This window comes from Eptesicus fuscus, chromosome 7 (assembly GCF_027574615.1).
Source record: "Eptesicus fuscus isolate TK198812 chromosome 7, DD_ASM_mEF_20220401, whole genome shotgun sequence".
NCBI lineage: Eukaryota > Metazoa > Chordata > Mammalia > Chiroptera > Vespertilionidae > Eptesicus > Eptesicus fuscus.
Window position 1 is genome coordinate 86,276,304 of NC_072479.1, and position 144,179 is coordinate 86,420,482.

The 144,179-nt window shown below is 42.6% G+C and overlaps 3 protein-coding genes across 5 annotated transcripts; 1 reads left to right on the plus strand and 2 right to left on the minus strand.

Annotated features, from left to right (window-relative positions):
- Positions 1–9,698: 9,698 nt before the first annotated feature.
- SLC2A3 (solute carrier family 2 member 3) lies at positions 9,699–80,667 on the minus strand. 3 transcript variants are annotated; one of them, XM_028143889.2, is made up of 11 exons: positions 80,602–80,667; positions 78,851–78,928; positions 20,418–20,510; positions 19,719–19,879; positions 16,500–16,740; positions 15,529–15,691; positions 15,038–15,225; positions 14,510–14,614; positions 13,788–13,889; positions 13,106–13,309; positions 9,699–12,098 (listed from the first exon to the last, which is right to left on the minus strand). In XM_028143889.2, the coding sequence occupies exons 2-11, from the start codon at positions 78,869–78,871 to the stop codon at positions 11,886–11,888; spliced, it is 1,491 nt and encodes a 496-aa protein (XP_027999690.1). In that variant the 5' UTR covers positions 78,872–78,928; positions 80,602–80,667; the 3' UTR covers positions 9,699–11,885. The 3 variants fall into 3 exon arrangements, with proteins under 3 accessions (XP_027999690.1, XP_054575285.1, XP_008138612.1); XM_054719310.1 differs by lacking the exon at positions 80,602–80,667 and adding an exon at positions 80,459–80,511; XM_008140390.3 differs by lacking the exons at positions 78,851–78,928; positions 80,602–80,667 and adding an exon at positions 22,307–22,623.
- A 17,938-nt stretch (positions 80,668–98,605) lies between these two features.
- On the plus strand, positions 98,606–117,153 carry FOXJ2 (forkhead box J2). Its single transcript, XM_008140389.3, has 11 exons — positions 98,606–98,777; positions 104,798–105,144; positions 106,625–106,699; positions 107,652–107,720; positions 107,903–108,043; positions 108,513–108,711; positions 110,870–111,286; positions 111,708–111,809; positions 112,606–112,815; positions 113,422–113,520; positions 114,410–117,153. The coding sequence occupies exons 2-11, from the start codon at positions 104,812–104,814 to the stop codon at positions 114,496–114,498; spliced, it is 1,734 nt and encodes a 577-aa protein (XP_008138611.1). The 5' UTR covers positions 98,606–98,777; positions 104,798–104,811; the 3' UTR covers positions 114,499–117,153.
- A 2,473-nt stretch (positions 117,154–119,626) lies between these two features.
- Positions 119,627–121,097, minus strand: C3AR1 (complement C3a receptor 1). Its single transcript, XM_008140388.3, has one exon. It carries the CDS (start codon positions 121,095–121,097, stop codon positions 119,652–119,654), a length of 1,446 nt encoding a protein of 481 aa, XP_008138610.2. The 3' UTR covers positions 119,627–119,651.
- Positions 121,098–144,179: the final 23,082 nt, after the last annotated feature.

A 144,179-nucleotide genomic window follows, 5' to 3' on the forward strand; every position in this document is an offset into this window, starting at 1 on the left:
TTTTTAGCTTCATAAGGAGAAAATGAATATAAATGATTTTAAATCTTTTATTTATTTATTTTTAAATATGTTTTTATTGATTTCAGAGAGGAAGGCAGAGGGAGAGAGAGCTAGAAACATCCATGATGAAAGAGAATGATAGATTAGCTGCCTCCTGCATACCCCCTACTGGGGAATCGAACTGTGACCTACTGGTTCATAGGGTCGATGCTCAATTACTTAGCAACACCAGCTAGCTTTTTTCTGTTTATATTGATCTCCTTCAATAATCCTTTTCTTTTTTTTAAAAAAAATATGTTTTTGATTTCAGAGAGAGATTTTAGGAAGAGGGAGAGAGAGAAACATTAGTGATGAGAGAGAATCATTGGCTGCCTCCTGCACGCTCCCTACTGGGAATTGAGCCCACAACCTGGGCACATGCCCTGAACAGGAATCGAACTGGTGACTCTTTGGTGCATGGGACGATGCTCAACCAACTGAGCAACACTGGCCAGGGCAATAATCCTTTTCTTGAAGTATATTTTATCTGCTATCCTCCATTCTATTTTGAACCTCTGTCAATCAAATTTTCAATAACATCTCTTCACCAAAACTGTTCCTGTCAAGATCACTAATGATCTCCATATTGTTAAATCCAATAGCAATTCTCAGTTCTTATCTTATTAGACTACTAGCTTTCCCGTTGCAGGAAAAATCCTGCAATAGGATTTCCTGCTGCACTCTACCCCGCCTCCGTTCCTCCCTTGTCCCCAGCCTCACCTTCTCCTCCAGCCCGCCTGCTTTTCCGTTCGCCCCCGGCCCACCTCTGCCCCGCCCTTGTCTCCCGCCCCACCTTCTCCTCCAGCCCGCCTGCTTTTCCGTTCGCCCCCGGCCCTGACTTCGCTCCTCCCTTCTCCTCCCTTCCCCCCGCCTTTCGACGCTGTCTTGATATGCAAATTAGCCGCCATCTTTGTTGGGGTAATTTGCATACCCGGCCTGATTGGTTGGTGGGCGTGGCTTGGTTGGTGGGCGTGGCTTGGTTGGTGGGCGTGGCTTAGGTGTAGAGAAGGTGCGGTCAATTTGCATATTTGTCTATTATTAGATTAGATAAAGAAAAAATCAGCTTTTCTACATAATAAAGATCACTTTAAGTCACATATTAAGATATAAATTCAATTAACAGAAAAAAATTGTTAATGTTTAACTCCCACGAACAAACATTATAATCCCTTCATCGATATTCAATATTATACTCTGCTTTGTTCTTCTAAACAGCACTATTCTTTTGTTTTCAAATGTATATTTGACCTTGTTTCTAATGTTATCAGTACCCCTTTCACAATCATGAATATAAATATCAATATACCTTTCCAATAACCTTTTTGGCATTTTGCTTTCCTCCTATACTGCAGTTCTCATAAATGGCAATGCTTTATTTCTAATGTTTCTGTGGTCTTTTTCCACAGAAAATTGGCATTTTCTTGGAAGGATGTAGAGCAATACAGATCCTGAGAACAGTGGAGGTGGGTTCCAGGATTTGACCAAGTGTGCATATGGTAAAACTTCTGATATCTTACTTCCTTCAGGTGTCAAGGAAACTTCCACAACTGAGCTGTTTTCAGAGAGATTATGCAAATAGAGACACAGCGATTGGTTGCTTCCATACATCCCCCAACTGGTCTGGGGATTGAACCTGCAACCCAGGTCCATGCCCTTGACCAGGAATGAAACCCTCAACCCTTCGGTGTGGGGCTGACGCTCTAACCACTGAACACACTGGCCAGGACTAAGTTTTATTTTTATATAATTTATACACTTTAAAGTGTACCCATTTAAAGTGTACAATTAAATTTTTTTCATCATTTTTACAGAGGTGTGGAAACATATAGAGTGTTTCTATAACCCCAAAAAGAAACTTGGAACCCTGGCAAGTAGCTTATTTGGTTAGAGTGTTGTCCTGACACACCAAGGTTGCGGGTTTGATCTCTCCTCAGGGCACATACAAAAAGGAACCAATGAATGCATAAAGAAATGGAACAACCCTGACCGGTTTGGCTCAATGGATAGAGCGTCGACCTGCGGACTGAAGGGTCCCAGGTTTGATTCCTGTCAAGGGCATGTGCCTTGGTTGGGGACACATCCCCAGTGGGGGGCGTGCAGGAGGCAGCTGATCAATGTTTCTCTCTCATCGAGGTTTCTGACTCTATCCCTCTCCCTTCTCTGTAAAAAACCAATAAAATATATTTTTAAAAAATAAAATAAAATAAAGAAGTGGAACAACAAATCAATATATTTTTCTCTCTCTCTCCCTAAAGTCAATAAATAAAGAAAAGAAAAGAAACTTTTTACCCATTAGAAATCATTCCCTATCCTCAGCTCCTTCCTAACTTCCTCCCTTAGTTTCTGGGACACCACTAAGCTACCTTCTTTATCTCTAGAATTGCCTGTTCTGGAAATTTCGTGTAAATTGAATCATATAATATGTGGTCTGTTGTGACTGGCTTCATATTCTTATGTTTTCAAAGTTCATCCACAGTATGTATGAGTACTTCATTCCTTATTATGGCCAAATAATATTGCATTTATAGATGTGCCACTTTTGTCTACCCATTCATCTGTAATTGCTATAAGGGTTCCAATCTGGGTTATTGTGAATAATGCTGCTATGAACATTTGTGAACAAGTTTTTGTGTGGACATATGTTTTTATTTTTCTTGAATAATAGACTTAGGAGTGGAGTTGCTGGGTCATATGGTAACTATAATAATAAAAGCATAATATGCTAATTAGATCGGAAGGACGACCTTCCAGACGAAGCTGGGGAAGCCAGAGGGGAGCCGGTGCTGGCAGCCGGGGGAAGGAAGGCCTACTCTTGCCCGAATTTCATGCATAAGGCCTCTAGTGTTATTTATATAAACTCTTTTATTTTGTCTTGTTTCTAGTCCAAGACATATTCTTGTCAAAATATTCCTCATCCAATTTATACAAATGACTCACAGATAAATAAATATAAATAGCTCCTAGCCATGTGGAAAAAACTCAATCTCAATTTAAAAAATGCAAATGTGCCAAAACCGGTTTGGCTCAGTGGATGGAGCTACGGCCTGCAGACTGAAAGGTCCCAGGTTCGATTCCGGTCAAGGGCATGTACCTTGGTTGCGGGCACATCCCCAGTAGGGAGTGTGCAAGAGGCAGCCGATCGATGTTTCTCTCTCATTGATGTTTCTAACTCTCTCTCCCTCTCTCTTCCTCTCTGTAAAAATCAATAAAATATATTTAAAAAATGCAAATGTAAAGTACAGGATCCCTTTCTCACTTCAGATTGATAAGGATTGAATGTTTGATAATAAAACATTTTGGTATTTTGGTAAAAGTGTGTCTAAGTCAGCATCCTTGTAGCTTGTTGGCTACTTAACTTTATTCCAGTCCTTGAGCATTTAGCTAAAGACAAAGGTGCCAGTTCCAGGTGAGGAGAGAGAGAGAGAGAGAGAGAGAGAGAGAGAGAGAGAGAGAGAGAGAGAGAGATTTGAATTTAATCTCTGAAACCTATCTTAACTCGGTGATTCAACCCTACCAACCAAGTCACAAAGCCTAGAGCAATTCAGGAAGGGAAAATTCACTTCGGAATAAAAAAAGGCAGGAAATACCTGCATTTGAAGGTTTGCTCCGTTCCAAATAAATCCTGGGTCAGAGCCAGAAGTGGTTTTGATGTCACGCTCTTGAACAAAACAGGATGACAGGTTCTTGGGCCGCTCACGCCTGCGCAGTGAGGACGGCTCGGCTCGCGGGAGACGCAGCCCGGCCCAGCCCGGCTCCCCGCGGGGCTGCGGTTCCACCCGATCCCGGCGCGCCTCCCGCGGCCGCAGGGCTGGGGCGGTGGACGGTCGCGCGCCTCGGGTTGCCCCGCGCGGTGTGCTCTCTGGCGGCCGCGGCCCAGTCTGGGACCGTGAAACCGCAGGACCGCGACACGCCTGGCAGGACTCGTATTTTGCGGTGCCGCTGCAACCATGGTCCGCATCAAGGGCACAGATTTGTTGTTAGATGATTAGTTGGTGCTGCTCTTTGGGAACGGACATTCAAGAGGTTCTCCATGGTCCCATGGCGATAGGGGACGGTGCAAGGTCATCACGCAGCTCTGTGGCTCCAGTTTTTCTTTTTAGGTATATTTTATTGATTTTACAGAGGAAGAGAGAGAGAGAGAAACATCAATGATGAGAATCACTGATTCGCTGCCTCCTGCATTCCCCCTATTGGGGACCAAGCCCGCAACCCAGGCATGTGCCCTTGGTCGGATTTGAACCTGGGACCCTTCAGTCCGCAGGCCTACGCTCTATCCATTGAGCCAAACCAGCTAGGGCATCCTTTTCTCGGGCAGACCTAGCTCTGGGCAGACCCGCTGGCTCAACCTCAGCTGGAGCTATGCAGTTGGAACTTTGCCAAATTTCTGCAGCAAACACTTTTGGTTTAAAAAAAGGGGAGGGGACGGGGGACACACGTTTCAACTGGAATTTTATTTCAAGTCCAGTGGCTTTGGGAGGTGTGGGAGGAGGAAATCCTTTCAACCAAGGACTGTCTTAAGCCAGCTATCTAACAATTATTGTGCCCGTTATCTATTGCCTCTCAGCTCCAAATTTACCCTTCAGTAGTGCTTGGTGGTAATGGATATAATTCCTTTAAATCTTTTTTTTTTTTTTTTTTTGGATGTGAAGCACAATGAAGTGTTCTCAGGGGATGGTGCTGGACATTGCAGGAGGAAGGGGATTCTCCTGCTGGCTCCAGTGGCTACACAGGTGAAGTTGACAGAACCTTGGGTGGTGCCCTGCCCCAGCCATGCACCCCAGCAAGCTCCCTCACACACCTCACACAGGTGATCAGCCCAGGTCTGGCGATCACTTTCAACAAGGCCCCAGGTCTCCCACCCACATTGGTGACCTGACTCCCTCTTAACGCTCACATATTTGACTACCAGCTGTGGCTCACCTGGGGAATGCTCGCCAGCTCTGGTTCATGCAATCCAGCCAACTTCTCTGCTATCTAGTGGGATTGCCACTGTACCTTTTCTATTAAGACCTGAACCTCTGCACTTGGGAGGTGGCCTCCCTCTGGTTGTCCTTATTTGGATACTCTCCCCAGCTCTTAGATGCCATATTGAGTTCATAGAGAGGAAGGGAGAGAGAAACATCAATGATGACAATCATTGATAGGCTGCCTCCTGCATGCCCCCTACTGGGGATTGAGCCTGTAACCTGGGCATGTGCCTGGACTAGGAATTGAACTGTGACCATGGAGCAACACTGGCTAGGCAGATCTTTTATATTTTACTTACTCTTATTATAGCTTGATTTTTTTTATAGTAAACATTCCATGTTTAAATCAATGTGTGATTCTGTTTTCAGATAGGAGCCAGACTGATACACTTAATAAACATCAATTATATGTCAGGCAGTGTTCTAGGCATGAACAATGCAGATAAGGTACTTGCTTTTATGGAGCTTATATTCCACAGAGGTAGTGTTAACTAAGACCTAACTCACAAGATAGACAGCCATGCAAAATTTTGAGGCAGAATATTCCAAGCAAAAAGGGATAAGTGTAAAGACCTAAGTGCTAATGAACTTGATGTGCATGAGAACTAGAAAGATCAATGGGTCTCGACTTCAGTGAACAAGGAGAGCAACAAGAAATGAGGTTGACACAGCAAACCTTGTAGGTAACCACATCTGTTGTCAGGAAGTTTTGAGAATGAATGAAAGGAATATACTAAAAGTTACACCAGGGTAATAGGAGTAAACTGGGACTTATATAGTCACCCAATATTTTAAGTGTGACAAGATGTAATTGGAAGGCTTTAGGCAGGGAGTGACAAGACCTGATTTTTATTTTATTATTTTTAAAATATATTTTTATTGATTTCAGAGAGGAAGTGAGAGAGGGAGAGAGATAGAAACATCAATGATGAGAACCATTGATTGGCTGCCTCCTTCATGCCCTCTACTGGGGATAGAGCCCGCAACCCCGGGCATGTGGCCTTGACCAGAATTGAACCTGGGACCCTTTGGTCTGCAGGCCGATGCTCTATCTATTGAGCCAAACCAGCTAGGACATGATCTGATTTTTATTTATTATTATTATTTTTAAATCTTTATTGTTCAGATTATTACAGTTGATTCCTTTTTCCCCCCCGCCTAGCTCCCCTCCACCCAGTTCCCACTCCACCCCATGCCCTTACCCCCCTCATCCATAGGTGTATGATTTTTGTCCATTCTCTTCCGGCACCCCCCTCCACACCCCTTTCCCCCGAGGATTGTCAGTCTACTCCCTTTCTATGCTCCTGATTCGATTATATTCACCAGATTATTCTGTTCATCAGATTTTTGATTCACTTGATTTTTAGATTCACTTGTTGATATGTATTTGTTGCTCATAATTTTTATCTTTACCTTTTTCTTCTTCTTCCTCTTCTTAACCCTTTGCACTCTCTTGCTTTTTTCTCGATTCCTTTATTCTACTCGGGATTTAATTTTTTAAATACCCCAGATTTTACAAAGCAAGGCAGTAGAATAAAAAACTGGAGTTTCTTTTCATACAAGCTTATTTATTTGGATTTTTTAATATTTCAAATTATTGATACATTCAATAACTGTCACACTCGACATCCGAGTGCAAAAGGTTAAAGAATACCTTTCAGCATTTCATATAATACTGGTTTGGTGGTGATGAACTCCTTTAGCTTTTTTTTTTTTTTTTATCTGTGAAGCTCTTTATCTGACCTTCAATTCTGAATGATAGCTTTGCTGGGTACAGTAATCTTGGTTGTAGGTTCTTGCTATTCATCACTTTGAATATTTCTTGCCACTCCCTTCTGGCCTGCATAGTTTCTGTTGAGAAATCAGCTGACAATCGTATGGGTGCTCCCTTGTAGGTAACTAACTGTTTTTCTCTTGCTGCTTTCAAGATTCTCTCTTTGTCTTTTGTTCTTGGCATTTTAATTGTGATATGTCTTGGTGTGGTCCTCTTTGGATTCCTTTTGTTTGGGGTTCTGTGCGCTTCCTGGAATTGTAAGTCTATTTCTTTCAGCATGTGGGGGAAGTTTTCTGTCATTATTTCTTCAAATAGGTTTTCAGTATCTTACTCTCTCTCTTCTTCTGGCACCCCCATAATTCAGATGTTGGTACACTTAAAGTTGTCCCAGAGGCTTCTTACACTATCTTCATAGTTTTGGATTCTTTTTTCTTTTCCGGTTGAGTGTTTTTTTGCTTTATATTTCAAATCTTTGACTTGATTCTTGCAATCCTCTAGTCTGCTGTTGGAGCTCTGTATATTATTTTTTATTTCAATCAGTGTATGCTTAATTTCTAGATGGTCCTTTTTTCATATCCTCGAGGGTCTCACTAAATTTATCGGCCTTTTCTAGAAAATTCTTGGAAAACCTTATAACCGTGGTTTTGAACTCTATATCCAGTCGTTTGCTTTCCTCCATTCCTTTCATTTGTGATCTGTTTCTTTGTCTCTGCATTTTGGCTGCTTCCCTGAGTTGATAGAGTGGCTTTGTGTGCTAGGTGTCCTATAGGGCCCAGTTGCTCAGCCTCCCCAGTTACCTGAGATGGACACTCTTGGTGCACCCCTTTGTGGGCTGTGCACACAGCTTGTTGTAGTTAAGCCTTGATTGTTGTTGGTATCACTGGGAGGAATTGACCTCCAGGCCAATTGGCTGTGAGGATCATCTGTGTCTACGATGGGAGAACTTCTGTGCTGGAGACACCCTTATGAGGCAAGACTTGCTTCAGTGGGGCTTTGGTGCTCACTGAGTCTGCCCCCTGAGTGTGTCCCTTATGGATCTGAGGAGTTGTAATCTGGATGGTCCCACTCTGACCCCTGGATACACTGGCTCTTAGATCTCCAAGGAGGTGCTAATTTAGCCTCTGCCTGAGGCCATCCAGCAGGAGCTACAGAGAGATCTGCAGATTCCTCTTCTTTGTTTGGGTTTTGGAGGTGCCCAGATGAGGCCCAGCTGTGAAGCAATGCAAGCTGCTGTGGGGCCTTGGGCCTTCTTTTGGATGTTCTGGGTCTCTCTGACTCAGCTGCAGTTTGTTAGGTAATTTTAGTTTTCAAAGGACCAGGCTGTTCATATGCAAAAGCCTCTGCGCAGAGCTTGGATGGGGCGGAGTCTCAGGGTGAAGCAAACAGCAATGGCTTCCCGTCAGCCCTGCCATAAGAGGCCCCCAAGTCTCAGTGTCCCTTGATAATTGCTGCAAGCACCTCTGAGAGAAAGCTGCCCTTGAGTTCCGCCCAATGCCAGACAGTCCAGTTTCTCCCCGTATGAGTCTGGGTCCCCAGGGTCTTGCCCGGAACTAGAGTTCAGAGCAGTTGGGAGCTTCTGTCTCCCTCCAGATTGAAAAAGCCAGCCACATACTCAGTTGCCAGCCCTCTCCGCATGTGTAGGTCTGTACCTCTGCACTTGACTTCCACACCTCCTCTGAGTCTCAGTGTGCTTTTCTCTTCCCTTGTAGTTGTAGAATTTCCACTTAGCCAGCCTTCCTGTGGTTCTGGTGATATCTGTTTTGTCTTTTAGTTGTAGTTTTGAAGTGGTTGTGCTAGGCAGCAAGTTCAGGTGTTTACCTATGCTGCCATCTTGGTTTCTCCCTCATGATCTGATTTTTAAAAGCTCTCTCTGGTTACCTGGAGAATGAACTATAAGGAAGCAAAGATGGGAAAAGGGACTGAAGACAACAGTTATGAAGAATACTAGAGGCCCGTTGCATGAAATTCATGCAGTCAGGGGGTTCCCTCAGCCCTGCCCATGCCCTCTCGCATCTGGGAGCCCTCAGGGGATGTCTGCCATGGAGGTGGGAGAGGCTCCCGCCACCAACACTGTGCTCACCAACCCTATGCCTGGCTTCTGGTGCACTGAACACCAGGGGGCAGCTCCTGTGTTGTGTCTGCCCCCTGGTGGTCAGTGTGCATCATAGCAATTGGTCCTTCTGCTGTTCAGTCAATTTGCATATTAGCCTTTTATTATATAGGAGGATGGTATACTCACTGAGGCTCTTTCCAGTCAGGGGACAGTTCATTTTTTCATTCCGTCTAACATACAGAGTGCCATAGTGTAAAGATTATGTTGGGAGTGAGGAAGGCTGTATGGAGCTCATGCTTGGGCTGAATGGAAATTAAAAGCAGCCATTCAAATTTTTAATAAGTGAATAGAAACAGGAATGGGGGTGTCCAGACTGCACAAATGAAGGCATGGAGGTGTTAATGGTGTTGTAGTGGGTGAGGCATCTTCTTCTATAATTTGGAGCTAAGTCCTAGGAAACACAGCAGGGACCTTGCATTAGAGTGGTTGTACCCACTATGGGGTGTAAGTTTTTGTTTTTTTTCTATAGTTGACTGAAATCTACTGGAGGATTTTAAGGTGGACAGTGTTATATATATCATATGGATGCCCTGACATCAGTGCAGGATGAATTTTAATGATCAAAGACTGAAGGAGAAATGAAGTAGGAAAGAGCTTAAGAGAGAAAAACAGAATTCTCACTGAGGAAAGAAAGCGACATAATTTAACTATGCAAAGCAATGCACCAAGACATTTTAATTTCATGTGCATAACAAACAAGGAGCACTATTTTCATATGTTCGAGACTGTCTTATAAGAAACAAACTAGGATTTAAAGTGAATTTTGTTGAGGAAGGACAAAAACAAAACAAAGAAACCCAACATGTACATTCAGAATTTTTATTTCAAAACGAAGAACCACAGTAACATTAATAATATAAAACCTATTTGGAAATATTCACAATCTGGTCACTGAGAAATGGGAAAACTTCATACTGCCCACCCATGGTTTTGAGGAGCCAGAAGTGGAGAGGTGCAGTTGGAGGAAAGTCACCTGTCCTAGCAAAGCCCCACGCCATAGCTCTGAGTTTTTATCCAAAGGCTCAATGACCAGAGGGAATGGTAAGAACTGAGAACTAAAATATTGTCATAGGCAAGGATTTGGCTGAAGGGCCTCGAATGTATAAGCACCAAGGAGGGGATGGGAGGTCAGGAGGTCAAGCAACATATGAAAAAGGGAAAAGAGGGTGTCACCATTTATAAAAATACAGGGAACTAGATAGTGGAGGTGTCTGTGACCTATGGCAAGTGTAAATACCTTCATCTCATCTAACTCTTTGAAACTTTCCAGATTTACAAGTCTTAGTGTATTTCTTACCCCCTTGAAAAGAATGCCTCCTTCCCGCCATGACTTCCTTCTAGCTCCCCTAGGAGGCCACATGTCCTGATTTCACACTCTCCTGCTCCCATTGTCTGAGTCTACAGTGAGGCAGAGTTCTCTACGTTAGGAAGAAAGCCACAGATGCAAATCCCACCCAGCAGAGGCAGTGCTACTTATATACCCAGGGATAAACTTGAACACATTCCATCCAAAAGGGGGCTGTAGGAACACAGAGGAAACAAGTTACCAATAAACGACTTCCACCCAGAGCAAAGTGACAGTGCACATACATTCATACTCTCAAGTGTGGCTACACTGCACATTTACTCATACCATCTCAAATGTGGTCTATGGGAAAGATTCAAGGGCCCTTAGGGCACTTGACATAATACTATGGTAACATGATAACAAGAGTAACTTGACATGGAAACAGACAAAAACAGGCATGGGCTGACCCTAAAGCAGTAACATACTTCAACTAGGTAACAGTCATTCAGGAAAAATCCTCTCCCAATGCTGAGGTTACAAATTCCAAGTTAGCTATGAACACTCTCCTCTGAATTCTTTTAAAGCTATGGCTTAAAACAAAATTAAAAAAAAAAAAAATCTAAACATCTAAAAATTCCTAAAGAACAAAATACAGAAAAACCAAACCTTTACCAAGAACCAATTTTTAGGTTGCTCTCCCATCAGATGAATGGTAGGAACACTTTAAAAAAAAAAAAAAGTGAGTCCACTATAAGAGGAAGATGATTGATTTCTACCAACAACCTTCCCTTCTCTGGACTCCATCCAAAATCAGAACCCATCAACCACCATTAACTACAATGCCCACCTTAGTAATAATCCTAGATTTCAAGTAATACTACATATAATCTTAAACAAAGAGAAACGTTCCAAAGGAAACCAGTAGCTTCTATACACAGGCACATGACTTTTCTGAGAAATTGAACTTGAGAATTTCCATCTGAAGGACAGAAATTGTTAAGAGGCAATCTGCAAACCTCACACACCTCATCATATACCTTCTAATAACGCATTACATTTCTGTGTAAATCTTCCCTTATTAAACTATAAACTTCTTCAGTATCAAATCTTCCACCCTATAAACTCTTTAAGTACCTCCCCTCTAACCTCAATTTCCTTATGTTTTCATTATTTGGTAAAATTACACTTAAAAAAATAAATATTTATGCAATAAAACCAGAAGATAAAATAAATAAAACTCAAATTAATTTGCTCAGCAGAGCTGTATGGAAGTGAGGAAGGTGCTCTTATGTAATTCCTCTCTGCCCTCCACACTCTCATGTCTATCTGTTTCCTGGTGAGTCTGAGGTTGGGGAACTCTTTCTCCCCTACATGCCCTCATGAAGCAATATTAGAACTTAAAGGAGGGAGAGCTGGCAAAGTTGTCAAATGCCAAGTAGCCAATCCCTCCTGAAATGAAGGTAGGTTCACTTGGTCTCTTCCAAACAGAAGAGAATGTCCAAGAAATGAAATGTTTAAAAAGCCACTGAAGATACAACTAACCCCAGCACTGGGGTCCTCTGAGTGCTCATGGAGTGTGGGGATGAGAAAAGAATCAAGTAGCAGCATTCAGAAACAGTCCTGGGTTACAACCTGATGAGGTCTCTCCCCATTCAGGGAGAGGTTACTTTTCATGTTGGGAGGGAGGTGGGAAGGAAGCACGGGTTAGACGTTGGTGGTGTCCTTGTCAGGCTGCATGCTGTTCATCTCCACGGAGCCTTTCTCAGCCCTGTTAGCCATGTGCGCCTGCCCTTCAAAGCCTCGTGTAATTTCCTCAAAAGTCCTGCCGCGGGTCTCAGGGACTTTAAAGTAGGTGAAGACCAAGAAGATCACGAGGAAGCCGGTGAAGATAATAAACACGTAGGGTCCTAAATAGAACTACAAAAGGATAAAAAAAAAAAAAAAAAAGGAGTGTTGATATAAAAATCTGGTCACTGACAAACTTCAGTTTCCTCACATCCGTATTTCCAATAAGCTTCAAGCCATAACCCTTTCATAGTCCATGAAAACAGTAAGGTTTCACCAGAGATTCACTTATGAATCCCACTGCTTACTTACTATATTTCTCTGCAACTTTGTGTCACTCCTTTTCCTGTTCATTGAAATTAGCTGCTTCCAAATACCTATTGAGTATTTTAGGATTTTCAGTTATCACTGTTAAAATCTAGGTTTATGAAAGACTCACAGAAATAGGAAATGACTGTAGATGCCCATTACAAATTCCTTTATCCAAATCAGCTCCAGGTCATTTTATAATAGGATCCACTTCATTCATTAACATCCTATGCTTAGTGAGCCTTTAAGATCATGAAGCCAAAATGCTAATTCAAATGATGGATTTTAAGTATTAGTTTGAAATCCTTTGAAGCTTGGCTTATTACTATCATTCTGTTTCTAGTACTATCATTTCAGACCACTGGCCTTTTAAAAGTTCCCAGTTTTACGCTCCTACTTCAGTCTTTTCTGCTCTCATCCCTTCTTTCTCTATATATCATTAGAAATGGGGGGAGGGAGACCTGGTTTGATTGAAGGTGTGGGGATGAGATATCACCACAGCCCTTGAGATATCCTTCATTCATATTGTAAAATGGCTTACGTGGGTTGATTTCTTTTTTTTTTTTTAATATATTTTATTGATTTTTTACAGAGAGGAAGGGAGAGGGATAGAGAGCTAGAAACATCGATGATAGAGAAACATCGACCAGCTGCCTCCTGCACACCCCCTACCGGGAACGTGCCCACAACCGAGGTACATGCCCTTGACCGGAATCGAACCCGGGACCCTTCAGTCCGCAGGCCGACGCTCTATCCACTGAGCCAAACCGGTTTCGGCACGTGGGTTGATTTCAAGATGGGTAAGGTGAGTTGTGCTTTAATTTACTTACTGCAGCTGAAGGGAAGAGCAGTCCAACCAAAAAGTTGGAGGTCCAGTTGGAACAGCCAGCCACTGCCATTGCAGCTGGGCGGGGTCCCTGGCTGAAGAGTTCGGCCACAATAAACCAGGGAATGGGGCCTGGGCCAATCTCAAAGAAGGCCACGAACACCAAGATAGCCCCGATGCAAATAAAGCTCATCCAGCTGTACTGGTCCTACGTGCGGAAGGAACAGAGGAAAGTTAGTATTAACGACAGCACGGCCAGGAGGGTCTAGCTGCTCAGAGATGAGCACTGACTGACACCGAAAAGCCTCTTTTTGTCCTGGGGTATAATGGAGTAAAAATCTGAGGTTTTTGAAACCCAGCTATATGATCACACATTTATCATTTTTACTGAGATCTTTTCATTAATTGTAAATGGAAATAACCTCGAAATTACTTTAAGAATTAAACTGCATAATGTATTTTATAAGCTACATGTTATACAGATGTAAGGATTATAGCAACTTAATTACCTATCGGTGGTGATCTACTTTTCTTAAAACTCTGGGCATGCTGCTTCTCCCAAATTTGACTTTATCAGTTTCCAGCCTCAACTATTCACTACCATCCCAGAGAGTCAACATAACCTCTCCTTCCCCCCTCCCCTCCCCTCCTCTCCTCTCCCTTTTCTTCACTCAAAGAACACTCACCTTTAATAACATGGAAATAGTCATGAGGATGGAACAACAAGCCATTCCTCCAAGGCCAATCATATGTAGAGTCCTCCTTCCTGCCCTTTCCACCAGAAACAGCTAAAAGAAGAATATAACATGACACTTGTGATTACCTTTTCATGAAAACACTGTATAAGCTACCTGAATCTGCCTTAACAATAGCAGAGTACTTGCTATAGTCACACTTCCTCTTTTCCAGTTCCAAACTTAATGTCCTATATAACCCTTTCTATAACCTCCACCTCTCCCATCCATTCTATATTTGTTTGAAAAAAGTGAAGACTACTTACACCCATCATTCAATATTTCTCCCCACCCAGCACCCCGCCAAAGAGGAATTAAACAACAACAGAAAATTTAAATAATGGTAGGGAGCCCAGCCGGTGTTGCTCAGTGGTTGAGCAACGACCCATGCACCAGGTGGTCACCGGTGTGATTTCCAATCAGGGCACATGCCCAGATTTCGGGCTCTATCCCCTGTGGAGGACGTGTAGGAGGCAGCCGATCGATGTTTCTCTCTCACCGATGTTTCTCTCTCTCTCCCTCTCTCTCTCTCTAAAATCAATAAAAACATATTTTTAAAAAATAATAATGGTAGGGAGGTGGAAGTACTCACAACCCATCTTTGAACATCCTTAGCAAGAATTCCTCTCCCCCCTAACCCCCGGCTCCCAAAAATATCAAACCATCCAACTTACAGACACTACAGTGAAGATGGTATTAACCACACCGGCACCAATGGTGGCGTAGATCGGCTCCTTAACACCAGCATCTTTGAAGATTCCTGTTGAGTAATAGAACACCTACAAGGAAACAAAAGCCAAGGCATATAAATTCTCAGATAACTACTTTGGTTGTATGGCCTACATTGTCACTGATGACAGCGTATAAGATAGATCAGAGTTAGAGAGGGCTGGAAATAAAAAATGAGTGGTCAAAAAAGTCTGTGTTGTCTTCTATAGTGAAAAAAGCCTAGAAGAAGACCAAAATTAACCATCTGTTCTAAGACAAAGTGTAAAAATTTTTCATTTTTATTTACTTTCTCATTTTTCCACATGGAAAACATGTAAATATAAATTTAAGAAATAAAACCAAAACAAAATCAAAACTTGAATAATCAACATTTTCTGAGTAGCTGCTAAATGCCAAACATGTGAGGGGCTATGTAGGTAGGTGTTTTAAGTGAAATATTGAAGGATATCTTGGACACAAAAGTTAATACTCACAGCATTGATTCCAGAAAGTTGCTGAGAGAGCTGGAGCATGATGGAAATCATGATGGGCTGTTGGTAGCTCGGTGATCTGAAGAGCTCCAGCACAGTGGCTTGCTTTTCTTGTGACATCCTAACACTCTCATCTTTCATCTCCTGGATGTCTTGAGCCACGTCTTGGGTGCCCCACAACCGCTGGAGGACTGGTGAAGAGAACAAGGGGAAAGGATAAAGGTAAGGTGCTATCCCAAATCCATAAGACAGCTGGGGAGAAGCCGCCCAAGATGAGCCCTAGACATGGCTAATCAATTAGCATCCGTGTCTTAATTTACCTCCTCACCTCATTCTAGGGGTTGAAAGTTCCTAACTTAGTAGTAATTAGGAAACTCTTCACTTGGGTTCTGAGGGGTAGGGGAAGGAGGTAACAAAAAATAGATCCAATATCCTCATCCTAAAACAAACCACAACCCTACAATTCTTACAGTAAATGTGTGATGGATACTCACTCTTTCTAGCACTGTCCTCTTCCTTTCTGTTAATCAGCAAGAATCTAGGACTTTCTGGGCAAAATGGAAGGGCTATGATTTGTAGGAAAGATGGAAGGATGGTGAAGCCCAACAGCACGGGCCAAAGATCTTCAGTTCCCAAGATGATTTTCAGACCAAAGACCTAGAAACCAGACAAAGGTAATACTATAAGTCCCATATTTAATACGCCACAAATTAAATTAAAGAAAATTTTCAGGAAATTACCCTTTCTTTTACTATCCTGCTGCTTTTTCAGTTGTCTGTGAGCTATAATATCTGAAACTTACATATAATTGAATATGTGCCATTCTTTTGAGTACTTTACCTATGGTGACTCTTTTTAAATTTATTAAAAAAATATTTTTATTGATTAAGAGAGGAAGGGAGAGGGAGATAGAAACATCAACGATAAGAAGGAATCATCAATAGGCTGCCTCTTGCATGCTCCCCTACAGGGCAATTGAGCCCCCAACCTGGGCAGGTACCCTGACCAGGAATCAAACCCATGGTTTTCTGGTTCACAGGTTGATGCTCAACCACTGAGCCACTCCAGTCAGACTATTAACACTTTTTAAAAATTTAATTTTAAAAATATATTTTTTTATTGTTTAAAGTATTACATATATAGTACATATATCTCCTTTTATTCCCCATTGACCTTCCCCCAGCCTCCCCTACCCCCTGTCGCATGCCTTTATCCCACCCCTAAAAATTCCATTTTTAGAGAGTGAGAAAAAGGGAGAGGGAGAGAAACAATGATGTAAGAGCTGCCTCCTGTACATCCCCTATTGGGGATGGAGCCCACAACTCGGGCATATGCTCTGGCAAGGAACCGAACCAGCAACCTTTCCGGTGCACAGGACAATGCCCAACCAACCGAGTCACACCAGCCAGGGCTATGTTAACGCTTAATGAGTCTTAAAACTAACACTCGTTAAGTTCTAGCGTACCTGGGCTACCAGAATTCCGATAACGATGCCCAGCTGGTTCAGAGTGCCAAAGGCTCCCCGCAGGGCAGTAGGAGATATCTCTCCAATGTACATGGGCACAAAACCTGTGCAGAGTCCGCAGAAGAGGCCAATTATCAACCGGCCCAGGATCAACATTGCAACTGACTCCGCTATTTTGCAGAATCCCATAAGGCAGCCACCAGTGATAGCCAATAGATTGACAATAAGCATTGAATTGCGCCTGAAAATTTAAATAAAAACAAGTTAGCAAAACAATCCCAACTTTCCCCTTCTTTCCTTATTATTCGATTCCCCAAGCTCAAACATCTTTAAAAAAAATTTTTTTTTTAATTTATTGATATTTAGGGAGAGATGAAGAAGGCAAGGGAGAGTGAGTGAGATCAATTTGTTTTTCCACTTATTTATGCATTCATTGGTTGAATTTTGTATGTGTCCTGACTGGAGATTGAACCCCCAATTTTGGCATTATAAGGATGACAGTCTAACCAACTGAATTACCTGGACAGAGTATATATCTTCTCTTTTGATTTAACTTTTCTACTCTGTATAATTAGAACATTTCTAGTTGGAATAATTAGGATCAATGGTTATTATACCTTTATATGCATAAAATTCACCTAGAGAACGTGTTTTGAGATTCTTCTCTTTTAAGTTGTACCTGTAACCTAGCATTTTAGCAGGCACTTTATTTTTTTTTTAATTGAATTTATTAGGGTGATATTGGTTAATAAAATTACATGTTTCAGGTGTACAGTTCTATACTACATCACCTGTATATTGTATTGTATGTTCACCACTCCAAGTCTCTTTCCATCTTCATTTATGCCTCCTATACCCTCTTCTACTTTCCACTACTCCTCTTTCCCTCTGGTAATCACCATGCTATTGTCTGTGTCTGAGTTTTTTTGTTTGTTTGTATGGTGCTGTTTTGTTTTTTTTTTTGTTTGTTTTTTTGCTTAATCCCTTTTTCACCCAGCCCTGCAACCCTCTTCACTTCTGACAGCTATCAGTCTGCTCTCTGTATCCATGAGTTTATTTTTTAGTTTATTTTATTCATTAGATTACACAGATAAGTGAAATCATGGTACCTGTCCTCTGACTGGCTTATTTCACTTAGCATAATGCTTTCCAGGTCCATCCATGCTGTTGCAAAGGGTAAGATTTTAGCAAGCACGTTAGGCCAGTAGTTCTGAAAGTGGTCCATACATAGATTTTGCTAGAAATTAAAATTGTCCCTCTCCAGATTTATCAAATCATTAGGTTTGACTCTGTGGTGGGAGCCCAAAAATCTATGTTCTAAAAAGTCCTCCAGGTGATTTGGTGCAGGCTCAAGTTTGAGAACTACTGCCCTAGGCAATTCTGCCCTAGCAGGTCTATGAACATACCCAAGAGATATTTTTGGACTAATGCTTCTTACTGCATTTAGTTATAATGTAGTTGCTTAAGTATATCACCAACATACTGATTATAATAGATTATTTCAGACCAAGTTTTCCCACATCACAAAAAAAAATTTATGCCGGGACTGGTTTGGCTCAGTGGATGGAGCGTCGGCCTGCGGACTCAAGGGTCCCGGGTTCGATTCCGGTCGGGGGCATGTACCTTGGTTGCGGGCACATCCCCAGTGGGGGGTGTGCAGGAGGCGGCTGATCGATGTTTCTCTCTCATCGATGTTTCTAACTCTCTATCCCTCTCTCTTCCTCTCTGTGAAAAATCAATAAAATATATAAAAAAATAAATAAATAAAAGAACTGCAGAGTCAAAAAAAAAAAAAATTTATGCAAAAAGCAGCTTCAGCTCTCCTCTAGGCTGGACTGTGGTGATGTCATTAACAGTTAGTATTGGTAACCAGTATCAAATAATAAATTACTACATTTATGTACTAAAAACATGGCAGACAGAGCCACTGAAACAGCTGAGAGAAGAGTGAGATAAAAGATTAACACTGAAAAGTTACTAAACCTGTTGGGAAGAGAACCAGCACCATGAACTTCAACAATGAGTCTCAACTCAGGTGGCCACTGAAATTACTTTGGGAGCTTTGAAAAATACTGATACAGGTCCTGGCCTGGCACTTTTAAAAGCTTCCGAGGAGATACTAAATGTGCAGTCACAGTAGAGCACCCTTTTAAGAGAAAAATCTCATCGTTCATTCTCAATTTTACCTTTTTCTGCATTCCTTTTCCTGTTCCCCCCTCCTTTATTGGTTCTTTTGCTAATAAAATAATAGGAAGAAGCCATGTCAGTCCTGGAAAACCCACATTAAAATTTTAATGATTTTAGGAGACAAAAATTTAATCCCTTCAAAAATACAGTATTATCAAATAAAATAGGTTGCTTTCATTAATTAAAAACTTGAATTCAGCCAGGCCAGTGTGGCTCAGTGGTTGAGTGTCGACCTATGAACCAGGTCACAGTTCGATTCCTGGTCAGGGTACATGCCCAGGTTTCGGGCTCGATCCCCAGTAGGGGGCATGCAGGAGGCAGCAGATGGATGATTTTCTCTCATCATTGATGTTTCCATTTCTCTCTCCCTCTCCCTTCCTCTCTCCGAAATCAATAAAAACATATTAAAAAAACAAAAACAAACTTGCATTCCATTTATGTTTCCAGAATATCTAATCAGCAAACTAAATGGTTCTTTCACTAGTCATTATTGAAAGTATTCTACCCTCTAAGACATTTATTTTATTAAGCCAGCATAGGGTGAGAAGATACAATTTTCTTTTTTTTTTCAGTAAAAAAAACCAGCACATTTCAGGTTAGTTATTTGGCCATGATTTAGTTATTTGCCAAAGACTAAGGATTACAAAATATTTCCTCCTTATCCTGCTGTGTAACATAATGAAGATATTTGCATAAAACCCCCAAAATTTTAAAGAAAAGCAAACAACTGACCTTTTAAATAAAGTATGTTTCTGAGAAACTTCAATGAACTTTATTAGAAAACAGAGTTAGTGTAAACTGGACTGCAAAGCCAATCATTCCCAAGGCCCATGTTTTGATGGCTGGGTGGAAGCTATGCAGGGCAGTAGAGCCCCAAGCAAGAGTAGTCAGTGCCAATTGGACTAGGTTTCCCTTGATCAGAATTTGAGGTGCTCTCGTTCAAATGTATAATTTCCATCACATCCTAATTCTCAATAGGACCTCAGTGCAACCAGAATAGCCCCCCTTCCTTGTCCAGTTTCTGGTCAATACCTGCCAAAGCGGTTGACAAAGAGTCCAACGGAAAAGGATCCAATCATACCACCAACGGAGAAGATAGCCACAGACAAGGACCAGAGGGACGTCAGCAACACATCACTGGGAACGTTTTCTAACTGCTCTTCCAAAGTGTAATTGATAAAGTCCTTTATGATCTGCAAATTAAAATGGTTGGTGGGAGGGCAGATTGTTACAGTTGGATGAGAAAAGAGACAAGTATTGGGGGTCTTCCCTTCCCTAAGAGCACAATATTACAATTACTATTTTATAGGTAGAGACCCAAGGGAATAACTAGATGGGGATGAAAGAGAGGTAACAGATTGGAGTTAATGTTTCTCTGAAAAGAATTTTTATTTGTTCTGAAAATCCCAGTTGGTAGTAGTACTGATATTCAGTGAATATTCCAGCCCTCTCCTAAGAGCCTTCTTTTTTCTTTGTATTTAACCCTTAAGGGATAATAAAGGAAGTATATCACCATAGGGGTGAGAGGAAGAATGGGTACAGTGCGGGATATAGGGAGCAACTGAGTTTTGTTTTAATGGTTCAAGTAGACTTCCTTACCAATAGTATTCTCCCTCCTTGGTCTTAGCCAAGCTAGATATCAAGTTTGTCTGACAGTCTTAATTCTTGAAACCCTACTTAAAGAAATAACTTCCCTATCACAAATGCTAACTCTAGTTGCCTGGTACTCACCGTCTCCGGGGCATTGATGACTCCGGTGTTGTAGCCAAACTGGAAAGAGCCTATTGTAGCAATGGTGATGGCAAAGATCAGAGGTGCGGTGACCTGGGGGTAGGTAGGGGAGGGAGAAACAGTACTTAAAACTCTTGATAATTGCCTCTTATTAATTAAGGAGATGTCTTAGATAGCTTGTCCTAGGAGTGGTATAAAAAGAACAAGCCAGGCTGGTGTGGGCCTATGAACCAGGAGTCACAGGTTCGATTCCCAATCGGGGCACATGCCCTGGTTGTGAGCTCCATCCTCAGTGTGGGGCGTGCAGGAGGCAACCGATGAATGATTCTCTCTCATTATTGATGTTTCCATATCTTTCTTTCCCTCTCCCTTCCTCTCTGAAATCAATGAAAATGTATATATATTTTAAAAAGAACAAGAACTTAATGAAATTTAGGTAATGAATAGGAACACAAAAGGTTATCATTAAAGACCTTATCTAGAAATATATGGATAAGCATTGTAGAGTAAACTTGGGAAAGGGGGCAAGAAAATTTAGGAAGTAAAAAGTTCAGAGGAACTGAGTTAGCCAGTTTGGAATTCAAAACATTGCCCCAGGTAAAAGCAAACAGCAGTGCCTGGAGGATGGAAAGAATTTAGGAGGACAGGGGTAAAGACATTTAGAATTCCTAAGAACAGATTATTTTGGAAACAGCTAGAGCCAGTGCAGTCTCACTGAGATTCCACAGGAGCCCCAGAGAGGTGGTGGTGCATATCTTTATCTCTCCCTGGATCATGTAATCTACGGTGTCTACTATACCCATTGTATCCTGGCCCCATTTGGAATTCTGCCAGTTCACTGTACTGCTATCCCCCACCCAGCAGGGGGAGAGCACAGCTCACTCCCAACCCAACATATACAAGACATTTCTTGGGGGAAGGGGACAGAAATCAACTCAGTCATCTCTCAGCTTCCCAGGAATAACTCAAGTGGGTGTTATCTTAAATTTCCACCTCAAAGTAGCTCAATATCTATGGCTGAGTCCATCCTCTACATCCCCCAACCATTTCTTAAAAACTCCTCTCTCCAGTCTGACAAGAGTGGCAGGCTGAGAATGTCAGTTGCCCAAACTGACTTTGCCTCCCAGGCAACTAGGTATTATAGGGACTCCTGAGGCCCCCTGCCACTTCATAGCTCTTTCTGATTCTTTTCCCCTTAGTTAAAACCTCTTCCCCCCTCATCAGACTATCATTGAGTGCCTTTTCTTCTTCACATTTTTCATCTCTTATCTTCCTTTATTTTCAATATGTTTGCCTTAATGAAAATGCCTTTCTCCCTAAATATACTGCATACATAATACACAATAATATATAACTGTATCGTGTGCTTACAATCACCACCACACTAGGAAGAACAATGAAAATCCTCTCTCCTTAGTACCGAGAAAATTCCATAAGGTCATAGAACAGATGGCTGGACACCAGGCCTCCAAACAAATCTCAGGTCTTTTCAAGGCCGAATGCTACCAGAGAAATACTCATACTGCGCCTAGACCCACACTTGAATCAACACAACTGAGCAGCCGCTGATCCCCTGTACACTCCATCGGCTCATCCTCAGTATTTATTATATACAAATAATTGTATTAAATAAACCAGAGAAACAAACACAACTTCTCCAGGTGACTTTCCCTGAGACAGGAAGGTGATGGAGCTGGAATAAATCCTTTATAGGATATGAAAATCAAGGAGAACTGGTGAAACTAGCACTGCAGGCTGGAGAAGAAAGGAAAGGGCCTGAAGATGGCTAGATGACAGAATAAAATAGAACACAGCAATCACCATTATGGTTTGCCTTTCAGAGTGTACCCCAAACATGCAAAAATAACTGGTAATTGTAGCATCCTTACCTTCCACGTCCCCATGGCCCTAATTTAATTCTTTTCGAATCTTCAAGAAAGATCTGGAGGGGGATTCCAGAGACGCCTTGGAGGAGGATTCCAGAGAACCTTTTTCAGCCAACAAAACCTTCAAAATGTCCTTCTCTGTCAGCAAGTTTCTCTTCAGGTCCTCAGTATTGCTCTACATCTCAGCCTCACACTCACTCTTACCGTTGAAAGTGCACACCAGTCACCAATTTATAATCCTGGAAAGGGTGGAGCTAGGAAGGGAGCCGAGCCCCCAGCCCTTCCCCTGCTCCGCCCCCAAATAATCTCGTGATCTCGTAACATCAAATTCAGACCTCACCCTAGGCAGCAACTCCCTCTGCCCACTTTTAAAACCACATCCTTTTCCATACCCACTACGTCTTCTCGAGCCGTCCTTCCCTTTTCTATAGCAGCTACAGCCTCTTCGTTTCACAGACAAAATGCTACCAGAAAAGCCTGCAGGGAAGGGCAGATTCACTTTATTTTTGCTCTCACAACTGCTCAGAATAGAATCAATCTGTCAGGAGACAAAATGCCTTTTTCCCTATATGTGTGTAAGTGCTGTATATGTAAGGCCGAGTGGAGTGGGTGTTATCTGAGAGTTAAGGTTGTTTGAAGGAGTGTAAGCAGAATTCTCGATCCTATGAATTTATCAGCTGTTTTTTTATTGTTGATTGGGTCTACAATCTTGAAGGGGAGGAAAGGACAGTCTGGGAGAAGAGAAGGGAGGGAAGAACTGAGCCAATTTGTGGCTCACTTGTCCTCTAATTGGCATAATTGCTCCAGGTAGGACGGAAACCTGAGTATCCAGAAGCTGGGCCAACTGCCCTAAGCTGCAGGAAGGAGAAAATTAATTGCCTATAGCAGTGGTCGGCAAACTCATTAGTCAACACAGCCAAATATCAACAGTACAACGATTGAAATTTCTTTTGAGAGCCAAATTTTTTAAACTTTAACTTCTTCTAACGCCACTTCTTCAAAATAGACTCGCCCAGGCAGTGGTATTTTGTGGAAGAGCCACACTCAAGGGGCCAAAGAGCCGCATGTGGCTTGCGAGCCACGGTTTGCCGACCACTGGCCTATAGGATAAGATCCAAACTCCTTTTTTTTTTTTTTTTGTGGTTGTTGTTTTTATATTTTTGGGGATCCAAACTCTTTAATATTGCATCCACCAAACACCCACTTTTAATTCTACCCTTTCTGCAAACTTTGCCTCTGGTCTCAGGTTTATAGCATGTAGTGATAGGACAATTATCAACTTCAGCTAAACAGGTATTTGCTGATACTCTCCAAGGAACTGGGGATTCATGAGTATATAGGACAAAAGAGTCCTGGCCCTTAAGGAATTTATGTTTCCCTTCTTCCACTTAAAAAAGGGGGAAAGAGCACGGAGGGGACAAGACCAATTGATTTTTACACAACTGGACTGAATTGTTTGAAAGACAAGTGTGAGATAAATATCTCATTACGTATTAAGCTATACAAGAAAAATGAGCAGATCAGTAGAAAAAAAAACCCATAAAAATGTGAAGAGAGGAAGATGAAGGATAACACAGAGAAAGAGGCTCCAGGGTGAGGGTAAACAAAGCAAAACAAACAAGTGGTTAAAGAGTTGGGTAAGTGCGAGATACTTTCAGGGATTTGAGAGGGTTGGGGAGAGAAATACCATTGGTCAAATTCCTAATGCCCATTACTTTGTAGCCCAGCAACCCCTTAAGTATTGGGGGTGGAGGGGGGGAGGGGAGTGGGTTGAGGGAAGCATAGTTTTTCTAGGTAAACCAAAGGAAATGTATATTCTCTTGGGGGTTTGGGTTGAGGGCCTAGAATTCAAACTGAAACTACTGGACGTGAAACAAACCGCATTATGTTGTCTCCTTCCCTTGAACCAGGATATTTTCTAAAGCGGAGAGAACTGAGGATCAGTGAAACTCCAGGTCTAAGGAAATGTTCCCTGAGGGTACGCCTCCCCTCCCCCATCTCATCCTGTTTTCCAGGAAACACTGAGCCTACAGGCCCCTTTAGTTACCACAGCAACTGAATTAGCAGGTGAAGGACAATGGATATCCCCTTTGGCAGCGCTAATAGAAATATAATTTGTGCCACTTATGTAATATTAAATTTTCTAGTAGCCACATTAAAATTTTTAAAAGAAACAAGAGAAATTTATTTTAATAATTATTCCACTTGACTCAATATATTAAAAATAATTCATTTCAGCATGTAATCAATGCAAAATTAAGTTAATTTTTTTCTGCCAAGTCTTCAAAATTCAGTGTATATTTTACATTTACAAAACATCTCCATTTTAGACTTCTATAGTTCAAGTAATCTGTTTTTCTATCAAAACAATAAAGATGTGTTTAATGGAAAAAAATTTTTAATTGCTTCAATTTAAAATTAGTGATTCTTTAATCCCACTGGCCATGTGAAAGTACTCAACAGCTACCTGAGGCTCATGGCTGGACCTTGCAGCTAACAGTAAGACCACCACTCTGCCCTCTTTCCCATAGGCTTTTCTCCATTTTTTTAAATCTTTGGCTTTTTGATATGTCTTACAATGTCATTCTTTTAAAAATATATATATTTTTTATTGATTTCAGAGAGGAGAAAGAGGGAGAGAGAGAAAACATCAATGATGAGAGAGAATCATTGATTGGCTGCTTCCTGCATGCCCCCTACTGGGGATAGAGCCGGCAACTGAGGTACACGCCCTTGACTGGAAGCAAACCCGGGACCCTTCATTCCACAGGCTAATGCTCTATCCACTGAGCCAAACCAGCTAGGGCTCACAATGTTATTCTTGCTTCTAAGTCACTTGGTCTTTTCTTTCTCCTCCTCCCTATGCTTAGAATAATTATTCTTTAACTAGAGGCCCGTTGCACGAATCTTCGTGCAAAAGGCCTTCCTTCCCCTGGCTGCTGGCACCAGTTTTTCTCTAGCACCTGGGACCCAGTGTTTCGCTCTGGCCACGGTGGAGAAGCCAAGCCTCTTCAGTCTTCAGTCATCTTCAGTCTTCAGTCTTCACTCCGCACCTGCGTATGCAAATTAACCACCCATCTTTGTTGGGTTAATTTGCACACTCACTCCTGATTGGCTGGTGGGCGTTGTGGAGGTGTGGTAAATTTGCATATTTCTCTTTTATTAGTGTATATGTTTTCCAAGAGCAAATGGCACCAGTGAAATTAAAAGTAGGTCTGTCCTACCCCTTTCATTTACTCAATGTAATTCAGAACACAGTGTTTGCCCCTGTAATTATTTTTCCCCAATATTTATTGAAAGAATAAGTGAAATAATTGTGAAGGCCCAGGATTATAACTGTCCAAAAATAACTTGTGTAAAACTGCCATGACATCTGTAGAATATTTTTTTCTTGGTAAAAAGGAGGGAGGGTGAAAGGAAGAGAGATATGAAAACTGTTTCTCTGGTGAAACTCAGTCTGAGGAAATTACCTTTAAAAATGGTACCTAGACATTTTTAGTAGGGAGAAAGACTATTTCCAGCAGTATCTATTTGAAAGGTTACAACTGGAATTCAACTGAAATCTAAAAAATCTAAAAGTGTGCTAAATATATTGAGACAAAATCTTCTTAAACAAGTGGGATCTAATATTCAGAGGCTCAGAAACCAGTTCAGAACAGACAGGTACAAGTTAGGCAATCTTCATCCTGGACAACGGATAATAGTTGCTCAATACAATTGTTTGATGATGCAATTGGTTGGTTGATTGGAGTCTTTGATGCACTTTGGGAGTAGGTCCCACTAGATTCCGAGCCCCGCTCAGGAGTCAGCTCTGGTGATGATCTAGACCAGTGATGGGCAACCTTTTGAGCTTGGTGTGTCAAACTTCGCCAAAAAACTGAGCATAACTCGGGTAGTGTGTCACTTTGAGGAAAAAACTAACTCCAAGACTCTAGTCGCAAATGTTTCATCCTCAGGAGCAGCAAATGTTTTATCCTCGGCATGCGGCCGCGTGTCATCAGAAATGGCTACACGTGTCAGTGCTGACACACGTGTCATAGGTTCGCCATCACTGATCTAGACTCTAGAGCAGTGGTTCTCAACCTTTCTAATGCCGCGACCCTTTAATACAGTTCCTCAGGTTGTGGTGACCCCCAACCATAAAATTATTTTCGTTGCTACTTCATAACTGTAATTTTGCTACTGTTATGAATCGTAATGTAAATATCTGTGTTTTCTGATGGCCTTAGGCGACCCTGCTAGTGGTTCTCAACCTGTGGGTTGTGACCCACAGGTTGAGAACCGCTGCAGTAGAGCCTAAGACCATCAGAAAACACAGATATTTACATTACGATTCATAACAGTAGCAAAATTACAGTTATGAAGTAGCAACGAAAATAATTTTATGGTTGGGGGTCACCACAACCTGAGGAACTGTATTAAAGGGTCGCGGCATTAGAAAGGTTGAGAACCACTGCTCTAGAGGAAGTGTGTTAGAGTAGGCCAGCAAGGCAAATGTCCTAAAACATGTAGATTCCTGAGACATGTTCTTCCACTTTTACTGAAAACAAAAGAGGAACATTATGAAATTCCTACCTAATAGTTAATGTAGGCCTTCTTAGAATAAAGGCAACGAATGGACTAACAGTCTGAAATTCTTTTGATCCAAATATAGATATCTGCAGATGTAAACCTTAATCCTAGTCATGTTACTCTGTGGGAGGATGTCTGCTAGTGTGATAAAGGCTGGCAAAACTGCCTCTATCACAAAACAATGTAAATGGCATTTCATGGCACACAAAAAGCTAGTAACGTCCTAAAGTCTGCCAAGGTTAATTCCACTCATTGCTTGTATTTGTAATATTTTTCATAAAGAACAACTTTTGTTTCAGCATACTCTTTTTAATCTTTTATTAGTTTAACTAGCGTTCCCGTTGCAGGAAAAATCCTGCAATAGGATTTCCTGCTGCACTCTACCCCGCCTCCGCTCCGCTCTTGTCGCCGGCCCCACCTTCTCCTCCAGCCCGCCTGCGTTTCCCTTCGCCCCCGGCCCTGACTTCGCTCCTCCTTTCTCCTCCCCCGCGCCCCTCTGGCTTGCTTGCTTCTTTGAAGCTGTACTCCCTTCTGCAGCTCTTGGCTTCTTTCGGCACTGTCTTGATATGCAAATTAGCCGCCATCTTTGTTGGGGTAATTTGCATACTCGTCCTGATTGGTTGGTGGGCATGGCTTAGCTGGTGGGCGTGGCTTAGGTGTAGCGAAGGTGCGGTCAATTTGCATATTTGTCTATTATTAGTTTAATTATAGGCAGAGTTCATACTGAATCTGAAAATACTTTAGAAAAGACACCTTCAGGGTGAAAAATAAAGAGAGAAATGTTGATTTTCCTGTCTAAACCGCTTTCAACTATTCATCACTCCAATTTACCCTGAGGAACGCAATCCCAGCTCCCAGACCTTTATCACTTTCTAAAGGGTCTTCTCTCCTCCAATTCCTCCAAAAATTAATATGTCACACCCAGTGTTAGATAAACTATCTTAAAGTATATTTTTAATTATGTCAATTCCCTATGCAAAAATCTTCAACAGGTTTTGTTGTTTTTTAAATACTCACCCAAGGACATTTTTCCATTGATTTTTTAGAGAGAGTGAAAGAGAGAGGGAACAGAAATATTGATGTGAGAGAAACATATCGATTGGTTGCCTCCTGCATGAACCCTGACCACGAGAGAGACAGACAGACAGCTGCTTCCTGTACATGCCTGGACTGGCATCTAATCTGCAAGTTAGGTATGTGCTCTGACCAGGAATCGAACCCACAACTTCTTGGTGTACAGGACAGGGCTCCAACCAACTGAGCCACCTAGCCAATGCATAAGTTGTTAATTTTAATATATTTTATTTTACCTAATATATCACAAATTTTTTCATTTCAGCATGTAATTAATATAAAAATTATTAATGAGATATTTTTCTCTCTCTCGGTATTAGACCTTCAAAATCCAATCTGTATTTTACACTTAACAGCACATTTTAATTGAGACATTAAATTTTCAAAGATAGAGTTGAAATGTTGCCCTATTAAAATAATAAAGTTTGTTTAACAAAAATATTTTAATTGCTTTAAATTTTTAAAATACAAACTCAAATGAATTAAAATATGATGAAATTAACAATTAAATTCTGTAGTCACACTAGCCACATTTCAAGTGCTCAAAGCCACATGTGGCAAGTGACTTATCTATTGGATAGTGCAGATCTGAACTCCTTAGCATGATCTGGAACACTTACTAAACACCCAAGAAGTATCTCTCCCCTTTGCCCAAGCCAAAGTGAACTATTTGTCAATTTTCAAACAGGCTCCATCTCCTGTCTCACAGTTTTTATTTTGCTATTGTCTCTCTTACAAATCTCTCTTTATTTTAATTTAATAAATTTTTATTGTTCAGAGTATTACAATTGTTCCTCTTTTTTCCCCCATAGCTTCCCTCCACCCGGTTCCCACCCCACCCTCTGCCCTTACCCCTCCCCACACTGTCCTCATCCATAAGTGTACGATTTTTGTCCAGTCTCTTCCTGTACCCCCCACACCCCTTCCCCCCTGAAAATTGTCAGTCCACTCCCTTTCTATGCCCCTGATTCTATTATATTCATCAGTTTATTCTGTTCATCAGATTTTTTTATTCACTTGATTTTTAGATTCACTTGTTGATAGATATGTATTTGTTGTTCATAATTTTTATCTTTACCTTTTTCTTCTTCTTCCTCTTCTTAAAGAATACCTTTCAGCATTTCATATAACACTGGTTTGGTGGTGGTGAACTCTTTTAGCTTTTTCTTATCTGTGAAGCTCTTTATCTGACCTTCAATTCTGAATGATAGCTTTGCTGGGTAGAGTAATCTTGGTTGTAGGTTCTTGCTATTCATCACTTTGAATATTTCTTGCCACTCCCGTCTGGCCTGCATAGTTTCTGTTGAGAAATCAGCTGACTATCGTATGGGTGCTCCCGTGTAGATAACTGTTTTTCTCTTGCTGCCTTTAAGATTCTCTCTTTGTCTTTTGCTCTTGGCATTTTAATTATGATGTGTCTTGGTGTGGTCCTTTTTGGATTCTTTTTGTTTGGGGTTCTCTACGCTTCGTGGACTTGTAAGTCTATTTCTTTCAGCAGGTGGGGGAAGTTTTCTGTCATTATTTCTTCAAATAGGTTTTCAGTATCTTGCTCTCTCTCTTCTTCTGGCACCCCCATAATTCTGATGTTGGTACGCTTGAAGTTGTCTCAGAGGCTCCTTACACTATCTTCATATTTTTGGATTCTTTTTTCTCTTTGCTTTCCCCGTTGGGTGTTTTTTGCTTCTTTGTATTTCAAATCTTTGACTTGATTCTTGCAATCCTCTAGTCTGCTGTTAGATCTCTGTATAATATTTTTTTATTTCAGTCAGTGTATGCTTAATTTCTAGTTGGTCCTTTTTCATATCCTCAAGGGTCTTGCTAAATTTATCAGCCTTTTCTAGAAAATTCTTGGAAAACCTTATAACCGTGGTTTTGAACTCTATATCCAGTCGTTTGCTTTCCTCCATTCCTTTCATTTGTGATGTTTCTTTGTCTCCGCACTTTGGCTGCTTCCCTGAGTTGACAGAGTGGCTTTGTGTGCTAGATGTCCTATAGGGCCCAGTGGCTCAGCCTCCCCAGTTACCTGAGGTGGACACTCTTGGTACACCACTTTGTGGGCTGTGTGCACAGTCTTGTTGTAGTTAAGCCTTGATTGTTGTTGGTATCACTGGGAGGAATTGACCTCCAGGCCAATTGGCTGTGAGGATCATCTGTGTCTACGCTGGGAGAACTTCTGTGCTGGAGACACCCTTATGAAACAAGACTTGCAAAAGCCTCTGTGCTCAGCTTGGATGGGGCGGAGTCTCAGGGCGGAGCAGACAGCATTGGTTTCCCGTCAGCCCTGCCCTAATAGGCCCCTGTGTCTCAGTGTCCCGTGGTAATCGCTGCAAGCACCTCTGAGAGAAAGCCGCCCTCGAGTTCCACCACTGCCAGACAGTCCAGTTTCTCCCCGAATGAGTCTGGGTCCCCAGAATCTCACCCGGAACTGGAGTTCAGTGCAGTCGGGAGCTTTTGTCTCCTTCCCGCTTGAGAAAGCCAGCCATGTACTAAGTTGCCCGCCCTCTCTGTGCGAGCGCCTCGGTACCTCTGCCTTCCACAGTTCCTCTGAGTCTCAGTGTGCTTTTCTTTCCTGACAGTCCAGTTTCACCCTGTATGAGTCTGGGTCCCCAGAGTCTCACCCGGAACTGGAGTTTAGTGCAGTCAGGAGCTTTTGTCTCCCTCCCGCTTGAGAAAGCCAGCCACGCACTCAGTTGCCAGTCCTCTCCACGTGCGCGTGCCTCTCAGTACCTCTGCCTCCTGAAGCTCCTCTGAGTCTCAGTGTGCTTTTCTCTTTCCTTCTAGTTGTAGAATTTCCACTCAGCCAGCCTTCCTGTGGTTCTGGATGATGTCAGTTTTATCTTTTAGTTGTAGTTTTGAAATTGTTGTGCGAGGCAGCAGTTTAGGTGTTTACCTATGCCGCCATCTTGGTTTCTCCTCTCCTACAAATCTCTTTCATCCCTAGCTGTGAAAACAATACCCATGATTCAACAATCAATTAAAATCCTCCCAGGCAAAGAAAATCCATTTGAAGATTACACATTACTTATGATACGCCATTCTATCTTGAGTTTTAGATATTTAGGCTGAAACTTCATAGAAGCATCATCTGGTTTGGTTGTTTTTGTATGGCCCAGAATCAAATAGGGTTTTAATAGATGTTAGTTGAATGCAGATAGCAAGGTTGCAAGATACAAGCTTGATATACAAAAGTCAATCACTTACCTATATGCTAACAAAAAAAAGTGAAATTTGAAATTAAAAATACAATGCCATTTATATTAGCCTTCAAAAAAGGGGAAATATTTAGATATAAACCTAACAATATATATATATAAGACCTATAGAAGAAAACCACAAAACTGACTAATGAAATCATAGAAGAGCTAAATAACTGGAGAGGTAGTTCTTGTTCATGGGTAGGAAGACTCAATATTATCGCCATGTCAGATCTTTCTAACTTGATCTGTAGACTCAATGTAATCCCAATTAATATCTCAGCCGCGTACTAAGTTGTTTTTGTGGATTATAAAATGTATATGAAGAGGCAAAAGACTGAGAAGAGCCAACACTGTGTTGAAGAACACCGTTGGAGGACTGACACTATTTACCTGACTTCAAGTTTTGGAAATATCCTCAGTAATCAAAACTTTGTGGTTTTGGTGAAAGAATAAACAAATAGATCAATGGAACAGAATAGAGAGCCCCAAAAGACCCACATGAATACAGTCAAAGATTTTTAACAAAGGAACAAAGGCAACATAATGGAGCAGATAGTCCCCTCAATAAATGGTGCTGGGACAATAGGACATCCAAACACATCTAAATAATTATCTAAATAAATAAATTTAGACACAGATTACACCCTTCACAAAAATTAATTCAAAATGTATCATAGATCTAAGTGTCAAACAGAAAGCCATAAAACTCCCAGAATATAACAGGAGAAAACCTAGATGACCTTGTATATGGCTATGACTTATTATTTTATTATTATTATTTTTAAAGGGTTTTACCTTTTTAAAAAAATATTTTATTGATTTTTTTTTTTTTTTTTTTTTTTACAGGGAGAAAGGGAGAGGAATAGAGCGTTAGATGAGAGAGAAACATCGATGAGAGAGAAACATCGATCAGCTGCCTCCTGCACACCTCCTACTGGGGATGTGTCCGCAACCAAGGTACATGTCCTTGATCAGAATCGAACCTGGGACCCTTCAGTACGCAGGCCAATGCTCTATCCACTGAGCCAAACCAGTTAGGGATTTATTATTTAAATATGTTTTTATTGATTTCAGGGCAAGGAAGGGAGAGGGGGAGAGAGAGAGAAACATCAATTATGAGAAACAATCACAGATCAGCTACACCCTGCAAACCTCCCACTGGGAATTGAGCCTGCAACCAGGGCATGTGACCTGACTGGGAATCAAACTGTCACACTGGCCAGGCAGCGATAACTTTTTAGATACAACAACAAAGGCACCATCCAGAAAAGCACTAAACAACTATTAGAAGGGCCAAAATCTAGAACACTGACAGAATCAAACACTGGTGAGGATGTGGTGTGACAGGAACTCCTATACATTGCTGTGGGATTATAAACTAGTACAGCCACTTTGGAGGACAGTTTGGTAATTTCCTATAAAACTAAACATACTCTTACTATATGATCCAGCAATCACACTCCTTGATATTTACCCAAAGGAGTTGAAAACTTACATCCACACAAAGATGTTTATAGCAGCTTTATTCATAACTGCCAAAACTAGGAAGCAACTGAGATATCTTCCAGTAGATGAATGTATACATAAACTTGGTATACCCAGACAATGGGATATTATTCAATCCTAAAAAGAAATGAGCTACAGCCCAGCCGGCCTGACTCAGAGGTTGCACGCTGACCTATGAACTAGGAGGTCACAGTTCAATTCCTGGTCAGGGCACCTGCCATGGTTGCTGTCTCAATATCCAGTGCGGGGCATGTAGGAGACAGCCAATCAATGATTCTCTCTCATCACTGATGTTTCTATCTCTCTTTCCTTCTCCCTTCCTCTCTGAAATCAATAAAAATATATTTTAAAAAAGAAATGAGCTATAAGGTGATGAAAAGACATGGAAGACCCTTAAATGTATATTAGTAAGTGAAAGAAGACAATCTAAAAGGATACATACTGTATGGTTCCAACTATATAACATTCTGCAAAAGGCAAAACTTCAGAGACAGGTAAAAAGATCTCTGGTTGCCAGGGATTTGGGTAGGAGTGGGAGGAGGGATAAAAAGGCAGAGCACAGAGGGTTTTTAGGGCAGTGAAACTATATATATAAAAGCCTAAGCAACTGTTCGACCGGTAGTTATGATGTGCACTGACCACCAGGGGGCAGATGCTCTGACCGGTAGGTTACTGTGCTGCTGGGGTCCAGCCAATGGGGACAGGGCGAGATGGCTGGACATGCCCTGGAGCCCTCCTGTGGTCCCTCCCCGGCCCCAATCGTGCAACAGTGTTGTCTCTTGGCCTGGCCTGTGCCCTCTCGCAATCCAGGACCCCTCAGGGGATGCCAGAGAGCCGCAGGCCAAGCCCAGGAACCCCAGCGGTGCACGAATCCATGCACCAGGCCTTTAGTTCTATATAATGCTGTAATGATGAATGTATGTCCTACATACATTTGTCCAAATCCATAGAGTGTACAAGATCAAGAGTGAACTCTAATGTAATATCTAAGGGCTTTGGGTGATTATGATGTGTCAATGTAGGTTCATCAGTTGTAACAAGTGTACCACTCTGGTGGGAGATGTTTATAATGAAGAGCTTATGCTTATGTGGGGGCAACTGGTATATGGGAAATCTCTAAAAAAAAATCTGAAAAAAGAAAAAATGACCAATTCCCCTATACAAGCAATCTTCTTCAATCTTGAAAGCAGAGGCTGTGCTCATTTCATTTCATTTCATTTCTGTTCTGTTCTCTTCCTCTACATCATCTCCTTCTTAATACTTGGCACAGTATATTATTTAGAGTATTTACTTTATAAGCATTTTAGGGAAATTAAGTAATTTCATTTTGGAGGCAGACAGTTCTGTATGAGACAGAAGGTACTGATTGGACATAAACTCTTTATTCTTATTGGTAAACCAGAATGGCAATTAAAAATTTATAATATGTCTGGTGAATTTCACTAGCACAACTTGCCTTTTAAGCCCTGACTAATCATTCAACTAGGCTTGTTCCTTGTCCCTCTTTAATAAAATCCAATAATTAATTTCTGTTAATCAGTTTGAAAAACATCTTATGAAAAAAACAGTGAACTTTGCTATTTAATACCATACCCCTAAACTTATTTGAATATGTGTCCTTATTTAGTGTTTATCTCCTTATAAATGAAGAAACTTCATTTCATGCTTTTAAGACTGTTTGCCAATTCCAAGTATTTATTTTTTGGGATATCAGGTCTTTTTAATACTTGGCAGAGATTAAATTGATTTACTAGGCCATAGCATTGTGCAGATTATACTTATTGTTAATAATAACAATATGTCAAAATAATATCTAAAAGATAAGTAGGACATTCCAGTTGAAAAGGAAAGAGCTGAAGAAAAAGGAAGAACCAGGTTACCCAGAGGGGAAGGTGAATCTCTATGTCACAATTTAAACTTAAAAAAACTACCACTCAGATAACAGCTGCCCACAATTCAGCCCCACACTCTCCCCAATGTCCATATGCTAAACTATTTCTGAAGAGCAGCACAGAGAAAAATCTTTGAGCTTATAGTTATAGACTCTCTCCAGTGTTTAACTGGTTTTCTTCCAGGGTGTGAGAAAGAAGTGTCAGAGCATCTCAGTGCTTTCCTGAATTTACCATCTCCCACTAAAGCAGAAGCTTCTCTGACACCTCCCCTTACTGATCATACACTGACTGAGTGGCCAGATTATTATGTGTTCAGAGATCATAATAATCTGGCCACTCAGTGTAGTTGCCTTGGGTGGGGCACAAATATCCTCCTCATTCACTCTATGTCCTTTCTAACACCCAGCAGAGACTTGGCATGATCTATTTCCTCTTATCATCAACACTAGGAAGAATAGGTAGGGGAGAAAATAATTATATAGTATAATTGACTAAGCAGAGGATTGGAAGTAAAAAGAGCAAAATCTGAGTCCCAGCTCTGGAACATGAATTAGAATTTAGATATCTGAACAGGTCATTTAATTTCTCTATCACTTTCAGTATTTAAATTGGAGGCTGTAATACAAAGCTCATGGAATTATTATAAGAATTTAAATGAGATAATGCAAGTAAAAAACAAACAAACCCTAGCTCAGCCGGCATGGCTCAGGGGTTGAATGGCTACTTATGAACTAGGAGGTCACATGCCCAGGTTATGGGCTCCATCCCCAGTGTGGGACGTGCCAGAGGCAGCAGATCAATGATTCTCTCTCATTGATGTTTCTATCTCTCTCTCCCTCTCCTTTCCTCTCTGAAATCAATAAAAATAAAATTAAAAAAACTAAAGTCCTAGCAAATATTAATTCAGTCAGTTGGTCAGTTATTTATGCATTTTCATCAACTGCTTATTGAATTTTTCACCTACTGTATGCATGTTATAGTCCTAGGTACAGGCAATACAAATGTCACTAAGAGAAAGTCCTTCTCCGCATAGAGCTTACATTTTAATACGGAAGGCCTATGTGATGGTTAATTTTATGTGTCAACTTGGATGGGCCACCACAGTGCCTAGATACTTGTCAAATATTTTGTATGTGCAGGTGTTTTTGGATGAGATTTACATTTAAATCAGTGAGCTTTGAGCAAAACAGATTGCTCTCTGTAATGTGGTGGGTCTTACTTGACCAGCTGAGGTCTGACTAGAACAAAACTCTGACATCCCCCTCTCCCCAAGCAAGAAGGAATCCTGCCAGCAGACTGCCTTTCATTTCAGCGGTGACATCAGCTTTTCCTGGGCCTCTAGCCTGATGGTCTTTCTACTTGAACTACAGCATTGGCTCTTCCTGAGTCTCTAGTCTGCCAGCCCACCCTGCAGATTTTGGACTTGCCAGCCTCCACATTCAATTGAGAAAAACCCTTTACACACATCCTATTGGTTCTGTTTCTCCGAAGAACCCTGACTAATACAGATTTTTGGTACAAAGAAATAGGGTTCTGCTATGATAGATACCTAAAAATGGGGAGGTGGCTTTGGAACTGAGTAATGGTTAGAGGCTGGAAGAGTTTTGAGGTGCATCTGATGATACCTAGATGAGACTTTAGGCTTGGGATTGATGTTGGAATGAGATAAGACTTTGGGGAGCTATTGGGATGGAGGTGAATGTATTTTGCATCTGAGAAGAACATGAACTTTGAGGGGTGAGATCGTGAGATGTTATGAACCAAATTGTGTCCTTCTAAAATCTATATGTGGAAGCCCTAACCTCCAGTGACAAGGACTTTGTTATATATATATATATATATATATATATATATAGAGAGAGAGAGAGAGAGAGAGAGAGAGAGAGAGAGAGATTTTAGAGAGGAAAGGAGAAGGAGAGATAGAAACATCGATGATGAGAAAGAATCACTCATCAGCTGCCTCCTGCATGTCCCCTCCCCCTCCTCCCCCCCGGGTACTGGAGATCCGGCCCGCAACCCAGCCGTGACCACCTGGATCATAGATAGACGCTCAACCACTGAGCCTGCCGGCTGGGCTGGAGACAAGGACTTTAAAAAGGTTATTAAGGCCGAAACCGGTTTGGCTCAGTGGATAGAGCGTCGGTCTGCGGACTGAAGGGTCCCAGGTTCGATTCCGGTCAAGAGCATGTACATTGGTTGCGGGCACATCTCCGGTAGGGGCTGTGCAAGAGGCAGCTGGTCGATGTTTCTCTCTCATCGATGTTTCTAGCTCTCTGTCGCTCTCCTTTCCTCTCTGTAAAAAATCAATAAAATATATTAAAAAAAACAAAATAAAAAGGTTATTAAGGCCCAGTGGGTGTGACTCAGTGGTTGAGTGTCAACCTATGAACCAGGAGGTCATGGTTTGATTCCGGTCAGGGCACATGCCTGGGTGGTAGGCTTGATCCCCAGTAGGGGGTATGCAGGAGGCAGCTGATCAATGATTCTCTCTCATTGATGTGCCTATCTCACTCTCACTCTCCCTTCCTCTCTGAAATCAATACAAATATATTTTATATTTTAAAAAAAAGGTTAAGTTTAAACGAGGTCATAAGAAATGTCTAGTGTCCTTGTAAGTAGAGAGATACCAGGAATGTGCGCCCAGAAAAAGAGGCCTTGTGAGGACACAGTGACAAGGTAGCTATCTGCAAGGAAAGAGGTCTCAGGAGAAACCAGCCCTGCTGGCAGCCTGATTTCAGCTTCCAGTCTTCAGAACTGTGAGAAAACACATTTTTTTGGTCATTTAAGCCAGCCAGTCTGTGGTACTCTGTTATGGCAGCCCTTGCAGATCAATACAACAGACAACAAGCAAATAAATACATAATGTCAAGTAACAATAAGGGAGCACTTTGAAGAATAATATTGCAAAGTAAAGTGGGGAAGGAGATTTATTTAAGGTACAGTGGTTGGGTTGATCTCAGTAGAGATGACTTTTGAACAGAAACCTGAATAGCAAGAGGGAGCAAACTTTGAGAGCATTTGTGAGGACAGCATTTCAAACAGAAGGCATTTAAAATACAAAGGCACCAAGAGAAGAATGTGTGCTTGGCATGGTGCCAAAAGGTTGATATTTGCAGGCTGGAGTGAACCAGGGGCAGAGCGGCAGGAGATGATGTTGGAGAGATAGTGCGAGTCTGATCATGCAGAGCATGGTAAGTGATGGCCAGGATCCTGGATTATATTTTAAATGTGACAGAAAGCCCAGAAGCTACAAAGCCATTTTAGGTTTGGGGGCAGAATGACATTAGTTGATTTGTGTTTTAAAAAAAAGTATTTGCTGTTGAATGGAGAAGATACTGGAGTACAGCAAGTGTAGAAACATAGAGACCAATTAGGAGGATACTGGTTCAGGTGAGAAATGATGCGAGTAGGAGTAGTGGAAGCAGTGAGTGGTTAGATTTAAGATATATTTTCAAGATAGAACCAATAGGGCTAACTCAGTGGTCGGCAAACTCATTAGTCAACACAGCCAATTATCAACAGTACAACGATTGAAATTTCTTTTGAGAGCCAAATTTTTTAAACTTAAACTTCTTCTAACACCACTTCTTCAAAATAGACTTGCCCAAGCCGTGGTATTTTGTGGAAGAGCCACATTCAAGGTGCCAAAGAGCCGCATGTGGCTCTCGAGCCGCAGTTTGCCAACCACAGGGCTAACTGAAAGTCTAGATGTTGGGTGTGAAAGAAAAATAAAGAAGTCAAGAATGACCTTAAGGGTTTTGGCCTGAGCAACTGGAGAACTGGAGTTATCATTCACTTCAATCAGGAAAGCATAGAGATGAGCAGGTTTGAGAGATCAAATCAAGACTTTTATTTTTTAAAATATATTGTTATTGATTTCAGAGAGGAAGGAAGTGGGAGAGAGAGAGAGAGAGAGAGAGAGAGAGAGAGATCAATAATGAGAAAGAATCATTGATCGGCTGCCTCCTCCACGCCCCACACTGGGGATCCAGCTTGCAACCCAGGCATGTGCCCTGACCAGGAATCGAACCATGACCTCCTTGTTCAAAGGTCGATGCTCAACCACTGTGCCACCCTGGCCAGGCAAGAGTTTTGTTTTAGACATGTTAAGTCTGAGATATTGTTAGGGTATGCACTAATAAGAGAACACTTCTATTTCATCCCTAGATTTTGGGAATTAAAAGATACAAAAGATATGGTTCTTGCCTTTTTAAAAAAATATATATTTTATTGATTTTTTGCAGAGAGGAAAGGAGAGGGAGAGTTAGAAACATGGATGAGAGAGAAACAATCTATCAGCTGCCTCCTGCACACTCCCTACTGGGGATGTGCCTGCAACCAAGGTACATGCCCTTGACCGGAATCGAACCTGGGACCTTTCAGTCCGCAGGCCGACACTCTATCCACTGAGCCACACCAGTCAGGGCTGGTTCTTGCCTTTAAGGTCTCATGGAAGGTGAGACATATAAACTGTGGGTATTTTGTTTTTAAATTAATATACTTTATTTGGGGGGAGCAGTTTTAAATTTACAGAAAATTTGAGCGCAAAGTACATACAGTTCCCATATACCACCTCAACTTCCCTATTATTAACATCTTACATTAGTGTAGTGCATTTGTGACAACGGATGAACCTACATTGACACATCATAGTCACCCAAATTCCATAATTTACATTAGGGTTCATTCTTGGTCTTGTACATTCTATGGGTTTGGACAAATGTATAATGACAAGGATCCATCATTACAGTATCATATAGGATAGTTTCACTGCCCTAAAAATCCTCTGTGCTCTACTGATTAATCTCTCCTCCCCACCCCCAACTCACCCTCAGCCCACCCCCACAGCACCTGGCAACAGTGTTTTTGCTGTTTCCATAGTTTTGTCTTTTGCAGAATGTCATACAGTTGGAATCGTGCAGTATGTATCCTTTTCAGATTGGCTTCTTTCACTTAGTAATATGCACTTAAGGGTCCTCTATGTCTTTCCATAGCTTTATATTTAGCACTGAATAACATTCCATTGTCTGAATATACCAGAGTTTATCTCTTCACCAACGGAAGGACATCTTGGTTGCTTCTAAGTTTTTGGCACTTATGAATAAAGCTGCTGTAAACGTTTATGTGCCAGTTTTGTGTGGACATAGGTTTTCATCTCATTTGGGTAATTACCAAGGAGTATGATTCCTGGATCATAAACAAGTATTTTATTTTATATTTTATTGATTTCAGAGAGAGAGAAAGGGGGGGGGGGGGGGAGTAGGGGGAGATGTGGATTGGTTGCCTCCCGTACACAACCCGCCCAGGGATTAAATCTGAATCCTTTTAGTGCAGACAAAGTTCCAACCAACTGAGCCACACTGGCCAGGGCCATAAACAAGTATTTTAAATGGCAATACAAGTGCTAATAGGGAACAAAGACTATTGCTTTCAGGAAACAAAGAGCTTTCTCTGAGGTCCTTAAGTTTACTCTAGCAATGCTCTAAAACTGTAAATGTCTTCCTTCTCTGTGTGGTTATTCATTGGACCTTATCACCAAGACACCCTTTCCTGGCTCATTTCCAGAAAGACAGTTACCGAATACCGATAGCTGAAGTGTTCACGCTGACTCACATCCACCCTCCTTTCAAAAAACCATAAGGGAGTGTCAATCTGTGGACTGAGGCAATGAGCAAAGCCACATTTCAATACCGTGTTTCACAATTAAAGGTCTGTGTTCTTTTAGCAGGTCTATGGTCTCTTCCCTAACTTTGCTGACCCTCCAGACCAGCAGAGCCAACCCAGAGAAGAAGAAGAAAAAAAATCCATCAGGTTGTCTAGGAAGAAAAAGGCTATTTGAAGCTCTAGGGTGGTGGTCATTAACGTGGGGTTCTAAGATGGACGAGGCAGAAGCACAAGCCCCTGAAAGTGATGCGAATGTATTTCAATGTACTTTTCCTAGGGGGCGGGGGACCATAAGCTCTTAGCATGGGCTCAAAAATGAGGACAGGACCCAGAAAACAGCCAAAGGAGCTGCCAAAACATGGGTGGGTAGAAAGGGGGAGAAGAATCGGACCCCTCTTGGGTCATCAGAACTGTAGTGTCGAAACTACAGGATTGTCTGCCTTCACAAAGCTTCTCCTCCCACTCTTAAGAGATGGTCTGGGCTGCAGGTGGAATCACAAAGAACATGCCTTTTTCAAGTCGGAGGCTCTAATTCCCTCCTAGCAGGGGGGAGGATAAGAAGAAAGCAGTCCTCAGAACAGGGCATAATTTGAAGACACTAAAAATACTTCACGCTTACTCATTCAAGTGGTAATATTTTAGCATTTGCCTTTAGTGCCTGGAAGAGGAAGAGATGTGAAGCAGTGGAGCTCTGCTCTCTTGAGCTAAAAAAAGAACCATGTAATCTTTTAATAACTGTCCATCTACAAGTTTTATCGAATGCCCATTATGCACCACAGTGTTTTAGCCATTATATGTGTAATAATTTTTACAAATACAAATAATTTTACAAATATAATAGTATTGCAAATTTGTAATAGTCTCCTCTATGTGCTTCACATACAAGTGCTATGTGATCTTTCTCTATAGTAAAAATCAAAAATCAAAAAATCACCTCTCCTAATTTACACATCTTTCTTGCAAATAACCGATGTCATTGGCTTTCCTATTTTCAGCCTCAAAATGAGTCACAAATATTTCGATGAAGCGGGCCCAGAAACCAAAGAATTTCTTTCAGTCGTGTGGACCCTGTAGGTTAGCTCCGCCTGTTTCAGGGGCTACGTCAGCTAGTGCAGACGTGCTTGGTAGAGCATCAGCCAAATCTCCTAAGCGACCAAAGGCTGTGGTCCCTTCATTATTCTGCTACCCCTCCCCCTCCCCCATAATTATTTTCATGACAGTGCTATCCAGGGATGCAGGCAATATCTTTATCTCCCTTCTCCTGTTTATCCTCATCCTCTTTGGTTCTGGATCCCTATTTGACATGACTCTCATGATTTCATGGGTGTGTAACACCCTGAGTGCTTCTTGTATGGCTGTATGCAAACTTATTGAATGACTATGTACCTATTTCAAAAGTGTTGACTTTGATGGCCTGACCATATAATTCTATAACTATTTAGTGTTGAAATGTTGGGAAGTTACTCATTATAATCACAGTCTAAATTCTTCAAATATTTGGTTCCAGGTGGACTTTAAAAATCCAGTTTAATTCCAATTACATGTAAATAGCTTTTTTTTTTTTTTTTGGTAAATAGCTGTTTTAAGCTAATTATAAATAAACAAGTTTATACATGTTTTTACAAAATTAAGAGGAAACAGAATAGCTATTAAATCTTGACAAATGGCCCTTTAAGAGCTCTGGGCCTTAGCTTTAAGGGGAAGCAGAGTTTGCTACCCAAATTATGCCTTTTGGGATATTGCTTATATTAAGATGGTTATTTAGAAAGACTCAGGAAAAACCTTTGCCCTCCCCACTTACTGCCTAAACGAATTCAGAGGACCTGCACCAGAAAGGGAGCCATCATCCTAGATAACTATAGTTTAATATAAACTAGTGTGTGGTGGGCAGGGAGAAGCCCAGCAAGGCCTGTTTGATCAAAGTCCTCTCTGTGTCCCATTGTTAAAGGTGGCCTAGCAAACATTTATTTACCAAACATTTGCTTTTCTATCTCCATGTGAATTGCCTTCCTCATCTTTGAAGTCCCAAACCGTAACTGTCCCCCTTCTCCTTAGCTCAAGATGGCATATAAACCTTAACTGCCCTATCTGTCCTGTGCCCCGTATTCTTTATTTTTATTTATTTTTGCTATACTTACATTTTGCTTTATTCATTTTTTTCTATAAACCCACACACATGCAAACATTATTAAAAAGATGGATTGTTTGTTTCTTTGTTTATATTGTTTAGGGTCTGCTTTAGTAATAATATAATCTGAACATTTTCCAATAAGACTAATCATTCTTTTTTTTTTTTTGAGGGTCTGAACAGATTGTTTTATTTTTCCCTTTTATTGAATTTATTGGGATGACATTGGTTAACAAAAGTATACAGCTTTCAGGTGCACAATGTACACATCATCTGTACATTGTATTGTGTGTTCACCACTCGGTCAAGTCTCCATCCAGCACCATTTATTCCCCCTAATGGACCCCATATTCTTACGGAACCCCCACATGCATGTAATAAGTTTGGTTATTTTCTCTGGTTACTCTGTCTGATGTCAATTTAATCAAAGTAACGTCTCAATATTTGAACACTAAACAATTATAGGATTATTAGAGGCCCAGTGCGTGAAATTTATGCACTGGGGGTAGGGGGTGCCTCAGCTCGGCCTACGCCCTCTCACAGTCTGGGACCCCTCAGGGGATGTCCGGTTATTGGCCTAGGCCTGATTCCACGAGGCAGTCGGACATCCCTCTCGCAGTCCAGGACCCCTCGGGCGATGTAGCAGTGCGCCAAGCGGCAGGCAGCCAGGGAGGAGCCCAAGTTGGGCTGGGCACGGCGCCGCTCACGTTCATCCCAGCCCACTGCACCTGCTGCCACGGAGTCAGGAGAGGCTCCCGCCATGGCAGCTGCACTTGCCAGCTGTGAGCCCGGCTTCTGGCTGAGCAGCACTCCCCCTGTGGAAGCACACTGACCACCAGGGGGAAGCTCCTACATTGAGCATCTGCCCCCTGGTGGTCAGTACGCATCATAGTGACTGGTCGTTCCACTGTAATGGTTGCTCAGGTTCTATATAGATTAGAACAGCCAGAAGAACTGGAATCACAAAGAACAAGCCTTTTTCAAGCCAGTGGCTCTCTTTGTTTTCCTATTAGAATAGAAGGAAGATCATTTTTCCTCCCCCAAAGCTTGATATTCTTTGGCCTGCTCCCTCTCCTTCTCAATACTAGTAACAACCAGCAGCAGACCAACATACTGACAGCAAGAGTGAAGAAGAAAGACCAATGGCCTGAAAAATCCACAATGGGATCTAGGTCTAGGTTAATTCATTTCTTCATTCATACAGTTCTACTATGTTGCCAGGTCCAGTTGTTGTTTTATTTTTAAAATTGATTTTAAAAAGAGAGAAAGAGAGAGGGAGAGAGAGAAAGATCGATGAGAGAGAGAAACATCAATAGATTGCCTCCTGCACCTGGGATCGAACCCACAACCTGGATATGTGCCCTGACCAGGAATCAAACTGGTGACCTTTCAGTGCATGGGAGGACATGTTTTATTTATTTGTTTAAATTTTTATTTATTGGTTTTTAGAAAGAGAGGAAAGGAGAGGGAGAGAGAAACATCGATTTATTGTTCCACATATGTATGCATTCATTGGGCAATTCTTGACATCAACCAACTGAGCTACAGGCCAGGGTCAGGCCCAGTGTTAGATACTGAGGAGCCTGTGGGTGAAGGTGGTAGGAGAAATCCATTCCCTGCTTGCATAGGACTTACATTCAAGTGGGTTAGGGTTACATACACATTTTTATTTTTTATTTCTGTTTTTAAAATCTTTTAAAGCAAGTGTCATTAAAAGCACATATCTGGAGCCAGACTTCCTGGGTTTGAGTCCTAGCTCTACTACTTACCTTGTGGGATCATTTAGCCTCATGTGCTTCTATTTCCTCAGCTGTAAAATGAAGGTAATGATAGAGTCTATCTTTTTCATTAGACTTGTTATGATGATTAAATTAAATCAGTTAATATGTGCAAAATACTTAGAATAGTGTCCAGATTTATCAAGTGCCCTATTATTACTGCTGCTCCAGAGAATATTTCTGTGATGATTTGTTTGAACTTTCACATGTAATTGAAAACTTTTTAGAAAGTCTTTAGGTTCTTACTATTAAAAAAAATGGGGATCTAGACTTTAATATATGACCAGTAGTAACTTCTTCATCTCTGAGCCTATATAGTCAAATATAAAATTAAATAGGTATGGTTGCTTCTTTTTTTTTATTTGACAAATAGTTGTCTGACACTTAATATATACAAGTTTATTCTCTTCTTTAACGCCTCCACTAATAATTACTGCTCTTCCACTCCCTCATGCTGTGACTTTCTCAGCCTCTTGATTGGTTCAAAATAATGGCTTTTCTCCGCATCAACTCTGCCCACTAACTGCTCTTTCTCCCTCTTTTTCGAGCACATCCCGCATTTCAGTCTTTTCCTTATAATCCCTCCATCCCTTTTCACTTTCATTCGTTTCTTTAGCGTCTCTCCCTCCTGGGCTAAAATTGGCCTAAGATAGAGACCGAGAGCAGACACGGAGAAGTGTGTGCACGTGAGAACGGAGGTCTGGACGAAGCTGAGAGGGTTTCAGCCCGCAGGCTCCACGTCTGGGCCGGGGATTCCGAGGGCGGGGAGGGGACAGGATGCGAGCGCCGTGCCACTTTGCACGTCCTCAGACGGTGACGGAAAGGCAGTCATTACTCACACTGTCAGCCCGCCCTCCGCCCGCCCCCCTCGCCGCCGCCGGGGACAGAAGCGGAGAGGAGCCCAGAGGCGAACCCATACAATTGCGAAGAGAAAGTTGCAGTTCCCAGGAATCCGAGGCATCCCTGCGGAGATGCGCAAGGTTATACAGGGTTCTGCCTCAAGGGCAAATACTTTTGTTCCAGGCAACTAATCCCCAAACGTCCGCACTAAAAGCACGACTCAGCAGTGTCAGTCAGCACCCCTAATGCTACCCCGACAACCATGCCTGTTTAACCACAGATCCTGTCTTCTCTTCTTCCTCCCCCCCCACCCCCCCCCCCCCCCCCGCACCCCGCCAACCCCCTTCTCTTATCTACATTTCATTCCACATTTCACACTTCCACAGGGCCTCGGATCTTTACAACATCTTCCCATTCTTTCTGCTCCTGCAGCACCCCGATTCTATTTAAGTCCATTTATTTTTTGTATAAAATGTATACAATAAAGTTCAGCTAGATACACACTCCCGTGCAGCCACCGCCCCACAGATTTGTCCCTCGGCACCCTGATTCTTGCTGATTGTTACTCTGTCATTTTTCAATAACACCTTATAGTTTTATTCTCATGCACTCTTCTTTTTTATATATTGGCAACTATTTACTAAGGACCCTCTGTGAAACAAACACTGATGCCTTTACAGACATACATAAGAAATTAGAGCCATTCAGTTTAAAGGAAAGGCACATATAATATGACTCATGCTTTCTGCTCTCCCTCCACTTTTATATTTCTCATAATCCCTGTTTTTATTTTTATTTTATTTTTAATAATATATATTATTGATTTTTTACAGAGAGGAAGGGAGAGGGATAGTTAGAAACATCAATGATGAGAAAGAAACATCGATCAGCTGCCTCCTGAACATCCCTACTGGGGATCTGCCCCCATCCAAGGTACATGCCCTTGACTGGAATCGAACCCAGGACCCCTCAGTCTACAGGCTGACGCTCTATCCACTGAGCCAAACCGGTCAGGGCTCTCATAATCCCTGTTTTTAGTCCCTCTGACTACTTGGTCAGCTGACTAATCTTTCCAGAGAAAGAACTGTTTTGTTTTGTTTTGTTTTCCTAAGGAAGCCCGAGGGTGACTAAAACACTGTAGACCCAGAGCAGCCACTGAGAAGAATGCCGGGTGGGAAATTACTAAAAAAGGGATTTCCTGAAGGCCTGGAAGTGGACATGTCATACTAGTGGGAATGTCACAGGCACTGTTTTGAAAACAAGTAGGTAAAAGTCTGAGAGTGCGGCTGTGGAGGCTACTGGATGACTGCTCAGGCAGAGGGACCGGATGAGAGTCCCTGGAAAAGACTCATAAGAGAAAATATCAGCATGGACTATTTGAGTTTAATGAGATACATTAGAGAATATGGGAAAGTAGACTACAGAGGAGAGATGAAGAAAATGTCAAGGCTCCCCTCCCTAAAAGGTAGGTTGCCCTGGCCGGTGTGGCTCAGTCAGTTGACTGTCGTCCAGAACACTGAAAGGTCGCCAGTTCGATTCCCGGTCAGGGCACATGTCCAGGTTGCAGGTTCCAGCCCCAGTTGGAGTTCATACAAGAGGCAACCAACTGATGTTTCTCTCTCCCTCTTCCTTCCCCTCTCTCTAAAAATTAATAAAAACATTTTTTTTAAAAAAGGTATGTTGTATGAGGGGAGAGTGAAAAATCTAAGAAAAGTAGGACACAAAGATGAAAAATAAGAAGAAAAAAGATTCATTGCAATGTTGATGTAAGCCTAGCCCTCTTCCTGAACCAGTGACACAAGGTTTCCACTTCCCTTATCATCAAGTTGCTCAAGTCTCGACACTCAAGATATCTGAGCACCAACTCTGAGTGAAGGGATAACTTCTAGGTCCACATATCAGGTGCTCACATTACAAAACTGAGCCTCTTCAATAGTGCTGGGACAATTAGAATTCAAACATTTCAAGAATAAGAATTTGTCTTTTAGTGGTGTTAGAACTGAGGGTGAGTTCTTTCTTTTGTGTTTTTCTTTTTTTACTGAAGTAAAGCAGATCAAGTGCACTAATGTTAAAGTGTAATGTTAAAGCTGGGTGAATATTTACATGTGTATTTACCTGTATAAACACTACCCAGACAGAGATCTAGATTCTAGAATACTCTTAGCTCCCCAGAAGGTTTCCGTGGGCCTATTCCAATCCATAGCCTCCCTCCACAGTGGTAACCACTGTACTGACTTCTATCACCATCAATTAATTTTATTGTTCTTGATTTATATAAAAAGGGAATCACAGTATGTACTTTTGTACCAGGATTTTTCCCCCCCTCAACATAGTACCTATGAGTATTACTGTTATGTGTATCAGTGGTTCCTTCTTCGTTATTGCTGAGTAGTATTTCATTTATTGATATGCCAAAATTTACTTATCCATTGTCCTGTTGATGCACACATTATTGTTTTCAGTTTTGAACTATTATAAACATTCTTGTCATTTGCCACAATATGTGAATTGTTTTTCTCTTGGGTGTATACTTAGGAATGAGATTGCTAAGTTGCTATTCTTTGGCAATATATAATAAATTATAAATAAAAACAAGTGTCTCGATCTTAACATATGTATGGCATTTTAATGAAAATCTTTTGTATACATTGTTTCCATTGATCTTCAAACATTTTTTGTGAAGTAAGTAGAGTAGGTAATACATCTCCATTTTATGGGCATAGAAACTGAAACAGAGAATTTACTGTAAATGCCCAATTTAAAGTCATAACGTAATAAGTTGTGAATTAGGACTAGAAACTACATTTTCTGATTCCTAGCCAAGTTCATTTTTTCTTTTACTAGTACATTCCTCTTAGTTTACTGGCCTCATGAGGTTGGAGAGGTCACCTTAATGTCCAGTTTGCCTGGGACTGTCCCAGTGTTAGCACTGAAAGGCCCTGGGAAAACTGGGATAGTTATTCCTTCCATGGAACAAAGAAACGTCAAGTGGATATCATGGCTTGAGAAAAACAAAACTTGCCTGATTTAGCCCTGGCTGATGTGGCTCAGTGGTTCAAGCGTCAGGTTGTCAAGGGTACATATCTGGGTTGCAGGCTGCAGGTTCGATCCCAGGCCCCAGTCGGGCATGTGCAGAGACAACCAATAGATGTATCGCTCACATTGATGTCTTTCTCTCTCATCCTCTCTCTCTCTCATTTTTCTCTCTCTCTCATTTTTCTCTCTCTCTCTTTCTCTCTCTCTCCCCCTCCCTCCCACTCCCTAAAAATCAATAAAAAACACCGGTCTGATATACCTCATACATGTTCTTCCATTCCCAAAGTAAAACATATATATTTTAAAAATACATTTTTATAGATTCCACAGAGGAAGGGAGAGGGAGAAAGAGATAGAACATCAATGATGAGAGAGAATCCTTGATTGGCTGCCTCCTGCACGCCCCACACTGGGGATCAAGCCCGCAACCCGGGTATGTGCCCTTGGCTGAAATCAAACCTGGGACCCTTCAGTCTGTAGGCCGACACTGTATCCAATGAGCCAAACCGGCTAGGGCGAAAAAAGTATTTTTAATCAAAGAACAATGGAATAGTCACACATTTATGTTCTGTGTATGTCAACTGTATTCCTTGATTTTGGAATTCCTCTAGACCAGTGTTTTTTCAAATTGTGGTCCGCGAACCAGCAGCAGCCGCAAGTCCAGGGAGCCTGTTAGAAATGCAAATTCACTTTTTGTCCAACATCTTAAAGAGGGTGCAGTAGCAGCTGCTCTCCAAATTCCTCTGTGTCACCCAAGGAGGACAGAAGAAAGATGCTGGAAAGTCAGCCAAGAAAGACAAAGACCCAGTGAACAAATCTGGGCACAAGGCCAAAAAGAAGTGGAACAAAGGCAAAGATGGGGACAAGCTCAACAACCTAGTCTTGTTTGACAAAGTGACATTATGACAAATTCTGTAAGAAAGTTTCCAACTATGTTTATAACCACAGCTGTTGTCTCTGAGAGACTGAAGATCCCCAGTTCCCTGGCCAGAGCAGTCCTTCAGGAACGCCTTGGTAAAGAATTTATTAACTGGTTTCAAAGCACAGAGCTCAAGATATTTACACCAGAAACAACAAGGGTGCAAATTCATACTGCTTCCACCATCTCCCACTCCCCAAGCCCAGACCAACAGACTCAGAATCTCTAAGGGAGGAGCTCAGGAATTTGTTTAAAAAGCTCTGCAGGTTGAAGTCAAGGGCAGCAGTGGGAAAGGGAGCTAAAGTTTTTTGAGAAGCACTCATCTTTAAAGCCAAATTCCTTTGCAGCTATATGGTTATCTATTGGTTTTAAAGACCTTGGGGCAGAATGATTCCATTACCTCACTGAGTAAACTTTCTCTAGGTAAAACAAATTCCATTATAGGTAAAATCTTCTATCTTGCTTATTGACTCTCTTATCTAGCATTCTAGTCTTAAAAGAGTATACAGTATCATTTCATAGTTGATTTTTTCCCCTTTTCTAAGGCCATTCCAAGTGTTCTCTATTATCACTTAAATTATGGTGTCCAGAATAAATCCTAGTGAATACTATAGTACATTGAAAGGCAGATCTTGCCCTAGCTGGTTTGGCTCAGTGGATAGAGCATTGGCCTGCAGACTGAAGGGTCCCAGGTTTTGATTCCAGTCAAGGGCACATGCCTGAGTTGCGGGCTCAATCCCCAGTGGGGGGCATGCAGGAGGCAGCCGATTGATGATTCTCTCTCATCATTGATGTTTCTATCTCTCTCTCCCTCTCCCTTCCTCTCTGAAATCAATTATATATATATATATATATATATATATATATAGACTAGAGGCCCGGTGCACGAAATTCGTGCACGGAGGGGGGTTCTCCCTCAGCCCAGCCTGTACCCTCTCCAATATGAGACCCCTCGAGGGATGTCCGACTGCCCGTTTAGGCCCGATACCAGTGGGATCGGGCCTAAACGGGCAGTCGGACATCCCTCTCACAATCCAGGACTGCTGGCTCCCAACTGCTTGCCTGCCTGCCTTCCTGATAGGCCCTAACCGCTTCTGCCTGCCAGCCTGATCACCCCCTAACCACTCCGCTGCCAGCCTGATTGATGCCTAACAGCTCCCCTGCCAGCCTGTTTGCCCCCAACTTCCCTCCTCTGCCGGCCTGGTCACTCCTAACTGCCCTCTCCTGGAGGGTTGATCACCTCCAACTGCCCTTTCTTGCAGGCCTGGTCCCTCTCAACTGCCCTCCCTTGCAGGGCTGATCCCTCACAACTGCCCTCCCTTGCAGGCTGGGTGCCTCCCAACTGCCCTCTCCTGATGGCCATCTTGTGGTGGCCATCTTGTGTCCACATGGGGGCAGGATCTTTGACCACATGGGGGCAGCTATATTGTGTGTTGCAGTGATGATCAATCTGCATAGTACTCTTTTATTAGATAGGATGGAGGCCTGGTACAGGGGTGGGGGCCAGCTGGTTTGCCCTGAAGGGCGTCCCGGATCAGGTGGGGTTTCCCTTGGGGTGTGGGGCGGCCTGAGCGAGGGGCCTGTGGTGGTTTGCAGGCGGGCCACGCCCCCTGGTAACCCAAGCAGAGGCCCTGGTATCTGGGATTTATTTTCCTTCTACAATTGAAACTTTGTAGCCTGGAGCAGAGCCAAGCCTGGGGCTCCCTCCGAGGCCCACAGTCATTTGTGTTGGGGTTATAATTGAAACTATGTTGCCTTAAGCGGGTGAGCCCGGCCAGGGTGTGTGGAAAGCTTTGCTTCCCCTGTTCCCGGCGGCAACCCTGGCCTGCTCTCTCAAGCTCCATTCTGCCGCCATTTGTTTGAATTTGTTTACCTTCTATAATTGAAACTTTGTAGCTTGAGTGGAGGCTTAGGCCTGGAAATGGCAGGCGGAAAGCTTGGCCTCCTCTGTTACCTAGGAAACCTTGCTCTCTGTGGCTGTAGCCATCTTGGTTTGGGTTAATTTGCATACTCGCTCTAATTGGATGGTGGGCGTGGCTTGTGGGCATGGCTTGTGGGTGTGTCGGAGGTATGGTCAATTTGCATATTTGTCTATTATTAGATTAGATATTTATATACACATATAAAAGAAAGGCCGATCTTTCAGACTTTTTGTAATAAAACCCTAATATGCAAATCAAACCAACACAGAACAACCAGTCACTATGATGCGCACTGACCACCAAGGGGCAGATGCTCAATGCAGGAGCTGCCTCCCTGGTGGTCAGTGCGCTCCCATGGGGGGAGCGCTACTCAGCTAGAAGCCAGGCTCATGGCTGGTGAGCACAGTGCTCACCAGTGGCAGTGCTAAGGAGTAGTGAGCCAAGTGGTAAGGAGCAGCAAGCAGGCCGTGCAGGAAGGAATGAGGGGTCCTGGACTGCAAGAGGGATGTCTGCCTGCCAGCTGAGGTCCGATCCCCCCAAACATCCCCTGACGGGTCCCGGATTGCAAGAGGGTGCAGGCCAGGCTGAGGGACTCCCCTAGTGCCTGAATTTCGTGCACCGGGCCTCTAGAACATGTATAAGAATCATGAAGCTTAGGAACAGAAAAAACAACAAATATTAATCTAGATCACCAGAGGGAAAAACAGATGACAGATTGGTATAAAACAGAAGGGATTTACTGAATAAGTTTTGCTAATAGGGACTGGATTTGTGCTCCCTTTAAGTTTTGTGTAGCTTGGCTGACATCCATCTACATAGTTTGTCCATACTGTTCTAGGACTCAATCCCAAAGGTTGAGTTCCAACTCTAATCCAGCTTCTCATTGTCCATCTATTCTATGCTCTCTCTTCCTTCTACTTCCCCTCATTCTTTCCCAGAAAGGGGATGAGATCATATTAAGCCAGCTGGTAAAGAAAAGCAGTGACAGAAGCAGAATGGGAGAGAGTGCAGAGAGAAAAATAAAAGTCTAAAGCAAAAGGCACAGACATAGATGAGATTTGAGGCAGTCAAAAGAGGAATTGCACAAGTGACAAAATGCCATAAACAACTTTGAGAAATAGATGGAGACATATTGCTCACAGTTAGAGGAACAGAATAGAAGAGGTACTTAAGCAGCAGACATAAGCAAACCCAGGGACGTGAAATATATATAGAGACACTGGAGGAGGGAGACACTGTCAGGTGTTGAACCGTATCATACAGAATTCTGGAGAAAGCAGTTGCAGACAGAATCTTTTAAAAAAATTGATTTTAGAGAGAGTAAGGGAGAGAGAGAAACATTGATGTGTGAGAAAAACATCAATAGGTCACCTTCTGCATGCCCCCTGACCGGGGATTGAACCCGCAACCCAGGCATCTGCCCTGACTGGGAATCCAATCTGCCACCTTTTGGTGTGTATCCCATACACCAACAACCAACAGCCACACTGGCCAGGGCAGACAGAATATTTTTTAAAAATATTTTTTATTTTTTGAATTTTTATAAGAGTTTGTTTGAGCCAAATTTACGACATATGCCAGGAAGCAAGATCTCAAATGTTCTTGCAAACAGAATTTTGCTATGAACAGAATTTGAAGGAAATCTTTATTTATCCTATTTCCAAGGAAGAGACCAGTGGGCGCTTATAAGGAGCCCATTTCTATATTGTGTTTCACTTCCTTTTTTTGCCTGTGGTCTTTTTTAGTGCAAGGAAAGGAACATCCCAAAGACAACCAAAGGAACCTTCCTTAGACACAATCCTTTTAATCTCTTGACTATTCCTCCTTCCATCTCTTTAATATTTGTATCTCAATATTTCTACAATTTTTTCTTTCTTGGTCCTTTTTCTTTTCTTTCCATTTCCTCCAGGTTATAAGTCACCATCTTTTTTAAAATTTTTAATCCTCACCTGAGGACATGTTCAGAGAGAGGAAGGAGGGGGGAGGGAGAGAGATAGAGAGAGATAGAGAAAGATAGATAGATAGATAGATAGATAGATAGATAGAGAGAGAGAGAAAGATAGAGAGAGAGAGAGAGAGAGAGAGAGAGAGAGAGAGAGAGAGAGAGAGAAACATCTATGTGAGAGAAAATCATTGATTGGTTGCCTTCTGTACCCACAACCTAGGTATATGCCCTGACCATAAATTGAACCAGCAACCTTTCGGTGTACAGGACGACGTTTCAACCAACTGAGCCACTTTGGCCGGGCTATAATTCACCATCTGCCTAACCATTCTCTTTTCCAATATCTGCCTTAATCTAAAGTCATACTTGTCCCCACATTCTAGTCTGAAACTTTGTTTCTTACAATTCCATTTTTGCCCATTAGCTGCATTCTTACTTGAATCTCTCAATCTTTGGATTACATCTAATAAAAGCAATAAGAAACAACAGTTTTCTAAACCCAGAAAGATTTTAATGAGTTTTTAAAAAGGGAATGTTGCCGAAACTGGTTTGGCTCAGTGGATAGAGCGTTCAGCCTGTCCCAGGTTCGATTCCCGTCAAGGACATGTACGTTGGTTGCGGGCACATCCCCAGTGGGGGGTGTGCAGGAGGCAGCTGATAATGTTTCTCTCTCATCGATGTTTCTAGCTCTCTATCCCTCTCCCTTCCTCTCTATAAAAAATCAGTAAAATACATTTTTTTAAAAAAGGGAATGTTGAGAAAATTTAAAATATATCAAGAGAGCCTATAAAATGCATAACACTTTGCTGAACAATGGAGAGGACCCAAAGTCCCTGCCCTCAAGGTGATTATAAACAAAGTGCTGAGGAAAGCCAGAGAATGAAGACTTTATTCATTTAGACTTTAATCCAGAAAGTCTTCATGAAGTTAGAATTTGGAATGGATCTTGAAAGATAAGTAGGATAAGAGATAGGCAACGATTAGAGAAGGGAGATTAAGTGGCCTAGGCAAAGGTATAGTGGTAAGAAATTTGTATGGAAGGTTGGGGAAGAATGCTTTCTCCAATTTAGCTGAAGAGTAGGGTGCTCATAGGAGTCTAGTAAGAGGTAGTGCTGGAAAAGCAAGTTTGGGGTATGCTGCAGAAGTCTTTGAACACCAGATCTACTATTTGAAGTGTGAACCCTTAGGTGGGGAATGAAGTAAAATCTTATTCCGTATTTTTCTTTTCCATAGCAGCAATGTACCACCTGTACTCCAGAGAGAGCAAATACATCACTTTTACCTTACATGCTTTGCCCTAACTAAAATCTTCTCCCTATTCTGTGCTTTTATTAATCTCCACTTTCCATAGCTTTCCTCAACCTCAATCCTGAACCCCAACCTCTGTTGCTTCATTTCATTATCCTACACATTGCTTCAGTCAGGAGGCTTTCTGGGTAGAAATCAACTTGGTAAAATGGTAGAAAGTATTTTCTGCAAACGATCTTCTCTCACTTCTATTTTTATAATAAAGACAAGGCTAAAAGTTAGAAAACTCAAGTGTCAGCTCAGACTATGGTACTGACTTGCTATGTTACACGCTATGCTAATAATTAAGTTATTAAATCTGTGTCTCAGTTTTCTAAGTTGGAAAAGTGATCTTAGGGCTGAAGGAGAAGGACCTTAGCTGTTTTATTCTCAGCAATCTCAAGGGTCCCCACAAATACTCTGCCTATACAAATAGTTCGTGCATGTAAAAGCAATCAATACTCCATTAAAAAAAGATAATTATATGAAAAATTTCACTATGAATTAGGTATTCACTTATCATTCCTCTTAAAAATATACACATGAAATTTTAAAAAATTTAGATGCTTTCCCCAGTTTATTCATATGCCTGATACATAAATAAATATTTGAATGAGTGAATGAATCTTCAGTTTTCAACATAAAGGTATAGGGGAATGGTTATTTTTGCCCCTAGATTCTTAGTGGTGACACAGTTGGAATGTGGAAAATTAGAAGCATCTGAAAAGACCCACCTAGTTGTTGTTTCTGGGTATGGCTGAGGAAAGAATTTGTTTTTCCCCTTTTACTTCAATCCCCATCAGAACTTGCTCCTGTCAGGTACCCTGAGAATGAAGCTATTTACTCCTGCCTCATTACTTCCTCTTTGATCTTGACAGCTGCAGTCAACACAAAGAAATGAAACAGCCCCAGGAAAAGACTCACTTGCTCCCACCATGGAGGACGTGCAGTCAACAGCATTCTTCTTTGTCCCCCACACCTCTGCCTCTAAGTACAACCAGTGATTGAATGGTGGCTTCCACCTCCACCTATCTCACTTGTAATAAACTACAGAGCATTGTTAGGAGAGCCACATCCCAAAATAGCTGCATGCCTCACCGAGGCACCTGCAAGATAAGAGGAGCAGAGAGTGTGGTCAAGTTGTATGGCATTTATCTAATATTGAGAGATGACAGAAGAAAAGCAGGATTATTCCTCTTCTCAAGGAACATGACCTTTCAATTGAGAGAATGAACAAAATGTGGGGAGGAAAAACCAAAGGCTAGAAAGGAGAAGGAGATAGGAGAGAGTATAATTTTGCTGTAAATATAAGCATTTGAAAATAATATCCAAATTTGATCGCTGAACACTGTTAATATTCTAAAAATTATGGAGATTGGAATACATGACAGAAAAGTAGATCCATGATAACATTTTCTTATTGAAAAAATTAGTGCTTCTTTATTTCCCCATTAAATTATAGGAAGATTATTAACAGATGGTTGGCATGTAATAAAAGGAGAGGGTGATTAGTTGGAAGCAGAATTAATTCATTAAGTTTTAATTGTGTTGATTTTTTCCAATAAGATTGTACTCACTTTTTTCAATAAGGGTAGTAAACAAAATCAGGGAAATACAATAGTTCAGGGTTTCTAAATTTAGGTACTATTAACATTTGGGCCAGATGATTCTTTGTTATTGGGGCTTGTCCTGTGCATTGTAGGATGTTTAGCAGCATCCCTGGCTTCTACCCACAGATGCCAGTAGCATTCTCTTTGCCACAAATCACCACGACCAAATATGTCTGCAGAAATTGCCAAATGTCCCTAGAATGCAAAATCACTGCTGGTTGAGAACCACTGCCTTAGCCTGAGAAAATCTCGAACGAGATCCTTGTGTAAAAGACCGAAATACCACACCCATCTGGAATGCAGCTTTTTGAAAAACTCACTTATTTTGAATATATGTTAGAAAAACAAAGTAAGAAAAAAAGATTTTTCACTAGAGTTCAAAGCTTTCCATAGGAGGACTGCATTGCCCCCTTTTAAAAAATTATTATAAAATATTTCAAACATACTAAGCAAAATGTTACTATTTGATACAGATCATAACTTGGTTATTTTCTTTTCTTTTTTTAAAATATATTTTATTGATTTTTTACAGAGAGGGAGAGAGAGGGATAGAGAGTTAGAAACATCGATGATAGAGAGACATCGATCAGCTGCCTCTTGCATAACCCCTACTGGGGATGTGCCCGCAACCAAGGTACATGCCCCTGACCGGAATCGAACCTGGGACCCTTGAGTCCGCAGGCCGACGCTCTATCCACTGAGCCAAACCGGTTTCGGCATGGTTATTTTATTTTCAAATCAACAACAGATTAAATAAAAATGAGAAGAGATATTATATACCACAAGCAGGCACCCTAACATACAAATAAAAGCAAAAAAGAAAACACAAATTATAAAAAGTGAACATATTTCTGAAAAAATAATACATCAGAGGGGTCATAGCCCTACCTTTTGGGTGTTATTCAGATCACTTTAGTCCTTGGCATCTCACTTCAAAAAGGATATGTCCACCCTCCCCACCATCCCCTCCCCCCTAAAAAAAGGATATAACCAGGGATATAACCAGGATGATAATGGCAACAAGGTCATGAAGGGCAGCTGCAGAACTAGGATTACTGAGCTTAGTGAAGAAAAGGTATGGGGGGAGAACATAACTTCCTTCAAATATTTAATGTATTCCTAAAAATGTATTTTTCAGTAACCCCAGGTGGAAATGGGAATCACATTTATATTACATTTGCAGACATCTCAAATTAAGCATAACCAAAATAGAAGTCCCAGTTTCTCTACCTCCCCCGCCCCCCCCCCCTTTTTTCTTTCCTTAGTCTTCTCCCTCTCAGTAAATGTTATCACTATTCAAAAGCCAAAATGCTAGGAGCTATTTAGGATTTCTCTGTTTCCCACATCTAATTAAACAGCAAGTACTGTTAGCTTTACCTCCAAAATATACCCAGATTCCTTCCCCTCTCCCATTTCCACTAAATTAGGCTCCTAGGCCCAGTTCCACTATGTGTTTGGGGGGAGGAGTTTCCCCACAACAACAAACAATTCTCTGACACATGCAGTGTGTCAAAAGATTTAACTCAGTTCCCACATTATCCAGAGATAGCATCAGATTCCACAGGTTAAGGTTCAGTCCTATAACATTGCTTCCCCACTCACATTCTTCAGATGCCAGATGCAAGCCCAGAACAACTGGCCACAGATTGGAGATAACGACGACCCCCTCCAATTCAGAATGCCAATCACAGGTCCAGGCTGTCACCTATACTTCTGAACAACTGGCTATAAATCAGAGGTTCCCACAACCCTCTCCTTGTGTTTGATTAATTTGCTAGAATGGCTCACAGAACTCAGATTGTAAAAGGATATAACGCAGGGACAGCCAGATGAAAGAGATTCTTAAGGATAGGTATGTAGAAAGGGGCGTGGAGCTTCCATTCCCTCTCCAGGTGTGCCACTCTCCCCCAATTTTCTTATGTTCACCAATTAGAAAGCTCTCCAAACTCCATTTAAAAAATATATATTTTTATTGATTTCAGAGAGGAAGGGAGAGGGAGAGACAGAAACATCAATGATGAGAGAGAATCACTGATCGGTTGCCTCCTGCACACTCCCCACTGGGGATCGAGCCCACAACGCAGGCATGTGCCCTTGGCCGGAATAGAACCAGGAGCCCTCAGTCTGCAGGCCCACTCTCTATCCACTGAGCCAAACCAGCTAGGGCCAAACTCCATTTTTAAGTGCTTTCCATAAAGCACCTCATTAACATAAGATACTCTTTTCACTCTCAACGCTTACATAATTCCAAGCATTCAGGGAGTTTAGAGTCAGAAATTGTGGGTGAAGATCAAATATATATGAAAAATATATTTTGGTCAGGTGAATTTGACCACAGGTCACAATATCACAACCACCTTTGTTAAAACCATCACCATTTGTCACATCACCTATTGCCATAGATGTTATCCTCACCTGAGGATATTGATTTTTAGAGAGAGTGGAAGGTGAAGAGAGAGACACACAGAGAGAAACATCAATGTAAGAGAGACATTTATTGGTTGCTTCCTGCACACGACCACACCCGACCAGAGCCTGCAACCAAGGTACGTGCCCTTAACTGGAACTGAACTCGGGGCACCTCTATTCACTGAGAAAAACTGGCTAGGACTATTGCCATAGTCTTTTTAAAAAAATTTTATTGCCATAGTCTTTTAATCAGTCTTTATTAATAACTTCATTCTTATTTTTCTACAACTCTTTTTTTCACAGAGGGACCAAAACTGTCTCTCTCCTTCCTGCCTTATTGTCTACCACTATTCCCTTGACTCACTAAGCTCCAGCCATATAGGAGTTTTTCTGTCTCTATTAAATCAAGTTCATTTCTGATACAGGGCTGCCCGGAGATGTATGCCAGTACACAAGATCTTGAAATGCCTGATTCTGTTTTGTCATTCAGGTCTGAGCTCAAGCCACTTCCTCAGAGAAGCCTCTTTGTCAGGCTATCTATGTTGCCTTTCACCATTTATCACATTTCCCCATTTTAGTTTTTTTTATAGGTCTTATCACTATCTGGAATTGTTTCTTTAGTTATCATCTGTTCCCATTATAACAGGGACCTTGTCTACTGACATATTTGTCCCATATATTTAATGTCACTATAAGTTGTATGAGTTCTTTTTGTATTTTGGATATTATCATTGGATAATGTCTTCTCCTATTCAGTAGACTGCTTTTTCAAACTAAGAAACTTTTTCCTTTGCAGTGCAAAAGTTTCTTAGTTTGATGTATTCCCATTCAAAAAAATTTTTTTGCTTTTGTTGCCTTTACCCTAGGAGACATAGCCAAGAAATATATATATTGTTAAAAATTATATCAAATAATTTTTTCTTCCAGGACTTCTAGTTTCTGGTCTTAAATGTAAGTCTTTAATCCATTTTGCATTTATTTTTGTATGGTTTAAGAAAGTGGCCCAGTTTTCCCATCACCATTTGTTGTTGTTTTTTTAAAATATATTTTTTTTATTGATTTCAGAGAGGAGGAGAGAGGGAGAGAGAGATAGAAATATCAATGATGAGAATCATTGATTGGCTGCCTCCTGCATGCCCCACACAGGAGATAAGCCTGCAACCCGGGCACGTGCCCTGACGGGGAATCTAACTGTGACCTCCTGGTTCATAGATCGATGCTCAACCACTGAGCCATGACAGCGGGCCCCACTGGTTTTTATAGCCCAAAGTTATGGGAACTTCTCTTGGAGCTGGGACCCCTTGCTCCTCAAGTAGACCTCCACAGCCAAGATATCCCTCCCGATTAAAAAAAAAAAAAAAAAAAAAAAGCCACACATGGGTATCAGACCAGCCTGGTAGGGTCTCTGCCCCTCCTACCAGTCTCAATGTGGTTTAATTCTCTAGTTGTAGGACTTCCATTCAGCCAGATTTCAGGCAGTTCTGAATGACAGTTGTTCTGTGGTTCAGTTGTAATTTTTATGTTGTGGATGTCAGTGCTGAGTTTACCTATGCTGCCATCTTTTTATTTTATTTTTATTTTTTTATATTTTTATTGATTTTTAGAGAGAAAGGGAGAGGGAGAGAGATATAGAAACATCAGTGATGAGAGAGAATCACTGATCGGCTGCCTCCTGCCTGCCCCCTACTGGGGATCGAGCCCACAACCCAGGCATGTGCCCTTGACAGGAATCGAACCTGGGACCCTTCAGTCCGCAGGCCAATGCTGTATCTACTGAGCCAAACCGGCTAGGGCCTATGCTGCCATCTTGACTGGAAGTCCCCCTCACCATTACTTTTAAAAAGGCAGTGGCCAAAAGTACTGTTAGAATGATTTCATTCCTTCTTTTTAAAAATCCTTACCAGCCGAAACTGGTTTGACTCAGTGGATAGAGCGTCGGCCTGCGGACTCAGGGGTCCCAGGTTCGATTCTGGTCAAGGGCATGTACCTTGGTTGCGGGCACACCTCCAGTGGGGGGTGTGCAAGAGGCAGCTGATCGATGTATCTCTCTCATCGATGTTTCTAACTCTCTATCCCTCTCTCTTCCTCTCTGTAAAAAAATCAATAAAATATATTTTTTTAAAAAAATCCTTACCAGAGGACATTTTCATTGACTTTTATTTTTTTATTATTATTTTTTAAATTTTAATTTAATTTAATTTTTTTAAATTTCTTTATTGATTAGGTATCACATATTTGTCCTCATCCCCCCATTCCCATCCCACACCCTGCCCCATGCATGCCCCCACCCTCCCCCGTTGTCCTTAACCACTGGTTAGGCTCATATGCATGCACACAAGTCCTTTGGTTGATCTCTCCCCTATTTCATTGACTTTTAGAAGAGAGGAAAGGAGAGAGAAAGAGAGAGAAAAAAAATCCATCAGTTGCGTCCAGCCCTCCGCTCCCCAACTGGGGCTGGGGATTGAACCCCGCACCCCAGGCACATGCCCCCTCCAGGAATCAAACCCAAGATCTTTTGGTGCACAGAACGACACTCCCACCAACTGAGCCATATGGGCCAGGACAGAATGATCTTTCTTGTAAATAAATGATTTATATATAAACACATGCATATGTACACAGAGAAAAATATGGAGCATTATACCAAATGATGAACTCTAGAGAGTGAGATTATAGAGACCTTTCACCTTATATGATACGTACTTTTCTATGAGAAAATTTTTTTTTAATTTTATTGATTTTTTTTTTTTAGTTTTTGAGAAAGAAGGGAAGGGAGAAAGAGAAACATAATTTGTTGTTCCACTCATTTATACATTCACTGGTTGCCTCTTGTAAGTACCCTGATCAGAGATCGAACCCTCAACCTTGGCATATCAGGACAACATTCTAACCAACTGAGCTACCCACCTGGGCTGAAATATATTAAAAAAAAAAAAAAAAAAAAAAGCATGCTTTGTTTTATAGTGAAAAACATTTTTAAACACAGATCTAACTATATCACTGTTATGCTCAAAACTCAATAATTTGCTACCTATAGAGTAAAATTCATAATAAAACCTGAAGGCATTACACAATTTACCTTAGTTTCCATCCTCCTCATTTACGCCTGTCTAATCTGGTCACACAGATTACCTTTAGACTTTTTTTATTTTTATTTCCTCTGCTTGAAATATAGTTATTTATATTTTCTGCCTATTGCCTTACCTCCAAGGCCCAGTTTAAATATCCCTCCACTTGAGCTCTTTCTAAATCCTTAGAAACAATTAATTATATTCCCCTGAGTAACGTCAAAAAATATATTTTTAATTGATTTCAGAAAGAGGAAGGGAGAGGAAGAGAGAAACATGGATGTGAGAGAGAAATACTTATGGGCTACCTCCTTCACCTCCCCTACTGGGGGTCGAGCTTGCTCCGACCAGGAATCGGACCTGGGACTTCTTGGTGCATGGGACCACACTCAACCAACTGAGCCACACTGGCCAGGGCAAGAACTAACCATAATCTCATTACGTATTGTAGTTGAGTGCAAACATTAAATCCTTTATTTTTCTTTTGTCTTCTTCTAACACTCAGTAGAGGGCCTAGAATTATAAAGGTTGAAGTTATGGGGGCGGGGGGAGAATGATAATAGGCAATGTCACTACAGAGTATTAAAGACAGAAGCATAGGAGACTTATGGGACTCATAAAGTCCAGTGGGGACACCACATAACATTGTGCAGATTGCATCTGCACAGAGTTTATGGGAATGGTGCTCCCCGGTAACCTGGTGGTGCACAACTTCCTGTCTTGCACAGGGTAAGGGCGGGGACTCGGGTAAAGAAACAAAATTCAGGCAGGAGGAAGGGGTGTGGTAGTGTCGGGAAGGCTTCCTCTTTGAGAAGGAAAGTTGAGAAAGACCTCAAGGCTTTGTGGTGGTTGCCCTGACAAAGTAGGAGGTAGAGAGCTTGACTGGTGTAGCTCAGTGATTGAGCACTGACCTATGAACCAGGAGGTCACAGTTAGATTCCTGGTCAGGGCACATGCTGGGGTTGTAGCTCAATCCCCAGTCGGGGGCATGCAGGAGGCAGCCAATTAATGATTCTCTCTCATCATTGATGTTTTTATCTCTCCCTCTCCCTTCCTCAATGAAATCAATAAAAAAATATATTTTTAAAAAGTAGGAGGTAGGCTGAGAGAAGAACATAGTTTTTAAAAATATATATATTTTATTGATTTTTTACAGAGAGGAAGAGAGAGGGATAGAGAGTTAGAAACATCGATGAGAGAGAAACATCAATCAGCTACCTCCTGCACACCTCCTATTGGGGATGTGCCCACAACTAAGGTACATGCACTTGATCAGAATCAAACCTGGGACCTTTCAGTCCGCAGGCCGGCGCTCTATCCACTGAGCCAAACCGGTTAGGGCAGAACATAGTTTTCTAGGTTGTATAAGAAAGGCTTGATCCTACAAAAATTTCAGTATAGCTGAAGTATAGAGGTGAGAAGAAGCCAGGAAGTAAGCAGAGATCATATCACAAGTGGCCTAATATGCTAGTTTGAGTTTGGACTTTATTCTAAGTACAACAGAGAACTAGTAGGTTTAGCATATTAATAACATAAGCAGATTGGAATTTTCAAAAGATTACTGACTGTACTAAAACTAGTCAGAGGCTTTTATACTATTGTACTGGCAGTAATCTCAGAATATCAGGTATCAAAAGGACTTAAAAAAAAAATACACATAGTCCTGGCCAGTTTGGCTCAGTGGATAGAGCATTGGTATTGGGACTGAAGGGTCTCAGGTTTGATTCCAGTCAAGGGCACATACCTTGGTTGCAGGCCGATCAGGGCACATGCAGGAGGCAACCAGTTGGTGTGTCTCTCTCACATGATGTTTCTCTCATCCTCCCACTCTCTCTAAAAATAAATGGAAAAAATATCCTCGGGTGAGGATTAACAACAACAACAAAAATAATACATCTAATGTAAACCTCTGTGTTTGAGTAAATTTCCTTGAGAGGCAGATGTCATGATTTCTTTTATTTTTATTTCTTTATTAAGGTGTCACATATTTGTCCTCATGCCCCCATTCCCATCCCACACCCCTCCCCACGGATGCCCCCACCCCCCTGTTGTCCTTAACCATTAGTTAGGCTCGTATGCAATGATTTCTTATTTGATTTTGTTTTTTCTACACTACAGATGGGAAAAAATGAGACACAGAAATCGTGACAAAGCAGGAAAAATAATACAGAACCTAACCTTGGGGTATTCACTCAGTAAACATTTCTTGAGCAACTACTCTACATTGGGCCCTCTTGGTACAATTCTCTGTATACCCACAAAGATATCACGTTGTTATGGCTTAAAGCCACTGCTAAGCTTCTAGATATGTGCTATCTGATCTTGGATAAGTGCCTTTCTCAGGCTGGTGGCCCTTCCTGTAGGAGAGTTATTTAGACAATATTTCAGCTAATCTCTCTTTCTCCAGAACAAAAGCAAGGTTACATATTCATTAGAAGATCAGGTACTCACTAACTTGGTATTTGTTTCTCTTTAGCATTCTTGACCTTGGATTCTATTGGTTTTACAAGAATAACCTTATGTTTTTCCACTGCAAGAAGCCTGTGTGGGTTAACCTTTCCCTTTCTTTCTCCCATGTTGGGATGAACTATTCTTCCTCGGGCCTGTCACAATTTTCACTAAGAGGCTTTCCCCATGTTTAGGGCTTGCTCATTTCCATCTCTACTTGTGTTTCATATCACTTCTCTGCTGCTTGACTCTTATTACCACCACTTTGGACTCACAGATACAACACTTTATAACCTAAGAACAAAAGATATTTGGAATGATGGGTAGTCAGACAAGAAGAGGTATCTGGGAGGGAGCACAAGCAAGAAAAGGGGAAAGGTAAGGGAGGTTCACCTTACCCCTCCTGGAGTGAATACAGGAATCCCCATCTACAAAGTCCTCTCATTGCCTGGAGACCCCAGTTCTTGGTTAAAATTCAGAGTTAGATTCTGGGAACTTTAAGAATTAGGTAATCTGCCCTAGCTGGTTTGGCTCAATGGATAGAGCGTTGGCCTGCGGACTGGGGGGTCCTGGGTTTGGTTCTGGCCGAGAGCACATGCCTGGGTTGCAGGCTCAGTCTCCAGTGGGGGGCATGCAGGAGGCAGCCAATCAATGATTCTCTCTCATCATTGATGTTTCTATCTCTCTCTTCCTCTCTAAAATCAATAAAATATATTTAAAAATAAAAGAATTAGGTCATCTCTAAAGTAGCTTCGAGTTTTAAAATTTTATAATTCTTGTAAGATTTCACGAACGTATCTATTCATAAGGTTGATTTTAGGACTGAGGACTTGAGATTCAGATAAATCTGGGAATACTAGAAGTTAAATTTCTGGGATTTCCTACAATTCCTTCAGTAGAGTCCCATAAAAATTATCCAAAACATTAGCAGCCTTTATAATTCAAGCATCATCTGTAAGACAAGAATATTAGCTAGGGAATTTAAGTTGTGCAATATATTTTGAAGAAAAGTAATTTATTCTTCATATGAGGGAATAAAAGAAACAGGTACAGTTGCCAGATTTAGCAAAAATAAACAAACAGAATGCCATTAAATTTGCATTTCAGATTAACAATGAATAATTTTTTGCCCTAGCTGGTGTGGCTCAGTGGAATGGATAGAGCATCTGCCTGTGGACTGATGGGTCTTGGGTTCAATTCCGGTCAGGGCACATGCCTGGGTTGTGGGCTCAATCCTCAGTAGGAGGCATGCAGGAGGCAGCTGATCCATGATTCTCTCTCATCGTTGATGTTTCTATCTCTACCTCTCCTTTCCTCTCTGAAATAAATTAAAAAATATATTTAAAAAAACACACAAAAAAGTGAATACTTTTTTAGTATAAATACAGTAGTTTCCCATTATCCATGGTTTCATTTTCCTCAGTTTCAGTTACCTGTGGGTAATGGAGGTCCAAAGAAATGAAAAATTCCAAAATAAACAACTCATAAGTTTAAAATTGCCTGCTATTCTGAGTAACATGATGAAATCTCATACTATCTCACTCAGTCCCACCCAGGACATGAATCATCCTTTTGTCCAGTATATTCACACTATATATGTTACTTGCCTGTTAGACAGTTAATAGCAGTCTAGGTTATCAAGTTGGTTATGAGAGAGAATATTCACATAACTTTTATTTCAGTATATTGCTATAATTGTTCTATTTTATTATAAGTTTTAAATTTCTTACTATGACTAATTTATAAATTAAATTTTATCATAGGCATATATTGTTTAGAAAAAATATAGTATATATAGGATTTGGTGCTATCTGCAGTTTCAGGCATCCACTGGGTATCTTGGAACATATCCCCTGAGGATAAGGTGGGTAGGGGAGGGCTGCTTGCAATGTTTTGGACACACCTATACCAAAAATTCATTTTATCTGACAACCCTAAACAGAGTTCTGTCCCATCTCCTAGGTTGTTTGGAGGATTAAATCAGATAAAGTGGAGGAAGGACTTAATAAAATATTAATAAGTGTTAAGGAATATGATATTGATAATTTTTAAAACATATGTTGGTTGTCCATAAAAAGGTTAAATCTCAGTCACCTAACATACTTCTGGTTCATTTTTCCCTACTGTCCATCTGCCTTAGCTATAGAAATGAAAAAAGAAAATAGTATTGGATAAAACATGATTAGAAAGGGAAATCTGCTAGAGGATACTGAAAATTTCATAAATCACAGTTTAGTCATACAATAGCTTCCATTAGCACAAAATACTGGCTTTATATTGGGCAGCTTCAGCTATTAGAAAGAATCTATACTAATAAAAGGTAATATGCTAATTAGACCAGACATCTTCCTGACAACCATCCGGTTGTCCTTCCGGACAAAGCCACAGTGGCGGGGGCCAAGGCAGAGGCGGTTAGGGGCAATCAGGTCAGCAGCAGAGTGGTTAGGGGTGACCAGGCAGGCAGGCAGGTGAGCAGTTAGGAGCCAGTAGTCCTGGATTGCGAGAGGGATGTCCAACTGCCAGTTATCCTATGAGGGGTCCCGGATTGGAGAGGGTGCAGGCCGGGCTGAGGGACCCCCTCTCCCCATGCATGATTTCATGCACCGGGCCTCTAGTTCATTATATAAAGTGAAAGGCCTACTACAAGCTGTATACTTTGGCCAAGTTGTGTTTTATGGCTCAGATCTGCAGAATGGTGATAGGCAATGAGTTGTAGGAGGATTAGCTAATAGATGTTAACGTTCTTTGGAAATTGTGAAGTACTAAGTTGCTATTGCTCTGAGTCCACACAATACAGAAAGTGAAGATTCTTAAACTGAGTCATGCAATAGCTCATTCTACAGGCAGACTTTCCTCAAAGGCATTTCAGTTTATGTGTAGATGGGGAAATCAATGAATGTCATTTGCCCAGTAAAATGACTTCATCACTTACCAGGGTAATCTCTTAACCCCCAATCCAGACATTAGGCAACCTATTTTTACATCCTCTTAAGATAGTTATGTCAATTTCAGTCCCTATTTGTTTTCTGAAGACTGTCCCTGCCTTGCTCCCCAAATGGCTATATTAGGAATGTTGGGACCATAAGAAGAAATCTAAATATGTCATGTAATACACAAACAGCCTTATGTTCTCCCTCAGACTGTGATGGCTTCCTTACTTTAAACTTTTGCCACTGTTCCTTCCAATCCACAAATGCTCCTCCTTAATGCACTAGCCTAATTAACATGAAAAAAAAATACTTATATGCCATACCATTTTGATATATGTGTGTGTGTGTATGTATATATATATATATATATATATATATATATATATATATATATATATGCCATACCACTTTGCACAGTTTTACATTTTTAGTAAAAAAAAAAAACATTTAAAATTTGACTACTTTGGACACATGTTTTTATTTTATTTTATTTATTGGTCACATGTTTTTAATTCAATAGCCTTCAAACTGTTTTTTAAGATCCATTATCAAGGTCACCACAAGAGTGGATACAGTTGTTACAGTTGATGAACCTACAGTGACACATCAAAGTCCATAGTTTACATTATTAGGGTTTACTCTTGGTGTTGTACATTCTATGAGTCTGAACAAAAGTATAATGACTTATATCTACAATTATAGTATCATACAGTGTCATTTCACTGTTCTAAAAATCCTTTATACTCTACCTAGTCAGCCCTGCTGCTCCCCTCACCCATTTTTAATAATTTTTCAGATCTGAAACTTTGTGTTTTCTTCCTAAAATGTTCTTATAAATACACCTAGCTTGCTCCTTTTTCTCTCACATCTTTCCTTTCACTGCTTTCTCCTACTTCACACAAAAAAAGCTGATCTCTAACCCATCTTAAATTTTTACTATGGTGCAATAGGCACAGTTTGAGAGTGCATAGCCCCTGAGTGAGAGTGCTATGACAGTCAGTACAGCACTGATGAGCAGTATTTAAAGGGCAACACCATACTTTATCCAGTGCTATTCAAAGTGTAATTATCCATGGCTGGATAACGTCAGCATCTCCTGGGAGCTTATTAGGCAAGCAAATTTTCAGCTCCATTCCAGATCTGCTGAGTCAGAGTCTCTGCAGGGTGGGACCAAGAAATCTCTATTAACAAGCTTCCAAGTGATTCTTAAAAATGTTTTTATTTAATTGATTGATTTTAGAGAGAGAGAGGAAGGGAGACAGAAACATTGATTTGTTGTTCCACTAATTCATGCATTCATTAGTTGATTCTTGTATGTGCCCTGACTGGGGATCAAATCCACAACCATGGCATATCAGCACGATGCTCTAACCAACTGAGCTATGTGGCCAGGGCCAAGTGACTCTTAATTGTTCTAAACTCTTAAAGTTTTAAAAGCATCACCTGGTAAAGAAACCCTAAGCAAAGGTATAACATCTCAATATCTTAGAATTAAGAAGATGGTTGGCACAGGGACATATATTTACAGTTTTAGTTGAAATAAAAAAGAAACTTGGGCCGAAACCGGTTTGGCTCAGTGGATAGAGCGTCAGCCTGCGGACTGAAAGGTCCCGGGTTCGATTTCGGTCAAGGGGCATGTACCTTGGTTGTGGGCACATCCCAGTAGGGGGTGTGCAAGAAGCAGCTGATCGATGTTTCTCTCTCATCGATGTTTCTAACTCTCTATCCCTCACCCTTCCTCTCTGTGAAAAATCAATAAAATATATTAAAAAAAAAGAAAAAAAAGAAACTTAGGCCCTAGCTAGTTTTGCTCAATGGTTAGATTGTAGGTCTGCAGACTGACAGGTCTTGGGTTCAATTCCAATCAAAGGCATATACTTATAGGCCCTGGTTGGGGCGCCTGCGGGAGGCAACCAATCAATTGTGTTTCACATTGATGTTTCTCTATGTCTCTCCCTCTCCCTCTCCCTTCCACTCTCTCTAAAAATAAATCAATGGGGAAAAAAATCCTTGGGTGAGAATTAATAAAAAAAATAAACAAAAAAAGAAACAAGATTTTTTATGACAGAAAGGAAGTCTGATTCAAGCTTACTGGTTTGTCCATGAACTGTGGCTTTGACATTTCATGTATATTTCCACAAATTGAGTGAGTTATAGCTGTATTCAAAGGTTTTTACACACACACACACACACACACACACACACACAAGTCTACAAAAGCTTTGTGTGTGGTTGTACAGTTTAAGGGCTAAATGAAGGCTGAAACCTAGTTGTGCAGTTTCTTGGGATAAGTGGGAGCTGAAACACACTCATCAGGCCTGTTCTTCAACCAAGAGGGGCACCTTTTTCTTTGCACAAGGGTACTGAGGGTTTGCCACCCCAAAATATGCCTTTTTGGATTATTATTTTAAGCTGGTTATTTTTAAGAAACAAAAGACTCAAAAAAGCCGAAACTGGTTTGGATCAGTGGATAGAGCGTCGGCCTGCGGACTGAAGGGTCCCAGGTTCGATTCTGGACAAGGGCATGTGCATTGGTTGTGGGCACACCCCCAGTGGGAGGTGTGCAGGAGGCAGCTGGTCGATGTTTCTCTCTCATCGATGTTTCTAGCTCTCTATCCCTCTCCCTTCCTCTCTGTAAAAAATCAATAAAATATATTTAAAAAAAGAGACTAAAAAAAAACCCCCACAAAAACACAAAACTTTGACTGTTTCCCCTTAACTGCCTAAAAGAATGTAGGTGGTCTCTTTCTCTGTGGCTCCTTCTTTGGGCTTTTACTTACAAACCCCATCTCACCCCTATCCTGAGACAGCTTTTCTTTTACCTTCTTCCTCATCTTTTGCCTAAATGTTCTCAAGCTTATTCTCTTCTCTTGAGGGTTTTGTCACTTCATTGCTGGGACGATGACAACACTTCCTGGCCTAACTAAACACACCTCACTTGCCTAACCTCAGAGAGCTATGGCAGTCTCATTTCCTGCCACCACAAACTGGCAGTACTAGGAAGGATGCCTCAAAGATATGCACTGCCACCTGGTGGCCTACTGCTAAAGAGACCTGACAACACCAGGATGTTATTAGCAACAGCAACTGGCCTGAAGGTGGATTCCAAAGGCACTAGAAGTGGGCGGAACCCACAGTGTTAGCTTCCTCTTCTTGGGTAATAGTGTTTTCTCTGGCTGAAAATATCTTCCCAAATCTACTTCTCTCAAAATTATTTTTAGCTTTTGGACTTCAGTGTAAATGCCTATTTTCCCCTGACCCCCCTTTCTGATCTCCCAAGATAGAGTATCTCACTTCTCTAAAAGTACTGAAGTTCAGCATTCTATTTATAACTCTTGTGGAGCTTCTTATTGCCTATTCCAAACGATTTCTTATCCTCTAGTCCTTCAAAAACTCAGCTCTTTTGAAGTACACGGCATCATCTGCCGATCTCCTGAGTCACTTCCCCTCATTCCCTGGAAATTTAAAAAACCTGATTCATTCTCTTAGTTATACCACTCCTACTGTTATCATTCTTGGTGACTTCGTCATCCATGGAAACAATTCGTCCCATATGCTGGTCTCTCCGTTTCTTGTCCACTCATTTCCAATATCTTGTTTTCCAGTCAACCTCAGTAATTATTCCCATGGTGACACCCTCTCACCCTGGTCATTAATAATAAATGCACTCCTAAAACCTCTATTGCTTGTATCTCACACTGATTATCACATCGTTTCCAACAATTTGATAGAAGTAGGATCTCTAAGCTATTAACCATATAAATTTTTCACTGCCTATTACCCTTCTTCAGTTTTTACTTTCCATATCACCCAACTTAAATTCTTTGATTCATCACTCTAAACACTCATTTGCATAAACTTGTAACAACCTGGCATTTCTTTGCCTCTTGTTATATTCATTAGTAAAACCCAACCCTCCTTAGATCCAACTCAACTTACTCTGCTTGCACTCACTAACTATAAAACTGAATACATTGTAGCTGGAGAAAAGTCCACAAATGTGCTAACTGGTCTCACATTAAATCTCGATGATAATTTCCAGCGGACTCGGAGCAATGTTCTGACAAGCTCTATTTTCTCAAATCAATTCACCACCTATTCTCCAAGAAAACATTTCACATCCTTTTCTCTCCTCAGATTTCCAATATCTCCTCTTCTTTTCAACTCCTTTTCACAATCTCATTTCTTATTTCCTTGGAACACCTAGAGAGAGAAATTTTGCATGTTCCTACTGTTAATTTGACTATGAGTATTTACCAACTCAAGTTCCCTCCTATTGAAATGGATAACTTGTTTCCTGTTCCCAGCTCAACACCAGTCCCTCCACTAGAGAGCTGGATTCCTTTCCCTCTCACCTTACTCAAGAATTTTTACCTACCAAATCACTGCACGTGCACACATCGTAAGCAAAATACAGAGAAGAGCAAAGAAAGCCAAGCAAAGAAAGGAAAAGGAGCAGAATGAGGTTGAAGAAAGAACTTCTAGGTGATTGGGGAAAAAGGGAAAAAATTCGTTAGAAATTTTTAGTCATATGTTCAACTGGCTCCTGACTATAATGCTTTGGATGTTGTCAACAACATTGAGGTAATCTAAATTGAGTCCAGCTGGCTCTTTCTAAGTATAAATTTTTCATCAGTGGCCTTCCACTGTTATAGAAAATAATGCAAATATCTCATCATGGAAAAGTAGGCCTTACATGACCTGGCTCTGGGTTGCCTCCCCAACCTCATTCCTATCACTCTTCTTGATGCACCCACCATACTACTTCCTTGCTGTTGTTTGAATGGTATGCCAGCAAAATGCAGCCTACCATTTTATATTTTTACTAGAAGCCCGGTGCACAAAATTGTGCACTGGGTGGGGAGTCCTCAGCCCAGCCTGTGCACTTTCGCAGTCCAGGACCCCTCGCTCCTTATCACCCACCTGCTCGCTGTTCCTTAGCACTGCCGCAAAAGTGGGAGAGGCTTCTGCCACTGCTGCTGCGCTTGCCAGCTGTAAGCACGGCTCAGGGCTTCTGGCTGAGCAGCACTCTCCCTGTGGGAGAGCACTGACCACCAGGGGGCAGCTCCTGCTTTAAGCGTCTGTCTTCTGGTGATTAGTGTGCATCATAGTGACTGGTTGTTCCGTGTTTGGTCACTTTGCATATTAGCCTTTTATTATATAGGATGTGTTTGTTGTTTTAATTTTTTATTTTGAAACAATTACAGACTCACATGTAGTTATAAGAAACAATGTAGAAATACTAGATAGGCATATAAATAATACAGAGATCCCATAGACTCTTCACCTGGCTTTCCAATGGCAATATGTTGTACAACATAACACAATATCACAACCAGGAAATTGATATTGATAAATCTACTCATTTTAATTTTACCAGTTTTATATGCACTCATTTATATGTGTGTTTAGTTCTATGCAAATTTTTAAAAAATATTTTTTTATTGATTTTCAGAGAGGAAGGGAAAGAGAGAAAGAGAAACATCAATGATGAGAGAGAACCATTGATCGGCTGCCTCCTGCATGTCCCCACTGGGGATCAAGCCTGCAACCCAGGCATGGGCCCTTGACCAGAATCAAACCCTGGACCCTTCAGTCCACAGGCTCTATCCACTGAGCAAAACCAGCTAGGGCAGTTCTATGCAATTTTATCACATGTGTACATTCATTCATATCATGGTCAAGATTCAAAACAGTTCTATCAGAAGGATACTTAAAAAACAAAACAAAACAAGGATCTTTTGCATTTCCCTTTTATAGCCAGTCATATCTCCCCCTATCCCAACTAGTGGCAATCATTAATCTTTTCTCCATCTCTATGATTTTGTCATAAAAAAATGTTATATAGCTCTGGACAGTGTGGCTCAGTTGGATAAGCGTAGTCCCATGCACTAAAAGGTTGCCAGTTCGATTCCTGGTTGGGCACATGCCTGGATTGTAGACTTGATCCCCAATGAGGGTTGTGAAGGAGGCAGCCGATCGATGTTTCTCTCACACATCAATGTTTCTCTCTCTCCCTCTACCTTCCCCTCTCTCTAAAATCAATTAAAAATATTAGAAAAATCCTACATAATAAAAAGGTAATATGCAAATTGCATCACTCCGCTATGCCCACAATTGGGCCAGCTGGAGGCGCAGGGGGTGGGACTCAGGGTGGCCGATTGGCTGGCAGTAGGAGCTGGGGGCGGGGGACTCGCGAGTCCCCGCCCCCTGTTCCTCCCGCTGGCCTAAAGGCTGGTGCTGCTGGAGGACCCATGGGGCCGGCGGAAGAAGCCGGTGGCGGAATTCGGGGTGGCCGATTGCGTGGCTGCCAGCACCAGTTTTCCTCTGGCCACCCCCCAGATCAGAGCGCTTCCCGAGTCCCGCCCTCAGCCTTCGGGAGGCGCTCCGATCGGCGGGTGGCCAGAGGAAAACTGGTGCTGGCGGGAGGCGCTCTGATCGGCGGGTGGCCAGACGAAAACTGGTGCTGGCAGCCAGGTGAAGGAAAGTCTATTGCACGAAACTTCGTGCAACGGGCTTCTAGTATTATATAAATAGGATCTCTCTCTGTTTGGGCTGCTATAACACAATACCACAGACTGGGTGACTTAACAACAGTTAGTTCTCACAGTTCTGAAGGTTGGAAGTCCAAGAACAGGGTGCCAGCATGGTTGGGTTTGGTGAAGGTCCTCTTCCTGGTTTACAGCCAGCCATTTTCTCATTGTATCTTCACAAGGTGGAGAGAAAGCAAACTAGCTCTCTGGCCTCTCCTTACCAAGGCACTAATCTTACTCAAGAGGGCTCCACCCTCATCACCTAATTACTTCCCAAAGGCCCCACCTCCAAATGCTATCACATTGGGGATTAGATTTAAATATATGAATTTAGGGGGACACAACATTCAGTCCATAACAAAAATCCTATAATATATAACCTTTTGAGATTACTTTTTTCTACTCAGCTTAATTCCCTTGAGATCCATCCAAGTTGTTGTATTTATCAATAGTTTGTTCTTTTTTAATGCTGAGTAATGTTCTATGGTATAAATGTACTATAGTATGTTTTATCATTCATCAGTTAAAGGACAATAGTTCTTTGCTATAACAAATAAAGCTGTTGTGGCCCTGGTCAGGTAGCTCAGTTGGTTAGAGCATCATCCTGATATGCCAAGGTTGCAGGTTCAATCCCTGGTCAGAACACATACAAGAATCAACCAATGAATTAATCAATAAGTGGAACAAGAAATTGATGTTTTTCTTTCTCCCCAAGATCAGTAACTTTTTTTAAAAAAGCTGCTATGAAGTCTCAATTACAAGTTTTTGTATGATTATATTTTTATTTTTCTGGGAATGTAATTGCTGAGTCATATGATAAGTGCATGATTTATAAGAAATTATTATATTCTTTACTAGAGTGACCATACCATTATACATTTCACCATTAATGTATGAAGTAGTCAGTGTATCTGCATCTTTGCCAGCAAATGGGGCTTATTTGTCATCTGTGTATCTTCTTCAGTGAAATTTCTGTTCATGTCTTTTGCCCATTTTTTTTTATCTACAGAGATTTTTAAATAATAGTTTTATTAAGATACTAGAGGCCCATTGCATAAAGATTCATGCAAGAATAGGCCTTCCTTCCCCTGACTGCCAGCACCAGTTTTCTTCTGGCACCTGGGACCCAGGCCTTCGCTCTGACCAGAGCCTTCAGTGTTCACTCCGCCAGAGCCTTCAGTGTTTGCTGCTGTAGCTCCCTCCACCCCCCGCCCTCCCATTCAAGCAGGCATCCTGCCCCACCCTGCCGCTCGGTGCCTGCTTATGCAAATTAACCTGCCATCTTTGTTGGGTTAATTTGCATACTCACACCTGATTGGCTGGTGGGTGTCACAGAGGTATGGTCAATTTGCATATTTCTCTTTTATTAGTCTAGATAACTCACATACTATACAATCCACCATTTAAAGTGTACAATTCAGTGGTTTTTCTTTTAGTACTAGAGGCCTGGTGCATGAAATTCATGCATGGGTAGGGTTCCTAGGCCTGGCCAGTGATCAGGGCCGATATATGGGGTGACCGGTGGGGTGATCAGGGGACCCCCCACTAGCACCCGCCTTGGCCATCCTGGCACTGCCTGCCCACTGGCCCTGCCCACCACTGCCACTGCTGGTAGCCTCACTCTGCAGGGCAAATGGGGGTGCCCCCAATGGCACCCGCCTTGGCTGACCTGGGGCCTGCAGGGTGGGGTAGCTCCTGTGTTGAGCATCTGCCCCTAGTGGTCAGTGCGTGGCATAGCGACCAGTCGTTCCACCGGTTGTTCCCCTGACTGGTCGATTAGTTTTAGGCTTTTATTATAGAGGATATTCACAGAGTTGTGCAACCACCACCACAATCAATTTTGGAACAGTTTTGTACCATACCCATTAGCAGGCACTCTCCAATTTTCCCCAAACTCCCAGCCCTAGGCAACCACTAATTTACTTAAAAAAAAAACCACACACACAAAAAAAAACAACCTTCATCTGAGCTTATGTTCTTATTGGTTTCAGAGAGAAAGGAAGGGAAAAAGGGGACGGAGGGAGGAGAGACAGAGAGGGAGGGAGGGAGAGACAGAGAGAGAGACCATATGGCCCACAAAGCCTAAAATATATACTATCTGGATCTTGACAGAAGAGTTTGTCGACCACTTGCTCTAATCTGATAAGCCTCAGGGCCTTTACATATGTTGCCCCTCTGTCTGAAACACTATTTCCTTAGATTTTCTCATGGCTGGGTTCTTACTGTCATTCTGGTTTCTGCTTACACTCACCTTAGAGAGGCCTTTTCTGACCACATCATTTAGAATATTCAACCCTCCCCCAAATTCTACCATTTGTGTGCTTACCTTGCTTTATTTTTCTTCATAGAATTTATCACTTCTTTCACTAGACTATAAGATCCATGAGGGTATTCCCTGGTACCAATAGAGCCTGTCTTATAATAGCACTCAAGAAATATTTGAATGAATAAGTGTGTCATAAAGAACTATCACACCTTTCCAGATTAAATAATCCTATTTATTATCCCATAAGTTATTTTATTAGAGGAATAGTACTTGAATTAAAAAAATATATGTCTGATTCCCATCATGATTTGTAAAAGTGATATTTGTCATTTACCCCATGATATTCCCTAACATATTAAACTGAGAAATTACACAGGGCTAGAGAGCAAGAATGATTGAAAGCATTTAGATTTGGCCTGGCCGGCATGGTTCAGTGGTTGAGTGTCCACCTATGAACCAGGAGGTCATGGTTAGAATCCTCATCAGGGCACATGCCTAGGTTGCAGGTTCGATCCTCAGTGTGGGGTGTACAGGAGGCAGCTGATTGATCATTCTCTCTTATCCTTGATGTTTCATCTCTCTCTCCTCTCCCTTCCTCTCTGAAATCAATAAAAATACATTAAAAAAAGAGAAAATATTTAGATTTTTTTTCTAACTCTGTATTCCTTTCTGATCTCCTCTTGAACTTGAACTGAAACAATGAGTGAATAATAATGTGGGTTATCTTTTTCATATTATAATTGACTGCTCCTAATCCTTTGAGTTCTGAACCTCTTGAACTACTAGGGGAACAGGATAGAACAGAGGAAAGGAAAGAGAACTTTGATATAAAAACATTGGCCATAGGTCAGCTCTAGCACTCACTAGTTATGTGACCTTAATAACTTATGTCAAGATCTTAAACCTTGATTTATATCTGCCTCACAAACCTTGATTAATATCTGCCTCATAAACCAATGCATGTAAATAATAATAAATTCCAAATTATTAAACATCATTTATGTGTAAATATGAGATAATAGAAAATAGATATATTGGTCTCTGCACCACCTGGCTCAAGCTCCTAAAATCCTTGTAATTTCCTAAGTGATCAGAACACTAGGAGCATCTATTATTCTAACATTTGTCTTTGATCCCATCCCTGACACAAGGCCTCTAAAACCCTTATAAATTTCCAAGTGAGGAGAGCACTAGGACCATCTTTTGTTATAATGAGGTGACTCTGGGTGGGCTCCTGGATGACTCCTAGATGGGGGGCTGATCACCAGAAAAACCAAGCTATGATTATTAGAAGCTTGGAATTTTTAGCCTTGCTACCTATCCTCCAGAGAAGAGGGGTTGGATATGAAGTGAATAATTGATCAAGCCTACATGAGAAAGCATCCATAAAATCACAATGGTATGGGGTTCAGAGAGCTTCCAGTGAACATATCCACACCAGGAGTGTTGACATATCTCAACTCCATGGGGACAGCAGCTCCTTCCACACCTCGCCCTATGTATCTCTTCAACTGGCTGTTCATCTGTAACTTTATCATATCCCTTAATAAACTGGAAAATATAAGTGTTCTGTGAGCCTCTCTAGCAAAGTAAGAGAACCCAAGGAGGGGGGTCATTGAAACCTCCAATCTTTAGCTGGTTGATCAAAAAGAAGCATACGTGATAACATGAACTTGTGACTGGCATCTGCAGCATGCACGTGGGGCAGGGGCGGGGATTAGAGGGTGGAGGGGAAGAAGTTTTGTGGGATTGAGCCCTTGGCCTACGAGATCTGATACTATCTCTGAGTGGATAGTGTCAGAATTGAATTACATTCGGGACACCCAGCTGGTGTCCCAGAGAATTGCTTAGTGTGAGGAAAGACCTCCACACATTTGGTGAGAAGTATTTTGTGTTCGTAACGGAGACGCACAGGAAACACAACAGGGAAGTGCTTGGTTTCTCCCTTCATATGGAAAAAAATTCGAGTTTCTTCCTTTACACCAAGTACTTTGCTAAGTGCTTAGAATACAGAGGTGGGCAAAGTAAGTTTAGAGTTGTTTGTATGGAAAATAACACAATAATTAATACAAAAATAACTTATTTTGCATACTCACAACTGTAAACCTACTTTTGCCCACCCCTGTATATTATCTATTTCAATTGTTACAATTGTTACAAAGATAGATGTCACCCAAAAAGCTAATTACAGTGTCTGATTAATAGGTATGAAATAGGACAAATTTCCACAGCCATTTGTATCTGGGTTTGTCAAAATAGCCTCGTCAAAAAGTAAATTCACTGTTTTTAATGCCAGTAACAATAGCAACAACCATCTTAACCTTTACTTATCCTTAATTCCCACCAAAAGCCAGCGCACTCTGTCCTTTAATTTCTGTATTATTGGAATGTTTCACAGGATTTTAAAATAAAGCAATGATATATCTTAATAATGATAAGGTTGGCATAATTAGGAAGCTCACAAATAACAGAGATATGATTTTTGAAATGAAAAACAAAATAACTCCTACTCTTAAACAGTTACATCTAGTTAGTAAATAAATGCATTAGGTGGAGCTCGGAGTAGCTAAGGAGCACAGTGGCTTTGCTCTTGATTGGTAGAGGAGAGAACACATTTTAAAAAGGACCACTGACTAATTTGTTCCCTATCTCACTCTTTCCGTGCTTCCTCTAAACGTCTTTCTAAAATAGTCTTAATAATGTCACTCAAAAGTATCATCTTTAAAAGTGTGTTGACTCTTTAGATTTTTAAAAAGATGCATCTTTTGCATTTTGGAAAATGTGTTAAGGAAGAGCAATTGCACCCTCTGCTTTCCCCCCAGCTCTGCTTCCCCTAGTATGGACCATTAAGTTCAAGAAAAAGACTGGCAGTCTGAAATGACAGGCATTCAAGATACCAGTGAATTCTCAAAGAAAAGCTCATTCAAAGTCTTTCTTGATATGATCATGTCATGTTGGTAAACCTTTGATTTCAGGCAATTCATGATTTAGCTACCAGATGATGCCTACCCTGCCCCTCTCTCATTCCAAAAGCTCATATGTTTCTTAAAAATACCTTTCTGTGGCTCTTCATCACAATGTTTTGCAAGCTATATGACTCACACTCTAGACTCTGCTCTATAAAAATAGTTATTATTGTGCACATTCATATATCACTCCATATTACTCTTCACATTTATATGCCATGGCTCTTTTCAAGGAGATTACCTCAAGACCACTTGTGCATAATTTAACTGAGGCCTGTCTGCAGTTCACAACGCTGAACATGGTTATTTTGTCATTCTTAGCATGCTTGATAACATTACAGCACAAAATGCCACAAATGGCTAATACTAGTTAAATGTGAATAGAAGTGTGGGAAGGTACATCGTCTATTGGCTGCAATAGTCTCACCACCATTTATGTGTATGTCATACATTATTCAAGACAACCGAAGTTTAGGGAGAGGACAGACGTTGTGATTACTAACATAACCATGTCAAAACAATTTGATTTCAATCTGACATACGTTCTTAATACTCACATCCTGTTTGGACCTCTCCATTTCTCTGCTATGCTAAGAATGGACTCTCCCTCCAATTCCTCTTCAAGGTACTGCTGCCTGTAAATTGTAATTAGCTGGTTATTTATTTGCTCAACTTACTCTCCTTAAGAGGCTGTGACCTAGCCCCCTAACCAATGGGCACACCAATAAATACTTGTGGGAAAAGGTAAAGCCTCCTACAACTCTGATGTTGTCTGAGATTAACTCCATTCTGGGGTCCTCAGCAAAGCTCTTCCCACTGGTTCAGTAGCCAGTGCCAACAAAGTTATCAAGTAAAGGGTTGTGGGGAGAGAAAAAGAGAAAGAGCTGAGTATGTTGAAAACAGAACCTCTACATTGAGTCATTGCTCTGTCATCGACTAGCACAGTCTCCCCATTAGCAAAATGAACAGGGGTCAAATTAGGTGATCCTGCTGATATAAAATTCTGCAATTTCATGCGGCTTATTTTGCCATATAAAATTTAAAACATTTTATATAAGCCATCTCCTCATTGCTTCACCTTAGCCTATACTACCTCAGTGAGCTGCAGGGAGTGGGAAATCATGATTCTGCTTAACTAGTTATCAAGCCTGAGTGTTTCCTTCCTCTGTCAGCTCCCCTGGCGTGGGTGGGCAGTTCTGAGGACCTGCTGGGATGCTGTATGTTTAAACACTGATATAATTTCCTGAGTTTATTTGGAGGAGAAGAATCAGGACTGACTATTCCCTTGGCCTCCCTATTACCATTTCCTTTTCCTCATTTGGGAAAAACAACCCCCCCCCCCCACACACACCACCACCACCACACACACACACACACACACACAAAAAAAAAAAAAACCCTCCCAACTCTTTTAACTCAAATAAATACACTTTTCTTAAAAGGGGAGATGTTACTTGGTGATTTGTACAATTAACTCGATGAAGTCTTCGTGAAAACCGATGGAAATGACAAATTTAGTCAACATATTAAACGGGGACAACGTTAATAACAATATCTTGCCAGAAGCACTTGGGTTTACCCCCGCTTCTCTCACACTTCAGGAATAAAGAACCACGTGAATTCAGCACTGAATGAAGGAATGCTTCCTAACTTCTTAAGGAAGCTCCAATTTCCACCTGGCAAAGACCTAGAAAGCTACTCTCATCTGCAGGGCACTTCAACTCCTGGTAGACGCCTCGGAAGGCCAACGCAGGGCTCTCTTCCTGGGTCCAGGTCCCTCTGCCTGCATCACCCTCCTGTGGCCGCCTCACCTCCTCAGGTCCCGGGTCAAAAGGACTTCTCAGACCCATCCCCCCCCCCCCCCAAGGTGATCCACCCGTCCCTCCCCTTCCCCACTCTCTTTCCTTCCTAAGCTGTATCTCTGCCCGGCATTTTAGGAGATACCTCTGCATCTTCTCTCTGTCCCTTGCCTAGTCCGCTCCAGGAGGGTAGGGCCTGGCCCACCTCCTTCCCCGTGGGACCCCCGCAGCCAGAGCAGCGCTGGGGGCCCAGCAGGTGCCCCGGAAAGAACCACTCTCTCCGGTACCCCGAGGCTCCTGGCTAGTTTCTCCAGAGTCGCAGGACCCCTTGCCCTGAGCCCGGCCCGGCACGCAGTCACCACCCACCTCCACCCGAGCCGGGCTCGGATGCCGGAGGCCCGGAGGCCCGGAGGCTCGGAGGCTCGGCCCCGGGCAGCGCAGCGCACCCACCACCCGGACCGCACGGCCCCGCGGCGCCGCTCAACCGCCCAGCTCGGGGCCACCCGCACCTGCGCCGGGTCCAGGCCGCCGCCGGGAGACACAGCGACGGCGCCCTGCGCTCCGGCTGCCCGTTGAGCAGCCGTTGGGCCCCGCGCTGCTCCGAAAGGCCAAGGTTCAGTTTCGAATGATCCGTTGACCTGGAGGAAAGACGTGACTCGGTTTATCCGCGCCCTCCGTTAGCCGGGAGGCGCATGCGCCGCGCGCGGCCGGAGCGAGGGGGCTGCTCGCGCCCCTTCTCCCTCCCCCAGCCCCCCGCCCCCAGCCTCGCACCTTCACACCCAACTGACCCGCGGGCCTCCCGTCCCATGGGGCGCCGCACTGGCATCTGCGCGCGGAAAGAGCGCGGAACCCTTTATGGGGAAGCGGTTCTGGGCACCCCCTGTAAAGAGGGGGTGCATTTCTGCTGTAACAGATTCCCGCCCCCCTCTTCGCCTCCCGAGAAGGCCAAGGGCGATTTCTGGTCGTCCTTTGGCCCCAGCAGCTCTTTGGTGATGAAAACCCAGAGCCTGTCCCTCCAGCTCCCGGAGTTTCGGGGTTGGGAGCATACAGGCTCCGCCGCCTGCCTGTGCTGCCCAGGGGAGGGGAGCGCCCCAACAGAGCACAGGGGTGTTTTGAAGGGTTCGTTCTCCTCTGAACCCAATTATTTGGAGCCCCACCCGGAGAGCCTGGCCTTCGGTAAAGGGTTGAGTCAATAGTGACAAGGTTTTTTGTTTTGTTTTTTAGATATATAGATAGATAGATAAAATTGATTTCAGAGAGGAAGGGAGGGAGATAGAAACATCAATGATGAGAGGGAATCATTGATGGGCTGCCTCCTGCACGCCCCACACTGGGGGTCAAGCCCACAACCCCCGCAGGTGCCTTGACCGGGAATTGAACCGTGACCTCCTTGGTTCATAGGTCGAAGCTCAACCACTGAGCCACGCCAGCTGGGCTGCATTACTTTTGCCTGAGCTCCGAGGGCCCTTCTTTAGCTTCTGTAACTTGTTTCCTGAGCCTATGCACTTCTACTACCTTTGTAACTTTCTAAATACATTTTATTATTTGAAGAAGAAAAAAAGAAGACGAGAACATATTGAATGATTCCATTTCTATAAAGGTCAAAAACAGGCAAACTAATCTATGTTGTCATACGTCTAGATTGTAGTTATCCTTTGGGGTCTTGTGACTGGGAAGGGGCATCAGGGCTTCTGAGGTGTGTTCTGCTAGTAGGTCTGGGTGCTGCTAGCTTTGTAAAAACAATCATCCAATGAAACATTTTTTCCATGTATCTTTTACTTTAAGAAACATTTTCCCATATATCTTTTACTTTAAGAAGTTTTTAAGAAAAGAAAAACTTGAAGTATTAATTTGTCCTAGTTACTCACTATTCAAGCTACATTCATTTTATTTATTTATTTTTAATTCTCACCAGAGGATATTTTCCCATTGATTTTTAGAGAGTGGAAGAGAGAGGGGAAGACAGAGAGAAATACTGATGTGGGAGAAACACATTGATTGGTTGCCTTCTGCATGCACTCTGACCAGGGCCCAAGGCTGGGGAGGAGCCTGCAACTGAGGCCTTGACCAGAATAAAACCCGGGACCCTTCAGTCCGCAGGCCGATGCTCTATCCACTGAGTCAAACCGGCAAGGGCAACATACATTCATTTTATAATCATGATATGTAAGGCACTGACAGGCACTATGGAGTCCTGGAAAGATGTTTGTGCTTTCAGGAGTTATTGAAGAGGTGGCACAAACATAAAAGCCATTGCTTGGGCATAGTCTTTGATACTATGCTGTTTGTTCGGGAAGTCCAAAACAATTACTTTGGAAGAAAGTTGCGGGGAAAGCATATGCATCTAGGCAGAGTTTCTGAGATAGAAGGGATTTATTTATTTATTTTTAGAAGGGATCTTAAGGTACTCCTAATGACTTACAGGCAGCGGTAGGGTGATCCGCTGTCTCAGTGTCCCAGGACTGAGAGGTTTCTTGGAACAGGTGACTCTTAGTGCTAAATCTAAGATAATACTGGGAAACCTGGGATGAGCAGTCACTCTAGCAGGGGCTGAGCCTGATACATCTTTGAATGTATCCAATTATCTAACAAAGTCTTACACATAAAAAAAAAGAAAGAAAGAAAGAAAAAAAAAAGTCTTACACATAAAAGATGCTCAATAAGCTCAGTGTATATTTGTTGAAATGAAATAGGGGAAAGTGCCCGGCCGGTGTGGCTCAGTGGTTGAGTGTTGACCTATGAACCAGGAGGTCATGGTTTGATTCCTGGTCAGGGCACAACCACAGGTTGCAGGCTCAATCCCCAGTAGGGGGCATGCAGGAGGCAACCAATCAATGATTCTCACTCAACATTGATGTTTCTATCTCTCTCTCCCTCTCCCTTCCTCTCTGAAATCAATAAATATATATTTTAAAAAGAAATAGGGGAAAGTAATAACAGAAATAAGGGTACCTATTCAAGTGATGCCAGTCATTTTAGGGGTGAGCAGAGAATTGTGAAAAATGTGGGTTAGGACCAGGTTGAGGAGGATGTGAATCCAGACTGAATAGTTTGGACTGTATTTTATTGGCAAATGGTAGCCATGGGATGCTTTTGAACAAATGGTGTGACATGGGGGGGGGGGGGAGTGTTTTTCCTTATTAAATCTGGGGAACAAGTTGACATAAGTAAGAGTATACAAGCTGAAGTCCAACTAAAAGTCCAGAAAAGAAGTAAAATAATAGATTTTGAACTAAGAGGTCCACTAATCTAATGCTTTTCCTATTATACTAGTATGTTCCTTTTAGAAACTGTTTCTTCCAGTTTTCTTCTAATTTCTTAAATGTTAATATTTATTTGTAATAGTAATTTTAGTCAGCAGTAAACGAAGGCCCAGTGGTAATGTCACTTCTTCAAGGTTATTCAGCAAGTGCTAAGCAAGGTTGGGCAAGGAGCTAAGTTTCTTCTCTGCAAGGGCCGTGACCTTGCATTTATTCAGCGGTTCCATAGCCCTGCCACACTGGAACAGTGTGTTCACTGAGAAAGGAAAGGAAAAGGTAATATTTTTCTTGAAGTTTAATGTATCAGTCATTTATTTATTTATTTATTTATTTACCGTATTTTCCGGCGTATAAGACGACTGGGCGTATAGAAGATTTTCCTGGGTTAAAAAGTCATCTTATATGCCGGAAAATACGTACTTACTTATTTACTTATCCTCACACGAGGATATTTTTTCCATTGATTTTTAGAGAGAGTGGACGGTAGGGAGAAAGGGGGAGAGGGAGACATAAAAAAAAACACATCGATGTGAGAGAGAGACACACACATTGACTGGTTGCCAGGGATCAAACCTGCCACCCAGGTACATGCCCTGGACCAGGAATCAAACCAGCGACCCTTTAATGCAAGGGCTGGTGCTCTAACTATTAAGTGACACTGGCCAGGATGAGTTTATCCAGTTTTTAAATTCTGAGATTATAATCTTCCCACCTTTTGGGTGTTACAAATGTTACTTCTTTTATGAAGTGATGGTTATGGTAAACAGTAACTGGTAATGTCCTTAGTGTGACAATATAAAAAGTTCTCTGCTCCCCTTATGTCCCAGTTGGCTTATAAAATGAAAAAGTCTGAAACAGACTTTTGCTTCACTCTTGTGCTACTCCTGGCTCAGAATCCTTTCTTTCTACTTATTAGAAAATTTAAAAAATGTAGATTCATAAACACTTGTGATGGGTATGGCTGACTTACATACTATCTCCTTTTTGTATAACTTCCTATACTGCAAAGGCTGGAAATCCAAAAACTGTTTTCCAGATTTTGTTGCAGCCAGGAGTGAGTCTAGCTGTAAAGCCTGATGTCAGTAATTTGCACACCCAGGAGACTTGAAAGCAGAAGTGAGGCAGGGCAGCACCGTCAGGGATGTTGGGCTCCCTGCAGCCGTGTCCCAGCGTCCCTTCGCCAGGCTTCTGAAGGCTGTTGAGGCAGCATTAGCAACAGCCAATTCCTGGGTCACAACTAGGGCAATGTGAGTTTTTTTGTTTTTGTTTTTTAATCCTCACCTGGGGATATGTGTATTGATTTTAGAGAGAGGGGGAAGAGAGAGAGAGAGAGAGAGAGAGAGAGAGAGAGAGAGAGAGAGAGAGAGAGAGAGAGAGAGATCAGGTGCCTCCCATATGCACAGTGCTCTGATCAGGAATCAAACTTACATTCTTTCGGGATAGGAGACTGCTCCAACCAATTGAGCCATACTGGCCAGGGATAGGGCACTGTGTTCTTAAACTCAACGGTTTCAGCAATAAGTCTTCATTCCTCCCCTTTCTGAAGCTTCCCTGGTGAGAGGGTTTAGTGGTCTCATTCTTGGAGTCATTTCTGGGATACAGCAGAGACGCTGCTCCTCTAATCCTTCAAAGGACTTTTTAAAGGACCCATATCTCCGTATTAAGACATTTTCTGCTGAAATAAAGTGGCTTCTGTTTACTTCCACCAAGGCCGATAGAAAACCTGACTGGCAGTAGTAAGTACATTGTCCCTTCTACACCTCTACCAGCCCCTCCTATACCCCTGCCTTCCCTTTTCCTCTTCTTTTCATAAATGCCAAATGTAGTGTAGTCTGGTGCTTTCATCCTTGGTCTTTCAAGGCCTTGTAGCTGTTCCTTGGATCTTTAGAAAGAAACTTTAAAAAAAGTTTTTATTGATTTTAGAGGGGAAGGAAGAGGGAGAGAGAGCGAGAGTGAGCGCGTGAGAGGGGAATAGCAATTTGTTGTTCCACTTATTTATTCATTCATTGGTTAATTCTTGTATGTGCTCTGTCCGGGACTGAACCTACATCCTTGGCATATTGGGACGATGCTCTAGCAACTGAGCTACCTGACCAGGTCAGAAACTAAAAAAAAAACACAAAAAAACACAAATAACCCACCCCCCCCAATTATTATTATTATTTATTTATTTTTAAAATATGTTTTAATGATTTTTAGAGAGAGTAAGGGAGAGGGAGAGAGAAACATCCATGAAAGAGAAAGATCAGTCATCTCCCTCCTGCACACCCACTACTGGGGATCAAGCTTGAAACCTAGCCATGCACCATGACCCAGAATCAGTGACCTCTGCACGCAAGGGACAGTCCTCAACAAACTGAGCCACACTGGCTTGGCCAGGGTCAGAAACTTTTGATTAGTGTTTCACAGGAGGGTGGAGGGTAGGAAGAGGAAGGAGCAGCTAGGCTCCAGGAGGGTGAGGATATCTCTAAGGTCAAAGATTCCATCTACTATCTGACTCAGTGTCTCATGTTCTTGCCAATCAAGATGCCACTGGTTTATTTTGTCACGCAAGAAAGGCCCAAACCTGTAGAGAATTTTTATAAGAGTTTATTTGAGCCAAACTGACAACATATGCTGGGGAGCAAGATAAAAAATGCTTCCCCAAATGACAGCTTTTCAACTTCTTTTGTGTATTTAACATTAAAGAGGGAATTGTAACGAAGACTACATTGAAGCAGGAAAAAGCAAGGCAGGGATTGGATTACAGGAAGTTAACAAGATGACATTCTCTCTTGAGGATGGTTATGGTTTTATTTCAAAAGTGTGTTAACCTAGATGCACAGATGTAACGGACAGGCCTTTCTTAAGGCAAAGATAAACCTTTCCTAAAAAGTTATATGCCTGGGTGTGAGTATCCACCATGACCTGCCCAGTTAGGAATTTATGATCAGATCACCCTGTGAGGTTACTTTCCATAGAGCTCATTTTTACATCCACAATTTTTACATGCTGGAGGGCTTGGATCTGCGATTAGGAACAATGGCAGGTTGTTGTTGTTGTTTTCTTCCTTAGACTTAGTGCTGGGCTCTAAGTTGCCTCAGAGACAATTTCTGCTTTGGCTTATTGGGCATCATCAAAGGGAAAGTGACAGTGCTGTCAGTGTATGAATTATGAACCTAAAGATCATTTTGTACATTTCCACATAATTCATATAACATTAGGAATGTAGGTAAAAAATGGGGTTCTCTGGAAAGGAACATCACAGGGTAATCTAATCATAAATTCCTAACTGGACAGGTCATGGTGGATAGTCATGCTCAGGGATATAACTTCTCTAGTAAAAAGCTTATCTTTGTCTTAAGCAGGGGTCCTCAAACTTTTTAAACAGGGGGCCAGTTCACTGTCCCTCAGACCGTTGGAGGGCCGGACTATAGTTTTAAAAAAAACTATGAACAAATTCCTATGCACACTGCACATATCTTATTTTGAAGTAAAAAACAAAACTGCAAAAACACCCGCATGTGGCCCGCGGGCCGTAGTTTGAGGATGCCTGGTCTTAAGCAAGCCCTGTCCATTGTTCCTGTGTACCTAGGTTAACACACCTTTGAAATGCCTCTTTGCATATCCTTCCTTCTAAAGCATGACCACCCTCAAGAGAGCACATAATCTTAACTATCCTGTAATCAGACCCCCCCACACATTGTGTTCAAGAAAGCACATAATATTATACACACACACATACACACACACACACACACACAGGAGGCCTGGTGCATGAAATTCGTGCATGGGGGGTTGGGGTGGTGTCCCTCAGCCCAGCCTGCACCCTCTCCATTCTGGGATCCCTCAGGGGATGTCCGACTGCCGGACATCCCTCTTGTAATCTGGGATCGCTGGCTCCTAACCGCTCACCTATCTGCCTGCCTGGTCACCCCTAACTGCCCTCCCCGGCCAGCCTGGTTGCCCTTAGCTGCCTCTCCCTTGGCCCCCGCCACCGTGGCTTTTTGCGGAAGGTTGTCCAGAAAGATGTCCAGAAGATGTCCTTACCCTTTTATTAGCATAGATATGTTTATTGATTTCAGAGAGGAAGGGAGAGGGAGAGAGAGAAACGTCAATGATGAGAGAGAAGCATTGATCTGTTGCCTCCTGCACGTCCCCTCACTGGGATCAAGCTTGCAAGCAACCACAACCTAAACCCAGGTATGTGCCCTGACTAGGAATCAAACCTTGACCTCCTGGTTCATAGGTTGATGCTCAACCACTGAGTCACACCAGACAGAAAGCACACAATCTTAACCTGTAATCGTATTCCTGCCTTGCTTTCTCCCACCTTCCTAAAATCTTCCTTATAGTTCCCTCCTTAACTTCAAATGCATAAAAGAAATTTATTCTCTCCGGCATATGTTGCTCCCCAGTATATGTTGTTAGTTTGGCTCAAATAAATTCTTGTAGAAATTCTCTACAGGTTTGGATGTTTCTTATGCTGACAGAAACAAAATGCACTTTTCTCTCATGAACACAATTGACAATTTTCTTTTTTTTAAAAACTCTCCCTCAAGTATGTGTTTCTTACTGATGAGAGAGAGAGAGAGAGAGAGAGAGAGAGAGAGAGAGAGAGAGAGGAACATCAATTCCTTATATGCCTGCACTGGGGATGGAACCTGAAACCTAGGTATGTGCCCTGACTGGGAATCAAATTGGCAATTTATTATTATTATTTTTTTTGGTCTTTAAAACTCAAAATTTTATTTTATTTTTTAATTAAATCTTTATTGTTGAAAGTATTACATATGTCCCCCTTTCCCCCCATTGGCCCCTTCTAGCCCCCCCACCCCACCCCAGGCCTTCACCACCCTATAGTCTATTCCATGGGTTATTCATATACATATATAAGTTCTTTGACCATTTCCCACTCCCCCACCCTCTCCCACCTTCCCTCTGAGATTCAACAGTCTGTTCTATGCTTCTAAGTCTCTGGATCTATTTTGTCAGTTTATTTTGTTCATTAGATTCCACATATGAGTGAGATCATGTGATACTTGTCTTTCTCTGACTGGCTTATTTTGTTTAGCATAGTACTCTCCAGGTCCCTCCATGCTGTCTCAAAGGATAAGAGATCCCTCTTTTTTCACTGCTGCATATTATTCCATGGTATAAATGTACCACAACTTTTTTATCCACTCATCTACTGATGGGCACTTGGGCTGTTTCTAGATCTTAGCTATTGTAAATTGTGCTGCTATGGACATAGAGGTGCATACATTCTTTCTGAATGGTGTTTTGGGTTTCTTTGGTTTTTTTTTTTTTTTTTAATTACTTTATTGATTAAGGTATCACATATTTGTCATCAACCCCCTCCCCCCGTTCCCTTCCCAATCCCCCCCACACGCAAGCCCCCCTCCACCTGTTGTCCGTGATCACTGTTTAGGCTCATATGCAAGCACACAAGTCCTTTGGTTGATCTATCTCCCTTGTCCCCATCCTCCCCTACTTTCCCTCTGAGGTCTGACAGACTGATCAATGCTGTTCTTGTTCTTCAGTCTATGTTGTTCATCTTTTCCTCTAGATGAGTGAGCTCGTGTGATACTAGGAATACATTTATAGGAACTGAAAATGAGACAAGCAATAATGGTTATGCTGAGAGGCAAATGAATCAGTCTATAGTGAGTTTCTTTCTGGGCCAACAGTTCTGTTGAGTCCCGGTTTCTATGTCCAACAGTTGTTAATGTGTTCATAACAGCAATGATATTTCAGTTCTGGATGGTGGACAAATGGTGGTATTGCAGGTCCGACCCTCTCTGGTTTGGTCCTGGGCAATCTGCAGTGACGCATATCTGCTGACTGCTAGTATGGCAAGGCATCGTCAGCGTCTTCCATCTCTGGACTGTTTCTCTTCTGACTTCATGGCTGGAGCACTCCTGTCAATTCCTCTCTGTTGCAGGAATCCACATGTCTCGGAATTGTTTTCTGAAAATATACAAACATATTCTCGACCAAAAGTTAATAAAGTGTTTTGGGTTTCTTTGGGTATATTCCCAGAAGTTGGATTACTGAGTCAAATGGCAATTCCATATTTAATTTTTTGAGGAAACTTCATACTGTTTTCCATATGGCTGCACCAGTCTGCATTCCCACCAGCAGTGTATTAGGGTTCCCTTTTCTCCACATTCTCAGCAGCATTTGTTATTTGTTGATGGTAGCCATTCTGACAGGTGTGATATCTCATTGTTGTTTTAATTTGCATCTCTCTGATGGTCAGTGACTTTGAGCATTTTCTCATATGTCTCTTGGCCATCAGTATGTCCACGTTGGAGAAGTGTCTATTTAGATCCTTTGCAAAAACCTTTTGGTGCATGAGATAATGCTCTACCCAACTGAGCCACACTGTCCAGGACTGAACATTTTCTTAAAATCTCCCCTTGCCCTTTGGCATAAGCAACATATACCTTATGCTAGAATTATATATAGCCTAGTAATAATTTTCCTATGATACTTTCATTACTGCAAATATAGTTGCCTCCTGTTCTTCCCCTTATTTGTAAACTATTGCCAGTATGATAGACACTCTTGTAAATTATTTGGCCTAGAAGATCCCATGAAATAAAGAATAAAAAAAAGGTGAGATAGCTTCTGTTAAACAAAAGATATTTATTTATTTATTTATTATTTATTTATTTATTTATTTATTTATTATCTTGACCAAAAGCCCTGCTGTAGGGATAGTTACAATCTTGTGGGAAGTTCTTGCACCACTCGCTCAGTTTCAGAGCACAGTTTTGTCTTGTTTTGTTTTTTTTTAATTTATTTTTTTTATTGATTTCAGGAAGGGAGAGGGAGAGATAGAAACATCAATGATGAGAGAGAATCATTGATTGGCTGCCTCCTGCGCGTCCCCTACTGGGGATGGAGGCTGCAACCTGGGCATGTGCCCTTGACTGGAATCGAACTGGGGACACTTCAGTCTGCAGGAGGATGCTCTATCCACTGAGCCAAACGGGCAAGGGCCAGAGCACAGTTTTTATGCCATGTTAAAGCATTGCTGAAATCTAGCTATACGAAAAAATGTGGCCTGGCCACAGTTGGCTAGAGCGCCAAGGTTGCAGGTTCAATCCCTGGTCAGGGCACATATAAAAATCAACCAATGAATGCATAAATATGTGGAACAACAAATCGATGTCTCTCTTTCACTCTCTCTTGTAAGATCAATAAATAAAACATAAACATATACAAAAGAAAAATTCTGGACTCAGAAAAAAGTGAACACTTGTGCTGGAAAGCAAGTGACTCCATAATTTATAGTGTAGCTGGTATCTTTCAACACTCAAATAGTAAATCCTTCCTACCCTTGAATTTCAGATCGTAGGTTAAAGACTTTATTTTCCATTCACTGCATGTAGAGGATATCTTTCCATCTATTACCATCTATCTTTTCAATCTTTCTAGGAAGGCAGGTTGATGGGAAATCTGCTTTCAATTTTAAAGGCCTCAGGGTAAGGAGAAAATGGTAGTATTTTTGCAGGTAGGCAGGTAGGTAGCTTCCCAGGTGGGTCTGGGAAGTGTATCTACATCTCAACTTAAGGCTGGATGAACTCAGGTGGTGAGTGTAAAACATTTTTCCAGGATCATAAAATTGGCACAGGAAAGTTCTGACATGTTTAGAATTTGTTCAGCATACTTCACAAAAGTTTATCTTTATGGTTTGGTTCCCATCACCTACTATGTATCGGACAATGCCAGGCACCAGAGATCCAAGGATGAATAAAATATACTCTCTCCTCAAGGTATTTGTATATCATTATTGCCCTTCCTTCAGATAAATCTTTGCAGTTCTCTTCACCTCCACCCACCCTCTCCAATTATTTCATGAATGGTTTCTTTAGGAACCCACCTGCTTGGATACTGTTATCCAGGGGTCATCCTTAGCTTCCCACAGGAGGGCCTCAGATTTCCTACCTTTCCCTAAACTAAGGCTAACACCCTCGCTTTCCTCTGTCATTCATTTTTTTCAGGTAAGGAAATGGGAAGTCTGGGACCAATGGCTCCGAAGACTTGAATTTTCACGTATATTCCAGAAAGCCAGGGGACACGCAGACTTCGTCGAGTAAACAGGAAACTATCGACCCCACGCAGGAAATGACCTTCTCGGAGGGCAACCAAGGTGCCGCGGATCTTCCCTCTCTCTGCCCTCCGTTCCCTGTGAAACTCATTTCCGGGTCTCCATCAATTCGGTCCTCAGCCACAGTAACAGAGTCCGGCCGGCCCGGCCCGGCCCCACCGTAGACAGCGTCCCCCGCGAGGGCGGCCAATAGGCCCTTCCCTTCAGCGGACTTCTTCACGCCTCGCTTCACGTCGCTGCAAATCTCGACCAATCAGTAGTAGAGGTAGGCGGTACCAAAATAACCTCCACTTCCGCCCCGAACAGCCACCCCGCGTGGCGTCATCCTGATGGATTACTTAGGTAGCCAATCAACAAGCAACCTCGGTCCCAGCCTACCTTAAACCCAATCAATTAAAACGAAGAAGGGGAATCGGGGCGGAGAATGGAAAACTTGCCCCTCTTTTGGAGATGGCTTGAAAAGGTGCGTCCGGACCTCGTGAACTTACATTAAAAAAAAAAAAAAAACCCAAAAAACAAAACAACAACTAGGGGTCATTGCATATTGTATATCTCATAAGCCCCAGTTCTGTCCCCCATGGACTCCACCCCAAGAGGAGCCCCACCCCTCACTTCTCCTCCTCCTCCCCAGTTTAGTAGAGCACATCCCCACCCCGACTACTCCGGGGAAGAACCAAACCCCAGTGCCTGGTGCTTTACACGCTCCTCCCCGGGCGGGCAGAGTCAGGGGCAGGAGAGACCCCGCAGCCCTGGCGCCAATCTTTCCATTCAGTGCGTGTCTCCCCCCTTCCCCACGTTCCCGGGTCGGAGCTGACACGGGAGTGGGCGGAGCCGGGTGCCTGCTGGCGGCGGGAGCGGCAGAAGCTTCTTAAGGTGGAACAGAGCTGTTAGGTGGCTGGGCCTCAAAATAACTGGGGTGTGACCTGCTTCTCAGCCTTGCTTTCTACACAGTTTCTCATCGCTGTCCCCTAGCCTTGGTTTTAGACTTTTTTATTTTTTTTTTGCAAGAATAAACAGGTTAGGTAGAGAATATAAAGTTAAATTAGTAAAACTTAATAGTTATGTAAAGGAAATACAAATGGTGGAGAGAACTTTTCCCTTATGATTTAATCCCTTCTGCTGTGTTCCATTCTTCTGAGAGTGCCTTTTACAGTAGCTGCTAGGACTTTTCCTGATGTGCAAATGTGAGCTCAACTTTTGTCTGATGAGTCTTCCTAAATGAATCATTTTTGTATCTTAGGTTTATTCTCTCCCTACTAGATCTGACTACAGCCATTAAGGAAACAAGGACCCTGTGCCAGCGGCTGCGGGTACCTCCTATCCTTTTACCACGTCCCCTGTAGCTGGCAGAATGGAGGTGGTCTATTCCCCAGGCCTGCAGTCTTGTCTCTGGCTCAGTCTTCTCATTTACAAAGTGGGCATAATAATACCTACCTTCTGGTTTAGTGCGAATACCTGAAGACATAATGTATTAGTAAATGAAAACACGTAATCTGAAAGGTATAAAGGAACAGTAGATAATATGAATACAAAGCATATAATAATAGTAAAGATTTACAAACATCCTTACTATGTTCCAGCACTTACAAAAACAAATTATTTTGTACAACTTCAGACACATACAAAAGTAGAATAGTAGTAAAAAACAAAACAAAAAATAAACCATGTTGTAATAAGCAACAATGGGCAAAATTTTTCATCATTTATGCCACCACTTTATTATTTTGAAGCAAATTTCAGGCATTTCATGACTAAATACTTCTGTATACATTTTTGAAAGATAAAGATTCTTAAATAATAACAATTTCATTAGCACATCTAAAACATAACAATAATTTCTTGATATCACCACGGTCAGGATTGAAATTTCACCAACTGCTTCATAATATCTGTTCCAGCTGCTTTTTTCAAATCCGGATTTCCCCAAGAAAGTCCACATATTATATTTCACGGATATGTCTCTTGATCCATATATGTTGCATTTGGTCAATGTGTTTTAAACCTCTTTCATTCTCTAGGTTCCCCTTTCCTCATGCACTTATTTATGTATTACATCAGTGATGGCGAACCTATGACACGCGTGTCAGCACTGACACGTGTAGCCATTTCTGATGACACGCGGCCGCATGCCGAGGATGAAACATTTGCTGCTCCTGAGGATGAAACATTTGCGACTAGAGTCTTGGAGTTAGTTTTTTCCTCAAAGTGACACACGACCCGAGTTATGCTCAGTTTTTTTGGCGAAGTTTGACACACCAAGCTCAAAAGGTTGCCCATCACCCTAACCGGTTTGGCTCACTGGATAGAGCATCAGCCTGCGGACTCAAGGGTCCCAGGTTCGATTCTGGTCAAGGGCATGTACCTTGGTTGCCAGCACATCCCCAGTAGGGGATGTGCAGGAGGCAGCTGATTGATGTTTCTCTCTCATCGATGTTTCTAACTCTCTATCCCTCTCCCTTCTTCTCTGTAAAAAACCAATAAAATATATTTTAAAAAAAAGAAAAGGTTGCCCATCACTGCATTACATGCATGAAGTAGGAATTATTATTATCATCCCCATTTACTGAAGAGATATTGAGTAACAGAGCAGCTTAATGACTTAAGTTTTTAGTTATTGAGTGCTAAAGTTGGGATTTGAATACATGAATCATATCACTATACTATGTTTCATAGTTTCATATAATACACAGCTCTTTAATGCTTCCAAAATGTGTATTGTGATGTATTAGTTACCAATATTATGAAGAAGCATTTTGCTGAAGGTCAACTAACACTCATGAAGAATTACACAATATGTTCTATTATATAGAAGGGTGGATCCTTCCCTGAGAAACATCAATATGAGAGAGAGACACATCAATTGGTTGCCTCCCACACGTGGCTGGGGATCTAGTCTGCAACTGAGGTTTGTGCCCTTGACCAGAATCAAACCTGGGACCCTTCAGTCCTCAGGTTGACACTCTATCCACTGAGCCACATCAGCTAGGGCGAGACATCCATTATGTTCCCCTTATTTATGCATTCATTGGTTGATTCTTGTATGTGCCCTGACCGGGGATGGAACCGGCAACCTTGGCATATCGGGACGACAGTCTAACCAATTGAGCATACTGGCCAGGGCCTGTTTCTATTTTTTCCCCTTTTTAAAAAAATGTATTTTTATTGGTTTCAGAGAGGAAGGAAAAGGGAGAGAGAGAGATAGAAACATCCATGATGAGAGAGAATCATGGATCAGCAGCCTCCTGCAAGTCCCCCACTGGGGATCAAGCCCACAACCCCGGCACGTGCCCTTGACCAGAATTGAACCTGGGACCTTTCAGTTCGCAAGCCGACGCTCTATCCACTGAGCCAAACCAGCTAGGGCTGTTTCTATTTTTTTAAAGTTACAAATAATGCTGCAGCAAATATCTTGTATGTAAGAAATAATTCTTGAGCTTTTAATTTTTCTGAATTTACAGAAAAAGAGACTTATCCTTCCCTAGGTTTTCAATTTTTAATATTTTTACCCCTGCTCCCCAAATTCCATATACATACATAGAAAATGTCAAAGTTTGAAAAAAGAAGCATAATAAAATATCTAACTCATAGCAAGAAACATTAGGTGGCAAATTATCTTTGTGTGGGGGAATGAGTTAATGTTTCAAAGTGTGTGTGGGGGGGGAAGGGAGTGGGGGGATACCTGGATGTTAGAAGGGTACAGAGAAAGAAAAGGCTCCACAGGACTTTACTTCTTTTAAGCTTAAGGATGACTTAAAAAAAAAAAAAAAAGGATGACTTTTAATTCTGACAGCTCTGGACAATGGAGTAGAAATTAAGAGCCGGGTCCTTAGAGTCATTTGGATTTGTTCATTTAAGTCCCGACTTTGCTACTTATTAATCACGTGAACTTAGACATACTCAATATCTGTTAGTCATAGTTTTCTCATCTGTAAAATAGGTATAGTAACAGTGCCTTATGGGCTTCTAGAAGAATTAAATGTGATAACACATGCAAGTGTGCTAAGCTCAATGCATGGCACATTGTAAGTATAATGTAATTTTATATATGTACTAGTGGCCCGGTGCACGGATTCGTGTACATTGAAAGGAAATTTATTAGAAGAAATATTTTAATATTGCTATTCGCCCTTTCTCTATAATAGAAGTGTCAACCAAATTCATGATCAACCATGACAGATTGAAACACACACGTGCGATTGGCACCAGTGAGAGCTTTATATGTTTCAGGCATGCGCGAGTTAACTTAGCTTTTTATATATAGAGAATAAAATAGACCTTGCTTAATTAGACCTGCTTTCTGATTTAGCTAAACTTTTTCCAGCCCAGTGAAGCACCCCAGCTTCTCTTTCAGGTAATTGTTAGCAACACAGCAGTAAATATCAACACGAAGCAGATTATTATTGTAGATCACGCAGGAGAACAAAGGGTAAAATATTTAACTGCAGCAGTATTTGACTATATTCTGCACAGTGAGAAAACTATATTTGACTATATTCTGCACAGTGAGAAAACCTGAAGTCATTTTCAAGGTCCACCATTTCTTACTTCTTTTCAGTGGGGTCAAGTTTCTAAGTTTTCTAAATCTCCGTTTTCAGGCTAATGAAAAGAAAATAGGATTCCACTGAGTCTCCTATCTATCTACTCCAGGACTTCTGTGAGGATCAAATGAGATGAGGCACCAGAAAACGCTTCACAGACATTTGGTTAAAGTGTAAAATGTTTCCACCTGGCTATAAAGCAAGTCATGTTTCTGGGCTGAAGAAACTCTAAGGAGGCTAGTCGCTAGGGAGAGGAAGCCAGGCGTTACTATGTGATGTCATTACCCGGCACCCACAGCCACCATTTCTGGGCTGGGCTGGGCTGTGGACCGCATTTTGTGCCATCACAGCATTGGCTGCCATTTGGTGTGGTGTTGTTCCGGGATGGTGGCGGGGCCTGTGTCCCACTTGGGGGAAGCCGAGTGTTGCTTTGTCAGCGCCAGGTCCGTGCTGCTGTTTCTCTGTAAATGGCCAGTGCACGTCATAGCAGCTCCTGCATTGAGCGTCTGTCCCCTGGTGGTCAGTGCGCTTCATAGCGACCTGTCAGATGGGCGGAGGGACACTTAGCATATAAGCCTTTTATATATATAGATAATTTAAATAGAATATAGTATCATATATTTAGCCAGAGGACAAAAGACTAGTGTCTAAATGTGAAATGTAGTCATCAAGCTATAATCTTGGGTATGCAGTCCTTTTTTGAGCAATTCAAATAATTCATGGATGTTTTTGCTTTCATATTATTTTATGTGATAGAAAGTAGATTTAGAAAAGCTTAATAGGCCAGAGGATGAAACATATAAGAATCTGCAGAGAAATAATATGACTCCAGGAGGAAAAGTGGAGGGTAGATTCCCTGGTGTGGCATTTTCTGTCTTTGGGTGGGGATTACTCTGTAAGGGGCAAAGAATAAGAACACTGTACACTGTATGGCCAAGATAAGATATGTTATAGGTTTTTCAAGCGAACTGAACAGTCCTATTCTGTATACTCTACAATTTAAAAAGCCACCCGTATTGGGTAGGCAAGGTGAGTATCAAGGTCCTCTCTCTGGTGACTGGGTCCATAGGACAAATGTATAATGCTAGACTTTCTTATGTTTAGTTCAGAGTTTTCTCAGTTACACGCTCATTTATCTCTTGATACACTCACTTATCCAACAAGCATCTATTGAACTCCAGGATGACATCAGGGTAACACAGTAACTTCACCCTAATCCCCACAACCCTATAACCTATCTCAGGGGACAGAGAAGCCCATCAAAGATATTCCTGAGAAAAACGGGCATGCGCCTCTGCCTATGGAACACCACAGAGCGAGAAAAGGCCAGCGACACAGAATTCGTGCGGACTTGACAGTTCGTGTGTCCGGTGTGAACGAGGCAACCTCCCGATGGAGAGCAGTGGGCCGTCACTAGGGTGGATGGCGAGCGGCCCCGAGCGGGGTCCGGGCGGCGGCTGGCGGGGAGCGAGGGTCTGCGCCCGGCCCGGGCGCTGAGCAGCGGCAGCCTCCCCGGCTCTCCGGGCGCAGCGCCCCCCGGCGGCGCAACCCGGCCCGCGGCCCCGGAGCCGCCCGCTCCTCCTTAACCCGCGCGGGAGGCGGCGGCGGCGGCGGCCCGGCGGGCGGGGGCGGGGGAGGGGCCGGGAGCGCGGCGCGGAGGCCGGGGAGGAGCCGGGGCCTGCAGCGGAGCCGAGCCGAGCCCGAGCCCGAGCCGAGCCCTGGCACTGTCCGTCCGCCTTCTGGCTCCCGGGGAGCCCCGGACTGGCCGGAGCCCGAGCGGTGGCAGCGCGGGGAGCCCCACGCGCCAAGGGAGCGGACCGGCCGGGACGGGGCTAGAGGAGGCGCGGGCGCCGCAGTAGCCAGTGACCGGGGTGCGGAGCCGCGGCCTCCCGGACCCTGCTGCCCAGGCCGCCCGGGGAGAGCGGGGAGTACGAAAACCCCACCCTCTGGGGCACCCCGGCCGCGGAGGCGGGAGCGGGGACGGGGCCACCTCTCCCGGTGGAAGAGAAGACCCTTACCGTCCGCGCGAGGGAGCGAAGAGACCCTGGGAGGGGACGAGTCCCCCCTTCTGGGAGGCGAGGAAGATCCCCGTTCTGGCCGGGAGTCGACCTCCGAAGGAGAAGGGGGCGATCCTCGCCGAGGAAGCGGAGTGAGACCGCCCGCGTGCCTCCGCCCCTCCACACACACTCTGAGCACTTCGGGACTTTAGAGGCAGAGCGACAGGGGGTGAGCGTGTGGAGCAGGCGCCCCCCATCCTCTCCAGTACTCACAGAAGCAGGGGGCACCCCAGGGGACGAAGAGGCAGCGGCCCGCAGCGAGTCGGGAGCGGGCAGAGCTGCCCCCTCAACTTCCTGGCGCCTAGACAGTGGAACGGGGCAGAGCCCCTCCGCGCAGGTCTCCGGCGGACGCGAGGAGCCCTCCACTCCCGAAAGATCCAGCTAGGGGGGGAGGGGGACTCCCCCAAGGGGGAGGAGACAACTCCTGGTTGGGAGAGGCTCCTCCCCTCCTCCCCAGCGTCACAGGCAGGGTGTGGGGGGTGTGCCACCTTCCCCAGGTAGGACCCCCTTCTCCACCTCCTCCTCCTCCCGCTCCTCCTCCTCCTCCTCCTTCCTCCGCTCCTCATCCTCAGGGGACCCAGATCCCCTCCCCAGCTTGGGAGGCTCAGCCAAGAACCGGAAGAGCCACTGAGGATGAGACGCTTCAGCTGCCTTTGAAGAGGGGAGTCCCTCCAGCCCCAAACTCCAGTACCGGGTGGTTCCCTCCCTTGGCTGGGGGAACCTCGGAGACAGGTTAGTGCGTTCTTTCATCTTCTCTCCCGTCGGCATTAGGCCCTGGTGGGTGCAGGGGTCTGAGATGGTGGCTCTTGGGTTTCATTCCTGGGAAAGGTAGAACGATAACTCAGAGAAATGTGTTCTGAAGGAACCCCGGGATTCGAACGCACACCTTGCTGCAGAGGCTCTGAGAAGTGGGTTTCTTAGTGTTTAGGGATGGGATTCACCAGGGAAGTGTATGTTTCCATGCTGACAGCAAAGGGATATGGGAAAACACCTGCATTTTCGGAATCCATCCCTACTGTGTGACAGTGATCGACACATCCCAACTAGACTCCCATGCACCCTTGGGGCCGTCTCCCCTGGACAGTGGGCCCTCTCACCTGGAGAGGGCCCTCACTCAAGTCATGGTGGCATTGCATGGCCTGACCTTGTTTGGGGCTGCCACTGGTATTACATGTTCTTATCTGTAACCCTAACTTGTCTTTATGTCCCGTCACTGTGATGACTGCTCCCTTGAAAGAAAAGCACGCTGTCCCCACGCACTGTACCTCAGACACCAAGAGGCCTCCTGTCCTGATATTCCCATTCCTGGCTGGAAGCATGCCTCTACCGATAAAATCCAAAGGGAAAAATGGGAACGCCACCCGTCCCGAGACAAGAAGCAAGGGCACAGGGGGATGCCTGCTCCTGGGTTGAAGTTGTTCCCTAATGCTGACTCTGTCCCACTGTCCCAGTCATCTGTCCAACTCCTGTCCTTGGCTGACAGTTCCTCAGGAAAAATCAGGTCCTGCATAGGAAGAAGTGACCTGTTCAGCCTCCTTCCAGCTTTTTATCTAAAGAAGTTGGCCACCAGGGAGATGTGACTTCTCAGGAGTTCCCTTTCCTAAAAGCACCTGAGAGTCTCATCTTCTCCCTTCCTGTTCCTTCTTCAGTTCCGAGTCTCTGGAACCTTGTACTTGCGTTTTTCTTTGTACGATTGGAGTAGGAATCATCCAAGTCCAGAATCTTTAGAAAATGCAGGAAAAGGGTGCCAGGAAATCCTTCTAGCTGAGCCCAGGCTGGTGTGTAGGAGAGCTCTGCCCTTCGGCCTGGGATCACTAACGGGGCGCCTGCCTTCTTGCCTTGTCATTAGGAAATGTCTTCTGTGAGGGGTATTACAGCCCATAGCACGGCCAGGTGGGAGGCTTTATCTCTTTGGGTTTTTGTGTTTCTTCTTTCTCTCTTTGGCCCATGGATGGGCTGTCTGAGTCCCTAAGTACATCCACTTGGACCTGGAATCTACCTGTTAGTAGTGATATAGGAGTAGAGGAGACAAGGCCACAATCCAGGATTGTATGGCTGTGCTTTAGAACAATGTGCATATGTTTCTTAATTCAGGTGAGTGTGGCTCCATCTGACCTCTGTCTGTGTTTCAAGTGGGTATGTTTCTGGAGACAGGTACATGTGTGCTTTTCAGACGAAGCCTCCAGTGACCTAGAATTGTATGTTTCCTGTGTAGGCCTCTAAAAGCAGGTCCCCCTGGGCAGTGACCTGGGGAGGGTTCTGGTAAGGATGCTCAGCTGGAAGGAAAGGCTGGGCCGCCTCTGGCCAGCGGGAGCCCTCATGAATGGCTGCATCCCAAGCAGCGGGGCAGCCCAGCCTCAGGCTGGGATCACTTCTTATAGGACTAATAAGAGAGCTTCATTTCTGGTATCTCTAGGCTCAAGAGCATGAGGATCTTTGGCTCCTAATCCTAGAACTCCTTCCCTGACTTTTGAAAACGGCTCTGGTGTAACAGCAGTTTATTTCTTACAAAGTACTTTACCAGATGCTGGAATGCAACTTGTTGAATGGTGACACCTCCAGGTGTACACCACCACACAGCTTCACTGGCCCTGCTTGCTCCGAGTTTTCCAATTCCTGCCCCTGTGGAATCAGTCAGAAGCACATGGCTCTGGGCTGAACTCACTGTGATTTAGAGAGTGCTATTTTCCAGATCATGTCTTATGGCCAGACCTGGCCCCCCCCCTGAAAAATAAGAGATGACATTCTCCCATTCCTTCATCCCTGGAGTTTGCTCGGTCCTGACATTGATCAGTGATACTATCCCCAAAGGAAAAGCTTGAGATTCTGACATCCTGCGGATGATTGCAAACTCAGTGCAGGCTTTGCAGTATAAATCATCGCCGGGTTTCTGCTCCCAGTCTTACCTCTATGATCTGTCAGTTTTCTAATTTTTAATGTCTAATATTCTTTTTCCCCCATTCAAAAAAAAAATAATAGTTACACTTACTAAGTGCTTTAAGATATTAAGGTACCTGGAGAGGGGACAGGAGCGGGGTGGAGGGAGTCAATGGGGGGAAAAAGGGGGCATCTGTAATACTTTCAATAATAAAGATAATTTTAAAAAAAGAATATTAAGGTGATCTTCACAACAACCCTATGTAGGTATAGTCATCATCTTTAATTTATAGATGCAGAAACTACAACACGCAGAGGTTAAGTAACTTGCCTGAGGTTGCAAGGCCAGTAGGTAGTGGAGTCAGGACTGAAATCCAGGCAGCCCACTGGTAATTGGTAATGCGCTTAACTTAGCCATTGCTCTATTATGTGCAAAGCAGGAAATGATCACTCCTTAATGCCTGACCTTGGCACCATACAGAGAATAATTACTGGCCTTGCAGATAAAAATGGGAAGAAAACTGTGCCTATAATTTTGGATCTTACATGTCTCATCCAGCATCAGTCTTCCACTCCAACAGAATGTCTTTCTGTTTTTCTCTGCCTTTCTCCCAGTACTGTAGTCTTCCTTAGACGCCCTGTGGATGTGATGGAGCCTGCCCTTTGGCTGCCTTTCCCAGTTTCTATGGGTATTTCCTTTCAGTCTTCCAGCACGCAGAGAAGAATGTGGCCTGACTCAGGTTCTGCCCAAGCCCAGTGGCACGAGGCCCACCTGGAGAGAGAGGTCTGGGTAACTAGGTTGGTTGGACTGAGAAATGGAAGTACCTCTTGTTTGCCTTTCTAATAATAGCCCTGAACATTAGCCTCATGCCATTATTTTGGGGAGCGTGGAATGTGTGGCAGCCACGAGCTCATTAAGCTTCATTCACTTCCCTCCAGGGATGAAGCCTTGGCAGTGTTTAGGACCTCATCCCTCTTATTAACAGGGGAAACTGAGGCATCGAGACTTCAGGGAGCAAGGGGTGGTTAGGGATATTTAGTGAGTCAGTGTCAAGGTTGGGAATGGAACACAGGAACCTCAGTCTCTGAGCTTTTTCACACTGGGTTGCCCTTCAAGAATGGGGAAGTGACGGGAGTGAGGAAGTGGGATGGGTTGAAGGAGAATGGTGCTGAAAGATCAGAAGGACCTTTTGCTGCAAGCTTCTTGTAGCTGATGAGACTGGAATATATTTTGAGTGCCGGGGCGTATCTGGAGGGCTGGCTGGGAGGGTGCTGGAGAAAGGTTAACGTTAACCCCCGTGTCCTAACCTGGTGCTGGGGTAAGGATAGGGAAGGGCATAGAACAACTAGCAACAGGCTGAGAGTGCTTCCCTTTCCGGAAGGCACCGTGATTGGCATGTGCCACATGGGTTCTGTAAGCCCTCTGAACGCTTCAGTCTACCCTCATGCTCCTGTCCAATGTTGGGTGAGTTTCAAATGAAATATCCACCAAAGGCTTCTGTGTTCTTCAGATGAGATTTCCTAGGGATCTTCAGCAGGAGGTCATAGGGAGTAGGGTAAAATTTCTTTTTTTTTTTTTTTTAAATATATTTTATTGATTTTTTACAGAAAGGAAGAGAGAGGGATAGAGAGTCAGAAACATCGATGAGAGAGAAACATCGATCAGCTGCCTCTTGCACAACCCCCACTGGGGATGTGCCCGCAACCAAGGTACATGCCCTTGACCGGAATCGAACCTGGGACCCTTGAATCTGCAGGCCGACGCTCTATCCACTGAGCCAAACCGGTTTCGGCTAAAATTTCTTTACAGGCCTCCCCTGTGGTCATCGAGAGCCTGCTCATTGTCCTAGTATTGTCCAGCTGGGATAACCCGGCCATGGGACCCGGTGACTGCCCAAAGAGCCCTGCTTTACCATAGAGGCTGTGGTGCTTTGATTTAGTATAGTGCTAGGAGACTTCCTGGAATGATTCAATATCCCTATTCGTTTTCCAAGTTTCTGTGGGTGGTGGGAGAGAAGATACGGATAAAAGGAAAACCCTTTTATAAAACTATTTATCAACATGATCTCCCCCCCACCTCCTTCTCTTGTCAAGCAATTCTTGGGTTGCAGTTGGATCTCTGGCTGCCTAGGCCCCTGAGGCACTAAGGTGTTCCCTTCGTCCTTGTAGAGTAGGCGTGTTGCTGGTGACGAGCTCTGGGCTGGGTACTGGTGTATATGTGCAAAGATGGTGTAGGTGGGGACCTTGCGGGGGAGAGAGATGACCACGAATGCTGGCCTTTAGGAGAGAGGGGTGAGTGTCAAGGGGGGAAGAGTCGCTGACCAGAAGAGTGGACTGATAGCCTGAAAGATGAGTTGGAATCGGGAGAGGGGGAGGCAGCCATCGCTAGGACTGAGCTTTGGATGGCAAAGTGTGTGGATTTGTGTGTAGTTGTATGTATACGCTTGTGCATAGTATCTGTGCGTGGATTCAGAGATTACATACATAATGTGTTTCTGTCCAGGATTCTGAAATCTGAGGCGTGCTAGAGAAATGCCCTGGCGGGGCTGTCTGCAGGGAGAGGAGGAAGAAATACTAGTTGGAATCGGGAGGCTGTGCAGGCACAAACCTGTCAGGCAGCAAGTGCTTAGGGGGTTGCTGGCATCAGCTCTAGGGGAGTGCCAAATGGCTACCAAGCGGCTCCTGCCAGCCTTGCTAGACCCTGCAATACAGATGTCACCCACCGTTCTTCTCCTTCCCCCACCAAGATGTCACTCTAGCTACACCTCTCTGCTAGTAAGAGCGCCCAGGCTGTGTGGGTGGCAGCTGGGCGTGCACACATCAGGCGTGGGCGGTTTGGCAGCGCCAGAAGTTTGCATGAAGGTGCAGCGAGCGTGCGTGCCTGGCTGGGAAGGAAGGAGAGAGGAGGAGGGCGGGAGAAGGGGAGCCAGTTCTTAGCCCCAGAGTGGCTATTTTTAGCCAGGCTATCTGATTGTTACCGGTGTGCACTCAGCTGGGTGTCTCCCTGGCTTAGTGAAGCCCAGCAGGCCGAGAGAGGTAGGAGGTCCTTATTGATGACTTCTTCCTGGTGGAGGTGTCTGTGGGCCGAGCTTGCCAAGGGGTAGCTTTCAAGGTGTGAGGGCAGCAGTACTGAGGAGCTGTTAACCTCTGTGTGTGTGACTTTGTGCTGTGTTGGTAAGGTATGCTGTATAGCTAATCGTGATCTCTGTTTATGTGTCTGTCTTACATCTGTTCTTTGCTGGTAGTTATATGTTAATTTATGCTTGGTATGTATCTAATATGCCTCATGCACATGTATGTGGGCTAAAAGGGGCCAATGCTCAAATATTTCTGATACGAAAAACGTCTTTAGAGTGTTGGTGTATGCTTCATCGGTGTATATTTCTGTTTAGAATGTTTTTCTTCACATGCTCACTTGTGCTGTCGGTATATTGTTGTATGTAAATTACAGCAAGCGTCACATAATTGAAGAATAGACTTTGGCAGATGTTTCCTGCTATCTAAGTGTATTTTTAAAAATTATTTTCTACTTTAAAGATATTATGTTGTAGGGCTTTCAGTAAGGAGAACAGAGGGAATAGCTCAGTTGAGTGGTTTGATCTCACTTTTAGTCCTTCATGAAGGGGGAGACCTCTAGGCTATGTTCCACATTAAGATGTAGAATAAGTACCAGTCTGTCATCTGGTAGATGATTGGTGATAGATCCATTTGGGTTCTAGGACCAAGTGGAGGGCTATCTCTTAGAGAAGTTTACTAAGGGAATTGTAGAAGAAAGGAACTACCTTCTTTAAAAGCACTAGGATTCGGGCATTACTTGCCGCCTGTAACCAGAGTTAACACTCATTTTTCTATTTCCTTTGTCCATTTCTCTGCAGAACCCAGAAGAACCATGGCTTCTGATCTGGAGAGCAGCCTCACCTCCATAGACTGGCTCCCCCAGCTGACCCTCCGAGCTACCATTGAGAAGCTAGGGAGTGCTTCCCAGGCTGGCACTCCGGGGGGCAGCCGCAAGTGTCCACCAGGCTCACCCACAGATCCTAATGCCACCCTGAGCAAAGATGAGGCAGCAGTCCACCAGGATGGCAAACCACGATACAGCTATGCCACCCTCATCACCTATGCCATCAACTCCTCTCCAGCCAAGAAGATGACCCTCAGCGAGATTTACCGCTGGATCTGTGATAACTTCCCCTATTACAAGAATGCTGGCATTGGTTGGAAGGTGGGATGGCTTCTATAACCAGCCATTATTTTCAGCCTTTGACAACTTTTTTTCTCTCTACTTTTGTTTCTTTGTTTAATCTGGTCCAGTTGACTGACCTGTCTCAGACATGTGGTGTATACTTCCATCAGATACATCAGGGAAACCCCAGTGATACTGAGCCTCTAAGTATAGTTACGGGGCTAGCAGGATGTTGCTATTCATTATTCCCTCTTATCTTTTGATTCCTCAAAAAGAATATCCATTCATTTCACAAATATTTATTGCCACTCCACTATGTTCAAGTCACTGTGCAAGGGATAGCACTGCTCCTTCCTACTTGGTAGTAGGAATCCCATCACATTCCCAAAGCTTCATTGCATGTAGTCATCATCTTTTTAAAAACTGTACACCAAGAAAAAAAATATAATTAGGTCCTTTACCAACAGCTCATCGACCAAGCAAGTAATGAGAGGATAAGTCATTTGGCTGGAGATAAAAAAAGAAGGGGACTCCTCTTCCAAGCTAAGAAGGAAGATTGATGTTCTCAGTCTTTTGGAGTACCAATTCATTTGGCAACTGCAGAGCAGAATGGGGTTTTAATAGAGTTCTCGCACTGTATGAATCACCAGTTGATATACAAACCAGATGATGAGCTGAACTGTTGAAAGATTCAGGTTTTTTTTTCCTTTATGCATATGCCCCTGCTAGCTACCAAAACCTCCAAAACATTTACACGACAATATTTCTTTCCTTCAAATGTGTCCAATCTATGGGCTATTGAGAAAACAAAGGTGAACTGTACCTTTGTTTTACTCATAACTTATATTTGTTATCATTAATAGAAACAGTTTAAAAACTCTTTTATAAACAGTTTGTAAACAGTTTTTATTGTTGTTAATCTTCACCCGAGGATATTTTCCCATTCATTTTTAGAGACAGTGGAAGGGTGCGGGGGGAGATAGAGAGAGAGAGAGACATTGATATGAGAGAGACACATCGATTGATTGCCTTCCACATGCTCCAACCAGGACCAGGGTTCTAGCTTACAACCGAGGTACGTGCTATTGACCAGAATCGATCCCAGGACCCTTTAATCTGCAGGCCAACACTTTATCTACTGAGCCAAACTGGCTAAGGCTAAAACTTTTTTTTTTTTAAACTATAGATAGAATGGTATGGAAATTGGGCAGATGTGATTTTGAGGCATTTATATATACTTATTATCAATTGGGTGGAAAGATGGAAAAACTATATAAACAGCTTTCCAGAAGCACCTGGTAGCCACATTTATAGCCATTAATGCTCATCAATATAATTTCTGCATTTTTTTCTGACTTCATTGTTCTTGCTATCTGTTAGGTATGCTCCTTCATCAGTAAAGTTGAGTGGTGCTAAGTTTACTCTGATACTTGAACTTTGTTTTGTCCTTTTGTATCCTATTGGAAAATGTTCTGCTTTGCACAATGCTCAAATCTAACTTGTTTCTGTGCTTTCCCAGAACTCAATTCGGCACAACCTTTCTCTCAACAAGTGTTTCCGGAAGGTGCCCAGACCCCGGGATGACCCTGGGAAGGTGAGATACTGCTTGCTGTAAGCACTGAAGGAGGAACAGGAAGGAGAGAGAAGTAGCTGACAGCCCAAACTCTTGTGGTTGTTTTAATTACCCAGAAGAGGAAATCATGTTAGAGAAGCAGCTTTATTTTTTCTCAATGGAAGAGCTTGGCAATCAAGCTTGTAGGGCCCCACTAAAATGAGTGACTAAGGAAGATTGTAAAATCTTTTTTTTCTTTTAATATTATTATTGATTTTAGAGAGGAAGGGAGAGTGAGAGAGAAATGGAAACATCAATGATGAGAGGAAATCATTGATCGGCTGCCTCCTGCACCCACCGTACTGGGAATTAAGCCCACAACCTGGGCATGTGCCCTAATCAGGAATCGAACCATGACCTCCTAGTTCATCGGTCGATGCCCAACCACTGAGCAACACCAGCCAGGTGTGAAATCTTATAAAAAATAGAAATATTTATGTTAAAGTTGACTTTACTGTCCTGTGTGTGTGTGTGTGTGTGTGTGTGTGTGTGTATGTGTGTGTGTAGAACTCATTCTAGATGTAAAAGGTGGTCTTAATAACCTTTGTAGGAACTTTTTATCTTTTAAAAGAAGAAGAGGTAGGTCATTCTCTTCGTTTGACAGATTTGGATGCTAAAGCCCAAGAGAGTCTTGCCTCAGATCACATGGAAGAGTAGCTGTTTGAACTAGATATCATTGTTCTGTCCCTCCAGAACAAGAGGTCTGAGTTTGCACCATATGGGATATCTCTGATACCCCCTATTAGGACAAACTTACTCCTCAAAATTAACCAGTATCCTCAAGCTTCTGTGTGAATTTTCAGTCATTTTTCTTTTGTCCAGACCTTTTGCTTAATACATAGAACTGTTACTTTATGAGAAAATCCTCCCAAATATCTGCTTTTCCAAAGGTGAGACTTTTCATTGAAAATGATTTTGTTGGTTCTCCTTCTAGGGCTCTTACTGGACCATCGACACTTGTCCCGACATCTCCCGAAAGAGGAGACACCCACCAGATGATGATGTAAGTCCCACCTCATGGAGAGATGTCTTTTCTGAGCCAGCTGCTCCTTCCTCACTCTTTCCTGAGTTTTCAGGCCTTTCATATATCGGGGCAAAGGGCAAATACCAGCAGAGGTGAAACCGTGGGTCTTGGGATGAAGTTTAGCTTCTGCTTATGGATTTCTGTTCTTTCACACCCCTCAGCTATCCCAGGACTCACCAGAACAGGAGGCGAGCAAGAGCCCTCGGGGAGGTGTTCCAGGGAGTGGAGAAGCCTCACTGCCTCCAGAAGGGAATCCTCAGATGTCACTGCAGAGCCCCCCATCTATCACCAGCTACAGCCAGGTAGGAAGGAGAGGTGGCAGGGGGTCTGGGGGCAGATGGATGGATGGATGAGTTGGTGGCTGGGTGAATGGATGGCTAGGTGATTGGGTGGTTAAATAGAGTCATATATCTTTCAGTTCAAAATTACGTATTGAGTATCTGTGATACAGTAGGCAGATACATTGGTAATGAAGGGGAGAGCAAAAGAGGGAAGCTGAGAGAGAGAGAGAGAGAGAATGAGAACAGAAATTTGAGAAAGATTAGGAAAAAAAGGAATGAGAAGAAGGGGGACAAAAAAAAGTTTATAAGAGAAATAAGTGCATGGATGTAGCACAGGGAAAGCACAAGAGGCTACATCAAAATATGAACATATGCTTATTCTTTGCAAAGTTGGTAGAGGATGGAGACAGGCAGGAGAGCTTGGGGAGCACTAAAGGGTAGTATTGGTCCCTCATTTGGGACGTGGATCAAGTCTTCCTTCTGTTTGTAGGGCACAGGATCTGTGGATGGTGGAGCAGTGGCTGCAGGGGCTCCAGGCCGAGAAAGTGCTGAGGGTCCCCCTCCCTTGTATAACACCAACCATGACTTCAAGTTCTCCTACTCAGAGATCAATTTTCAGGATCTGAGCTGGTCCTTCCGCAACCTCTACAAATCCATGCTGGAGAAGTCCTCTTCCTCCTCTCAGCATGGTGAGTCTGAAGTTGGGATGGGAGCATGGTCATCCTTGTATTTTTGGATAGATGGTGACATTCTCTTTTCTCCCTTCTTTCTTATTTTTAACACAAGGAGAGGTTGATCACTGGTCAGGGGAAGCATGTCATGAATCAGTACTGTCTGGAGTTGAGCTCTTCTGGCTTAGTTCTGAAGGACAGCTGTTTCAGCACACAGTCTGGGTTATTAGCTTCAGAAAGTGAGTTGGAAGCATCCCCCTTCTAGAGGGAAGGGCAGTGATTTTATTGCTGTAACAAGTCATTTAGAGAATGACCACTAGGGGACAGCAGTTCTCTTTCCTTAATAGTCAGTATTCTTCCCGCCCCCCCCCCCCCGCCCCCCCCTCACACCTCCGCTTTTCTTTGTGAGAACAATTTAATCTTATTTTTTAGCATATTTATATTTGTTAATTTTTTTATTAGTAAAAATTTCAAACAGATGTAAAAAATAGAGAAAATAGTGTTATAAACCCTCATGTTTCCATCTCCCAACTTAAACAGTTACCAATATTTTATTAAGCTTGTTTCATTTATCGCTGAAAATAAGTGAAACAAGTTTTTTTTTTTCTTCCCATCACCATTTATCCCCCATGATGCCCTCTTCTACCTCCACCCATCCCCTTCTTTTTAATTGGAGTATTTTGATGCAATTCTCAGACATGTCATCTCCCTGTAAATATCATTTCAACACGCATCCTTAACAAAAAAAGACATTTTTTTGTTATTTATATCTATTAATCTACCACAATTTAATATCAGTTTATATCTTGTTCATACTCAATTTCCTGAATTGAGAATGATTTAAAGTTCTTATTGGGAGGCTCAATCTGGTTCAGCCCTCTGTAATTCCTCTTTTGTTGTTGTTCTGTTTTGTTTTTAAAGAAATTAGAGGTAGGGGTAAAGTCAAGACTTTTCGGTGAGTGGGTGGGCAGAAGTGGAAGAGGGCATATGGGGGATAAATGGTGATGGAAAAATAAATAAAATAAAATGTAAAAAATAAAAGACATTAGGTGAATCATTAGATCTTCTTATTCTATACTGTGGCCTTGTACAGACATCAGGAGATGAATGGAATGATTAAAAGTAGTTAGGACTTACTGTTTGGAAAATTTATATTAATTGTCATGAATTTCTTTTAAAAATATTTGTATTGATTTCAGAGAGGCAGGGAGAGGGAGAGATAGAAACATCAATGATGAGAGAGAATCATTGATTCTCCCTGGGCATATGCCCTGATCTGGAATTGAATCCATGATCTCCTGCTTCATAGGTTGACAGTCAACTACTGAGCCACACAGCCAGGGGATTTGAATCTAGAGTTGTGTTCTAAGATTGTAGCATTTGCATGAGAAATTAATCCAACTCAGGTGGTTGGTTGATTGGAAGGGAAGAACATGGAGGAGCTTTCAGAAACAAAGTAAAAAGCTATATTGGTGAGGACAGCAAAGTGTTCGCTGAATTTTAATGTTGGCTGAAAGCCACTAGCCTCAATCTCTAATTCTCTTCTGCCTAGTTTTTTTGAGAAATTCATCCATTCCTTATCTACTCCTCACTGAAGCTCCATTTGTTGGTAGTGAATGCAGTAGAAGGATGTAGAGACAATAAGGAAGAGGAGAGAATAGACTCCCATGGCTTTGTTTTATTTATGATTTACTTTTAAAACTTGACCTGATGTCTGGTGTCTTTTGAAACTATGATTAAGGCCTACACTCAAATCCTTGTACAAAAGCATAGAAAGGGCCCTAACCAGTTTGGCTCAGTGGATAGAGCGTCAGCCTGTGGAATGAAGGGTCCCAGGTTCGATTCCAGTCAAGGGGGTGTGCATGAGGCAGCTGATCGATGTTTCTAGCTCTCTATCCCTCTTTGTAAAAAAATCAATAAAATATATTTTTTTAAAAAAGCATAAAAAGGTACATGCTGACCTTTTGCTAAAATTTCAGTGGTCACCACACTGCCAAGGCCCTCCCTCTGTCTGCTTTACCTGCCAGGGGGCCAATGCCATCCCTGCTGTCCCAGAACACCCTTATCTTTGGAGTCTGTGGTTTCCATCTGAGGCTGCCCACCTCAACCCAGTGGAAATCCTGTTGAGTGAAAATGCATTGCCCAAGTGACTCGCCTGCTTCCTCCCACCCCGCAGGCTTTTCCTCTCTCCTGGGGGACATGCCACCCTCTAACAACTACTACATGTACCAGCAGCAGCAGCCGCCTCCTCAACAGCAGCAGCAGCAGCAACAGCAGCAGCCGCCGCCGCCACAGCCACAGCAACAACAATCACAGCCACAGCAGCAGCAGGCACCAGCCCAGGGCCCCTCAACGGTAGCGGGTGCTCCTCCACTGCACACCCCAAGCCCAGATGGTTGTACCCCACCAGGGGGCAAGCAGGCTGGGGCCGAAGGCTATGGGCCTCCCTCTGTGATGGCCATGCATCCTCCCCCACTGCAGCATGGAGTCTACCACCCTCATCAGCACCATCCCCACACCCACCCTGCCCAGCAGCCGCCACCACCACCACCACAGGCACAAGGCCAAGCTCCTATCAATAGTACTGGTTTTGGTGAGTAAGGGTGGTACAGGGATATGCTGGGGGGTGGGGGAAGGGGGGGTGAATGACCCCTTTTTCTGACTCTGGCATGGAGGTCCAATTGGTGCAGAAGTAAATACCGAGTCTAGCCTCTCCTCCGTGAGAGCTCATCTGAACTAACACGTTGCTACTTGGAGCTCTGTACTAGAGACATTGTAGATAAATTGGGATTGTTTTGTATATTCTCCTGCCTATGAGCTGAGCTGTCAATACCTAATGCATAGATAGCTTTACTTGTCCTAAATCTCCAGGGAGGGAGATTCTAAAATTGTCCTGGTAATGCAATCGATAACCTGTATGGATGCAAGAATCTTACATGTCGTCAGTCTGCTAATGAGTTGACTGCCGTCTTACACTTGACTCTCTCTCATGCCCCACTTTGTCCTCTTTACAGCCTTTCCTCCTGACTGGTGCTCCAATATTGACTCCTTAAAGGAAAGCTTCAAGATGGTGAATCGGCTCAATTGGTCCAGCATTGAGCAGTCACAGTTCTCAGGTTAGTGATGACTGAAGAAAGGGGGGATCCAGTGGGAGTAGACAAACCCAATAGAAATCAGAACCAGAAGGGGATGGTTAAGTGAAGTTTGAAGATTTCATTGTTTTCCCTCCGTATTTCACAAGGTAGATGATATTGATATGATTTGCAAATTAAGTTCCATAAATTTAGCCTTATCTCAAAACACGGCAGGTTTTTGGTTTATCCTAGCCAGTTCTGTCTCTGGGAAAGAGGGAAGGCTCTCAGGAATTCAGAAAACCTGGACCAGTGGTTTGAATTTTTGTCACCATTTGCTGACAGTGTGACCCTGGCTAATTCCTTCAGCTACTTTGAAACTTTGTTTTACTCATCAGTAAGATCAAAATTATAGCCCTAACAGGTTTGGCTCAGTGGATAGCGTGTCGGCCTGCGGACTGAAAGGTGCCAGGTTCGATTCTGGTCAAGGGCATGTACCTTGGTTGAGGGCACATCCCCAGTAGAGGGTGTGCAGGAGGCAGCTGATCGATGTTTCTCTCTCATCGATGTTTCTAACTCTCTATTCCTCTCCCTTCCTCTCTGTAAAAAAATCAGTGAAATATATTTTAAAAAAAAGATCAAAATTATAATACGAATTTAGTAACAAACAAGTAGAATGAGAGTTTGAAAATGTAGAGCTCTAACGGATGCCAGTTATAATGGATAATGCATTTAGTGGGTGGTGTTGATTTGTGATATGGTTGGAACAGTGAGATGGGGTAGATCCGGTAGGGGCTCTGGGCCTCTGCAAGGTTAGCCTTTCTTACTTCTCTGCTTGTAGAACTGATGGAGAGTCTGCGACAGGCAGAGCAGAAAAACTGGAGCCTGGACCAGCATCACATTGCCAATCTGTGCGACTCCCTCAACCACTTCCTTACTCAGACTGGTCACGTGCCCCCTCAGGGGGGTTCCCACCGGCCACCAGCCCCTGCCCGAATTGCTGACTCCTGTGCCCTCACCAGCGGCAAACAAGAGCCAGCCCTAAACCAAGGTACGAACAAAGCTAGTGGCCAAGGAGGTGGAGACTCTGATGAAAAGGGAGGGGGAGGAGAAGGACAGAAGAAAATGGAGAGCAATCATCTAATGGGCAGTGATCCAAACTGAGCAGCAGGACAAGTTTGTTCACCACATTGACTGAACATTTGTCTGTAAAGTCCTGAAGAATGCCAAGGAAATAGACCGTGTGATTCCTGGATGTGGAAGATGAGACTTACGTAAGAAAGGGGAGGAGAAAGTCTCCATTCCAAATTTGTGCTCAGTAACCCATACCTGAATCACAGCAGGTGAAGTCTTGGTTCTCTACACTTGTGTGATCATCAAACCAGTGACAGAGAGATTCAGTGATCCTATTTCTATATTTGTCATCCTTCGAATACATGCCTATGTTCTTTCACAGTTCTCCTATTGGGGTCCTTTTTACCCTCAGTGGTGAGGATTGATGGCTCCCGCAGAAAGCCTTCATGCCCTTGGAGGCTATAGAACAGAGCAGGGGAGGGGAAGGGAAGGGGAGGGAGGGGAACGTGTTTTCCCTCTCTATGGGACCCTGCTTCATTGAGTGGAATGATCCCACTCAAGTAACTATTTCCTTGTTTGGCAGTGAACTCTTATGGGCACCCACAAGCCCCCCACCTATACCCTGGCCCATCACCGATGTATCCAATCCCCACCCAGGACTCAGCAGGATACAATCGCCCAGGTAAGGGCCAGGAAGCTTGTTTGACCACCAAGCACTCTCTTCCCTGACCAGATGTTTCACTTTCTTCTGTCTCTGGGTCTTCATTCCCTGCACCTTCTGGCAGGAACGAGCCTTCATGATTCTAAAGGCCGGAGTATGGGTCACCTGCTACTGAGGCGTATGTCATGGGAGACTAAAGTAGACACTTAATTTGAAATGATCTGGTACCTTCTATAATGAAAGGCAGTAAAAACATGACTGTAAATAAAAGATAGATACGTAGAACATTTATGTCTAGCTTTAGATGCTGAGAGATATACTCAGGCAAATAAATGAACATGATATGCAAAACATAAAACATAGCTGCTTTGTGTCCCTGGCTACTTTCCTGTTGCCTGACCTCTAGTATCAGGGGTCTGGGATTAAACTATCTCAGATGGTAGGAGTGCCAGGGGAGACCCAAAGTTATCAGAAATAGTACAAAATGAACTATTTCACTTGAAATCCATTTTAGAAAAATCCTGCCAAAGCACAAGCGTTTTCAATTGTGGGAGTGACATTGGAATCTTTGTCCATGTATTCCTTATACATATAATACATACACACATTTCTGTACTGCTTTTCAAATACTAGTACATCTGTATGTTGTTTGTCATTATTACATAGTCTTTGTAAGTGTAAGTGTAATGGCTGCAAACTATTGTATTGGCATGGAAGCTGGTTTGGTCTAGTTTATTTCCTGGGGCCTCATTGAAGTTGTGGCTGGCAACAAAAATAACTCAGGAATGATAAGAACAATAGGTTTACCAAGACATTCCTCGTGGTATTTGGGGGCTGAGCACTGTCCACCTAACTGATAGAATAGCTTCCCGTCTATTCCCCTTTTAATGTCTTTCTCTCTTCCTAATAGCACACCATATGGTCCCTCGGCCGCCGGTTCCACATCCTGGTGCCAATGAGGAGATCCCTGATGACTTCGACTGGGACTTGATCACTTAGTGCATCACAGAGTGTGACTCTCAGCCCAGGGCTGGTGGTGAAGCCTGGCAGTGGGGAAAGAGCAGCCCCAGCCCATCCCTTCTCCCCTTGCCTGTATATAGATATATATCCTCTTGTTTTGTTCTTTCTCTGTCAGAGAAGTCACCGCAAGATGCTGCCGAAGATAACCCCTTTTCCCTGCCTCATTCTTCCTCTTTCTTCTTGTTTTCCCCGATTCTTTTATTCTTATTATGTTACTATTATGATTATTGGTTATATGCAGTCCCCTGTCTCCTATCCCCATACCATCAACCATGTGCACCCCTTGCTAATTTAAAATCATCTGGCTGGAAGGCGAGGCCATGATAGCTACAGAGAAAGGTTTCCAACTCGGATTTACCTTTCACTCTGAGATATTCAATGCTCACCATACCTTTCGACCTTAAATTGTTTTCTGTTCCTATCAATTCAGTCCAGGACTGGAGAGGCCACATTACCAAGTAGAAGGACCTCAAATACTGCTTGGCAGCCAGGACTTTGCAGGTTTTACTCAATGGTGCTAATTTTGTCCTCTGAGCTCTTCCCTGTCCCTTCATATTTTCAGTCCTTACTTCTGTTGGTCCTCATTCCCCATTAAGGGTAAGAGTGATGGTGCCCGAAGGTGACAACAGAACCCTAGTGGAATAAGAGGCCTGGGTTGGGTGGAGTAGAATACTGCAGCGGGCAATGGAATGTAAAACATTCAGGAATTGGTATATAATGCTCTGTCAAATCAACATCAGTTGGCTTGTTCCGAAGGGAGATAGGGCGGGTCTGGGTCAGAACTCTGTTGCTATGGTAGGAATGAGGACAACTCTTCAGCATAGGCTCGGCTTTTTGGAGATGTTTTCAGTGTAACCGTTTTGGCTTTTTAAACATAATTTTCTCTGGAAATGTACTGTGGTTCTTATCTGCAGTTCAGTTACAGATCAGTCTTCAGTCCTCTTTCCCACTCAGCAAATACTATGCTGTCCTCCTTTGGTTGTTGGCTCAACTCCCCTACTCACCGTATTTTCTTCCCTCATTTTCTGGCATTCTCAAGATAGAAAAGTAACCCATTATCACTCTCAGTGTCATCATGTCCCAGGACAGGATGGGAATCTCTTTCCCACCGATCATAGCAGAACCAGCTTGAATTGGTGGTAAGAGGGTGGGCAGAGGAAAATGAAGCTGGCATCGACACAGGAAGGAACTCTTTCAATTCTTTCATTATATAGGCACATGCTCTGTTGGAATCCAGACCATTGGGGCTGTAACGTTTACAGTGGCCTTTGGAGGGGGTGAAGGAGCTTGGCAGTGTGGGGTAAACAATCTAGAGGGAAGAGTTCAATGAGAACCAAGGGAGACCCCTCAGGAAAAAGGTATACGGATAACTTCTCTCCTTTAACAAGGAGTGGCCGTGATTTATTGCTGCAGAGTACTCAGTGTATATTGATATTCATTGTTGAATTGTAGTCATGGGTGGGAAGAACAGTTTTACTACCATTTTTATTTCTCTGTTTAGTTTCTGAAAGCTACGGGACATAATGTATGGACTGGACAGGGCCACTCTCTCAGTGATTTCTGTTTTTTTTGTTCATATTTCTTTATTTACTGATGATTTTCAAAAGACTTAGCTTTCCACTCCTGATTTCTCCCCCTCTCCCACCCCCTGCTTTCTTTAGAAGGGGGTTATATATGAGGGTTGGTTGAAGATGTCCAGTGAGGCTGAAGTAAAGAGGCAGGAAAGGGCAGTTGACTAAAGAGCACTTTATTTCTTTGAAGTTCTTTGTAAGAAGTGGGGATGTGAGTGGCTTGAATCCCCCATTGTGTTGGAGGGCAGTTAGTGGGGTTGAAGTATGACATAATATTTTAAAATTGGGGAAAGGAGAATTTCTCATAGAGGGTGGCACAATGCCTTTGCCCAGTGTTTCTATTTTGGGCATCTTTCTTATTCCTTCCAATCAAGGTGCCTCCTGCACACAACTTCCTATCTGTTCTCCCTAAGATGCCCACTTTACGTGTTATCACTACTCTTTTGTAAACTCCTTTTCTACTCAGATTCAGACAGTTTGCAAGGGTAGACTAAATCATCCATGTAAATGTCCCTTGTTTATAAATCATCTGTGTCTCAAAGAAAACTAGTCTCATTAAGAACTCTGGTGAGCTGCCAGAGTAACTGAAGTTTGGGGCTAGGGCTGGAGATTGGCTGTCAGGCTTCCTTGGACTTAAGGTCCCCTTCACTAAACTCAGCCTTGCTCAGTGGCAGCAGAAAATCCTGACCATCTTTGGGCCTTAGTTCCCTATTCCTCACCACAAAATGGAAGAATACTACTTTTTCTTGTTGGTTCAGCATTGCTGGGCTGGAAGTATAGTCATTGTTGTTGTATTGGGTGATGTGTGCAAAACTGCAGGAGCTCACTGCCTGCAAGATGAAATAAGGGGGAAAGGAGGAGAGGGACAGAAGGAGCAATTACTTGGTGTAGATCCACCCATCCCTGCCTTCCTCTCTTTAACCTCTATGTTTCTGGTTTGGTGAGTCCTTCCTACCACTCATAATGCTTTGCATTGGTGCAGGCTGGGAAGGGGGGGTATGGTCTCACAATTGTTGTTGTTGTTTTTTTGCATGCTTTCATAATAAAAACCAAGAAGAATGTTTATGGTTTTATCTTATTGATGCTGGTCTCAAGTTTCTTCTATGCCAGGGTAGGAAGGGTATGTGAAGTATTTGTTTTCAATTGGTCTTTTGCCCATCCCCACCTCATACCACAGGGTTTGATTAGATGACTATTTTTTTTTGGGGGAGGGGGAAAGATTGATGAGAGACAAGAATGTACAGTATGCCATTAACGTTCTCATTTTCAAATGCTATTAAAAATAGTGAAATATTGTTGGGAGGGACATTCACCCTTTGCAACTTGATGTATGGACAAGGCCACCTTGCTTTAATCTTGGGATATTTTAAGATTAAATGTACTACAATTTGGGGAGGAATTGGGTCATAATTATAGGTACTCCCCAGAATTTTTCATCGGCAATGAGGGAATTTCAATTTTAGGAATATTTCAGATTACATTTCCAAGGTAAATAGTAATCTAGAAGGAGTCCAGCGATGCCAACTATTCATTCCTCCTCTTATCCTTTAACCTCAGGAGTTTGGGATTATACCTAGGGTCTTAAGAGATATGTTGGGATTTCCAGAAGCCTAGCCAACAGCAATTCCCAATAAGATTTATTTGCTGCATATCTAAAGATTATGATATATCCTGAGTATCACACAATGAACAGAATCCACGAATCTCTTGAGTCTTGCAAGGAATCATGAGAAAGAAAGCATTTATTTCCATCACATATATAAGCAGTTTAAAATAAAAGTTAGCATTGCAAATATACATCATATTAGACATTACCTCACAAGTGAAAGAATTCCTAGTTGTTTGAGATTTCCTGTATAATACTTTATAACAATTTTGTAGTTCAGACCCTCACCTCAACTTCTAATTTTCTATCTTTAGATTAAATCATTCAGCTTAGATGAAGCTATGTTTAACAAACCTGAAATTTTAAATGTTTAACACATACAGGCTTATATATACAGAAAAAATGAGAAGGTAACAGGGAGTTGAACAGTGCTTTTATAAAATAAAAGAAGGATAGATGGAAAGCCATATGTATATATGTATGGTTGGAATGGAGAAAGTAGAAGAAAATGTGTGGTCATGAACAAATTAAAGTGTGATGGTTAATGAATATTGGAACGCTGGATAAACAAGAAATATGAATATGTGCTTGGATAAAATTCCTCATTTTGCAAAATCAGAAGTCATTTTATCATTATCTATAAAACTCATCAGCATAAGTCCATGACTTAGAAACATCATGGCAAATATCAGAAGGAACATCTAAAATAGTGCAACCGTTATTTCAGAAAAGCGAGTGGGAGGGCAGAGTATGGCAGGAAACTTCTCATATTTCATTATAAACCTCAAATGGCTTTAAACTATGTGTATGTATTACTTGGATAACGTTTAATTTAGAAACCTAAAGATATATACATCTGGTGATTATAACATGAAAAATACCTATAATCATGTTTTAATAAATTTGATGGTATTCTTGGAGGGTACTCAGTCATTTTTCAGTGATTTTAAACTTTTGAAATTAGAGGTTAGTAAAGGTACAAATTCTAATGTGAAAGAAGACTTAGGAGCCGAAGAGAAATAAGGGAATTAAGTTATTTAAGACAAAGAGTGGAAGGTAGATGGCTCTACCAATAGGCAGATAGAGAAAACAGATAAGAGAACTCCTCAAAGGGCAGCTTACATTACAGATCACGAGTAAGTTGTTAGATGCGTTAGTAGTCTGTGTTTACACAAGAGATGCTTATTCAGTTGCAATAAAGGAAACTTGGAATTGTGTCCTGTATTCATGAGTATTCCAAATAGGAAGTGTCTGGCATTGTACTTGCTCCAGACTCATAAATCCTTGTTTTCATAGACTATTTCTTCAAAAAAAATTTTATTTCATTAAATGTATTGGGGTGACATTGGTTAATACGGTCATATAGGTTTCAAGTGTACATTTCTATGATACATGATCTGTATATTGCATTGTATGCCCACCAACCAAAGTCAAATCATCTTCTGTCACCATATTTGGCCCCATTACCCTTTACTACCTCCCCCACCTGCACCCCCCTCCCCACTAACAGTATAACAATAAAGCCATAGAATAAATGATCATCTTTCACTCAGAGCTAGGATAATTGGTTTTAAAAGGAATCTGGAAGGGGATTTCAATATACTAAATAAAAAATTTAAGGATGGAAAGAAACATTTTACAACAGACTAGATTCTCATTTATCTCAGATGGCTTAGTTTGGGATAGAAATAGATTAATTTGTGCAATGTCTCTCAGACATAGCATTCATCAGAAACAAGAGAACTTGTTTTCAAGTCAGATTGGACCAGAGAGTTTCCATATGATGCTGATGTCACTGGTCTGGGACCACACTTTGAAGGCCTCAAGATTGAGTCTTTGGTGTTTTCCCAAATCCCTGTTTACCATTCCCTTGCTCTTTTAGAAACATGTCACACTTGGTGAATATCTAAGAAGCTCTGCTTGGGTCAAGCGCTTGTGTCAAATGCTCCATATTCTCACACAGCTGTACTGCTGTGTGTTTTAGAAAAGCCTTTGCTTTGGGTACAACTGGTAGAATGTGTGTGCCCCTCACTGAAAGCTGCCTCCAGAATGCCCTGCACAGACTGCCTTGCTTTCTCCCTAAAATTTTTCCCCATAAGGGCATAGAGGAAGGGATTGAAGCAACTATTGGCAGATGCTAGAGCAATGGACACACTGTCCCAGGATAGCAGAGCTTCATTCAAGGGAGTCTCTGAGCCATAAAACAAAAAGAGGACTCCAAAAATGTGGTATGGAGCCCAGCAGACAATGAAGACAACCACCACCACTATGGCCACCTGGAAGGTTTTGCTCTGAGCCTTGATCGAGCGACCCCACATTTGGAAGATAATGAGACTATAACAGGTCACCATGACAATACAGGGCAGCAGGAAACCCATCACTAGCCTAGTGATGGTTATTATCAACTTGGGTGTTGGAACTTTATTGTCATGTTCAATGAAATCTTCAGTATAAGTATAGTACTGGAAATACTGTGATGGCTCAATTGTATATAGGGCATTACTAGAGGTACTAGAGAAAAGCTCTAAATCGGTAGAGAGGAAAGCATCAGAGTCATCCGTTGAGTTAATTCTGTGATCTTCAATGGGAAGGCCAATGGGGATTGTTGGGGAGGCCCCATCATCAGGTTTACTTAAATTATAATATGGATGTTGACTAGTTGAATCCACAGGGACTGAATCTCCAGGAGGTCTTTGAAATGTTTCAGAATGGGGGAGAGTGGTAGTTGTCCAAGGATGATCATTTCTTTGTGAAGAGAAAGCATCTGACCTGTCAATCATTTCTCCAGGCCACTGAACAATGGGGTAGTCAAGAGACGCATTTTCCAGTTGATCATTAATGTAGTCTGAATAATCTGGTGAGCTACTGCTACCAAAACTGTAGCCACACATAGTATGGTTGTCTATGCGGAACGTTTCCCGGTACATGAACACAGGTATACACATTGCAAAAGCCACCGCCCAGATACATCCACAGATGGTGAAGGCTGTCCTCACGTTGCGGTGATTCTGGCACCAGATGGGCTTGAGTACCAGAAGGCAGCGGTCCAGGCTAATGGCAGTCAGTAGGAAGACGCTGGCAAACATGTTGAGGATGATGATGGAAGGAATGAGCTTGCATAGGAGCCAACCATAAGGCCAGTGTCCTTGGAGAGCCAAGTGAACCAGGGAGAAGGGTAAGGAGAGGCAGCAGAGAAAGTCTGCCAGTGTGAGATGGAGAAACCAAACAGTGTTCACGGTCCACTTCATCTTTAGGCCAGCCACCCACAGCACCAGCCCGTTGCCTGGCAACCCCAATAAGAAAGTGAGGCTGAGAATGACCATGGACAGGATTTCTGGGGGTTCGTACGAAGGCTGAGAGTGTATGTCAGTTGAATTGGTCTCATCAGGGAAATACTCCATGGCTAAATTTCTGCAAAAAGAGAAACAAACGTATTTAAAGTAACATTATCTTTTTAAAAATGGGTGTCTTGGAAATCTAACCTTCCCATATAATGATGTAGATCTGCCCAGGCCCTGACACTGTTTTAGTTTGTATTCCTTGACTTCACATTGGATCACACAAAACTTTCTCTGATAGACTGTTTATTTATTTATTTAGGTAGGCCCCGCCCACCCATCCGCGGCTCCTCCGTGGATTGCCCCAAAGAGGTAGGCCAGAGCCAGCGGAGGCCTGCAGACCCCTGGCGCAGGCACATGGAGGCTCCCACCATGGCCCCGCCTCTGGGCCGGGCCATGGCGGAGGCCTGCGAACCTTTTCACACCTGCGGACCCCCAGCCAGGGCCGCGCGCCTGTGGATCCCCAGCTGGGGCCGGGCCCTCGGCGGAGGCCTCTCCGCGCACCTGCGGGCCCCTGGCGCAGGCGCATGGAGAGGCCTCTCTGCTGTGGCCCTGCCCCCATCCCCGATGCTGCAAGTCCCCGCCCACCCGCACCTGCTGCACATGCAGCCTGCTGATCAGCTGTTACTGTGACAGCGTCCCCACCAATTTGCATAATACCCTATTATTAGTATAGCTGTGTGTGTGTGTGTGTGTGTGTACATACACACTTGTATATATGTATGTATATTTTTTGTTATGCAAAATTTAACAAAATTAGATCAAATGTACATATTGGTTCTTTAGCATTTTTAGTTGTGGTAAAATACATGTTACAAAAATTTACCATCTTAACCATTTTTAAGTGTATAGTTCAGTAGTGTTAAGTATATTCACATTATTGTGCGAAATCAAGGACTTTCTCACATTGCAAAACTAAAACTCTATACTATTTGACAACTCCCTACTTCCCTCTCCCCCAACCCCTGGTAACCACCATTCTATTTTGTTTCTATGCAGTTGACTGTGGTATAGGTAGAATCATACAGCATTCATCTTTGTTGTGTCGAGCTTATTTCACTTAGCATAATATCCTTAAGATTCATCCAAGTTGTAGCATGAGTAGTCAGAATTTTCTTCATTATTAAAGCTGACTACTATTTCATTGTATGTATTGGTCACATTTTGTTTATTCATTCATTGGTCAATGGACATTTGAGTTGCTTCCACCTTTTAGCTATTGTGAATAACAGTGCTATGAATGTGGGTATAAATGCATATTGTTTTATAAACTGCTTTCTTTTTTTTCAGTTATCACTCTCCACATTATGCAGTATGATGTACCTTAAGGAATACTCAATCCTGATTCAATTCTTCCAACTGTCCTCAAAATATCTTTTATAGCTGATTTGCCCACAATTATATCCAACTTAGGATCACACTTGCCTCAGAATGTTATGTTTCTTAAGTGTCTTAATTTAGCTTATTTTCTCTTTTTCAAAGATACTGGCTTGTTTGTGGTCTGTTGTTCTGACCACTCACTTCTCAACTCTGTGTACTTGGCCTTCTGCTCCTATCATTTCACTAAAATTACCTCTAAATAACAAATACAAGCATCTTTTTCCCTGTCTCCATTCTCTAGAATATAATATATATCATTTGATACATTAACTCCTTGACACTCTTTTCTTTTAGCCTCTATGACATTATCCTCCCCTAATTCTGAATGTACCATATTTTATAGTTTTCTTGAACAGCTTACTATTCCAAGTTAATGCTATTTTCTGTACCTTAGCTAATGAAGTTTACTTCTATCTGCAATTATGTCCTTTACCTTAACCTCCTATTTCTTTCTTTCTTTTTTTAAAAATATATTTTATTGATTTTTTTACAGAGAGGAAGGGAGAGAGATAGAGAGTTAGAAACATCGATGAGAGAGATACATCCATCAGCTGCCTCCTGCACAGCCCCCACTGGGGATGTGCCCACAACCAAGGTACATGCCCTTGACCGGAATCGAACTCGGGACCTTTCAGTCCGCAGGCCGACGCTCAATCCACTGAGCCAAACCGGTTTCGGCGACCTCCTCTTTCTTCCATCTTTAATTTCTACCTGTTAAAATTCCAGTTATTCTTCAAAATTAGTTCAAATATTATATTTTCCTTGAAACTTCTTCTAATAATCCCAATCAGAAATTAATTCTTCAGCCTCTTAATTTGTGTGTGTGTGTGTGTGTGTGAGTGTGTGTGTGTGTGTGTGAGAGAGAGAGAGAGAGAGAGAGAGAGAGAGAGATTTGAATCTCTTTCATAGTCTCTGTGCAATGACACATTTTATCTGGTATTGTAATTCTTATAGTGGCTGTCCTATTTATCATACTGGCCTTAAATTTCATGACGGTAAAAATGAGTCTTGTTCCTAAAAGCTTGTTCCACAGAATTTAGCACAGTGCCTTATATGACATAAAGATTAAATATTATTTGAATGGATGGATGTTCATTTGGGGGAGGGTTACTTTTTTTCTTTTTAAATTAAGTTTAAAATTCTTATTTTTATCCATTTACTCCAGTAAGGATACTGTCTCTTCTAACTTCCTCTTTGTTTTCCAGTTCCTAGTCTTAGTAGCTGTAACAGCATTTTATGTTTCCCTTTATAAAGGCCCAATATATTTTTGTCACTTGGAAGTAGTTCTGCTGAGTTAACCCAATGTTGACATAGGATCTTAAGTAATTAGCAGAAGTTAAAGTAACTGAGTCAACAAAATAATACTTTAAAAAAGGTTATCCTAGCCCTGGCCGGTTTGGCTCAGTGGATAGAGCGTTGGCCTGCGGACTGAAGGGTCCCAGGTTCGATTCCTGTCAAGGGCATGTACCTTGGTTGTGGGCACATCCCCAGTAGGGGGTGTGCTGATTGAAGTTTTTCTCTCATCGATGTTTCTAACTCTCTATCCTCTCCCTTCCTCTCTGTAAAAAAATCAATAAAATAAATTAAAAAAATAAAAACAAAATACTGCTCAGTTTAAGGAGAAAAGTGAGAAATAGAGTGAGAAAGTAAACTCATAAATGACTATATTGTAAGTGATTACCAGTTCAGATCTTAGTCCTCTTTCAGAGACACATTAATAATCTAATGGTGTTCTCCAGGGTATGGAGACACTCTGGGCTGGTCATCATAGGGACCAAAAGAGGCCACATGCTACCTGACTAGCTCAGGGAAGACCTGCATGGTGGCCTTAAAGTAACAACACAGGATGGTCTGAAATTAAAACTTAAAAAAAAAAAAAAAGTTATCCTCATTCCCTTTCCCTTAGCCTTATCTATTCAAATATTCAAGTCCTGTTAGGGTCTCTTCCTTTCTTTTTGTGCATGACAGTGACCCTGATCCCATGTCCTACTCCGACACATGCATTCCTGCATAGGTCCATAAAACACCGAGAGAAAGATAGAGTCAGAGAATGCTAGGACTGAAAATAAACTTAGCAATCATCTCTCATTGTCTCTATTTTTATTTTGTAGTTTTTTTGACATACTCAGCAAATTAGTTGACTTTTACATATGCAAATAGGAGGGTTCCCAAATCCTAGGTCCAATAGCTGTCAGGCTGATTCTCTCTCTCTCTCTCTCTCTCTCTCTCTCTCTCTCTCTCTCTCTCTCTCTCTCTCTCTCCTCTCCCTCCCTCCCTCTTTTGACATTTAGTGTTAGGCCTGTAGGGCAACACAATCCTTACAGGCCATTTGTGAGTCCCGCCACAGGAGAACAAAACACCAGGAAAAGCTTGCAGGGCACCAGGAGTCACATCAGACCACACAAGGAATTGGAAACTGTCCTAAAGGCACTTGATCACACTCGAGCATTCCATCTGCATTCCAAGCCACCAGCTCAGCCCCTAGACCCACCAGTGACTGCCTATAAGGATGAAACTCCAGCTCCTGGGTGCTGCTCTCATTGACCCAATGTCCCCGTGGCTGGGTGCTGTGCAGCCCTTCCCTTGGGGTATCCTATCTCTCACCCCCTTCCCTTAAATAAATTATTTTTTCTTTAATTACCGTCTGAGATGGCTATTTAGCCTGCCTGCATCCACCATCCACCATGTTCACCTTTCATTTTGGCGGCTTGTAGGGGGATATCCAGAAGGGAAGCTTTCTTCCTTCCCTTCCCCTCACTCCACCCCTACCCTTAAAGACTTCTAGTCTCCGGGTCTTACAGCGACCAAGGCCTTCGGACTCCCAAGCAGCGGCAGGAGTGCCAGATCATCAGACCTTCTGATTTCTACTAAGGGGTGAGTTACTTCATTTTTGGGAAGTGGGCACTAGGGACTTAGACTCTCGGCTCCCCATGGGGCCACCACTTTCAGGGGGCGTGGGTCAGCCTTTTAAAAGCCTCTAGTGTGGCTGCCGCTAGAAGCGTCCCGTGACAGGATAAACTGGGCTTGGAACCGGCAAGATTGCTCTAGGCAGCTCGCTGGTCGCAAGCACATGTCCAAGCAATGGAGGCACACTATGAAAACCACACATCGCCCAAACCCTGGTCCAAAATGCCCTGTAGGATTTTATTTGGGGGACTGTGAGATTTGGCATGTGAGTTTCGGCATAGTGTGTGTGTGTGGGGGCACCCCTCTTTATCCCTAGCCACTGGGGGGGGGTCACTGAGTCCCGAACTTAGTCTTTTCTAGTCATGGAGGGATGCCTCCTGGAGTAAGCTTCAGCACAAGGAAGGAGCAGTAACCAGGCTGGGGCGCTGGCCATTGGTTACTCCCTGCAAACGCCCGTATGGCAGTAACACCATGGGCAATTCAATCTCAACCCTTCCTAAGGACTCACCTCTGGCCTGCCTTTCACAGACTCTTAAGGCCCTCCATTTATGAGACAGCGTTAGACACAAATGCCTCTTTTTTTTTATTGCAATACAGCATGGCCACCCATTGTCTAATTTATTATTTTAAATATATTTTTATTGATTTCAGAGAGGAAGGGAGAGGGAGAGAGAGATTGAAACATCAATGATGGGAGAGAATCATTGATCGGCTGCCTCCTGTATGCGCCACATTGGGGATGGAGCCCACAATCCAGGCATATGCCCTTGACCAGAAGTGAACCTGAGACCCTTCAGTCCACAGGCTGATGCTCTATCCACTGAGCCAAACCAGCTAGGGCACATGACTGCATATCAGGAGATCAGGCCCCTATGGGAAGCATCTGGCAGTAGTACTTCAGATGTTTGTAATCCACACATTGGGGCATTTATGAATTGTCTCCACTGCTCAATACTTTTAAAACCTTGCATCTTGTTTGTTCTTTATATATATATATATTTAAAGTCTAAACTTTATATTGTTCTTTTATGTCCTTTCATAGTAATTATTATTTACCAAAAGTTGTCTTATGTGATATCTTAGAGAAAAGCAACATTCTTTGTCAATTGTTTTATGGTCAAGTCTATAACCATGTCACTCAAGTTTGTCATTTACAGACCATCATCATTTTGCTCTGATGCATTTACAAATACATTAGTTAAGTCTTTGGAAAAATTCATAACAAGGACTCTGACTTACTCTAAATTATAGGTTTCTAAGCAGGCCAGGTCATCTCTTTAAAATATAAAAAATATTGTTTTCATTCCCTAGAACAATTTGGTAAATTATACCTTCATAAGCAATATGAAAGCTTTTATATTTTTCTCCCTATCTTATCCCTCCAGAATTTGGTAATTCTTAATGAGTAAATCATGGCAATAAGTTTCTTTGCATGAATTCAGTAAGACCAGTTTCTAATTATGGTTTTATTAACTTTGACTGCAATGTCATGTCTGAGAGAGATGCTTAGACTCTGGGCATCACCAGAAAGCATTCTCAAAACAGATTGAAGCCAATCAAAAGCCACTTACAGGAAATAGCCTGGTACCTTGTTTGATCCCGTGGTTCATGGCAGTCTTTCCAGGTAAGGAACAAGGGTTGCTTTCCTGAGAGATGGCAAGGAAGGAACCTCAAGACATCATTGGGAACCTCAAAAACTTGAGGAATTCACCCATTCTACAGGTATTGCAGGCAAACTTGGTAGGCAAGTAGGTGGCTCATCTTTCTTGCCCTAGAGCAGGGGTCCTCAAACTTTTTAAACAGGGGGCCAGTTCACTGTCCCTCAGACCATTGGAGGGCCGGACTATAGTTTAAAAAAAAGAAACTATGAACAAAATCTATGCACACTGCACATATCTTATTTTGAAGTAAAAAAAACCAAAATGGCAAAAACACCCAGCGGGCCGGATAAATGTCCTCAGCGGCCGCATGTGGCCCGTGGGCCGTAGTTTGAGGATGCCTGCCCCAGAGGCTAATTAAGTCTCAATCTTGAGATTCTAGCAAAGCAGGTTTTTGAAAGCCTATATATAATCAATTGCTATTCTTGTTGTGTTCATGCAAACAATCAGGCCATATTGAAACTAAATAAATTGGTCTCAATTTGGCTATTTAATAAAAATGAGGGTGATTTTAGGGGGGGAAATGTGTTTTAATAGATTCCATCTACACAGTTGTAAATGTTAGACTCAAGTTCAGTTTATTATCTTCGAAGTTTTATTTTTCACCCATGAGCTCAGCTAAACTAGATTCTGATTTTTTCCCTAGTTTTCATAAATATTTGACTACAATCCTCCAAACTAATGTCTCTTTCCTTTCACCAGACCAGTAGTCGGCAAACTGCGGCTCGCGAGCCACATGCGGCTCTTTGGCCCCTTGAGTGTGGTTCTTCCACAAAATACCACATCCTGGGTGAGTCTATTTTGAAGAAGTGGCATTAGAAGAAGTTTAAGTTTAAAACATTTGGCTCTCAAAAGAAGTTTCAATCGTTGTACTGTTGATATTTGGCTTGTTGACTAATGAGTTTGCCAACCACTGCACCAGACCATTTGTCATAATTCTTATTGTTCTAGCTTGCCCCAATAATACTAAAATTTATAAAACAGTTTGTCTCTACCAGATTACAAGCCCTACTTGTACTCAGGAGATACCACCCTTATACACCATCACAACCTCCTTTTATGCCCAGGCCTCATCTTCCTTCTGACAGAGAGCAAGGATTTTTGGCTCTAAAGGAAAATATCTCCCCCTTTCAGCAGAAAGCATCTATAGAAGAGACCCGATGCCCCCTTTTCTCTGAAAGAATTCAGGACCAAAAATTTTTATGGGGGGAAATGTTAGACAGACCCCCAGAATGTTAGACCCTCAGAGCAAGGACGATGGGCCAGATGCAGAAACTCACCTGAGCAGAAAGCTCCAGATGTCTAGCAAGGGGCAAAACTGGGAAAACAAGAACCTCGCTCCCAAGGTAACCAATCCTCCCCTTTCATATCACTAGTCAGGCAGTTTAGACCCCCTGACATTTTCTTGCCTGAAGATAACATCTAGGCCTCAGCTGTATTTCAGCTGCAGGCCCAGAAAAGCAGCAGAACTAGATAGGTGACTCCGTGACTGCCTCAGGACCCAAATCACTCCTCAGGTTTCCTCAGCCTTGGGTATCACAAATAAACTCTACCCAGCATCTCCATCAAACACTGACTGTAATTAATGATTTGGCAAGTGCTAGGGATTTTTTCCCTCCTACATCCCTTCTTCACAGTAGACAGAGCTCTACTGAAAACATGGACGATCAACATGAACAGGACCCTGGGGCGTGTTTCTCACCACTCCAACTACTCTGACGCTGGCAGGGGTAAAGCCCAGAATCAATCACACCAAAGTGAAGAGGCCGCCAGAAGGGGAAGAATGGGTGACTGAACCCAGGGAACACCTCAAGGAGGTGAAGCATCCATCTTATACGAAAACTGCTGTTTGAAATCTTAACCCTGCTAATTGGCTTCTGTAAATTCTTGCTTGCTAAGACTACTCCCACTTCAGCGAGGCCATTAAACCTTCCCCAGACAGGTTTATCAGTGCTGGCGCCAGGCTCGGCCTCTGGTTGAGGTCTCAAGGCCCAGCACATACGGTCTCTTTAAGAACTTGCAAAAGGGGCCGGGAACACTCCATATTTGGGAGACAAAGAAGGTAAAATCATATAAATAGGGAGAATTCCTGCATGTTGGGGCCCAGAATTTGAGAGACGTTTTCCTCTGGACCCGCGCGTAATAAATGTAACTCCATCTCTCTAAGTGTTGCTTTGTTCTTCTTCGGTTTTCTGTAACAGAGGGACCTATGTAGAATGGTCCTTTCCATCTTGCCTAGTTGGACTTGGAACACCTATTGCTAATATACAGAATTATACTCATTCTATTCATTTTGGGAAGAAAGTCACATACAGGGACCTTTATGCTTTGGGACCCACTGTCCTGGAAAAGGATGTAGGAATGTTAGCTCTTAGGGTTGCTGCAGTAGCTCCCTGTGGCGAATGTCGGACTTTTACTAGGTGTTCTAGTTATTGTTGTTCAGTATCTAATAACTACAATAATGAATTGTTCTGATAATTTCACCCTTCCTTAAGGTAATGGACATACTAAGATGCCAGCTGGTTGGTTTCTGATATGTGGGGTAACTTTATTCATATACCTGTGAACGGAAGGAGCCACATGCTAACCTGACAAGCTCAGGGGAGGCCTGCGTGGCAGTCTTGCAAACTCAGAGACCTGAAATAACCACAAAGGATGGTTTGAAAATTAAATATTTAACTACAAACAGGTTATAGTGGGCAGTCATGTCCTAGGCCAATATCTTCCCTGACAAAGGTCAACTTAGATCTTCCTTACTGAGCCCATTTGCCTTTTTGCCTCTAAGATAACATATCTGTGAGATGTCTGGGTAACTTGTAACTTCCTTCTTTTGCTGGAGCCCCTGGGGCACAACCAAATGTGGTGGGCGCCAGGACAGATACTTCAAATTCCTTCATTATCATGTTAATTGTTCCTGTACCCACCTAGGTATGTGTCCATCATTTTACTTTTTATTCAATCCCAGGGGTTTCCCACCGTTTGACTTTAACCCACCTCCTTAATCCGTCACCAATGAATTTCATGTAGCCAACCTATGTCCCTCCTTTAATAGCAATGTATAAATACAGATGTAACCCACCATTTCCTCGGAGCATTATCTCAATTCATTGAGGTTCTGCTTCCCGGCATATGTCGACATTTTGGCTCAAATAAACTCACTAAAATTCTTTACAGGTTTCAATGGTTTTTTTTTCGTTAACATACCTCTCCCCCCACCTCCCCTGCTGGCCAACAGCACCAGGGGGCCTTGTTCCTTAGGATGACTGACTGAAGATAGGAACCTTTGTCCCAGTTAAGAATAATTATTAACAAATAGAAAAAGGAAGGAAATGTTAGGCCTGTAGGACAATACAATCCTTAACAGTCACTTGTAAGCTTCCCACCACAGGAGAACAAAAGACCAGGAAAAACTTGCTGGACACCAGGAGTCAGACTATGCAAGGAATGGAAACTGTCCTGAAGGCACCTGATCACACACCTGCATTCCATCCTCATTCCAGGTCCACCAGCCTCAGGCACCAGACCCACAGACGACACGTTTCCCACCAGCGACTACGTATAAGGATGAAACCTCAGCTCCTGGGTGCTGCCATCATCCACCCAATGTCCCTGTGGCTGGATATCTTATCCCCCTTTGGGTATCCTATCCCCATCCCCTTCCCTTAAATAAATTCAATTTTCTTTAATCACCGTCTGAGATGGCTATTTAGCCTACCCACATGCACCATCCACCATGTTCATCTTTCGTTTAATACATACTTTTATCTTTATTGTTGAAAATATTACAGATGTCCCCCTTTTTTTTCCAATTAACCCCCTCCCCCCTACCCCCCACCAGGTCTTCACCACCCTATTGTCTGTATCCATGGGCTATACATATATGCATGTAAGTTCTTTTTTATTATGTAATTTTTAAAATATATATTTTTATTGATTTCAGAGAAGAAGGGAGAGAGAGAGAGAAGGAGAGAGAGAGATAGAAACATCAATGATGACAGAGAATCGTTGATTGGCTGCCTCCAGCACCCTCGTCCCCCCTCCCCCCGCCCTGCAACCGGGGATTTAGCCCACAACCTGGGCCTGTGCCCTCGCCTGGAGTGAACCCAGGACCTTTCAGTGTGCAGGCTGATGCTCTATCCACTGAGCCAAACCAGCTAGGGCTGCATATAAGTTCTTAGGACAAAGAATCATATAACTGAAATGCCTTTGGTATTGTTAACAAAGGGAAAGGTACTGAGAACTGCACAAACTGAAGTATTAAAGACCGACAAAGGCAAAATTCCAATATAAAGCCATTGAGTCATCCAGTCTGAGCTTTTTTAAATATCACAGATTATCTGTCTTGAAATGAAGTATATATAAATCAGAGTTTTAAAGTCTTTCAGAATAAGATCACTTTTTATGATTCTCCAAGGGTTTTGACTACAAAATACCTCTACATTTAAGATAGAGAGTAAACTGATGAACAAAAATAGATCCAGAGACATAGAAACAATGAGCAGACTGTCAAACCTCAGAGGGAAGGCAGAGAAGGGTGGGGAAGGGGTAAGAGAACCACCAAAGGACTTGTATACATGCAAATAAGCATAACCAATGGACAAAGACAGTAGTGGGGGAGGGCATGTGCTGGGAGTGGCTGGGGAGAACTCAATGGGGGGGGGGGGGGAAGGAGACATATGTAATACTTTCAACAATAAAGAATTTTAAATAAAAAAAGATAGAGAATTTCTTTATTTTACTTTAAATTCTGAGTTGACTGTCAGTAACTAAAAAGATAAGTAAAATTTGAAACTAAAATTCAACTGTGATAGGAAAAGTAGATTCCAGAATCAAATACTAATGATAGGAAAAGAGTCAGTAGCAAGAAGGAATAAGAAAAAGGATAAATAAAAATAAAAGAGAAATAGAATAAAAATATATATGCATATATTCAATGATTTGCAAAACAAAACTTTTGGAGAAAATGGAAATCAAAAGTCAGAAGGCGAATCATAGCTGATTTAAGAGAGGGGGGAAATGACATAAAAATTCACTATTAGTTCAGAATGAATATATTAAAAGCAAAGATAAGTAGAATGTGGAATATTTAGAAGAAGAAAGGTGCACAGGAGGAGAAAATAAAAGATATTTAAGTTGGGAAGGAATAAGGGGAAATAGAAGATAATGACCCTCCATCATGTCTAATAAGCAAAACAAACTAGGCTCAAGTCATCAAGGGGGTCTAGGATTTCTTACCAGAAACCTGAGACAGTAGCTGAAGGTTTTAGCACTGATCTGGAGCCCTCCACGTCCTGTCTGTCCGGTCCTCACACTCACATAGAGTCATGAAGTATGTTTAGGAAATTTGCTGAGCTCTTCCTCTTTCTTCTCTCTTTTCCTTTTTGTTGATAAACTCCACATTTTTGACGACTATTTGCCTTTACAGGAAGTGTTTCAAAATGAGTCATTTCTAAATGTTATCAGATAAGAAAAGTAATAAACAGAAGTGGGAGATGGTACACTTCTCAGAAATTTTCTGCAGGACAGAGCATTGTTAGGAAGAGAATACTCTGTTCATAAGTTACTCGCTTCCTAAATGTTTGCTTTTGCTTTGTTTTGACCCAGTAATCCTACTTCTAGGAATATATACCAATAAGTTAATTAATAGGCAGGAATCATTGCTCAAGGTCCTGCTTTAATCTTCTGCACTCTCCTGATAAAACAATCTAATTCCCCAAACTCTGTGGTATGTGGGGGTGGGGGTTGGGAATGGTTGGGAGGAATGACCTGCACAACCCCATGTAATGAATCTCAAATAACATCTCTTAAATGCTTAACACGTGTAAAGAAATGTGCCATGCCAAAATCAGATAAATTAAACTATGTTTTTATTTCTTGAGATTCACAATCTAGTAGAAATATGCACCCATACACACAAAAAATTGTAATACAACTCGGGCTATAATAATATAAACGTAGAAATAAAATAGTAGAACATAAGTATATTTAAGTAGGCAACAGTATATTTTGCCTGGGACAATCCAGGGAAATCTTAAGGTAGAAATAAGATAAGGTTTTTTTTCTTATTTATTTATTTATTTATTTATTTATTTATTTATTTATTTATTTATTGTTAATCCTTACCCAAGGATTTTTTCCATTGATTTTTTAAATCCCCTCTTACTGTGTCTTGTGATTTCAATTTTTTCTTTATTGATTAAGGTATTACATATGTGTCCTTACCTCCCCCCACCTTGCCCTCACCCCCCTAGTGTCTGTGACCATTGGTTATGCTTATATGCAACCTTTGGTTGATCTCTCCCCCTCCCCCCAACCCTCCCTTGCATTCCCTCTGAGGTTTGACAGTCTGATCAATGCTTCTCTATCTCTGGATCTGTTTTTGTTCATCAGTTTATGTTGTTCATTATATTCCACAAATGAGTGAGATCATGTGATATTTATCTTTCTCTGACTGACTTATTTCGCTTAGCATAATGCTCTTTAGGTCAATTCATGCTGTTGCAAATAGTAGGAGTTCCTTTTTACAGCAGTGTAGCATTCCATTGTGTATATGTACCACCGTTTTTTAATCCACTCATCTGCTGATGGGCACTTAGGCTGTTTCCAGATCTTAGCTATTGTGAATTGTGCTGCTATGAACATAGGAGTGCATATGTCCTTTCTGATTGGTGTTTCTAGTTTCTTGGTATATATTCCTAGAAATGGGATTACTGGGTCAAATGGGAGTTTCATTTTTAATTTTTTGAAAAAACTCCATACTGTTCTCTACAGTGGCTGTACCAGTCTGCATTCCCACCAGCAGGGCGTGAGGGTTCCTCTTTCTCTGCATCCTCACCGGCACTTGTCATTTGTTGATTTGTTGATGATAGCCATTCTGACAGGTATGAGATGGTACCTCAATGTTGTTTGGATTTTCATCTCTTGGACTATTAGTGACTTTGAGCATGTTTTCATATGTCTCTTGGCCTTCTGTATGTCCTCTTTAGAAAAGTATTTTCAAAAGAGGACATACATAGAAATAAGGTTTTAAAAAAACTATAGGGCCTCTAAAGGCAAAAATGATGACAAGCTGTTTAAAGTGTTTAAGGGGAGCATAGTCAGAAGGAGGTAGGGGGAGAGTGCGTTAGGTATTGGAGGGTAGACAGGAGTTTGGGGAATTAGACTGTGTTTTATCAGGAGCGTGCAGAAGATTGAAGCAGGACCTTGAGCAATGATTCCTGCCTAAAGTATACATTGCAAGGAATTCTCACCCACATTATTCTTTTACATATATGTATATGAAATAAAGTTTACTTGAATCAAAAGTATTTGAACACTCTTGCCTGTGTTAAGGGATTTCTATATTAATCAATTTATTGTCCAAACAATAGTATCTGCTCCTCCTTTGTTTGCAGTCAAATCACTGAAGAATATTTTTGTGGCAGAGAGACCCAAGAAAAAATGCCAAGAGTTGAGTTTATTGTTCTATCTATCTATCTATCTATCTATCTATCTATCTATCATCTATCACCTATCATTTCCATTGTTATTATCTAATTACTAGAATAATACATGCTTATAAAAAGATTAATTAGAATACAGAAGTATAAAGGGTAAAAGAGTGAAAGATTTCATTTCCAATTTTACTGCCTGGGAGTAACTATTTTAAGGTTGCTTTCACATCTAACAACCTATAATCCTCCCATTTGACCAGGGCTTGAGAGAAGCTGAAAGGCCATTCAAGCAGGGGGGAAAAGGTGGAGGTGAGCCCAAGGTGAGTGAATGACTCAGTAAAGTGGTTTAGTTGGAGTAAACAGGACACACCAAGGATTAATGAAAGGCAAGTTAGAGGGCCCGAGTTAGAATCCCAGCTCTGCCACTTACTGATTGTGTGACTGTACAGAAGTTGCTCAAATTCTGTGTTTTTATTTGCTCACCTGCAAAATGGGGATTGTGTCAAATATTATCTATTGATACTCAAGCTCGTCCCCACCTTCCCATACTGTCTCTGTATTGGAAGCCTGGGTATTACATTTCCTAGACCTTCTCTCTCGTGAGTTTCTGAAAGGCTCTGCTAGAGGGATGTGTCATGTGTTATTGAAAAGTGAAGAGAACAGAGAATCATTGAATTTGATTTTGGAACTTAGTTTGTGCAGAGAGATTGCAAATCCATTTTAAAAGTAAAAGAACAAAAACTATAAAACAGAAGAAACATTTAAACTACTAAATAAAATGAGAGAGAGAGAGAGAGAGAGAAGAGAGAGAGAGAGAGAGAGAGAAGAATCACTTAGTTTTTGGTTTCTGCAGAGGCAGAAAACTCTGGTGGGCTCCTATAGTAGAGATGCCAGGTGTGGCCGTGGCAGCTGCTGGCAACTGTGGGCTCTAGCAGAATTAGTAGTTTCAGCAGCAGCCACAGGCCTGCAAGTTCCTGGATTTCTGCTAAGCAGCAACAAGAGCCCCAGTCTCAAAGACAAGAACACACTTGCCCATTCTAGGTAACTTCTTTTTCTACTTTTTTCTTCCAATTTTATGGAAGCAGCCTCTTGAAGTTATATTATTTTCTCCTCATTTATTTCTCTAGTCCTTTCAATACTTTTGTACACACATCCTTGTCTTCAATACCCTGTTTGAAATATCTACAATGGTTTCTATCTTCCTGGCTGGGGAGTGCCTAAGTCAAATATTCGATGTGCCTACTCTATAGGATTGTTAATGTAAGTAAATTAATACATTCAAAGCACTTAAAACAGTGCCTGCCTTCAATAAATGTTAGCAATTATTATATCAAATACCGTATATTCCGGCATATAAGACCTCCAACTTTTGAGAAGATTTTCCTGGGTTAAAAAGTCGTCTTATATGCCAGAAAATACGGTACTAATGTGGCTTCCATTTACTCATTAGATCAAAACTAATCTTCCATTGCCCTGGTGGGTGTGGCTCAGTTGAGTGTCATTCTGATAACCAGAAAGGTGAGCCAAGGTTTTTTTCCCAGTGGAAAGTTTATTACAAGCAGATTCAGACTACCCACATTCAGACTCCATGGGCTGACCCCCTCTTTGAAGCTTTGTAGTCCAGGAGTACACATTCACTAGAAACCTGCTTCTATATCTATCCATGGCATCACTTGATTGATTCCCTCAATTGTTCTTGCCCAGCAACGGTCCTGAACTTTCCCTGTTTCTATGTGTTCTTCCTCTGTTTCTATGCTGAGCTCTCTCTGTTTCTGTTTCAGTTCACCTTATTGTTGCAGGCCCTCCCTTGGTTTTCCATGCCTCCCGCTTTGAGTCCAGAAATGTTTTATTATTTCTGCTTGGTTGGTTTCTGTGATTAAGCTGGCTCAAACTGCCATGTCTTTCCCTGCCTATGTTCCACCTGCCTTTGTTTTCCACTGGACCCCTGCCCCATCTGCCTGCATTTCAAGTTAACCCTCTCAGTCCCATGCACTGAGACTGGTAGTCAAGGCACATATCCAGGTTGTGGGTTCAATTGGTAGTCAAGGCACATACCCAGGTTGTGGGTTCGATCCCTGGTAGAGGTGTGTACAGGAAGCAACCGATTGACGTTTCTCTGTCACATCGATGTTTCTCTCTTTCTCTCTCTCTCGAAATAAAAAACATATTAAAAAAATAAACTAGTCTCCCATCTTGGACAGGTAGCAAATAAACTACAGCATGTTCCCTTCCTAGTGTTAAGTCACAACCTTTATGTCTAATCAATCCCAACCCATGCCCCTCAAGGATGCAGATTAAATGTACTCTGCTCTCTATAGCATAGCTGCCTAATTTTGTACATATAGTAAAACCAAGTAGGAACACAAATTGAGGAACAAAGTCATCCAGAATCTAAGGTAACAAAACCGAACCTGTATAACATAATAGCCAATGAACTTATAACAACAGATATCCAATGCACTTACACTTAGATCTTGAAGAAATCAGCCATATTTCAAATCTGAGTGGTTTAAAGAAAATTTAACCAACTTTGCTTCTTCTAATAATATGTTGGTTGTCTATTATAGTTGTATCCTGGACAGCCAAGGAAGGGAGCCTAGAGGGGAAGTAAACTGAGCTTAATTAACACTTTTTGTGAGGTCAGTTACATAATAATGAAAGTAAACAAGAGCATGAAGCTTCATTTTGTATTTATTTAAACTAATGAGAAACCATAGGAACTCTTTGGGGGGGGGAGGGACAGGATTCAGAACTATTGAGCTGTAGATGGCTTTCATAAATTTTGTAGGTCTAGATAAAATTTCGAGTAACTTTTGATTGAGATTTTAGGTGAGCTGTTCTATTTGTGAATTATTTAGAAAATGTCTTCTTAAATTGTTTCTCCTTTGCCTTCCTTCCCCATTTCATGTCTAGTAGTATGCATGTAAAAGAATATGTAAAACATATTGGGTTAGAAAACACCCATTTCCGACTTTGTGTAGGGAAAAACCCAGTTCTTCATCTCCAGTGTGTCTCCTTTACTTTCACAAGTTAATGTTAGAGAGTGGAAATTTTTGAGCACTCTGGAGAGGCTGTGGACTATGCCCCAGATAGGGTTGTCAGTGCTGACACCAGGCCAGGCCTTGAGATATGGTCTCATGGCCCCTTCCCCTTGCACCTCACAAAATAGCCTTGCAAGATAGAATACTGTCAGCTTTCTAAAGAACAGAATAACCCTGTGAACAACATGGTCGTCAATGGCATGACTCTGACGTTGCTTGGGAAAAACTGTTTTGTCTTGGGTTATTTGTTTTACAAAAACAGGATGTGGTTAATGGGCTTAAAAGTGGTCCTACACAAAGGGTCGCTGCTGCTCTCTGGACTCCTTGCATGGAGTATGGCAGAGCAGTCACCCGGCCGGCTAATAAAGGGTCCCTAAATTTTAATTTGGTCTGGGCTCCAGTGGTCATTCACTTGCCTTCGCTCCACAACATTTGGAGGCCCCAGCGAGATAACCAGCTTTTGCCTGGTCCTGTGACCAGAGCCCACCGGGGTTCCCAGACTCTCTGACCCAGGAGGAGATCTCTGAGAGATGTTCCTCAGCCCAGGGACTGGTAGAGGTCGGAAACCCTGCCTGCTAAATTTCCTGATTGACTCTGATCGGAGCCACCCTGGACCTGGTTCTTACCAATAAGAAACTTATATCTGCTTCTGTGGGTGCCCATCTGGGGTCTCTGGAAGGCTGGATGCAGCGCTACTTCTGAGACCAGATCCCGGCGCACGACGGTGCCTGGTGATCCTCAGTTGGTTGTCATTGTCTTTGTTATTCTGTGTTATTGTGGTCTAATTGTCTCTATCATTAGAATGGGTCAATCTGCTTCATGTTCTGTCTTTACTCCCCTGCAATGTTTTTTGAAAAATTTTCAGGAATTCAAGCAGCAAGCTGATGACTACGGAGCCTCCGTTAATGCTTTTAATTTACAGAAATTTTGTGAGAGGGATGGGAACGGGGAAGTGCTGGCATAGGATCACCGCTGCGTGCTGGCCTTTTGGCCTCCAGTGAATGGACCGGGTTTGGGGCCCAGGGGAGCTGGACAGGCCTCTGGGAAGAAATGTAAGTGTAAGAGTTTGTGTGAAAGATAGTGCAAACCCTGCTTTAGAGGGAAGACAGTAGAGAACTTTTAATTGCTTTTCCTTGGTTTATAATTTTGCTGTGTTAGTTTAAAATTTTGGAATTCTAGGGTTAGTTTGAAGGTTGTCACTCCAGAGAAATTTAAACAAAGGCTTGTTGGGTTAGGATTAGTTATAATTGACTGCTTTGTAGGCTGCCTTTTTCAGCCCTGCTAGCAAATAGAGAATCATGTGGTCCCGAGAACTGCAACCTGCCTGCCCTTCCTGATAGATTTACAGTGGGTCTCTGGGGGAGGAAGAGAGCTGAAAACTGCTCCAGAGCAGGTGTGCAAAAGGGTAGAGGCGGTGGAATTCACTCTTAGCCTGCTGAGATAGAGAAGCCCTAGGCTGGGGAACAGGGGATGGTTGGAGATATCAGAAGTGGTGAAGGTTGCCCTAGCTGGTCTGGCTCAGTGGATAGAGCATCAGTCTGCAGACTGAAGGGTCCCAGGTTCGATTCCAGTCAAGGGCACATGCCCGGGTTTCGGGTTCGATCCCCAGTAGGGGGCGTGCAGAGGCAACCGATTAATGGTTCTCTCTCATCATTGGTATTTTTCTCTTTCTCCCTCTCCCTTCCTCTCTGAAATCAATAAAAATAAAAATATTTAAAAAAGAAGAAGTGGTGAAGGTTAAGATCTTCTGGGGTCTTGGAGTAAAGAAGGAAAATCTGAGAGGGAGAGCAGCTGTTCTTTTTTTTTAATTACTTTATTGATTAAGGTATCACATATTTGTCATCAACCCCCTCCCCCCGTTCCCTTCCCAAACCCCCCCACATGCAAGTCCCCCTCCCCCTGTTGTCCATGAAGAGCAGCTGTTCCTTAAGTGTAAAAAGCCTGGTTATAGAGGATCTCAGACAGGCTTGCCTTATTTCCCCTGCTAAGGACAGAGTAAATGGTTAATACAGAAAAGGGAGGGGGGGGGGGGGCGTTGGCCGGGAGAGCAGGGAGAGATAGGTTTTTGTTGATTTTGCTGGGTACAACCCGCTCTGCTGGCGTCCTTGGTTTCTTACTTACCTGTAAATGCTTCAAGGCTTTTTACAAAACACAGTAGATCTTCCTTTGCCCCGTTTTATTACTTCTTGGGCGGTGGTGGAATATTCAGCAAAGGAACTTTAAGATATAATATCTTCAAGGCTGACAACTAGTTTAAGTTTTAAAAATCTCTGTCTCTCAAAAAGAAATATTTTTACCTACTACTCTTAGTTTTATCACAGAAGGTCTAAGTCATAAATGTTAATCTAAGAAATTCTGGCTGTTTAGTTTTTAGGATTCATTAAAGGATTGAGGTTTCTAAGAAAAAGAAAAAAACAACAACAAAACACTAAACTCCCAGGAGCCAAGTGGAGGAAAAACGGAGCTAAAGTCCGCAGGTGCCCTGGTGGTTTAAAACTGGGTGCTAGGCAGACTCAATCCCCGAGAGCCAGGTGAAAGAAGGGGATGAGGGGGGCTGGATGCCCAAGTTGCTTACAGTGGCCCTGGAAGAAGCAGCAGCAGCGAGAAAAGCGGGGGACAGCAGACATTTACCTGACACTGCTGCCCAGTGAGTAATGAGTGTTTTACAACAAGCAATACAAGACTTAGGCCTTTGGCTTGCTGGCTGCAGCAGTTAAACCAGAAACCAGTGATTGCTACTGGCCTTCCGGCAGCCCCAGGAATAGAGCAGCAGGCCCAGGATCTGTAAAAGCAGCAGGTAGAGCTAGTGAAAGCTCCCTGTTTGCAAATGTACTGAAAGAGTTCAGTACCTATTGCTGCTGGGAGAGGAGGGGCTGAGATCCCCTTCCAGTGCACTCCCTTGGGAGAGGCCTGGTCGCTGTTCTGCCACAAAGGAGACTGGCGGGAAGACAAGGGGCCTAATACCCAAGCCACTGCCACAGAAGCACTTTGCAGTATGCAAAGCTGTTTCTAACTGCAACTCTGGCTGTTTTGGACTGGCAGCTTAAAAGTCAAAGAGCAAATGAAAGGCACTCTCCTTGGACTGGGGAGTCTTTGGGACTTTGAGATTTTCCAAGAGAGGAGGAGTCTGACTGAGGGATGGCAGAGACCCTGTTGGGTTGGAAGGACCTAAGGCCACATGTTAAACTTATAAATTATAGCTTTCTAGACAGATGTCCAAGCCCAGTTATATAGAAGTTAAACTGCCTGTTTATAGCAAAACAACTTTCTCCCGTGCCAGAATAAATTTTAGGGAAATTAGACAGGCTGTATTTGTGGCTAGAAAGAAGAACTGGCCACCATGCACAGCCCTGACAGTGGCCTGCAGAAAACTGTTTTGTCTACCAGATGTAATTAAGTCTTTCCATCTCTACCTATGTGAGACAAGGGGACTTCACAGAAGCAAAAGGGAACAAGGCTACAGATAAAGCAGCCCAGGAGGCTGCCCTACAACCAGTGGGGCCTCTACAGATTCTAGTGACTCTTCCAAACCCTGACCTACCCACCTCACCAACTTACATGGAAACCCAATCTAGAAAAGTTGAAATCCATAACCAATCTTTACTCAAGTTCTTACAGGCTTTACAGTCTACCCAGAAAGCAGTCCAGAAGCAAGTCCGATCCGGTCCATCCTTCCACCCTGGTGACTCTGTTTGGGTAAAGAAATTTGCCACACAAGGACTGACTCCTACCTGGAAAGGACCACTTCCACAGCAGTCAAGGTCTACGGGATCCCAACGTGGCTTCATCACACCTGGCTTAAGACAGCCCAGGCAAAATAGAGAGTCCAGGATTTTTCAGACCCTCTAAAGATTAGTCCTGGCCCTCATTCCGGGCTCTTATCTTAAAAACAGGCCCACTGACTTTATTCAGCAGAGAATTAACTCTATCAAGCTTATAGTCCTCATGGGTCAATATAACTCCCTTGCCAACAATGACACAAAAGAGTCAATGATTTGACTCAGGCACATAAAACCAGTAGGGAATGTTAGAGAGTGGAAATTTTTGAGCACTCTGGAGAGGCTGTGGACTATGCCCCAGATAGGGTTGTCAGTGCTGACACCAGGCCAGGCCTTGAGATATGGTCTCATGGCCCCTTCCCCTTGCACCTCACAAAATAGCCTTGCAAGATAGAATACTGTCAGCTTTCTAAAGAACAGAATAACCCTGTGAACAACATGGTCGTCAATGGCATGACTCTGACGTTGCTTGGGAAAAACTGTTTTGTCTTGGGTTATTTGTTTTACAAAAACAGGATGTGGTTAATGGGCTTAAAAGTGGTCCTACACAAAGGGTCGCTGCTGCTCTCTGGACTCCCTGCATGGAGAATAGCAGAGCAGTCGCTGGCTGGCTAATAAAGGGTCCCTAAATTTTAATTTGGTCTGGGCTCCAGTGGTCATTCACTCGCTTTCGCTCCACAACAGTTAACATCACTTCTTATACTGGTAATCAAATGTGTGGGTTTCCCCCACATACACATCAAAAAATTCTGTGACACCAGCTACATTTCACGCAATTTAACTTATTTCTAACACTATCTACCTGGAGATAGTGTCAGATACCACATTATATGAGCTCAGTCCCACAAGACTGCTTCCAACTTAAGATGCCAATCTCAACTAGTAGGTCCCCAGGTTACCCACAACTTCTGCCCGAGTTGGCTACATAGCAGAGTTTCCCATAACCTCATCTCCCTTGGATTTGATTATTTGCTAGAGTGGCTCATAGAACTCAGGAAACACTTACCTTTATCAGATTAAGGGATATGATAAAGGATACAGATGAAGAAACAACTAGGGTGAGACCTGGGAGGGTCCTGAGCACAAGAGCTTTTGTCCATGTGGAGTTGGGATTGCATCCCTCACCCAGTGTGGATGTGTTCACCCACCTGGAAGCTTTCTAAACCCTGTACTTTTGAGATTTTTGTGGAGGCTTTATCAGGTAGATATGATAAATTATTAACTTCATTTTCAGCCCTTTTTCTTTGTGTGTGTGTGTTTTAAAAAATATTTTTATTGATTTCAGAGAGGAAGGGAGAAGGAGAGAGAGATACAAACATCAATGATGAAAGAGAATCATTGATTGGCTGCCTCTTGCACACCCCATACTCGGGATCAAGCCCACAACCCGGGCATGTGCCCTGATCAGAATCAAACCATGACCTTCAAGAGAATCGGGAGGGGGGTTCTAAAATTTTTAAGCTTCTGATCATAGCTTGGTCTTTCTACTGACTGACCAACTCTTATCAAGGAGCCATCCAGGAGACCACCCAGAGTTGCCTCACTAGAACAAAAGGCACTTCTGTCATTCAGGAAATCCTAAGGCTTTAAGGAGCCCTGTGTCATGAACTGGGATCAAAGACCACATATTAGAACAAAAGATGCCCCTGGTGCTTTTATTAGTTAGGAATTTACAAGTTTTTGGAGCCCTGAATCAGAAACCGGGGGCAGAGACCAGGATGTCAATTTCTTATTATAAATCACAATATCACACGTACTCATTTCAGGTGAAATAAATGCTCCTTCTAAATATCTTCAAGTCATTTTACATTGGGCACATTGGTGGTCAGTGCACATCACAGCAAATGGTCATTCTGCCAGTCATTCCATTGTTCAGTTGATTTGCATATTAGGCTTTTATTATATAGGATAGAATGTTTATTGGTGAAATCAATAACTGTCAACTTAGCTGCTTCACATATCACCTTTTAAATTTTATGGTGAGATATATCTTTGAAAAAATGTATATAATGAATATGTACTTTAAAATATATTTTTATTGGTTTTAGAGAGGAAGGGAGGGAGAGAGATAGAAACTTCAATGATGAGAGAGAATCATTGATTGGCTGCCTCCTGCAAGTCCCACACTGGGGATGGAACCTGCAACTCAGCATGAGCCATGACCAGGAATTGAACCATGACTTCCTGGTTCATAGGTCGATGCTCAACCACTGAACAACACCAACCAGGCAGCACTCCCACTTTAGGTCTTACTGTTTTGCTATATTTAGTTCAGACTTTAAAAAATATATATATACTCCTTCCTCCAATTATTTATCTCCCTCTTTTCTCGGAGATAATTACTTTTCTATACTTTTATTACATACTAGAGGCCAGATGCATGAAATTCGTGCAAAGGTCTTGGCCCCTACCGTTGCCACAGCCACCTCTGCATGCCCCCTACTGTGGATCGAGCCCACAACCTGGGCATGTGCCCTTGATCAGAATTGAACCTGGGATCCTTCAGTCTGCTGGCCGACGGTTTATCCTCTGATCCAAACTGGCTAGGGCAATAGTTATCAACTTACTCTTACAAGTTATTAATATTACTAGAGGCCCGGTGCATGAAAATTCATGCACTGGAGGGGGTCCCTCAGCCCGGCCTGCCCCCTCTCACAGTCCAAGAGTCCTCAGGGGCGGGAGGTGACCCAGTGATCAGGGGAAGGTGATGCCCCCATCACACCTCTGCTGCTGCCACTGCTGGCAGTGCAAGCCTCGGCTGGCCCTGGTTATCTGAGCCTCGGGTGGCCCTGGGTGGCTGGGCAGCCGCCATCTGAGGCATGCCTGCACCTCGAATGTCAGCTGGGCAGCTGCCATCGGTGGTTTGCCTGTGCCTCAGGCCAGCCCTGGGTGGCTGGGCAGCTGCCATCCGAGGCTTGCCTGCACCTCGGGCTGGTCCTGGGTGGCT

What these genes read in the sequence shown, in the direction of transcription:
- SLC2A3 (XM_028143889.2), bottom strand. Translation starts at nt 78,871, where the DNA reads ATGGAGAGGTCCAAACAGGAT. An exon ending in TTTGTCAACCGCTTTGGCAG is followed by an intron (nt 16,741 to 19,718) that starts GTATTGACCAGA and finishes TTAAATTTTCAG; the next exon opens with GCGCAATTCAATGCTTATTG. An exon ending in CCATCTTCACTGTAGTGTCT is followed by an intron (nt 13,890 to 14,509) that starts GTAAGTTGGATG and finishes TTCTTCTTTTAG; the next exon opens with CTGTTTCTGGTGGAAAGGGC.
- FOXJ2 (XM_008140389.3), top strand. Translation starts at nt 104,812, where the DNA reads ATGGCTTCTGATCTGGAGAGCAGCCTCACCTCCATAGACTGGCTCCCC. An exon ending in CTCTTCCTCCTCTCAGCATG is followed by an intron (nt 108,712 to 110,869) that starts GTGAGTCTGAAG and finishes CCCACCCCGCAG; the next exon opens with GCTTTTCCTCTCTCCTGGGG. An exon ending in TATCAATAGTACTGGTTTTG is followed by an intron (nt 111,287 to 111,707) that starts GTGAGTAAGGGT and finishes TCCTCTTTACAG; the next exon opens with CCTTTCCTCCTGACTGGTGC.
- C3AR1 (XM_008140388.3), bottom strand. Translation starts at nt 121,097, where the DNA reads ATGGAGTATTTCCCTGATGAGACCAATTCAACTGACATACACTCTCAG.